At 40.6% G+C, this 104,825-nt stretch overlaps 1 protein-coding gene across 2 annotated transcripts; it reads left to right on the forward strand.

Moving 5' to 3' along the window:
• Nucleotides 1-21,075: 21,075 nt before the first annotated feature.
• Nucleotides 21,076-89,090, forward strand: BUB1B (BUB1 mitotic checkpoint serine/threonine kinase B). 2 transcript variants are annotated; one of them, XM_064374843.1, is made up of 23 exons: nucleotides 21,076-21,281; nucleotides 25,148-25,291; nucleotides 29,396-29,455; nucleotides 30,045-30,189; nucleotides 36,652-36,848; nucleotides 50,114-50,283; nucleotides 51,533-51,747; nucleotides 51,918-52,009; nucleotides 63,835-64,064; nucleotides 66,857-66,969; nucleotides 67,710-67,825; nucleotides 68,389-68,438; nucleotides 69,576-69,636; nucleotides 69,748-69,853; nucleotides 74,677-74,951; nucleotides 77,121-77,254; nucleotides 77,852-77,992; nucleotides 78,648-78,748; nucleotides 80,885-81,034; nucleotides 81,719-81,861; nucleotides 85,674-85,845; nucleotides 86,632-86,738; nucleotides 88,463-89,090. In XM_064374843.1, the coding sequence occupies exons 1-23, from the start codon at nucleotides 21,247-21,249 to the stop codon at nucleotides 88,656-88,658; spliced, it is 3,153 nt and encodes a 1,050-aa protein (XP_064230913.1). In that variant the 5' UTR covers nucleotides 21,076-21,246; the 3' UTR covers nucleotides 88,659-89,090. The 2 variants fall into 2 exon arrangements, with proteins under 2 accessions (XP_064230913.1, XP_064230914.1); XM_064374844.1 differs by lacking the exon at nucleotides 80,885-81,034.
• Nucleotides 89,091-104,825: the final 15,735 nt, after the last annotated feature.

Here is a 104,825-nt window from a genome sequence, read left to right on the forward strand (position 1 = left end):
ATTATGGGACTTATTACATGTACAGAAGTAGAATTGGTAATAGTCAAAGGACGGAAGGGGCAAATGGAAGTAAAATATAACTCTCTTAAATTATTTGTGAAGTAGTATAATGAAGATGCAAAATAAACTGTAACAAGTTAAAGATGCATACTATAATCCCTAGAGCAATTACTAAAAATAAAACAAAGAGGTATAGCTAAAAAACTAATAGAGGCTGCATGTGGTGGCTCACACTTGTAATCCCAGCACTTTGGGAAGCTGAGGTGGGAGGGCTGCTTGAAGCCAGGAGTTCGAGACCAGCCTGGACAACATAGCAAGACCCAGTCTCTGCAAAAAATAACAAATAAATTAGGCTAATTCATTTATGGTGGTGTGTTCCTGTAGTCCCAGCTACTTGGGAGGCTGAGGCAGGATTGCTTGAGCCCAGGAGATTGAGGCTGCCGTGACCCATGATTGTGCCACTGCACTCCAGCCTGGGTAAGAGATCAAGACCCTGTCTCACTCATACACACACACACACACACACACACACACACACACACACAGGCCAATAGAGGCAACAAAATTGGATATTAAAAAGTAATTGATCCAGCTGAGCATAGAGGCTCATGCCTATAATCCCAGCACTTTGGGAGACCAAGCTGGGAGGATCACTTGAGCTCAGGAGTTCAAGACCAGCCTGGGTGACATAGTGAGACCCTGTCTCTACAAAAAATAACAAATAAATTAGTTGGGCATGGTGGCATGTGCCTGTAGTCCCAGCTACCTAGGAAGCCAAGACATGAGCATCTCTTGAGCCCAGGAAGTCAAGCCTGCAGTGAGCCATGAGTGCACCACTGCACTCCAACCCAGGCAACAGAGCAAGGCCCTGTCTCAAAAAAGATAAAAGTGCATTGCCACTAACCATCTGCATTGCCTTTAACCACACCCACTTCCCTGGCTTGGTTAAACACTTAAAGAGCACTGTACTGAGTGTCTAGTACAGTGCTGCTCAAACCCTAATGAATTGCCTGGCAATCTTGTTACAACGCAAACTACATTTTTATTATCAAGGCTATTTGACTATCAAGGTAGGGGATTCAAAGATGACCAAGACAAGGTCCCTGTCTTCATTTTGCTTAAAACCCAGACAATACAGCATGCGGGAGAAGGTGAACAGTGCCCAAAGGCTGGTGGAAAGACAGCAGAAGAAGAATTTCACTGGCTTCAATAAAAAAGTGCATGGTTTTGGTAGACGGTTGAAAGATTTAATGACTAAGGGCATTTGGCAAGAGAGAGCTGGGCTACAGCAAAACTCAGAGAAGTGTAGATGAAGCCAGTGTCCATGCAACCCAGAAGAATATGCTCCTGGGATCCTTACTTTTCTTCTCTTTATCCTGATGGAAATTGCTGAAAGGAAAGAGACTACAGTCTTGGCATGGGCAACATGGGTGTTTTACTGTAGGCAAAGAAGGCCCAAGATTGGCTGTGGGGCACCTTGGAGAAATAGGCCCTGAGGATCAGTTCAGTTGTGGACTCTTCTTGCAAAGGTCAACGCAAGCAGAGAGGGCAGAGCAGCAAGCAACAGCATGACTTATTGTGAGTTGTCTTGAATTCTTGTCATTTCTAAGCAGAGGGCTCTGCCTGCTTCTTTTGAATCAGGTCTGCTTTGATGGGTACAGATTTTGGTACAATTTTCAATCTAACACCCTCCCTGATGCAGGGCTAAGTCAGGCTCATTACTCAGTATCTGCACAGGGCAGTGTATTCATCAGGGTTCTTGTAGAGGGACAGAACTAATAAGAATATATTTATATAATATATATATAAGTTAATATATATAATATATGTGTAAGTTAATACATAAACTCCCCTTTATATTATATATATATAACAAAATATATATAATATATATTATAATATACAATATATATTATATATTATATGTAAGTTAATACTTAATAAGATCCCCTTTATATTATATATATATATAATATAAAGGAGAGTTTACACAGTCACAAGGTCCCACAATAGGCTGTCTGCAAGCTGAGGAGCAGGGAGAGCCAGTACGAGTCCCAAAACTGAAGAACTTGGAGTCTGACGTTTGAGGGCAGGAAGCATCCAGCATGGGAGAAAGATGGAGGCTGGAAGACTAGGCCCATCTTGCCTCTTCACTTTTTTCTACCTGCTTTATATTCGCAGGCAGCTGATTAGATGGTGCCCACCCAATTAAGGGTGAGTCTGCCTTCCCCAGCCCACTGACTCAAATGTTAATCTCCTTTGGCACACTCTCACAGACACACCAGGATCAATATTGCGTCCTTCAATCCAACCAAGTTGACATTCAGTATTAACCTTCACAGGCTGGGTCAGAGAATCATGGGATTTTATAGCTCATAGGCCCTTCTTGTGGCCCAACACCTTCTCTTTATGGTAAGATGCCCAAACTCAAACTCTGGCATCGTGCTCCCCTTAATCTGGAGCTTAGACCCCTAGTGAAGACTACTCCCCAGTCCCTGTAGAAACCTGCCTCTAAGCCCTCAGCAAGGCAGCAGGGATAAAGAGAAGAGGGGTACGGCTTCTGCCTGGGGTGGAGGGTCAGGGGTGAAGAAAGCTGGTTTATCAGCTTTCAGGCCATTCTCAGAGACCAGTAGGCAGGGCTGTGTGCCTGGAGATCCAGTCCCCAAGAAGCAGAACCAGAAGGCCAGGGCACTTGGCTGCTGAGAATGGTGGAAATTAACCTGGCATGCAACCCCATCCCTATCGTGATGGAAGGCCAGCAGGAGGGTCCAAAGGTACCACCCCGAAAACTTAGGGAGGCCGTGTGTCTGGATTTGCTTAGGACAGTCCCATTATATAACAGATAACTTTTATCTGAGCATAACTATTGGAAGTTTCCCCTTTCTCTACACAAAGTATCCTATTTTAGACAATGTTTCTGTGGTCACCCCAATGTAACTCCAAGACTTTGACCACAAAGGCTAAGAGGTGGGGTTGCTGAGTCCCTGTCCTAGCCCTCTGGGGCCTCCCTTCTCTGCTGCTTCTGTGCTCTGAATCATTCTAGATATACCTCCAGCATCAAGTATAGGCAGGAATAGGGTTCCTTTGGGGAGATCATGCTTCTCAGAAGCCCTAGAAGCTCAGCCTGGCCTCAGGGCAACTCCAGAAGGGTAGAGAAGGTGCCTGGAGGCACTCTGGGGCTGAATCAACATCTGAGATGGCTGAAGATGCCCCTTGACTGCTCCCAAGCTCCAGCCAGGCCTGTTCTAAAGCTGACGTAAAGCCCTTTGCTGGGAAGAAGCAGGGCTTGGGACAGAGCACACACTTCCAGGATATTCGCATCATGAAGTTAGACTTTCCCCTCATGGGATAGGGCTAGGGAGACAGCAAGGACTGTATAGTGGTGAATCTCAACCCAGGAAGGCACTACCCCAAGGCAAGGTAATTAACTAATTATAATTAAAACTACAATAACTCTGTTCATTGACTACTTATGTTGTTGCAGACTGCCTGGGGGCTAGCTCTAGCATAATTCAGCTACAGGCATCTGAGGAGGTTATATCCTGGGGAATTACATACCAGACTTGCCTTCCCATGGGACCTCAATCTGGGCCTTTGCCTCTTGCTGTGGTTTGAATGTCCCCTCCAAAACTCATGTTGAGATTTAATTGCCCTTGTGATGGTAATAAAATGTGGAACCTCTAAGTAGTGATTAGATCATGAGGGCTTTGGTCTCATTAATAGATTAATACCTTTAGAAATGGGTTAGTCATTGTGGGAGTGGTTTCCTGGTGAAAGGATAAGTTCAGTGCCATCTCCTCTGTCTCATGTGCTCATTTCCACCTTCTATCATGGGATGATGCAGCATGAAAGACCTAGCCAGATACTAGCACTATGCTCTTGTACTTCCCAGTCTCCAGAACCATGAACCAGATAAACTTCTTTGTAAGTTACCCAGTATGTGGTATTCTGTTATAGAAGCAGCAAACAGACTAAGACACCTCTAAAGGAGCCACCTTTTCCTCCTTTCATGTAGGTTAATTGGGACCTCAACTTCCTTGTCTCTCCCCACCATCACACACTGCTCCCCAAGGTGAGAGGCTAACTTTATTCCACACCTGAAATGTTCCTATGTTCCAACTTTCCAGAGGGTCCCTAAGCCTCAGGGAGGGGTCTTACTGCAGCAGGTGTGACAATGTCCAAGTCAAGATGGTGGGTGGGGACTGGGGCTGGTGCCTCTGTTTTTTGAAGAGTCCTCCACTTAGCTTTTGGCTGGTCATGGCAGATAATTGAGATGAAGGCCAAATTGCAACTGGCAGTTGAGCACCCATGAGAACTGTGCTCCTAAGGACTTTGTAGAGCAGAGCCACCATACCAGGCAAGGCCTGTCTACCTGCAAACATTCACTTAAGAGAGAATTAGCCTTTGTTTTATTGAAGCCATCGTTATTTTGTCTGTATGTCTACCACAGCCAAATCTAATCCTAACTGATATATGTTAAGATTTACTGTTTACACTCCGATTATTTCCAAAAATAATGAGATAATTTACAGTAAATGAAAAAGAAATGACAGAATTATTTAAACAAGCATAAATGAATGAGGTACATAATTAAAATGGTATGTTAAGATTTAAAATGCTTTATAAGTTACCCAGTTTGTGGTATTCTGTTATAGCAGCAACAAGTATATTAAGATTTAACTATGTTAAATCTTAATATATAAGTACGTTAAGTATATAAGTATGTTATATAAGTAGAAGTATGTTAAGATTAACATATAGGTATGTTATATAAGTATGTTAAGATTTACTGTTTATACTACAATTATTTCCAAAACTAATGACACAATTTACAGTAAATGAAAAAGACATGACAGAATCATTCAAACAATCATAAATGAATAAGAGGCACATAATAAAAATGGGGTGACAGTTATCCCAGAAAATGTAAATTAGGGGTCATTATTATAGCTGTGTACAATATTCCACATCTAACTTCCTAGCAGCAAAGTGAAATAAGAAACACTTGATGACTTATACACTCTCTATTATCAGCATGGGCGGTGAAGAGAACAAGGTTCTAGTCCTGGGGCTAGCACTGGTATCTTACAAAGCAAACTCACTGTCACCAATAGCATCATCCCACAGCAAGGATGTGAGTTAGAAACCTGCACTGGATGGTGTGCTGCATGTTCCCCATTGCCCCACCTGACTCACTCTCCACTCTCCTTCCAACAGTGTCCTGGAAGCACTGTGCCCATCATTTCTTTTCCCCTCTGACTTCCAGTTGATTTGGCCAATGGGGGTCCTGGCAGGACGTGAGAAGGTGGGAGAGGAAACTAGACATTAATGCCCCTGGGGTGCCATGCTTGTGAGTGGCTGCATTCCTGACACAGCTTTTGTCAAGCTCTCTCAGTGTTATAGTCTCTCAATGGGCTCCAGGAGCAACTCTTAACCCTCTCCCCATCAGAACTAGAGGTAACAGCTTCCCCTTGTTGCCAGTCCCTAAGTTCTGCACTATCTGTGTCTGTTCCCTTTAATCTCATCCCTTCCATAGTAAATTATCCCTTCATTTATTTCACTGACACTGTGTTATTGGTTCCCTGCTAGGACCCTGATGATACAGATGGTGTGTCCATTAGAAATGAATCTGGCTTCCATAACAGCAAGCCATACAAACAGTGGCTTAAGCAAATAGGTATTTCTATCCACATTATGAGAAGTCTGGAAGTGGCAGTTCCTGGATGGTACAAAAGCTCCACTGTAGCAGGGAGATCCCATAAGTGCCGAGGCAGCAGCAAAAGGCCTCAGCCTATTTCCATAAAAGTAATGAAGAAGAAAGTAACTAGAAATATAACCATAGTAATTATTATTATTCATATGTGATTTAGTTATTCATAGGTGATCTTAATTCTTTTACTAATGCCTATCAGGTCGGAAGTGTGAACCTGGGGTGACATTGTGAAATGAATGACACTAAGGCAAGATGCTCTAAGCCCTCTGTCATGCCCAACTAGGGGCTGCTGGAGGGCGCCTCGGCTGTGCAGCAGCGCCAGCACTGTGAAAGCGCCTATTGTTTAGCCAGCTAGGGAAGGAGATGTCCAAAATGGCCGAGACATCTCCTTCCTGGGGAAGTTTGGAGAAAACTCCGCTTCTCCAAGCTGTTGTGGTAAGGCCTGACGGCTGTCAGGTAGACCCACAGACATCCAGGGGCTTAACTGTCTCTATGTGATGCTGTGCTTCAGTGGTCACGTTCCATGTCTACTCTCATGTCCTGCTTCTGCACCTGGTTTCTTTTGTCTTAGAAAAGATAATCCTGGCTGAGGCGGGTGGATCACGAGGTCAAGAGATCGAGACCATCGTGGTCAACAAGATGAAACCCCGTCTCTAGTAAAAATACAAAAATTAGCTGGGCATGGTGGTACGCGCCTGTAGTCCCAGCTACTCAGAAGGCTGAGGCAGGAGAATTGCTTGAATCCAGGAGGCGGAGGTTGCGGTGAGCCAAGATCGTGCCATTGCACTCCAGCCTGGGTAACAACAGCGAAACTCCATCTCAAAAAAAAAAAAAAGAAAAAGAAAAAGAAAAGATAATCCGTAATAGTAACATAAATTTTAATGTTTTCGTTCTTGATAAGTATGGAAAAAGTGCTGTTGCATTATGCTCCTTACCTCACTTTGGGTGCCAGAAATTCCTGAGCCCCTACCTGAATGACACATGATGTACTTGTCCCTATCACTGCCACGCCCTATCTACCCTGTCCCCAGTCTCTGACCACCAAGACCACACCCTACCTACCCTGTCCCCAGATTTGCAACTCAATAAAAGTGAGAGCTTCCCGGCATTCAGGACCACTGCTGGTCTCCACGATTTGGGTAGCAGTGGACCCCTGGGCCCAAACTCTCTTTTCTCTATGTCTGTGTCTTCTGTCTTTTATTTCTACAATTTCTCGTCTCCACACCAGCTGGAGCGGCTCACAGAACCCTGTAGGGCTGGACCCTATACTCCACGATGCTATCAGAAAACCAGTGTCTCCCTTTGCACTCTCCTTTCCCTTAACCCATTTGGCTTTTGTCTTTCTGCCTTCACCTCATGGCCACAAGATGCTGCCCATCTCTAGACATTTCACTTATATCCAAAGTAGGAAGAAGGGCAAAAGGGTCATGCCAACTATGTCGTTTCTGCCCCAATCTTCTCTAGACTTCCATTTGGGTCATACCTGGATCAAAAGGCTACTCATAGAAGCAAGGGAGGCTGAGAAATTGGGGAACAGATTTGTCATGACTGAGTTGGGCAAATCATGACTCATTGCTTGGGGCACTCATGGCACATTGCCATCTCAACCAATCATCTGGTTAACAAAGGAGAGCAGGGAGAATTGGTTTTGGGCAGGCCGACAATACTAACAGTTGCAATGAAGCTTCCTAAGGCTGGGGAGGCAGCCAGTGCACAATGTGAACAGAAACTGAGACAAGCTGGTGGAGAGCAGTGTCTTTAGAGACATACTGTCCCTAAAAAGTGCTCATGCCCAGTTCCCCACTTTGGCGAGAATTATCAAAACCACAAGGTATAGAGACCACCCTAGACACAGTTGGAAGACTCCTCTGCAGATCTTCCACAGCTGCCTCAGCATTTCTCTCTCCCTCCTCCATGTGCCCCAGCTTCATATTAAATTCCTGCTAAATCTCTGACCCCACTGTATTGCAATTATCTTTCCAGACAAGGCTGTCCTCACCCACTAGACTGGGGACTACTTTGAGACAGAAATTCTGTCTTGTTTGTATCTGTGATCCCTTGCCCAGTTAGTGCCGGACATAAAATAACAATAACAAGTACTCAATAAGGGCAAGGCGCTATGGCTCATAGCTGTAATCTCAGCACTTTGGGAGGCTGTTGCAGGAGAACTGCTTGACGCCAGGAGTTCAAGACCACCCTGTGCAACATAGCAAGACCCCATCTCTACAAAAAAAAAAAAAAATTAGCCTTGCCATGGTGTTGTGTATCTGTGGTCCCAGCTACTTGGGAGACTGAGGCAGGAGGATCACCTGAGCTTGGGAGGTAGAGGTTGTAGTGAGCCATAATCATTCCACTGCACTCCAGCCTGGGCAACAGAGCAAGACCCTGTCTCCAACAAAACAAAAACAAAAAACCCCACAAATGCTCAATAAGGATTTGTTGACTGAGCAACTGATTGACTAAAGGAATAGGAGCTGGGTTGTGCCTCCTATCCGAATATGCTGGTGACCTTGGGCAAATAACTTGTCTGAAGCTGGGTACTTCATCTGTCAAATGGGAGAGTTGCACTAGAACATCTCCAAGACTCCTTCTTGCTCTGACATTTGGTGATTTTTTAACTCTCATTGTGAACCATGGAACTCCCTCCTCTGGAGTTATTTCTTTGGCTTGAGGCATTAGCTATCCAGATATTCTCCTAAAATGTATATATACCATATGAAGAAGTTATCCAAATAAAAATTCCATCAGCAGCACTGAGGAAAAGTCTCTGGTGTTCTGATTAGCAGGTCTTAGAGCAAAGTGTCTTGAGGGAGGGAAGCATACAGAGAGAAGCTTCGATGTGGATAGGAAAGTCTGAAGTGAGATATCCTGTCCAGGTACTTTGGGACTCATTGGGATTCTGCAAGAGGAGGCAGGCAGCCTGGGTAACTGGAATGTAGGTGACATAAAGACAGTGGGGAGTTATGAGGGCATAGAAAGTTGCCAAAGAAAGTGCCATTAGTTTGTTCATGCCTGTCTAGCAGAATAGCTGAACATGAACAAGCCAGGCTGTGTGTTGTAGAGGGACATTGAGGCAGGGATGGAGCAAAAAGTGATGCTTTGCTCCAATCAGGGTGGCCAGAGGACCTGATGGGAGACCTCTCTGGGCAGGTTGTCAGTGTGTGGCGTGCAGCCATCTGTCTTCCACTGTGAAACCAGATGGGACAGAACTTAGGGTCCCTGCATGGTTGAAACTGAATGAAAGAGGGAAGAGCCTGTCACTTTTTCATTAGCCTGTACCTTCCAGACCCTTCCTCCACCACGGCATGCACAGGGAAAAGTCACACACAAGGCAAGTGGCATTCTTCCCAAGGTGCCTACTTTTGTCTTTTTGCATAACCTGTCATGTTCTCTCCCCCTCATAGATATTTTTGCCATGAGTATAATGGCATTAATTTATCATTAGTCATCACCATGGGTAATTCACTTTTTTAAAAACCTGAAGTACATTGGATTAAGCACAGTCTTTGGTCCATAATCCTCTCTTTTTATTGATCCAGGCCTGGCCCATCTTTGTGGTTATTTTTATTTAATTACTTATTTATTCAAAATAATGTAAGAAACACTCAGAAACTACCACCCAGGGCTAGAACTGAAATATGAAGCATATCCACATCTACCTATGTGCTCATCATCCGTCCTATCCCTCTATCTGCTGTCCTGCTACCCCGCTTAGATTATTATTTTATTGATTTACTTTGAGACACGGTCTTACTCTGTCACCCAGGCTGGAGTGCAGTGGTATGATCTCAACTCACTGCAGCCTCAACCTCCAGGGCTCCAGTGATCCTCACACCTCAGTCTACTGAGCAGCTGGGACTACAGGTGCACACCACCATGCCCAGCTATTTTTTTGTAGTTTTTGTATAGATGGAGTTTCACCATATTGCCCAGGCTGGTCTTGAACTCCTGGGCTCACATGATCCACCTGCCTCAACTTCCCATAGTGCTGGAATTACAGGCATGAGCCACCACACCCAGACTAGAATTTTTTTTTTTTTTTTGAGGCAGAGTCTTGCTCTGTCACCTAGGCTGTAGTACACAGGCCTGATCTTGGCTTACTGCAGCCTCCGCCTCCTGGCTGGGTACAAGTGATTCTCCTGCCTCAGCCTCCTGAGTAACTGGGATTACAGGCGCATGCCACCACGCCCGGCTAATTTTTGTATTTTTAATAGAGACGGGGTTTTGCCGTGTTGCCCAGGCTGGTCTTGAACTCCTCAGCTCAAGTGATTCACCTGCCTCAGCCTCCCAAAGTGCTGGGATTACAGGCATGAGCCACTGAGCCTGGCCATCAGCCTAGATTATTTTTAAAATTTGATCTCTTAAACTGTGTGCGCTATGAGGCTATGAGCAGGTGTGAGGCTCATGAAGAATCACACTTACTACCACAGTTTATTCACCAGGACCTGAGCCAGTGCTTCTAAGTCCTAATTGACTGAATTTGCTTATGCCTAGAGGGCCAATGGCTCATGTTCACAGCCTTGTAGCTGAAGTCCCCAACCTGCAGTGAAGTAAGATTATCCACAAATATATTTCACATTGGTTTGAAATTTCACCTAAGCTAGGGTGTCTCAACTTCAGCACTACTGACACGTTGGACTGGGTAATTCTTTATTGTGAGGGGCTGCCCTGAACCTAGTAGAATGTTTCACAGTATACCTGGCCTCCACCCAGTAGATGCCAGTAGCACTCCCAGTTCAACAAACTGCAGATAAAATTTCCCCAAAATACAATGCCCCTCCATAAAAGAAAATACAAGCACATTTGTGCTGTGGAGCCTAGCTACAGAACCTGTGGTCCTCAAACTAGCAGCCTGAAGGATGCCTGGAAGCTCATTAGAAATGCAGAATCTCAGGCCCCACCAAGACCTAGGAGTCAGGATCTGCATTTTAGCAAGATCCCCCGGTGATTTATCTACACCATAAAGTTTGAGAATCACATTCACGGAGATTACACAAACTGCACATCTGTGTATGAATAAAGTGAGCCCAGATGTGTTTCTCAATGGTGGGAAAGGGATTACTGCCATTTTGGGTGGGACACTGTTGCTGTGTGGGATTGTCCCATGCTTGGCAGGACAGACTATCCCATCCCCATTAAATGCTCACAATGGTCCCCAGTGCCCAAGACAACTAGACATTTCCTCTAACACTCTTGGTGGAGCAGAGCTGCCTGCCTTGGGGTGTGAACTCCAGAAGAGGAGAGTCCCTCCATCCTTAAGACCTTGGATGAATGCAATTTGCCTGATAATAGGACTGTCTGTCCGCAGATGGGTCGAGAGGAGAGAAAAGATGCAGACGTCCAAACATCGCAGTGCTCTTCATCATGGCTTTCAGGGGTAGGGGCTTGCTGGGAAGTGCCAGGTGATAAGCACTGGCCGAAGGGGAGCCAGGGCCATGAGCCTGGCATATCCCAGCCAACGTCCAAGCTGGGGGCAGTGAGGAGTGGAACAGAGAGATACAGGAGCCCTCAGGGAGAAGCAGGAATTATGAAGTGCTGCCCAACCAGTCAGACCAGCTGGGCCAGTTCCCCCTGAGTCCCGACAGCCTCCACGGGCCAGTTAGGATAAAGCAAATAATGAAAACAGTTTGGCACCTGAGAGCTGTGTCTGGGGTGAGGAAGGAAATACATACAGGTGGGTGAGATGCTCATTCTGTGCCCCACCCCCTTCTCACCTGCAGGCCCTTCCCAGAAGTGGGAGGAATAGGTGGCTCCACAGCTGGGAAACTTGAGAGCTCACTGAAGGGGCTGGGTTTGCTCCCCACTTGCTGCTAGTCAGGCACAGTGAGCCAGGGTCTCCTTTCAGGTCCTCACAACTCTCCTAGGCTCCTGCATTGCAACCACCTGCACTTCCCCAGATGCCGAATGCACTCATGCACTCTCTCTCCCGCCTCCCAGTTCCTCACGCTATTCTCTCCACCTGGAAAGCTCTCCTCTCCTGTTAGTAACTTGTACTCATTTTTCTTCCCTTTTTTTTTTTTTTTTTGAGTTGTAGTCTCAATCTGTCGTCCAGGCTGGAGTACAGTGACGCGATCTCGGCTCACCGCAACCTCCGCCTCCCGAGTTCAAGCCGATTCTTCTGCCTCAGACTCTGGAGTAGCTGGGACTACAGGTACATGACACCACACCTGGCTGATTTATATATTTTTAGTAGAGATGGGGTTTCACCATGTTGGTGTGGCTGGTCTCGAACTCTTGACCTCAGGTGATCCACCCACCTTGGCCTCCCAAAGTGCTGAGATTACAGGAATGAGCCACCGCGCCCAGCCAACTCCTACTCATTTTTCAAGACCCCTCTTGGCAGCACTCCCAACCTCCCTTTCTCTCCTTCTCTCAGCCCCCAGGCTCAGGTGTGGGAGGTGCCTCATCCTCTTTCAAGTTCCCCTAACTCCAGGCTCTCACTGGGACTACAGCTCATAAGCTGTTACGTCATAGATTGTTTCATTTCTCTTGAGTATAGGACTGTGGCTTTTTTCATATTTATATCCCTGGTGCCTGGCAGAGCACCCAACACGAACTATTCAAGAAATGTCTGTCAAATGAATGAAGAACATCTTTGAGTGCTTGGTGTAACAAGGTCTCATGCTAGCTATTCTCTTTTGATCAGTACTGTCAATCAGTCAGTCAGTTAACCAGTATGAATTGAGCACCTGCCTCGGGCCAGGTCCTAGGGATGGAGAGTTAGAACCTGCTTTCTCATGGCTGTTATACTCCAGTGAATTTGACTGCTATAAAGAGGTCAACTGGTCCAATATCTTTGTTTGCTATTAAAGAGGAAAGTGCAGTCTGTGGGTGGAGGGATGGGCCTCTCTCATGCTTGTCTGTGTAGTGGGGTCTTCCTCATGTCAGCTGCCATAGGTAACTCATATTCATTATTGGGAGTCTGTTCCAGGCACACATCCCACAGCTGGCAGTAGTCAGCCTCTCAAATGCCACATCTCCCTCACTGATGACAAAGGGAACCAGAGCTAGCAAAATAAATAACAACTGTCTCTTCTTTTGGAATGCCTACTGCCTTTTATAACTGTGTTAGGCTGTTTTTGCACTGCTCTCAAGAAATACCTGAGGCTGGGTAATTTATAAAGAAAAGAGGTTTAATTGGCTAGAGATTCTGCAGGCTGCACAGGAAACATGGCTCCAGCATCTGCTTGGCTTCTGGTGAGGCCCCAAGGAGCTTTTACTCCTTGGAAGATGAAGCAGGAGGGGAGGTGGGGAGTGCCACATACTTTTAGTGACCAGATCTCAGGTGAACTCAGAATAAGAACTCACCCATCTCCAAGGGGATGGTGCTGAGCCATTCATAAAGGATTTGCCCCCATGATTCAAATACCAACCAGGCCCCATCTCCAACACTGGAAAAGTCCCCTCTTTCAACATGAGATTTGGAGAGGACAAACATCCAAACCATATCAATAGTTCCTTACAAAGGGGTTGGATGGAAAATTAGAAATAGGGTCAGATGGATCCAGAGAGGTTTGTAGCCCTCCATGCCATCTTTGGCTGTTAGGAGATGACGTTTCTAATTCTGCTTGTCTAGCTCCTGTTCTCCCTGCTTTAGCTTGAAGAAAGGCACTGAAATGCCCCAAAGCAAAAAGTGTCGGAAGACCTACATGGAGAAGAAGGGAAACTGGTAGTTCTGTCCTGGCTCAAGAGGCTGGGGTTGGCCGGGCATGGTGGTTCATGCCTGTAATCCCTGCACTTTGGGAAATAGAGGTGGGCAGATCACCTGAGGTCAGGGTTTCAAGACCAGCCTGGCCAACATGGTGAAACCCAGTCTCTACTAAAAATACAAAAATTAGGCACCTGTAGTCCCAGCTACTTAGGAGGCTGAGGCAGGAGGATTGCTTGAACCTGGGAGGTGGAGGTGTCAGTGAGCTGAGATTGTACTACTGCACTTCAGCCTGGGTGATAAAATGAGACTCTATCTCAAAAAAAAAAAAAAGAGGCTAGGGTTCTCCTCTTTGGTATGTTCAATCCCAGAGGTGAACGTGGGATTCTGAAACATAAAGAATTCCTCCAAAGTTTCTCTGGACAGGTCCCAAATTCAAGTTTCCCACTGGCCCTCAGTCTCCTGAGGTTGTTTTAAGAAAGGGAGAATGTTGGCCGGTTCTGGCTGGGACCCACACCTCCAAGTAAAGCTTTTAAAGGACAGCCTTTAGAGAAGAAGGCAGAGATGAGAAAGAGGCAAATAGCTGTCGCCTCTCTTTAATTCTCAGAATCCCCTCGCATCTAGCTGTAGCCAGTTTAGTTCCCACATTCAGCCAAACAAAGTTGTTTCCAATCATTTGGCCCCTCCCAGCCTGGGGGCCTCTGACCTCTGGCCTTTCTTTGGAAAAGCAACACAGAGCCCAGATCTGCAGGAGTAGCTCCCAGCTGGGCCCCTCAGAAAGGAAGAAGCAAACTTTCCACAGTTTGCACCAAGCCCCAGGAGGCAATGTCAGAGAGGAAGTGAGGAAGCCTGCCTGGCCGAAAAGCAATCGAGGCTCCCACATATCCACTCACAAATGCTCCCTTCTCCTGCCAGTGTCCCCACATTGGATAGGTTCTGCCAGGAGCCATGCCTACCCTCATTCAGCTGTCTTAGAATTGTCTCCTCCTCAAATAAGGACAGAGCATTATGTAACCCATTTCCTCAGGCCTCAGAGCTATGGAGTCACAGGCACACTAGTCAGGAGAATCCCACTGGCTCTTCCATAGGCCCCCAGGGCCACCGCACACAGGGCTGCGTGTGAATTAGAGGCAGGAGGCCCCTCTGGGCACTTTTGAAGGTGCTTTCTCTGAATAGACAAAGCAGAAAAGTGTCCCCATTTGTGTGCCAGGCACTCTTGGATGCAGCAATATTTATGCAACTATATGTGTGGCCCTGAATGAGTGCCCCCCTTTGAACCTTCCCCAGGTGGTCTGGGTGTCTTCAGAGCATCTGCCATGTTCTTCCTGTCCTGCTCAAGCCCCCTCTGGTTGATGGTCTCTGTCTCCAAGACTAATGGAGGACATCTGCTGGTGTCCACTGTGAGATGCTGATGTCTGGCTCCAGGGAGGGCCTCCTGATGCTCTCAGAATGGCCAAGTGAGGCTCTGCCCTTTGCACCTGGGCACGAAGGCAGTGTTGCTAGAGGCTGGCATCACACAGAACCAGCTTTTTTTTTTTTGAAATGGAGTTGCACTCTTGTTGCCCAGGCCAGAGTGCAATGGCGTGATCTTGGCTCACTGCAACCTCCACCTCTCGGGTTCAAGCGATTCTCCTGCCTCAGCCTCTGGAGTAGCTGGGATTACAGGAACATACCACCACGCCCAGCTAAGTTTTGTATTTTTAGTAGAGATGGGGTTTCGCCATGTTGGTCAGGCTGATCTTGAACTCCTGACCTCAAGTGATCCACCTGCCTCAGCCTCCCAAATTACACAGAACCAGTTCTTATGGCCACTGCCTCAGGCCCTCAGCCCATGAAACCATAAGTCCTTGGGATCAAGCCAAGAAAGGGTCATGATCCAAGGTGGATATTATGTGCCCCCTTTATTCCAGTTCCCTCCAAGCCTATAGACAAACCCTCCTGCTTTCAGCATTCCTCTTCCTCAAAGACAAACCTTGCTTGCTGGGGGCTCTACCCATCAGTTCATGGGACATCCCTTACATATGGGAGTGAGTGGAATCCCCCACTACCTATGGTGCTGAGAGACCCTGAATTCACTTCTCCCTCAGAACGTGGTGCCCAGAAGCTGAAGTTTATTAAACGTTAGAACAGATCAAATCTTAAATTAGAGCTGAAGTTTCTGACACCCAGAATTTGAAATAAGAATTTGGTAGTATTTAGATCCTACTCTGCTCTTCCTTATGGGTGACTCAACTCCTCTTTGCTTCTTAGAGTTTGGATCACCTCATGTGTAAAATGAGCACAATCATGAATACTTGGGAACTCTAAGATTCTCCAAGACCTTCCTGGAACAGAAAATTCCAGGATAATGTCAGAATAATGCCAGGGCAAAACAGCCTAATTTTGCACTTCCTATTAACTACATGGCTTATTTACTCCACATCTTTCCCTGTTTCTTAATAACCCTGCCATAGGACTGCTTCTATTCTGAGTCTGTGGTCCCTTTTGACCTTTTGGTTCTTTCTTTCCAGATGCAGAAAAGTTGATACCTGGTATCTCTCCATTTATTGCATATACCAGTGTGGAAATTCTGGGTTAGGCTATTTCCAATGTTTTGAGAAGATCATGAAAAGTAGGCTACTTCTACCCAAAAGCAGAAGCATAGTCCAGAAAGGAGTTTTCATCGAACTGAAGAGAGAAACTCAGCTCCTTGGAGAGTTCCCTAGAACCCTGTCAGCAACAGCTACTGTGAGATACAACTGGGCAGCAGCCAGCAGCCCCCAGCCTTGGGCTAATGCATCTTTTCACCTTTCACCTCCCTTCCTCCTGGCAACACGAATTTGTTTGGCTTATTGTGCCCCCTTCTCATTGATTCTTCCACATCAACATGCCTAATCACTGGTAAATGCAAGATGCAGCTGCTGTTCTGATTGGCAGATCCATTTACTGCTAGGGTAAAAGACCAGCATGGTGATGCTGCTTTCTCAGATGTGGCATCTTTCCGGCCCTGAACATCACCCCTCTCCTCCAATTCTGTCCGCCTTCACCCTCCTCCCACCCCAGATAGTCCTTCCTTCCTTTTGTGGTTGCACAGTAAACAAGCAGTCCAAGGGTTCCCTGGAGGTTCAGAGGTTTTCATGTTCGGAGTGTTTGGCCTGCTAAAGCTGTTGTATTATCTAAATACAAAAGTCAAAGTTAGGCAAACCAAAGTTGGGGAAATCAGCCTTCTCACAATTAAGAACACACACATATCCACAAACCCAGGCAAGAGATCATAGACTTTTGGACAAGTAAATCCGTCTAAAAACCATCGATGCAAGTAAGGTTGGCTTTGATGAAAAGTAAGTGCATAGAATTGAGGAGTTTCCTAGAACAGTTCTATAGTGCTACCAGTTCCATAGAACAGTTCCACAGTGCTACCAGTTGCCACTGTGCCTGAAATTCCACAATTAAAATTTATTCCTGGCCGGGAGTGATGACTCACTTCTGTAGTCCTAGCACCTTGGGAGGCTGAGGCAGGCAGATCACTTGAGCCCATGAGTTCAAGACAAGCCTGTGCAACATGGTGAAACCCCATCTTTACAATTCTACAAAAAATACAAAAATTAGCTGGGCATGGTAGCATGCACCTACAGTCCTAGCCACTCAGGAGGCTGAGGTGTGAGAATCTCTTGAGCCTGGAAGGTAGAGACTGCAGAGCTGAGATTGCACCACTGCACTCCAGCCAGGATTGCAGAGTGAGACCTTGTCTCAAAAAAAAAAAAAAAAAGATTTATTCCTTCATAAATTTTCTTCTCCTGGAGCCTCCTGTTGTAATACAAAGAGCTCTGGAGAGGCAGTATATTGAGTAGCACGTCCGAAAATCTTTTCTGAAGGAAGGAAAGATTTCTTTCTTTTCTTTCTTTCTTTTTTTTTTTTTGAGACAAAGTCTTACTCTGTCGCCCAGGCTGGAGTGCAGTGGTGTGATTTTGGCTCACTGCAACCTCCGCCTCCTGGGTTCAAGCAGTTTTTGTGCCTCAGCCTCCCAAGTAGCTAGGATTACAGGGGCCCACCACCATGCCTGGCTAATTTTTGTATTTTTAGTACAAAATTTTGTATTTTTAGTATGGGATTTCACCATGGTGGCCAAGCTGGTCTTGAACTCCTGACCTCATGATCCACCTGCTTCAGCCTCCCAAAGTGCTGGAATTATGGGCATGAGCCACCGCGCCCAGCTGGAAAGCTTTCTTTATGGTCAAGTAAGTTTCGAGACTCGAACATATTTTAATATCCACTGTGGTAGGCAGAATAACGGCCCTCAAAGATGTCTTTGTCCTAATGCACAGAACCTGTGAAGATGTTACTTTATGTGGCAAAAGGGATCACGCAGATGTGATTAAGGTTCAAGACCTTAAGATGGAAAGCTCAGCTTGTATCACCCAGGTGAGCCCAATTTCATCATACCAGCTGAGAAATTTTCCTGACTGCGGTCAGAGAAAGAGATGTGGCAATGGAAGCCAGGTGAGAGAGATGGTAAATTTTTAGCTTTGAAGATGGAGGAAGGCAACCATGAGTTAAGGAGTGCCAGTGTATGCCTCTAGAAACTAGAAAAAAAGAAATTTTCCCAAAGAGCCTCCTGAAAGAAACTCGGCCTTGCCAATATTTTGTTTAGCTCAGTGAGACCCACGTCAAATTTCTGATCTATCAAACTGTAAATAAATGTGTATTGTTTGAAACTATTAAGTTTGTGATAATGCGTTACAATATCATTAGGAAACAAACACACCTCATCCTTGGAGATTCATGGTGCGCTTTGGCATGGTAAGGGCTCTATGAAGCTTTTCATTTAACCCAGCACTTTAGAAACTTAATTGAACACCAAACTCTTAATCTCCCATAACATACATTACATCTTAGAACATGATATGAAAAATACTGCATCTTAGCATTAACTTTTTTTTTTTTTTGAGATGGAGTTTTGATCTGTTTCCAGGCTGGAGTGTAGTGGCACGATCTCAGCTCACTGCAACCTCTGCCTCCCGGGTTCAACGATTCCCCTATCTCAGCCTCCCAAGTAGCTGGGACTACAGGCTCATGCCACCACGCCTGGCTAGTTTTTTGTATTTTAGTAGAGACGGGTTTTCACCATGTTGGCCAGGATAGTCTCGATCTCCTATACCCTATCCGCTATCCAGTGACTGGTAGGAAGGGGTTAAGTAGGACGACTCCTAAGTCTGAATTTGAACCCGTAAGGATAAAGTCCTGAACCTGTTACCCAATGAGAACGACAAGTGCTGGGATTACAGGCTTGAGCCACAGCATTAACCATTAACATCTAGTGTGATTTAGTTCCTATGTTTTCAATGTGATAAGTGAAAGAATGGGACACAGGACAGGTAAGTTTTGATGGCCCAGCATGGAGGTCTGAAGAGGTGAAGCCTGGGTGGGAAAACTCATGGAGGAGTGATGAATAGATAGGTGGGTACATGCTACAAACTTTGGCTGCTACACAATGTGTGTTGTTGTGCTCAATAGTTTGTGCCAAGACCTCCTTGCCCTTCAGGTTCACCATCTTCTCTAGGATATTTCTCCTGACCTCCTCTCCCCAGGACGAGGTTGGAAGCCTCTCTCATATGCTTCCACTGCCTCCTGAGTTTATTTATCTCTGGCTGTGGCAACAATGTACTGAAATGGCCTGTTTGTTTGCCTCTCCTACTGGCCTGAAGTTCCTAGAGGGCAAGTTCACTCTTCACATCTTCTGTGTCCCATTCTGCTTCAGCATATTGGGGTGAGCCTTTGTTTCATCCTTTTTAGACCACAAATGTGTATGAGCTTAATCCTGACTTTCCTTAGAATTGGTGGGTACAGTTAAAGCCTAAATCTCCACCCTGGCCCCATGTTGGCTGCCCAGCTACAGTCCAGCCTAAGCACTCATGTTCCAAATAAAACCACAGAGCACCTTCTATCATACATTTTGGAGTTTTGTTTTATTTTGTTTACCTACCTCCTTCTTTTCCCATAGTAAAACATGCAAGGGGTTTAGCCTGAATGTGTTCTACATTATACCACAGTTTATGAGGCAGCCAACTAGGTTATAGGGGAGACAGATCAAAAGACCAAATGCTACACTGCCAAGATTGTAGGGAAATGGTCAAAATTGAGAAGCTGTAGATATGAACAGGACACCCTGTTGAAAGGAAGTGAAGTGCTAGGTCAGTACTGGCATAAGGTAAGAGATCGAATGAGTCAGAGAGAGAATTCCATGTACCACATCTCACATAATCCAGGAAAGCTTCCTGGATGTGGAGGACTTGGATGTAAAGAGTAACCAAATTTTCCTGTGAGGACTCGCCCCTTCCCCTCTCTCAGTCTCAAGGTGAAACAGAGGTCTTGGTTCTGAACAATCAAAATCCTGAATCCACTATCCCCAGTGACTAGGAGGAAGGGGTTAAGCAAGGTGACTTCTGAGTCTGAATTTGAACCTGTAAGGATAAAGTTCTGAACCTGTTACCTAATGGAGAATGACAATAAGCCAATAACAAGAGCAGAGGCAAGAAATGGAGAGATGCCCAGTTCACGAGTCCTGCGTTAAGCCTTATCTGAAGTCCTTTATATACAAAAGATAGTAAATTCCCTTTTCCAGGTTTTTGAGTTGGATTTCTATTTCTTTGTAATCAAGAGTCCTGATGATTCAGAGGAAAGAAGGACGTATAATAACATGAACAAAGAACGCTGGGAACTAAGACTCAGGGAGTAGGAGACAGTATTCTCAGCACCCGCCTTGGGGAACTGCCACCTCTCTGACCATCCACACAGTCATAAAGGAGAAATTCCCTATACCTGGACCTACTTAAAGGACCCTGTTCCTGCCTCAAGGTGGCCAGCACCTGTAATCCCAGCTACTGGGGAGGCTGAGGCGGGAAGATCACTTGAGCCCGGGAGTTGGAGGCTGCAGTGAGCCATGATCAGGCTACTGCACTCCAGCCTGGGCAACAGAGCAAGACCCTGTCTCTAAAACAAACCCAACCAACCAAACAAACAAAAAGACCCTACTTCCCTGGTCACATCTGAGCTGCCACAGTTTCTTCCTCAGTACATTGGAATTGCGAGAAGAGTTTAATGTCAGTCAAGGCTAGTCTCCCGAAGGGGAAAAGAGGTGAGACCTTAGAAGCCATAGCATGGCTGTGTTTATCGCTTGTGTACTGAACAGAAGAGAAAGCAAGACAATATCATCACTTTATAGATGAGGAAAACCGAGGGTCAGAGAGATTATGTAGCTTGTCTAAGGTTGTACATTTGGTATGATTTTACAGAGCTAGAATCCAGCTTTTTTAAATTCAAGGGTGGGGCAGGAAACAGCTGGGTCAGAGTGGCCTAAGAACCCTGGACGGGTGAGATTTGGGGCAGACAGCAGGGGTGGTCTCTCCAGAAGAGTCAGACCAAGTCCAACCACTCAGAGACAACTCCCAACACTCAAAACAGCAAAGAAATTCTGGTGCTTTAAGTGTTCCTCGCTCGGCTCAGAAACTCGCCTTCGAGCCAGGACGCAGACTGCACCTGCGACGAATTTGTCTCGCATAAGCCTGCAGCGCTTCCGCGGCCATTGACTCCCGGAAACTACAATTCCCATTATGCACCGCGACTGTGCGGACTAAACCGGCATAAACTCCAAGTCCCAGAATGCATTGCGCGAGAGGCGAGCGCACGGAAGAGCGCAGGGGCGTGGCCACGTCGGCCGCGCGGGACCGTTAAATTTGAATCTTGGCGGCTAGGGATGTGGGCTTGAAGTGGCTGGTTTGTAAGGGAGTTTAGTGCGTGGTTTAGTCGCTTCTGTAGCTCTGAGGGCAGGTTGCGGAAGAAAGCCCAGGCAGTCTGCGGCCCAGAGGAAAGGCCTGCAGCCGAAGAGGACCTGAGCCAGGAATGCAGGATGGCGGCGGTGAAGAAGGAAGAGGGTGCTCTGAGGTAGGTACAGGAGAAGAGCTGGTGGGGGCTGGGCCTGAGAGACCCGAAGGTGCCTGATAAGTGACAGAGGCTTCTCTCGGAGCAGTCAGGGAGACCGGCACGGTCAGGAGAACGGGCCCCGCCGGAGCTTCCTTCGCTTTGGAGTTGGACGCCAGAGGTGGAGGTGAAAACGGCAATGGAGTGAGGGCACGTGCGAATCCTGCCGCATCCAGCTTCAAAGCGAAGAAGGCTGCGGGACCCTAGCGGGACAAAGAGCTTGGAAGTTGTGATGTGGTCTGTTTGTAACTCACCTCAGCCGTCTGCTAGTTGTTTGACCTTGGGCAAATCGTTTGTATGGAAAATGCTGATGTTAATGCTGCCTTACGGGGTTCTGGGGGAATTCAAATTATTTGTTAGGTAACTGCTTTCAAATAAGCGTTCAACAAATGGCAGGTGCTATGTCAATAGTATAGAGATCTAAAAAGCCTTTAGCCAATATAGAGATCTAAATTATTCCAATAGCACAGAGATCTAAGCCTTTCTCTGCATGTTTGCGACTTTTCCTTCTATTAAAAGAAACTACATAGCAGTTCTAGGTTGGAAGTCTGTATGTATTTTCACTATGGTGCCCACAATGCATTGATAAGTGCTGTGTCATGGGCTCTTTCATTCATGTAGCAAATGTTTTTTGGCTAAGCTCTGGGTGCAGCAAATACACAGACAAAAAAATCTCAACCCTCGTGAAGCTTACATTCTGGGATGGGATGAAGGTGGGTGAGTTAGACAATAAAGACAAACTGTTAGGTGGAGGTGGTGGTCAGTACTTAAAAAAAAAAAAGCAAGTGGGGGTAGGGAATATTGGGGATGAGGAATGGTGCAATTTTAGCTTGAACTTTGGAGCCTCACTGAGGAGATGTCATTTTTGTCAAGACTTGAAGGAATCTGAAGAGCTACATGTTCTTATATCTGGGGGAATTACAAAGGCTGAGGGTAAGAGTTGGGGGAGGAAGTTGCACCTGGCATGTCCAAGGCTATGTCCCTGGAGCAGAATTAACTACAAGGGTAAAAGGAGGTAAAGTAAAAAAGGTGAAGATGCAGGCATTGTAAGGACTTGGCTTTTACTCTAGTTGTAATCAAAAGTCCCTGGACGGTTTTGAGCAAAGGAAAGACATGATCTGACTTGGGTTTAAATGGAATCACTTTGGCTGTTGTGTTGAATAGACAAAGGCAGCAAAGGATGGAAGCAAGGGATACCAGTTAAAAGGTTATTGAAATAATTTAGCCCAAAATAATTCAGCTCAAAAGTGAGTTGAGCCAGGTGGAAAACAGTGGAGACGATTAGAAGTGGTTGATTTCTGTATATATTTTGAAGGTAGAGCCAGTAGGATTTGCTGACTGACTGAGGGGTATGAGAAGGGCATTGAAGTTGGCACTAAGATTTTTGGCTTGAGCAACTGAAGAATGGGATTGCCATTTATTTGAGAAAGAGGAAGACTGGGAGGAACAGGTCTGGGAGGAAGTGGAGGCAGTCTTAGCTCAATTTGGGATATTTAACTGAGATCGTTTAATCACTATTTTTAAGAGCAAGAGAAGAAAGGTCAGATGAATTCAACAAACATTTATTCAGAGCATAATAGTGTTATATCTTGTATTAGGTGGTGGGCATACAAAAATAAATGGCATGGCCCTTACCTTTACAGGGTACACAGTATACCACAGGTCCTGGTATAATGTTTCATTATAATGTTGATGAGAAAAAAATCAATTTATTGTTGGGTTGCTGCGTATGTGGAGTTTGCTTGTTTTCCCCATGTCTGCGTGGGTTTCCTTAGGTATTCTAATTTCCTTCTACATCCCAAAGATGTGCCTGTTAATTGGTGTGTCTAAATTGTCCCAGTCTGAATTAAAGTGGGTGTGAATGTGAGTGCGCCCTGTGATGAAATGGTGGTCCTGTTGAGCGTTGGTCACTCTCTGAGTTGCTAAGATGGGCTCTGGCCACCCTCAACCCCTAACTAGAATAAGTGAGTTGGAAAATAAAAGAAGGAATGAGTTCAAATTATTGTAAAGTAAAAATCTGTAAAGGCCAGGCACAGTGTCTCACACCTGTAATCCCAGCACTTCGGTAGGCTGAGGCAGCAGGATTGCTTGAGCTCAGCAGTTCAAGATCAGCTTGGGCAACATAGTGGGACCTGCCTCTACTAAAAAAAATTATATGAAGTGTACAATAATCATACAAATGCATGACAATAAGCAACACCTTATGAAAGTGCCCAGCAGCCCCACTATCATGTAATTGTTTGTTTTTGAACTTTGTGGTGGTAGAAGGTGCTTCTTAAAAGTTTCATTCTCAAACATTTATTCCTTGAGTTAACCCACAAACACCATGACTGCAGTCACTCACTGATTCACTAAAAACTGGGTAAATGATTATTTTTCGTTTTTATTAATCATTCTTAAATGTATGGATAGCCCACATTTATTTCCATGTTTAATATTAAAAGTGTTTTGGGTCTTTATTTAGAAGTTTGAGGATGTTTTTGTAACCAGAAATATGCCATAGGAATTTAACTCTTGTTTATATCAATCAGCTTGTGGCAAAATTGGTTTTGTTACACGTCATTTGGATTAAAGTCATAGTTTTCAAGAGCTTGTCTCAATGTTAAGTGAAAACTTACTGTAGTTAAAAAGATGTGACTGATTACAACTCGAATTATTAATCACAGTTACTTTTTCAGCACTCATCAAGACTGAAGTCCCATATAACTTTCACTCTGCTTCAAAGATTATTGCCAATCTGTCTCTCTTTTTGTTTCAAATTCAGAGATAATGTCTTTTAGAAGTAGTCTTCTATCTAACCATTGCAGGATTCTGAAGAGCAGAAAATATAATGATAATTACCTCCAAAACGTTTTGGTGATTCTCCCAGTAGGCTTGATAGAATTGAGTGTGGGAATGCAGGGAATTTTGACTAGTAAACTGTTTGTTTGCTTCTGCTCTTGGCTACCTATATGTACAGACTTCAGTTTTGAGTCATCAGTTGAAACATGGGACATTAGTCTCACCAACACTTTGCTAATTTTATTTATTTTTATGAGACAGGGTCTCGCTCTGTTGCCCAGGCTGCAGTGCAGTGGTGTGATCCTGGCCTACTGCAGCTTTGACCTCCTGAACCCAAACAATCCTCCCACCTCAGTCTTCTGAGTAGCTGCAACCATAAACGTGTACCACCACACCTGACTAATTTTTTATTTTTTGTAGAGATGGGGGTTTTCCTATGTTACTCAGGGCGGTCTTGAACTCCTGGGCTCAAGCATTCCTCCTCCCTCAGCCTCCCAAAGTGGTAGGATTACAGGCATGAGCTACCATACGTGGCAGTAATTTTAAATTAGATGATGCATTCAGTGATAGGTGTAGAAGTACTTGTTGCCTCTTTGCCAAATTTATAACTCTTTTGTTTCCTTCTTTTCTTTGTGCCTTAACCGCTATTCATTTTTTTTCCCTTTCTTTTTTTTTTTTTTAAAGGAAGAAATGGGGTCTTGGTATGTTGCCCAGGCTGATCTTAAACTCTTGACTCAAGAAATGCTCCCACTTTAACCTCACAAAGTGATGGGATTACAGGTGTGAGCCACCGCACATGGCCACTCCATATTCTTATAGTACTGTCCACAATATCCTTGCCAAATTGTCTTCCATTAGGCAATATTGTAGCCATAAACATGAAAACCAGGTAACAGATAAAGAAGCTTAGGAGTATAATAATAATACTGTGTCAGTCCACCATCTTCAATCCAAGACCATGAATAATCACCTATTTGAAGACATTTACAATAATCTAGTGCTATAATTCAATGTTGGTATGAGATTTACTTTTGTTTCTTTCTTCACAGTGAAGCCATGTCCCTGGAGGGAGATGAATGGGAACTGAGTAAAGAAAATGTACAACCTTTAAGGCAAGGGAGGATCATGTCCACACTTCAGGGAGCATTGGCACAAGAATCTGCCTGCAATAATACTCTTCAGCAGCAGAAACGGTGTGTAGAATGGCTGAGTCTCAACCTGTCATCATTCATCCCCAACTGTTGTAGATAATGTGGGTGTGGATCCATGGGGAATGGCATAATGAGTACTCTTTAAAAATCGGTAATATGAGAATCTGTTCCCTACCTGCTTTCTCATCACATGACAACTATCCAAGGATATCCTCAAGTATAATTAAAAACAAGGGCTATAGGATTTAATTTCATTGTGGAGCAGGCAAACTATTTTTAGCAATAGAAATACATTTTATACAGGGGGCAGTGATAAGTATAGTAAAGTATTACATTGCAATGTTTCCCAAAAGTATTATGTCATTCTGGACCCCTGAACAGACTTAACTCTTTGATGGTAATTGATAAGGGATATTGCCTCCTTGGATTGTGAGTACTGAGAGAGAGTGAATCTGCTATCTTTTATGTGTACTGAATTATTAACTTTCTAGGAAGTTATTTTTGAGAGTATGACAAAAATAAGTGGTCTTCAAACACATGTAAACCTCAGAAAAATTGAATTTGTACTAGAAAGTTCTCAGTAATGATTTAACAAATTTAACAAATATAAATTTTTATATTTTGAGTAGAGATGGGGTCTTGCCATGTTGGCATGCTGGTCTTGAACTCCTGAACTCAAGCGATCCTACCCATTTTGGCATCCCAAAGTGCTGGGATTACAGGTGTAAACTACCGCACCCAGCCTCATTCATCATATTTTTTCATGTTACATGCATCAGTAGGTTTTCTTTTTATTGCTGAATAGGATTTCATTTATTTATTCACCAATTGATGAATATTTAGATTCGTCTAGTTTTGTGCTTTATGAATAATATTGCTATGGACATTCTTGTACAAGGCTTTTTGTAGACATAATTTTCATTTCCCTGGGAATGGAATTATTGGACCATAGAATAGATATATGTTTGGCTGGGTGCAGTGGCTCACGCCTGTAATCCCAGCACTTTGGGAGGCCAAGGTGGACAGATTACCTGAGGTCAAGGTGGGCAGACCACCTGAGGTCAGGAGTTCGAGACCAGCCTGACCAACATGGAGAAACCCCATCTCTATTAAAAATACAAAAATTAGCCAGGTATGGCACGTGCCTGTAATCCCAGCTACTTGGTGGTCTGAGGCAGAATTGCTTGAACCTGGGAAGAGGAGGTTGTCGAGAGCCATGATCGCTGCCATTACACTCCAGCCTGGGCAACAAGAGCAAAACTCCACCTCAAAAAAAAAAAAAAATAGAATAGATGTATGTTTAACTGTTGAAGAAACTGGTTTACCAAAGTGATTGTAACATTTTACACTCCTACCAGCAACTCATGAGAGTTTATTTGCACCAAATCCACTCCAGTGTTTGGCGTTGTCAGTCTTTTTCATTTTAGCCATTCTAGTTTTGTGGAGTTAAGTTTCATTACTTCACATTTCCCTGGTGACTAATAATAGTGAACGTTTTTTCACATGCTGCTTGGCCTTTTGTATATCTTCCTTTGTGGTGTATCTGTTTAGATATTTTGCCCAGTTTTCAAATTGTGTTGCAGGGGTTCTTTATTTACTTTTCCCAGGACCATAGATTCAAGTTTCAGGAGCACAGATTCAAGATTCCCTGAATCTATGCTCCCCAGTAGGGTTCTTTATATATTCTCTATACCAGTCTTTTATCAAATATATGTGTCGCAGATTTTTTTTTTACCCTCATCCATGGCTATTTTCTGGATGGTTTTTTTTTTTTAAACTGCTAAGTTTTAAATATTGATAAAGTTCAATTCGTGTGTTTTTTTTTTTTTTTTATGGTTAGTACTTTTTGTGTCCTCTTCAGGAGATTTTTGCCTATCCCAGAGTCACAAAGATACTTTCCTATGTTTTCTTCTACTAGCTTCATGGTTTTATGTTAAGGTGTATGATTTATCTTAAATTTATCCTTGTATATGGTATGGGGTTGGAGTAAAAAAGGTTTTTTTCCCCCTCCATATGGGTATCTTTCTAGTTGTTCTGCCTCCATTTGTTAGAGAGATTTTTGTTTCCTTTCCTCATTGAATTGCATTGGGGCCTTTTACAAAAATCATTTGACCACATATGTGTGGGTTATTTCTAGACTGTATATTCTGTTCCATTGATCAAATTGCCTATCCTTTCACCAATAATGCAGTGTCTTGATTAGTTTTATATCGCAAGTCCAGCAGGGTGAGTTCTATAGCTCTTGTTCTTTTTCAGAATTGCTTTAGTTATTGTTGATCCTTTGCCTTTGCAAACAGATTTTGAAATCATCTTGTCGATTTCTAGAAAAGAGCCTACTAGGATTTCAATTACATTGGTTTGAATCTATAGATCAATTGGGAGAATTGCTGATTTTTATCAGTAGTGTCTTAGATTTTATTTTTTCACCATTTCTGCAGATAATGTCATTATCTCACTTTAATTGCCATATTAACTTCATAATTGTGGTCCCTTCTTCTAACGTCTTGCTATCCTTATAAAGTTACTTGATTAATCTTTTTGAAATCTTGTCATATTTAAGATACCCTCCATTTAAAGAACTAATGGTGGCTTGAGCAGATAGAATCCAAAGTCTTTAAATTTACATTTAAAGCATGTGCTTCTTCTCCAGGTGTCTCCATTTGTTCTCAGTACTGACTTTATGTTACAGCTTAGGGTCCACTCAACTTCCTTTGGATAAACTCTTCCACCTTCATAATTTTATTCAATATTAGTTTCCCTCTTTCTTGAAAAAACTGTTCTTTTTCAAATTCCATGGTTCCTTCAGAGTCTCGCCTTCTGAGGCTGCTTCTGTGATACCTCCTTTGACTTCTTAAAGCCTTTACTACCCATTCTTGGCAACTGTAATTTAGTATACTGTTTTGTATTACTAGTACATTTTTCATTTATGTACTTTTTTTTTATTAGAGTATAAATTCCCATATGTCAGGGACTAATTTATTATTTTGAGATCAAACATAACTGCTTATACAATTTTTGTTAGTCATTTATCCAAATTGTGGCTTATTACCTAATTCTTCCACTCTATTCTAACTGGTCAATCTTAGTTTAGTCTTAGCCCTTTGCCTTTCCCAGATTTTTTTTTTTTTTTTTTTTTTTTTTTTTTTTTTAAATAGAGATGGGGTTTCTCCATGTTGGCCAGACTGGTCTTGAACTCCTGACCTCAGGTGATCCGCCCACCTTGGCCTCCCAAAGTGCTAGGATTACAGGCATGAGCCACCGTGCCCAGCCTCCCAGCTTTTTATAGTCATATTTTACCCTTTCTTTGACGTGTTCTCCAAAGTAGCTGTGGTATTATTCTTCTTTGACTAATGTTACCCATGGAATTTTTTTTGAACTTTAAAATTCTTACTTATATATTTGTTCATGTGTGTAAACCCTTTACATTTAAGACTGGCCAACCTAATAAGAAAGTACTATTATTCTCCCCATTTTACAAATGAGGAAACTGAAAATATAGTTTTAAGTAGCTTGTCCGGTGTTAGTCATCTTGTGATTGGTGGAGCTGAAGTTGAATCTAGGTTGTCTTGTTTCAGAGTTTTTAACTACTGTGTAATGTTAATACTACTTTTCTGTATCTTGTCTTGAAATTTGTTCCTCTAATTTCTTTAAATTTTCTCCCTCTTATGTTATTAAGCAGAATCTTAATTACTTCTAATCTTTTTTTTTTTTTTTGAGACAGAGTCTCACTTTGTTACTCAGGCTGGAGTGCAGTGGTGCATCCTCAGCTCACTGCAACCTCTACTTCCTGGGTTCAAGCGATCCTCCCACCTCAGCCTCCCAAGTAGCTGGGAGTATAGGTGCTTGCCATCACATTCAGCTAATTTGCTGGTGCTTGCCATCACACCCAGCTAACATGACAGGGTTTTACCATGTTCCCCAAGCTGGTCTCAAACTCCTGACCTCAAGTGATCTACCCCTTTGGCCTCCCAAAGTGTTGGGATTACAGGCATCAGCCACTGTGCCTGGCCTTGTTCTATTCCTTAGCAAACCCATAAACTCTACTGCAATAATTGAGATCAATTACATGAATAAAAATGGAAGTGATACTTGTTCATTGGCTGTTGTCACTAATGCATATGCTAACATTTTCTGTTTAAATTTCAGGGCATTTGAATCTGAAATTCGCTTTTACACTGGAAATGACCCTCTGGATGTTTGGGATAGGTGGGTCTTTTTATTTAACAAGGACAATAGAAACATTAACAGACTTTTAATCCCAAGATTCTATGATTATATTTAATTGCAGTTGTTAAAAATAATAATTAATTAGAATTTATCTGTTTATTTTTGTTAACCTGGTGCTTGTACTGAAGAAGAATAATATCATAAAGTAAAAAGCATAGTTTAGATCAATGCTACTGAAAGAAGGGTTTGCATACTGTTCGAGAGAAGTACTCAGATGAGTCCTTATGGCCATGTTTCTTAAATTGGCGTATATGGAGTGTGCGTCAGAGGAGAAAGTGGTGTCATGGGGGCACAGAGATCCAGAATAATCATAATATATCTTCCTGAGGTGTTTAAGATTCAAGAAATTTCGAGTTAATGACATACGACATTGAACTACACCCTTCTATCCCTATCCTCAGTTTTCCCTAGAAGCATGTGTTAGAGACGATTTGGAGAAGTTTGAGGACACAGGCTTAGGGTATGTCACTGAGGACCTCAAAAGAAACATACTTATATTAAATACTTCTGCTTAAATCCAGAATGGGTCTTGGAGCAAGAACGAAAGTAAATTTTTCTTCTCATTCAGGTATATCAACTGGACAGAGCAGAACTATCCTCAAGGTGGGAAGGAGAGTAACATGTCAACGTTATTAGAAAGAGCTGTAGAAGCACTACAAGGAGAAAAACGATATTATAGTGATCCTCGATTTCTCAATCTCTGGCTTAAATTAGTAAGTCTTTCTCCAGTGCCATCTGAGTTTTAAATATTAAACTAAGAGATTTTCTCCAGAGGAATCTGGTATACCAAAAAAAAAAAAAGTAAAACCTGAGCCATTTAGTAGATCGGAAACATTTAATAAATACTCAATATTTCTTAAATTAGTTCTACTTTTTTGTGTGTGTGACGGAGTCTTGCTCTGTTGCCAGGCTGAAGTGCAGTGGCACTATCTCGACTAACTGCAACCTCTACCTCCCGGGTTCAAGCAATTCTGCCTTAGCCTCCCAAGTAGCTGGGACTATAGGCACACGCCACCACATTCAGCTAATTTTTGTATTTTGAGTAGAGACGGGCTTCTCCATTTTGGCCAGGATGGTCTCGATCTCCTGACCTCATGATCCGCCCACCTCAGCCTCCCAACCCAAAGTGCTGAGATTACAGGTGTGAGCCACTGTGACTGGCCTAAATCGGTTCTACTTAAAGGTGGACTTAAATATAGTATAGTAAGTTTTTTTTGCCCTCTTAAGATTGATTGCAGTCTGTAGATCTCTCAATGGGTATGGATTATTAATTAATTAATTTTATTTTTTAAGACAGAGTCTCACTCTGTCACTTAGGCTGGAGTGTAGTGGCTCCATCATGGCTCAATGCAGCCTAAACCTAGGCTCAAGTGATCCTCCCACCTCAGCCTCCTGAGTAGCTGGGACTACAGGTGCTGTGTCACCACATCCAGCTAATTTTAAAATTTTTAATAGAGGTGACATCTCTCTCTGTTGGCCAGAGTGATCTCGAACTCCTGAGCTCAAGCCATCCTCCCACCTTGGCCTCCCAAAGTGCTGGGAGTACAGGCGTAAGCCTACACCCCTAGCCCGGATTACTTATTTATTTATTCTAAACATAACTGGGCTGGATGCAGTGGCTCATGCCTGTAGTCACAACACTCGGGGGCTGAGGTGGGCAGATCACTTAAGCCCAGGAGTTCAAGACTAGTCAAGGCAACATGGTGAAACCCCATCTCTACAAAAAATACAAAAATTAGCTAGGTGTGGTGGCATGTGCCTGTAGTCCCAGCTACTTAGAAGATTGAGATGGGAGGATTGCTTGAGCTCGGGATGTCCAGACTATAGTGAGCCGAGATCATACCACTGTACACAAGCCCAGGTGACAGAGCAAGATCTTGTCTCAAAAAACAAAAACAAAAACGGAAAAAACAATTGGACCATGAAACTACTGGAGGAGGAGGGAGCTAACATTTGGCAGCAGTATGGTTGTTTGGGGAAAAGTTTCCCTTGGTGATTCTAGTATCCCTTTCACCCCTTTATGAAAGTCATCACCATAAAAAAGTGATGTTTCAGTTTTTTATTGGTCTTTGTACTTTTTTTCACCTAGTAGATTGCTATAGCCAAAAATATCTGCCTGGGCTGGGCACAGTGGTTCACGCCTATAATCCCAACACTTTGGGAGGCCAAGGCAGGTAGATCATTTGAGGTCAGGAGTTTGAGGTTTGAGCCAGCCTGACCAACATGATGAAACTCTGTCTCTATAAAAATACAAAAAAAAATTAGCAGGGTGTAGTGGCACATGCCTGTAGTCCCAGCTGCTCGGGAGGCTGAGGGAGGAGAGTTGCTTGAACCCAGGAGGTGGAGGTTGCAGTGAGCCAAGATCATGCCATAGAACTCCAGCCTGGGTGATAGAGCAAGGCTCTACCTCAAAAAAAAAAAAATGCTGCCTGACTATTTTGTACTGTCACACTTGACATATAGAAATAACATATTTTTCGTAAAAAACAATGATCATGGTTTCTTAGACATTAGTATCATTGCTTTTATTCTAAAATGAATTAGAAAAAAACAAGCAATAAATATTTAAAATTGTTCACAACCACTACAATATGATGAAATATTGACATTAAAACTGATAAGGCTTCTTAGTAAAATAAATCTCTCTTGACATTAAAACTGATAAGATTTTATACTAAAATAAAACAAGAAATTTCTTATTAAGTCTTGAGGAAGACTTATTTTAAACCTCCAATATAGTTGACTCTTGAAGAACATGGGGCTTAGGTGTGCTCTCCCCTCACCCAGTTGAAAATCTGCATGTAACTTTTGACTCCCCCAAAATTATTAATAGCCTACTGTTAACCAGAAGCCTTACCAATAACATAAAGTTGATTAACATATAGTTTGTATGCTATATATGTAATATCTTTTTTTTACTACATTGTAAACTAGAGACAAAAATGTTATTAAGAAAATTATAAGGAAGAAAACATGTATTTACTAGTTAAGTTGATCATTATAAAGATTTTCATCCTCGCTGTCTTCACATTGAGTAGGCTGAGGAGGAAAAAGAAGGGCTTGTCTTGCTGTCTCAGGGATGGCAGAGGTGGAAGAAAATATGTGTATATGTGAACCTGTGCAGCTCAGACCTGTGTTGTTCAGTGGTCAACTATAGTTACAAGTACAGAAAATTAGGTAAATCCTCAAGGCATAAGGTATCTTGATTTCCTCAGGACATTTGACAAATATTTTTACATATTTAGTGAAAGGTTGGAGAAATTACCTTATGGATATTAGTTACAGAAACTTATAATGAAGAATGGCAACCAAAGAATGCTAAACAGATTTGTTAGCCTGGAGACTGTAGACCCTTGCTGTGTAACACAATGGTTACACCTATATAAAGGATTTTGTCCTTCGTTTGTCACTAACCTAAATATCTTTATGTGTAATTTATTAAAAGATTGGAGACTGGGTGTGGTGGCTCACACCTGTAATCCCAGCACTTTGGGAGGCCAAGGTGGGCATATCAACTGAGGTCAGGAGTTCGAGACTAGCCTGGCCAACAAGGTGAAATCCCTTCTCTACTAAAAATACAAAAATTACCATGCGTGGTGATGTGTGCCTGTAATCCCAGCTACTCTCGAGGCCGAGGCAGGAGAATTGCTTGAACCTGGGTAACAGAGGTTGCGTGACTTGAGATCGTGCCACTGCACTCCAGCCTGGGTGACTGAGAGAGACTCATTCTCAGAAAAAAAAGAAATAATAAAAGATTGGACTAGCTGTACCTCTAAAGTGACTTTCAATCCCAGGAATCTATTATTATATTTAATTGCAGTTGTTAAAAGTAACAATTAGAATAGCTTAATCTGTTTTTGTTAACTTGGTGCTTGTACTGATGAAGAATAATATCATAAAGTAAAAAGCACAGTCTACATCAGTGCTACTGAAAGAAGGGTTTGCATACTGTTTGAGATAAGTACAAAACTTGGAAGTGAGCTTTTGGAAACTCTGGTAACAATTCGATATTGCTGGGACATCCAAGCACATCATCATAGTAAGTTCTAATTTTTGTTGTATTTTATGTCAGTCCATGATGGAACACATACATGCACACAATAAAACTGGCCCCTTCACCACAGATTATCTGAGAAGCACTGGTATAGACAACCATCAAGTTCAAATGATCAACACTAGAATGATCAGCAATAATCTGAACTTTGTCTGTGACAAACAAGGTATATATTAAACTATTGCTTTTTCTTTGTGGGGCTAGTCAAGAGTAGTAACAGATGAATTCTTCATACTACTTTCTTTTGCTTTGCAGAAGGAGTTCTCCAGTCAATTATTTTATATGACTCTTACAGTCTAGCTAAGGAAAAATTTGTTTCTAGAAAACATCTGGTATTTTTATTTAAAGGTATAGAATTATTTTAGTTTGGAAATTTAAGTGTTACCAAAAAAGGTTTATTTAACTTTTAGATCTATTAATCTAACCATGTAGTCCTTTTATTTATGTTATTTCTGGTTTTTTGTTTTTTTTTTTTTGAGACAGAGTCTCACCTTGTTGCCCAAGCTGGAATGCAATGGCATGATCTCGGCTCACTGCAGCCTCTGCCTCCAGGGCTCAAGCGATTCTCCTGACTCAGCCTCCTGAGTAGCTGGGATTACAGGCACGTGCCATCACGCCTAGCTAATTTTTGTATTTTTAGTAGAGTCGGGGTTTTACCATGTTGGTCAGGCTGGTCTCGAACTCCTGACCTCTTGATCCGCCTGCCTCGGCCTCCCAAAGTGCTGATATCACAGGCTTGAGCCACCTCGCCTGGCCTCTTTATGTTAATTCTTAGGTGATCATATTCAGCATTCTGTATAACCTGATCTTTACGGGCTGTCCCATGCACAAGAACACCAGAACCATTCAGAAAGCTCTTCAAGTAGTGAAATCAATGTTAAACTATATTTATGTAGTGATAGATATCAAAGACTGGATTGTATGGTGGTAGCACATTCAGAATTATAACTTTTCTTGAAACACCACCACATATGAGAAAATGTCACTAATTTAAATAAGCAAGAAAAATCCATTTACTGCATTACTGCAAAATTAAACTATAAAATATGAATTATTTTTGTTAAAAATATAAAGAACTGTAATCCCAGCACTTTGGGAGGCCGAGGTGGGTGGATCACGGGGTCAAGAGATCGAGACCATCCCGGTCAACATAGTGAAACCCCGTCTCTACTAAAAATACAAAAAATTAGCTGGGCACGGTGGCGCGTGCCTGTAATCCCAGCTACTCAGGAGGCTGAGGCAGAAGAATTGCCTGAACCCAGGAGGTGGAGGTTGCGGTGAGCCGAGAACGCGCCATTGCACTCCAGCCTGGGTAACGAGCGAAACTCCATCTCAAAAAAAGAAAAAAATATATATATAAAGAAAACATTTTACTTATTTAGCATTTGTTGTACTAGACCGTGATTAAGGGCTGGCATATAATAGATAGCAGTGTTTTCTGATTTTGTAGAGCTTAGTTTATCTGGAAGACAGACATGAAGCCATTAATTTTAACGGTAAATAGAATAAAAGGAGTTCTGTGGGAACACATAAAAGAAGGACTTAACCTCGGCTAGACAATTAGAAAGAGATAAATAGAAGGCATTTAGTAAACAAATGGTAGCCTCTCTAGTAGTGAAAGAACTCCGGACTAGAGCATTGAGAAATTAGGAACTGTTTTTAATAGCTTCTAATGCTGATTAGAGTCTGGTAGAATGAGTATTTTTGTGAATTATTAAACTTTAGTATTAAAAATTTTTACAACCTTCTCAGAAAGCAATTTACTTTTTAACATAGTTCTAGGAATCTCTCTTAAGGGAGTAATGTAAAATGTGAAGGGTCGTGTGCATGAAGTTATTTATTATAGAATTATTTATAATTGGGCAAAATTAGAAGTAGTTTAAATATCCAGAAGTAGATGAACAATTAAATTATGGAAGCTCTATTATATGAAACATTGTGCATTAATTTAAAAATAATAATGAAAGAATTCGAGGCTATAGTGAGCTATGATTGTGCCACCGCTGTCCAGCCTGGACAACAGAACAAGACCTTGTCTCTCGAAAATAAATAAAATAATATTGGTGAAGTAAAAGCAGGAGCATGGAAAAGTGAACAATGAAGTATTATAGTGGAATAAAAACAAATTTTATTATGATCAAACTTTGTAAGACAATATATATCCTTTTATCCTTAAGGAAAAAAAGACTGAAAAAATGTATCAAAATGTTTATGATGTGGGGTTTTTAGGGATAGTTTCCTCCCTCTTGCTACTAGAATTATCTACATTGTACATGGTCTCTTAATGTCCTTTCTAAAACACAGATTTGACTATGTCATTCTTTGCTTATAGCTCACCCACCCTAACACATATAACAGTTACTAATAGGCATATTCAAAATTGATTAGCCTTGACATTCAAGACCGATCACAGCCTTTTTCTCCAGACTACTCTCTTGCCTGGACCCCTACGTAACTTTTAGTCTTCTGTACCTTTGCTTATGCTATTTTCTCTGGCTGAAATACCCTTCCCTTCCCATTTTCCACCTGATGAAAGTCCGTTTCTCCTTCAGGGCTAAGCTCAAATGTTAGCCCCTTCCCTGCCCCCTTTTTTTTCTTTTCTTTTTTTTTTTTTTTTTAGAGACAAGGTCTCACTCTGTCACCTAAGCTAGAGTGCAGTGGCGGCATCATAGCTCACTGCAGCCTCAAACTCTTGGGCTCAAGTGATTCACCTGCCTCAGCCTCCTGGGTAGCTAGGACTACAGGCACCTGCCACTATGCCCAGCTAATTTTTAAAATTTTGTTGTAGAGACAGGGACTTGTTATATTGCCCAGGCTTGTCTCCAACTCCTAACCTCAAGCAATCCCAGCCTCCCAAAGTGCTGTCATTACAGTCATGAGCCACTGTGCCTGGCTTATTACTCTTACATGAAGCCTTTAGTCTCCATCTCTTCTTACAAATCTCTCACTTTTTTCTCTTTTTTAGGTCCTCCCAGTGTGGTCATTGTCCATTGTAATAATAGATTTTTTTTTTTCAATACAGAAATTGCATGAAGTATCTCCAGTAATTGTTTGGCATCTAATAGGCATACAATATGTAAGTAGAAATTGGTTAACTGTTAACACTTTTAATTTGTTACAGGGGCGTTTATGCAATGAGCCTTTGGATATGTACAGTTACTTGCACAACCAAGGGATTGGTGTTTCACTTGCTCAGTTCTATATTTCATGGGCAGAAGAATATGAAGCTAGAGAAAACTTTAGGAAAGCAGATGCAATATTTCAGGAAGGGATTCAACAGAAGGCTGAACCACTAGAAAGACTACAGTCCCAGCACCGGTAAACTGTTTTTTTGGAACTTGTTTTAACTCTTTAAAAATAATAGAAATAACTGATCTCTTTTTTTCAGTCTGAATGAAGTGCCTTCTGGTCGATTGGCATGTTAAGTTTACTTAGATACTATTCAGTTTTTTAAACGATATATTTAAAAATTTTTATTTAACATAGAGTAAAATCCACTCTGTGGTATGTGGTACTATGAGTAAAAAGACTTGTAATCATCATTACCAAGATATAGAATAATTTCACACCCCCTAAAAGAATTCCCTTTGTAGTCAGTACCTATGCTTACTCCAAACCCCTGGCACACTGATTTATTTTCCAGCCCTATGGTTTTTGCCTTTTCCAGAGTGCCATATAAATGGAATTGTATAGTATGTAGTTTTTGAGTCTGACTTCTTGATTTAGCATAATGCATTTGAGTTGTAGATTTCTTTATAGATTGTAAATATAAGCCTTTGTCAGATATGTGATGTGAAAATATTTTCTCCCAGCTTAAGCCTGGTCTGTTCATTTTCTTAACTGCCTTTTTTTAGAACAAAAGTTTTTAATTTTAAAGAAGTCTAATTTACAAGTTTTTCTTATATGGATTGTGCTTTTGATGGTGTGTTTGAGAATTCTTTGTCTAGCCAAAGGTTGTCACAGAGATTTTCTCCTAAGTTTTTATCTTCAAGTTCTATAATTTCACTTTTTACATTTAGATCTCTGATCCATTTTGAGTTAATTTTTGTAGAAGATAGGGGTTAAGTAAGGTTCTTTTTTTTTTTTTTAACAGATTGTTCATTTGTTCCAATGCCATTTGTTGAAAAGACTAATCTTTCTCCATTGAATTGCCTTTGCACCTTGATTTAAAAAAATCAGTTGATCATATTTATGTAGGTTTATTTCTATTACTCCATTTTTTCTACCAATCTATGTGCCTATCCATTAGTGTATACCATGCTATCTAGATTACTGTACCTTTATATAGTAAGTCTAGAAATCAGGTAAAATGAGTCCTCTAAATTTGTTCTTATTTGTAACTCTTCTAGTTCATTTGACTTTCTATTTTAGAATCTGCTTTCTGGGTTTTTGATTAGGATTATTCAGGAATATGGTATAATTCTCCATTTATTTAGTTTTAGTTTTAGTTTTTTTAAGTAAGCTTTGGTAGATTTTTGTCTTTCAAGGAATTGATCCATTCATCCAAGTTAATGAGTTTGTGGGCATAGAGTTGTGCATAATATTCTTTTATTATGCTTTTAATGTCCGCAGGTTATGTAGTGATTGTCCCTCTTTCTCCTGATATTGGTAATTTGTGTCTTCTCAATCTGGCTAGGATATCAATTTTACTGATTGTTTAGAAAATCAGCTTTTGGGTTCATTAAAATTTTTTTTCTCTCTCAATGATTTTCTGTTCTTAATTTTATTTCTGCACTTTGTTTCCTTCTTTCTGCTTGCTTTGGATACAACTTGCTCTTCTTTTTGTGATTTAAGGTGAAAGCCTAGACCACTGATTCTAGACCTTTCTGCCTTTCTAATATAAGCATTTAATGCTCTAAATTCCCTTCTTTTTTTTTTTTTGAGACAGAGTTTCGCTCTTGTTACCCAGGCTGGAGTGCAATGGCGCGATCTCGGCTCACCGCAACCTCCGCCTCCTGGGTTCAGGCAATTCTCCTGCCTCAGCCTCCTGAGTAGCTGGGATTACAGGCACGCGCCACCGTGCCCAGCTAATTTTTTGTATTTTTAGTAGAGACGGGGTTTCGCCTTGTTGACCAGGATGGTCTCGATCTCTTGACCTCGTGATCCACCCGCCTCGGCCTCCCAAAGTGCTGGGATTACAGGCGTGAGCCACCGCGCCCGGCCCTAAATTCCCTTCTAAGCACTGCTTTAGTTGTATCCCACAAGTTTTGATATACTATATTTTCATTTTAATTTCATTCAGAATATTTTCTTTTTTTTTTTTTTTTTTAAGACGGGGTTTCACCATGTTGGTCAGGCTGGTCTTAAACTCCCAACCTCAGGTGATCCGCCCGCCTTGGCCTCCAAAGTGCTTGGATTACAGGCGTGAGCCACCATGCCTGGCCCATTCAGAATATTTTCTAATTTATCTTGTGCCTTCCTTTTGACCCATGAGTTACTTAGAAGTGTATTATTTAAATTAGGAAGTGTTTTTGGATTTTTCAGATATCTGTTACTGATTTTTAATTTAATTCTATAGTGATCAGAGAGCATAATGTATATGGTTTCAAATCTTAAATTTGTTAAGATTTGTTTATCACACAGATTGTGGTCTGTATTGGTGAATGTTTCATGTACACTTGAAAAATATGTGTATTCTGTTTTTTAGAGTGTAATATTCTATAAATATAATTTAGGACAAGTTGACTGATAGTCTGTTCTGGTCTTCTGTATTATTGACGACTTTCTGTCTACTTGTTATATCAGTTACTAAGAGGGGTTTTGAAGCCTCTTTATGATTTTGTCTATTTCTTTGTCTCATCAGTTTTGGTTAATATATTTTTAAGTTCGGTTGTTAGACGCATGAACATGTAGAATTGGCCCCTATGTCATTTCATAATGTCTTCCTTTATCCCTGATAGTACTCCTTGTTCAGAAGTCTATTTGGTCTGATAGTACAGCTATTCCAGCTTCCTTTTTGTTTACATGATACACCTTTTCCCTTTACTTTTTAAAAAACACATTTTTAAAAAATACTACTTTTAGAATTATATAATCATTATTACAATCCAATTTTAGAACATTTTTAACCTCCTAAAATGAAACCCATACCCATTAGCAGTCACTCCCCATTCCTTTTTGGTTTTTTTTTTTTTCAGTCTTTCTAAGGTTCAATTGAGGTATTACTCCCCATTCCTACTTAACTGCTAGGCATTCACTACTCTGCTTTTTGTCTCTATGGATTTGCTTATTTTGGACATCTTGGTTTTAATGGAATCCTACAATACATGGTCTTTTGTGATTGGCTTCTTTCACTTAGCATACTATTTCCTTTTTTTTCCCCCCCCAGGAAAGGGAGAGTGGAACAGGGATTTTCAGCATAGTATTTTCAAGGTTCATCATAACATAGCTGTGACATTATCAGTACTTTATTCCTGTTTATTGCCCAATGATATTCCATTATATGAATATACTACATTTTATTTATGCATTCATCAGTTAATGAACATTTAGGTTTGCATCTTTTGGCTGTTAAAAAATAATACTGTTAGGAATATTTGTGTCACAGGTTTTTGTGTGGTTTTCTTTTTACCTTTTTTGTTAAGCCAGTCAAGTTTAGCAGTGGAGGGTTATGTAGCAACTTTAGTGACACTAATGTTAATTATTTTCTTTAACTTTTAACCTATGTCTTTATATTTTTTATTGAGTTTCTTATACACAGCAAATAGTTGGATCTTGTTTTTTCCCTGAACTCTAACAATATCTTTTTGGTTATGTTGAAACTACTTAACAGAATTTTTAATAATGTTGGGTTTAGGTCTACCGTTTTATTATTTGCTCTATGCCTTTTGTTCCTCTTTGGCCCTTTACTTCTTTTGAATTATTTGAATATTTTTTAGTATTTCGTTTTAATGTATGTTATTGGCTTTTTGTCTGTTACAACTTTTTAAGTGGTTGTTATAGGGTATATAACATACATACTTAAACTTTTACATTCTACGTAGAGTTAATATTTCATTGTTTATATATATAATTGCATTTTAGGTTCTGGGGTACATGTAAAGAACATGCAGGATTGTTGCTTAGGTACATCATGGCAATGTGGTTTGCTGCCTCCATCCCTATCACCTATATCTGGCATTTCTCCCCATGTTATCCCTCCCCAACTCCCTACCCCACACTGTCCTTCCCCCAGTGCCCCCCAACAGACATCAGTGTGTGATGCTCCCCTCCCTGTGTCCATGTGTTCTCATTGTTCAACACCTGCCTGTGAGTGAGAACATGCGGTGCTTGATTCTCCGTTCCTGTGTCAGTTTGCTGAGAATGATGGTCTCCAGGTTCATCCATGTCCCTACAAAGGACACAAACTCATCGTGTTTTATGGCTGCATAGTATTCCATGGTGTATATGTGCCACATTTTCCCTGTCCAGTCTATCATCGATGGGCATTTGGGTTGGTTCCAAGTCTTTGCTATTGTAAACAGTGCTGCAGTGAATGTATGTGTGCATGTGTCCTTATAATAGAACAATTTATAATCCTTTGGATATATACCCAGTAACTGGATTGCTGGGTCAAATGGAATTTCTATTTCTAGGTCCTTGAAGAATCACCACACTGTCTTCCACAATGGTTGGACTAATTTATACTCCCACCAACAGTGTAAAAGTGTTCCTATTTCTCCACATCCTCTCGAGCATCTGTTGTCTACAGATTTTTTTAATGATCGCCATTCTAACTGGCGTGAGATGGTATCTCAATGTAGTTTTGATTTGCATTTCTCTAATGACCAGTGATGGTGAGCATTTTTTCACATGTTTGTTGGCCTCATATATGTCTTCTTTTCAACAGTGTCTGTTCATATCCTTTGCCCACTTTTGAATGGGTTTGTTTGTTTTTTTCTTATAAATCTGTTTTAGTTCTTTGTAGATTTTGGATATAAGTCCTTTGTCAGATGGGTAGATTGCAAAAATTTTTTCCCATTCTGTTGGTTGCCAGTTCACTCTGATGATTGTTTCTCGTGCTATGCAGAAGCTCTGGAGTTTAATTAGATCCCATTTGTCTACTTTGGCTTTTGTTGCCAATGCTTTTGGCATTTTAGTCATGAAGTCCTTGCCTATGCTTATGTCCTGAATGGTTTTGCCTAGGTTTTCTTCTAAGGTTGTTATGGTGTTAGGTCTTATGTTTAAGTCTTTAATCCATGTGGAGTTAATATTAGTGTAAGGTGTCAGGAAGGGGTCCAGTTTCTGCTTTCTGCACATCGCTAGCCACTTTTCCCAACACCGTTTATTGAACAGGGAATCCTTTCCCCATTTTTTGTTTTTGTCAGGTTTGTCAAAGATCAGATGGTTGTACACAAGTGGCGTTGCCTTCGAGGCCTCTGTTCTGTTCCATTGGTCTATATCTCTGTTTTGGTGCCAGTACCATGCTGTTTTGATTACTGTAGCCTTGTAGTATAGTTTGAAGTCCGGTAGTGTGACGCCTCCAGCTTTGTTCTTTTTGCTTAGAATTGACTTGGCTCTGTGGGCTCACTTTTAGTTCCATATGAAGCTTAAGGTGGTTTTTTCCAGTTCTGTAAAGAAGGTCATTGGTAGCTTGGTGGGGATAGCTTTGAATCTTTAAATTACTTTGGGCAGTATGGCCATTTTCATGATATTAATTCTTCCTAACCATGAGCATGGAATGTTTCTCCATCTGTTTGTGTCCTCTCTTATTTCATTGAGCAGTGTTTTGTAGTTCTCCTTGAAGGGGTCCTTTACATCCTTTGTTAGTTGTATTCCCAGGTATTTTTTTCTCTTTGTAGCAATTGTGAATGGCAGTTCGTTCTTGATTTGGCTCTTTTTAAGTCTGTTATTGGTGTACAGGAATGCTTGTGATTTTTGCACATTGATTTTTTATCCTGAGACTTTGCTGAAGTTGCTTATCAGTTTAAGGAGATTTGGGGCTGAGACCATAGGGTCTTCTAAATATACAATCATGTCGTCTGCAAATAGAGACAATTTGACTTCCTCCTTTCCTAATTGAATACTCTTTATTTCTTTTTCTTGCCTGATTTCTCTGGCTAGAACTTCCAATACTATATTGAATAGGAGTGGTGAGAGAGGGCATCCTTGTCTAGTGCCAGATTTCAAAGGGAATGCTTCCAGTTTTTGCCCATTCAGTGTAATATTGGCTGTGGGTTTGTCATAAATAGCTTTTATTATTTTGAGATACGTTCCATTGATACCTAGTTTTTTGAGAATTTTTAGCATAAAGGGCTGTTGAATTTTGTCGAAGGCCTTTTCTACATCTATTGAGATAATCATGTGGTTTTTGTCTTTTGTTCTGTTTATGTGGTGAATTACATTTATAGACTTGAGTATGTTGAACTAGCCTTGCATCCCTGGGATGAAACCTACTTAATTGTGATGGATAAGCTTTTTGATATTCTGTTGCAATCAGTTTGCCAGTATTTTATTGAAGATTTTTGCATCTATGTTCATAATGGATATTGGCCTGAAGTTTTCTTTTCCTGTTGAGTCTCTGCTGGCTTTTGGTATCAGGATGATGTTGGTCTCATAAAATGATTTGGGGAGGATTCCCTCTTTTTGGATTGTTTGGAATAGTTTCAGAAGGAGTGGTACCAGCTCCTCTTTGTATGTCTGGTAGAATTCGGCTGTGAACCCATCTGGACCTGGGCTTTTTTTGGTTGGTAAGCTATTAATTGCTGCCTCGACTTCAGTCCTGGTTATTGGTCAATTGAGGGTTTTGACTTCTTCCTGGTTTAGGCTTGGGAGGGTGCAAGTGTCCAGGAATTTATCCATTTCTTCCAGGTTTACTGGTTTATATACATAGAGTTGTTTGTAGTAATCTCTGATGGTGGTTTATATTTCTGTGGAATCTGTGGTAATATCTCCTTTATCGTTTTTTATTACATCTATTTGATACTTCTCTCTTTTCTTTTTTATTAATCTGGCTAGCAGTCTATTTTGTTGATCTTTTTAAAAAAAACAGCTCCTGGATTTATTGATTTTTTTTTTTTTGAAGGGTTTTTTATGTCTCTATCTCCTTCGGTTCCGCTCTGATCTTAGTTATTTCTTGTCTTCTGCTGGCTTTTGAGTTTTTTTGATCTTGCTCTTCTAGCTCTTTCAATTTTGACGATAGGGTGTCAATTTTAGATCTTTCCTTGCTTCTCATGTGGGCATTTATTGCTATAAATTTTCCTCTAGACAGTGCTTTAAATGTGTCCTGGAGATTCTGGTATGTTGTATCTTCGTTCTCATTGGTTTCGAAGAACATCTTTATTTCTGCCTTCATTTCATTGTTGATCCAGTCAACATTCAAGAGCCAGTTGTTCAGTTTCCTTGAAGTTGTGTGGTTCTGAGTTAGTTTCTGAATTCTGAGTTCTAATTTGATTGCACTGTGGTCTGAGAGACTGTTTATTATGATTTCCGTTCTTTTGCATTTGCTGAGGAGTGATTTACTTCCAATAATGTGGTCAGTTTAGAGTAGATGTGATGTGGTGCTGAGAAGAATGTATATTCTGTGGATTTGGGGTAGAGAGTTCTATAGATGTCTATTAGGTTTGCTTGGTCCACATCTGAGTTCAAGTCCTGGATATCCTTGTTAATTTTCTGTCTTGTTGATCTTTCAAATATTGACAGTGAAGTGTTAAAGTCTCCCACTACTATTGTGTGGGAGTCTAAGTCTCATTGTAGGTAATTAAGAACTTGCTTTACGTATCTGGGTACTCCTATATTGGGTGCATATATATTTAGAATCGTTAGCTCTCCTTGTTGTGTTGATCGTTTTACCATTACGTAACGCCCTTCTTTGTCTCCTTTGATCTTTGTTGGTTTAAAGTCTATTTTATCAAAGACTAGGATTGCAACTCCTGCCTTTTTTTGCTCTCCATTTGCTTGGTAAATCTTCCTCCATCCCTTTATTTGGAGCCTATGTGTGTCCTTGCACATGAGATGGGTTTCCTGAATACAGCATACTGATGGGTTTTTGACTTTTGATCCGGGCGTTTAGCCCATTTACATTTAAGGTTAATATTGTTATGTGTGAATTTGATCCTGCCATTTTGATGCTAGCTGGTTGTTTTGCCCATTAGTTGACGCAGTTTCTTCATTGTATCGATGCTGTTTACCATTTGGTACGTTTTTGGAGTGGCTGGTACTGGTTTTTCCTTTCTATGTTTAGTGCTTCTTTCAGGAGCTCTTGTAAGGCAGGCCTGGTGGTGACTTATGTCTCAGCAATTGCTTGTCCATAAAGGATTTTATTTCTCCTTTGCTTATGAAGCTTAGTTTGGCTGGATATGAAATTCTAGTTTGAAAGTTCTTTTCTTTAAGGATGTTGAATATTGGCCCCCAGTCTCTTCTGGCTTGTAGGGTTTCTGCTGAGAGATCCACTGTGAGTCTGATGGGCTTCCCTTTATGGGTAGCCTGACCTTTTTCTCTGGCTGCATTTTTTCCTCCATTTCAACCCTGGTAAATCTGATGATTATGTGCCTTGGGGTTGCTCTTCTTGAAGAGTGTCTTTGTGGTGTTCTCTGTATTTCCTGGACTTGCGTATTGGCCTGCATTGCTAGGTTGGGGAAGTTCTCCTGGATAATATCCTGGAGATTGTTTTCCAGCTTGCATTCATTCTCTCCGTTACATTCAGGTACACCTGTCAAATGTAGATTAGGTCTTTTCACATAATCCCATATTTCCTGGAGGTGTTGTTCATTTCTCTTCACTCTTTTTTTCTCTAATCTTGCCTTCTCATTTTATTTCATTGAGTTGATCTTCAATCTCTGATATCCTTTCTTCTGCTTGGTTGGTTATTGAAACTTGTGTATGCTTTGTGAAGTTCTCGTGTTGTGTTTTTTAGGTCCATCAGTTCATTTATATTTTTCTCTAAGGTGTTTATTCTTGTTAGCATTTCATCAAACCATTTTTCAAGGTTCTTAGTTTTTTTTGCATTGGATTAGAACATGATCTTTTAGCTCTGAGAACTTTGTTATTACCCACCTTCTGAAGCCTCTTTCTGTCAATTCATCAGACTCATTCTCCATCCAGCTTTGTTCCCTTGCTGATGAGAAGTTGTGATCCCTTGGAGGAGGAGAGGCATTATGGATTTGCTGTTTTCTTCCTTTTTGGGCTGGTTTCTTCCCATCTTTGTGGGTTTATCTACCTGTGGTCTTTTTAGTTGGTGACTTTCAGATGGGGTCTCTGAGTGGATGTCCTTTTTTGTTGCTGATGAAGTTATTTCTTTCTGTTTCTTAGTTTTCCTGCTAACAGTCAGGCCCCCATGCTGTAGGACTGCTAGAGGTCCACTCCAGACCCTTTTTACCTGGGGATCACCAGCAGCGGCTGCAGAACTGTAAGGGTTGCTGCCAGTTTCTTCTTCTGTTATCTTTGTTCCAGAAGGATACCTGCCAGATGTCAGCCTGAGCTCTCCTTTATGAGGTGTCTCTTTGGTTATACAGGGGTTGGGAAGCTGCTTGAGGAGACAGTCTGTCCCTTATAGGAGCCCAAGTGCTGAGCTGTGAGCTCCATTGTTCTGTTCAGAGCTGCTGGGCAGCTACATTTAAGTCTGCTGCAGCGGAGCTCATAACTGCCTTTTTTTCCCAGGTGCTCTGTCCTGGGAAGGCAGGGCTTTATTTATAAGTTCCTGTCATTCTGCTGTCTTTTTTCCGAGTTGCCCTGCCCAGCAAGGAGTTAGCCTAGTCACAGTCTGCCAGCAGAGGCATTGCTGAGTTGCCGTGGGCTGTGCCCTGCTGCTGTGTGAACTTCCTTGCAATTTTGTTTATAGGGGTATAGTTAGAACTGCCTCGGTAATGGTCTGCCTCGGTAATGGCGGACTGTCTCTGTAATGGCAGACTGCCTTGGTGATGGCAGACTGCCTCAGTAATGGCTGACTGCCTCAGTAATGGTGGACTGCCTCGGTAATGGCGGATGCCCTTCCCCTCATAGAGCTGGACCGTCCCAGGTCCAGCTGTGCTTGCTGTGAAACTCTCAATTCAGAGCGTTTCAGATTGCTGGTCTTTGTGGGGGTGGGACCAGCCAAGCCAGATCACCTGGCTCCCTGTTTCAGCTCCCTTTTTTCAGTTGAACGGGCAACTCTTTCTCTCAGGCATTCCAGTTGCCAGTCGAAATGGTGCCTGGATTTGTGTGAGTTTTTGTGCGGAGACTCGCTGCGCTGGCTGAAACAGCTGAGCTGGAGACTCATGGTTCTTTTCTGCCCAGGAATCGCCTGGTCTGTGGGCAGTAAAAATTTGTTTGGAAATGCAGTGATCACTCACCCTCTGCATTTTTGCTTGGAACTGCAATCCAGAGCTGTTCCTCTTCAGTCATCTTGGATCCTCTCCAGTATTTCATCCCTTAAAGTAAAATACAGAAGCTTTATAACCGTAAAGGTTCCCTTATGTTCCCTTTTCTTTTGGTATACTTGCCATAAGTATTACATCTATATACACTGAAAACCACAACAGACAATATTTCAAGTTTTGCTTTCAAAAGCCATATATTAATATCTAAATATCTTAAGAACTTAGGAAAATCATCTTTTGTGTTTATTCTTTTTTGTCGTTGTTGTTCGAACTTTTTTCATTCCTGAAGCTCCAAGTTTACTTCTATTATTATTTCCTTTCAGTCTGAAGAGCTTCTTTTAGCCATTTTCTTTTAGAGCAGGTCTACTGTCAATTAATTCTCTTAGTTTGTCTTCAGCTGAGAATGTCCTCATTTCATCTTCTTTCCTGAAAGATAAAGAATTCTGGGTCAACATTTCTTTTTCTTTCTTTCTTTTTTTCTTTTTTTTGAGATGGAGTCACCCAGTTTGAAGTGCAGTGGCATGATTTTGGATCACTGCAACCTCCACCTTCTGGGCTCAAGCAATTCTCTTGCCTCAGCCTCTCAAGTAACCAAGTAGCTGGGACTATAGATGTATACCACCACACCCGGCTAATTTTTGTATTTTTAGTAGAGATGGGGTTTCATCACATTGGCCAGGCTGTTCTTGAACTCCTGACCTCAAATGGTCCGCTCGCCTCAGCCTCCCAAAGTGCTGAGATTATAGGCGTGAGCCACTGTGCCCAGCCAACATTTCTTTTTTTTCACCACTTTAATGATGTTGTCCTACTGTCTTCTGGCCTCCATGCTTTCTAATAAGAAATCTGTAGTCATTTAGTAGTTCCTGCTTATATATAATATGTTGATTTTTCTCTGGCCTTGTCCAAGATTTTTTCTTATTTAGCTTTGGGTTTCAGAAGTCTGATTGTGGTGTGTCTTTACATGTAAAGAAATATGATTTTCTTTACATTTAATCTATTTTGGGTTCACTGGGCCCTTTGAATTTGTAAATGTATGCCTTTCACAAAATTTGACAAGTTTTCAGCCATTAATTTAAAAATACTTGGTTGTACCTGCATCTCTTTCCCCACTGTCTCTGGGTCTTCAGTTGCACAAATTTTAGGCCATTTCCCCCAACTCTGCTACCAAGAATCTGTCCAAATTAAACCTTTTGATATCATTCGATAGGTCCCCGAAGCTGTGTGTGACCATTTTTCTTTTTGTTTTTCAGATTGGCCAATTTTTATTGCTCTGTCTTCAGGTTCACTTACTCTTTACTTTTCCATCTCCATCCTGCTATTGAATCAATTCAACATAAATTTTTTATTTCAGATACTGTATTTTTCAAGTCTAAAATTTCTGTTTGATTCTTTTTTATAATTTCTGTTTCTGTATTGAGAATTTCTGTCTTTCTATTCATTTCAAATGTTTTTACCTTATCTCATGGAACATAGTTATACTAGGTACTTTAAAATCTCCAGACCGGGCACAATGACTCACGCCTATGATCCCAGCACTTTGGGAGGCTGAGGTGGGTGAATCACTTGAGATCAGGAGTTTGAGACCAGCCTGGCCAACATGTTGAAACCCCGTCGCTACTGAAAATACAAAACTTAGCTGGGCGTGGTGGTAATCTTGGCTACTTGGGAGGATGAAGCAAGAGAATCTCTTGAACCCGGGAGGCAGAGGTTATAATGAACCAAGATTGCACCACTGCAGTCCAGCCTGGGCGACAGAGTGAGACTCTATCTCAAAAAATAAAATAAAATAAATAAAATCTCCATCTGAAAACAGCACCATCTGGGTCATTTTATGTTTGCATTTGCTTCTTGTTTTGTCCTTTGAAAATTGGTCACATTTTCCTAGTTCTTTGTGTGTCAAGTAATTCTTGTAACCTGGACATTTATCCTGACACTATGTTATAAGACTCTGATCCTCTTGCCTTATATTCTCTGTAGAAAATGTATGTTTTGTCTTAGTAGCCAATCACACTTCAAATATTACAAGTTCTTTGTCATCTTGTGTAGTTGTTGGTTCCAGTGTCAGTTCAGTTTTCAAGACCTTTGCTATGTTGCTTTGGGTTTATCCCATGCATGTCCCACTTAAGGGTTAACCTGGGATTTGGGCAGTGATTTATATCATAGTTCAGTTCTGAAAGCCTTTTTTGTGCTGCTTTGCGTCTTCCCTGTGCATGCACAGCTCAAGAGGGAGCGTAAGATGTATGCCAATTCACATACAGAATTAGGACATCCCCTTGCTTAGCTCATTCCTTTGTAGTTCTCCTCCCATATTCTTTGGCCTTCAGAGTCCCTTTTTCCCAGTTCTCTGACCAGAAAGATGGAGTTTCTCTAGGAGTTTTAGATTCCCATACCACCATTACAGCAGTTTAAAACCACAAGAGAAAATAGAAGAGATAAAAAAATAAATAAATAAAAGGAAACAACCCTGCGTGGGTTTTTTCTCCAAGTTTTGACCCCTCTCCACAGTCCACTTGATTTTGTTGACTTTTCAGAGCCCTCAGTTGCCTACCATTTTTAATTGTATATTATCTACCGTTTTTAATTCCTATCAGTGAGAGGGACAGAGAGAAGCTATAGTGGGCATACTGCATCTTGGCCAGTACCTGCAATGTATTCTGGGTTTTGAGGGTTTTTGTTTTTTTTTAAACCTTTCTGATGATACTTTTTAAGGCTAGTTGAATGAAGCAGTGATAGGACTGGAGAAGCTCTTCTGATAGTACTTAAAACTGTGGCAGCAGCATAGGAAATTTACTTTTCAAACTTCTGCCAGCTTTACTAAAGCAAAATGTCATGTCATATGCAACTTCATTTCATATGGGCCAGGAGAAACTGCATATGTGGGTGTGCGTGTGCATGTGTGTGTATAGAAAAAGAGACATCCAGTGATAAAATAGATGTGGCACAATGTTAACAATTGGTGGGTCAAGTTTTCTAATAAAAAGTTGGTGGGAAACTCTGATCTTCATACATTGTGTGATTATAGCCTTAATAACCCTAACCTGATCCTCAGATCAAACTTAGTGGTGATTTTCAGAGAAATTTAAATTGGTCGAACTTGGGCATTTTAAAGGGAGAGTTAAATCATTCTAGCCAAAACTTTTCATGATGTTAAGGTGACTTTCTTTACTTCCAAGAGAATAAACACATTCTTTGGGATATTTTTGCGTTTCTTTCCCCAGCCTGTTGTTTGCTTTAACAAATTAGAAATTTTGAGTCTGGTAAAGTAGTGGTCACCTCACTAAAAGCTAGTTGTCCATTCTGCTACTTTAGACAATTCCAAGCTCGAGTGTCTCGACAAACTCTTTTGGCACTTGAGAAAGAAGAGGAGGAGGAAGTTTTTGAGTCTTCTGTACCACAACGAAGCACACTAGCTGAACTAAAGAGCAAAGGGAAAAAGACAGCAAGAGCTCCAATCATCCGTGTAGGAGGTTCTCTCAAGGGTAAGTTTCTTAAACGTTACTTTGGAAAACTCTTAGTTTCTAGTGGTAGGCAAATTATGTAAGAAGATAATACATACATATATCTGTGGACACTGTTCTAGTTTGCTGAGTACTGAGTAGCACAAAAAAGGCAGTCAAAGGAGAGCTAATATTATAGTGTACAGTAAAATCAAAATTCATCAGTAATTTTGTGTCTTAAGAAAGACCTAATATTCAGGAAGCATCAAGATTTTGAGTTTGAATTGTTAGTTGAAAGAAGATATTTAGTAACGTAGCAGGTGTTGTCAAAGTGAAGCTCACATATACCAAAGCCTCAGAGAATAATATTAACATGGTTAAGAACCCTGCCTTCAGCCCTTTGGGGCCAGAAATTAGACACTCTGTATACCCAAAGATCAACAATAATTTTTTTTTAAACTAACATTGACTTTTTTTTTAAGAGATAGGTTCTTGCTCTGTTGCCCGGGCTAAAATGTGGTGGTGCAATCATAGCTCACTGTAACTTCAAACTCCTGGCTCAAGCAGTCTTCTTGCCTCAGCCTCCCAAGTAGCTAGGATTATAGGTGTGAGCCACTGTGCCTGGCCAACACTGATTATTTTTTAAAGCAGTTTTAGGTACACAGCAAAATTGAGCAGAAGGTACAGAGAATAATAGCAGTTAGATATGTAAACCAGACTGGTTTTTTAAATCTCATTTCTTTCCTGGTATCAATTTATCAATAATCAGAATGGTGTTTGGTGATTCTAGAATTAGGATATAGGGAGTGTTTGGTCCCAAAGGCTATTTCATCCAGATCGTGATGAAGCTTGGTTAATAACCAGCCCCACAACAGAGAAAACTCCTAATGAATGAGTTAATTTTGTATTCTCTAGTTATATCTCTGCTCATTTCCATTGAGAGAAAATTTAAAACTGAAGAATAAACCTTAGGTTTGTTTCGGATAAAACTAGATGATGTTATAATGATGACTGAAGGAAGATATAGAACGTCTTTTTTGGAAATCTATGAATAAAAGATGGGTGACTAAAGGAGGGAAAAGAAGGGAGAAGTAACAAAGAATGGATAAAACGGTTCTATTTTCGATTAAGTTTTTTTAAGATTATTTTTAAAATTTCTTTTTTTTTTTTTTTTTTTTCCTATTGTAGTGGAAATATTCTCCTTGAGTTGGGGAAGAATAGGTGTACTTTATCTGGCATCTAAGTTGATAATGAAATGTTTTACATGAGGTTTTAATATTTTTGCTTCTAGCTCTAAGCCAGAACAGAGGACTCCAAAATCCATTTCCTCAACAGATGCAAAGTAATAGTAGAATTACTGTTTTTGATGAAAACACTGATGAGACTTCTAGAGAAGAGTTGTCTAAGCCTACAGTCCAGCCATGGACAGCACCCCCCGTGCCCAGGGCCAAAGAAAATGAGCTGCAGGCAGGCCCCTGGAACACAGGCAGGCCCTTGGAACACAAGGTAAGAACTCTTAGAGTCAATGTTTTGCCGACACAACAGAGACTTCACATTTAGAGAGAGGAGTATTTTTACCATCTCTTTTAATTCTTCTTGAATAATTAGGCACTGTCTATATATGCTGTCTCAGAACATAGAACTATGGTAATTTTAGTTTTCTTCTTCATCTCCAGCCTCGTGGCAATACAGCTTCGATGATAGCTGTACCTACTATGCTTCCCAGTTTTACTCCATATGTGGAAGAGACTGCACAACAGCCAGTAATGTGAGTGTGGTTTTTGGATATTTTGAAGTGGGAATTATTAAGGGTGGGCAGACGCACTTGTCCTAGTTCCCAAAGGCATTTTCTTCTTTGTGAAGATGAAAGTAACCATGCCAGGCACAGTAGCTCACACCTGTAATCCCAGCACTTTGGAAAGGTGAGACAGGAGGATCCCTTGAGCCTAGGTGTTCAGGACCAGTCTGAGCAACCTAGCGAGACCCTGTCTCTATTTATTTTTTAAAAATGGGCCGGGCGCAGTGACTCACGCCCGTAATCCCAGCACTTTGGGAGGCTGAGGCGGGTGGATCACGAGGTCAAGAGATCGAGACCATCCAGGTCAACATGGTGAAACCCCGTCTCTACCTAAAAATACAAAAAATTAGCTGGGCATGGTGGCGCGTGCCTGTAATCCCAGCTACTCAGGAGGCTGAGGCAGGAGAATTGCCTGAACCCAGGAGGCGGAGGTTGCAGTGAGCTGAGATCGTGCCATTGCACTCCAGCCTGGGTAACAAGAGCGAAACTCCGTCTCAAAAAAAAAAAAAAGTAACCAGACAAGTTTTATATATCTTTTATGTTTGTATTCCTTTGAGTATGTTAGGATTAAAAGTCCATTTGTTAATATTTTTATTAAGGAATGAACTTATTAATTAGGTTTATATTTTCATTACTGAACATTGCTTTAGGAAAATTAATGGTAGCTATTGTGGAAGATAGATTGAACATAGATAAATAAGCTATTGGAATAGTTCAGGCAAGGATATTAAGGGGGGTATTTGGGCGGGTCAGTGGTAACAGACGGAGAAGGGAAGGTGGATGGGAGAGGCTTCAGCAGTAAAGTTAGAAGACTTATCTGATGGGATAATGGGGATGTAGGAAAGATAATGTGATTTAAGTGAGACATTCTCCTTTTGTCATTGATAGTAATGAGAAATTATAATAGTTTTCCCTCTTACCCTGCTTTTTCCTTCTAGACATCTTTTTCCCCTTTCTTTCTAATCCTTAGCATTTCTGTTTTTAAGAAAAAGTATAGTAGCTGGTGGTTAAATAAACAAACCAGCTTGAGATTTAGTCTAATGCTTAACATTGCATAGTTCTAATACTAGGTTGAATTCTGTCCCAGTGCAAGAATGTCCCTCATAACTAATTTATAACTCCCACTACATGCTAGGAAAGCAAAAATAATAATTAAGATTTTGAGCAAAAATTCTACCTAATTGCCCAAGACAAGACAAAGACTATTCTGTTTTGTTTTTGCTTTTTTGAGACAGAGTCTTGCTTTGTTGACAACAGGCTGGAGTGCAGTGGCACCATCTTGGCTCTCTGCAATCTTGACCTCCTGGTTCAACTGGCATGGCAGCTCACGCTTACCATCCCAGCCCTTTGGGAGGCCACAGCAATAGAATCACTCGAGGCCAAGAGTTCAAGACCAGCCTTGGCAACATAGCAAAAAGTGTCCCTACAAAACAATTTTTTTAATTAGCTGGACCTGGTGGCAGGTGCTTGTAGTCATAACTACTCGAGTGGCTGAAGCAGGAGGATCACTTGAGCACAGGAGTTTGGAGCTGCAGTAAGCTATGATCATGCCACACAGCACTTCATCCTAGGCAACAGGGCAAGACCTTATCTCTAAAAAATAAATCAATAAATATAATAATAAAGAAAAATCAGCCTGGCATGATGGCTTATGCCTGTAATTTCAGCACTTTGGGGGCTGAGGTGCAAGAATTGCTTGAGCCTAGGAGTTCAAGACCAGCCTGTGCAACACAGGGAGACCCTATCTCCACAAAAAATTTAAAATTTAGCCAAGTGTGGTGGCTTGCACCTGTGGTCTCAGCTATTTAAGAGACTAAGATCACTTGAGCCCAGGAGTTTGTGGCTACAGTGAGCCATGACTGCATCACTGCACTCCATCTTGGGTACAGAGTGAGACCTTATCTCAAATAAATGAAATAAAAAAGAAAATCCTATGAGCCTTTATAGAAACCAACAACATACATTTATAGATATCTGGTTTTTCAAATGATTCAAGTCATTTTGTAGAAATATGACATATTAAAATTAATATGGTATAGGAAATATTTAAACTTTTGTTGTTGTTGTTATGGGTTTACAGTGCACATCTGATCATATCATTTCCCTGATTGAAAAGAATCCCTTGTTATCTCCCCATAACCTTTGAGATGAAATTCAAATTCAACATTTATTATAAGACCCTTCGTGATTTTGGCTCTACCAACGTCTCGTGTTTTCCCCTCCTACTTGTGGTCACACTAGGCTATATGTTCCTGAACTTGTCTAGACTAGCCTCTTTACTATCCTTACTCTTCTTCCTCCATCTGACTAATTCTTACCCTTCCTTTAGGATTCTGCTCAGATGTTATCCCTTCCAGGAAACCTTTTGTGAAGCATTTCTGTCATCCATTATCCATCCACACCATGCCCCCGCTTTCTGCCTTAGCTTTACTACATGCCCTGTGTCACTGTGTTTACCTTCTGTCATAGCCTTTCTTGTTTCTGGAGTGTAAGCTTCTACTAGAGTGTGAGCTTCTTTTCGTCAGGGACTATGTCTTCTAACTCTTTATTCTAGTACCTGGTATGGAATAGGCATTAAATCAATGTTTATTGATTGAAAAGTTAGATGTATGGAGTTAGAAAATTAAGTACTTCTGGAAATATATCTTGTATAATTCAATTATAGAGATCATTTAAATAGTAAGAATTACTTGGTTACGAAGATGTGTTTTAATTTCCTTATTACTTTTTTAATCACCTTTTATTTTGCAGTAATAGAAAAGATGCAAAGATAATACAGAAAGTTTCTGTATACCCTTTACCCAATTTCCCCTATTATTAACATTTTACATAGCCATGGTTAAAACTGAGAAATTGACCTGGGTGTAATAGTATTAGCTAAACTAATAGCTAATAGTTTTTCCACTTAAATTTATTTTTTCTATTTCTGATGTCAGCCCACAATATCATATTGCATTTAGTAAGCTCAATTTTCATTGCCCTTAATTCCTCAAAATTTTAAATATAAATTTAAAAAGTAATCCAATATATTCCAATCCAAATTAAAATCTTCATCTAAAAAGGTTTCTCCTAAGCTTTAAAATTAATATAATGTCAATTCATTCTGTATAGCTGTTTCAGTTTAGGAAATATAAAGTGCTTCCAAGGAAATGTTATCAAACAGAAAACTATTGTGGGATTGTTGTTAGTTAGTGTTTTTTGTTGTTGTTGTTGTTGTTTGTTTGTTTGTTTTGTACTATTAATGAAGTAGCTACAACAGGTTTTCTAACTGCAAAATTACGTAACCAGTTTCTCAATCATAGGTATTTAGTAGCAGATCCAGGTCTAGAACCCAAGTTTTCTATCAGTTCTTTTGAACTGTATGTCCTTTGTAGTATGCTCTCTCTCCTACATAAAGCTTCTAATCTTTTAATCTTGTGGACAGACCATGTTGTGTAAGTAACAGTCACTGAAAACAAACTGTAAGATATGACTACAAGACAATGAACAGGTCTTGTGTGAACTAATGACTTGATTTTACCTTTTTAATGGTCTTTTCCCCCTTCTTTTCCATTTTCCCTATGTCTCTATTCCTCTATACTTTTGGTTTCCAGCCTTACCTGTATATTTAGAGTTACTTGGAAAGCTTGGCCTTTTTTCTTTTGTAAGGAAAGCTTGTTTTTTAAAGCTTTTCTTTTTTTTAAACAAACAAAAAAACCCCAACTCATTGAAATATAATTCCATGGCTTTTAGTATGTTCACAGAGTCATGCAACCCTTATCACAGTCAATTTTAGAGCATTTTCATCACTCCAAAAAGAACCTTGTACCAATACCAGTAAGACTCCATTCCCCACCATGACACTAATCCCCACCCTAGCAATCAATTGTTTTTTGCCTCTATAGATAATTTGCTAATTCTAGTCATCTCATGTAAATAAGATCATATACTATATGGTCTTTGTTTGTTGTTGTCTGTTTTTGTTTGTTTGTTTGTTTTGAGGTAGAGTCTCGCTCTGTCACCCAGGCTGGAGTGCACTGGCACAGTCTCTGCTCACTGCAGCCTTCACCTCCTGGGTTCAAGCAATTATCCTGTTTCAGCCTCCCAAGTAGCTGGGACTACAGTCATGTACCACCACTCCCAGCTAACTTCTGTATTTTCAGTAAAGACAAGCTTTTGCCATGTTGGCTGGTCTCAAACTCCTGACCTCAAGTGATCTGTCCACCTCAGCTTCCCAGACTGCTGGAATTATAGGCGTGAGCCACTGCTCCTGGGTAGTATATGGTCTTTTCTAACTGGTTTCTTTCACTAAGGGCAATGTTTTCAAGGTTCATCCATGTTGTGATATGTATCAGTACTTCATTCTTTTTATTGCCAAGTAATATTCCATTGTGTGGATACACAACATTTTATTTAACCGTTCATCAGTTGATAGAAATTTTAGTTGTTTTCATTTTTTGGCTATTATGAATAATGCTGCCATGAATACTGTGTATACATTTTTATGTGAACATGTGTTTTCATTTTTCTTGGGCATATACCTAGGAGAGGAATTGCTGGATCATGTGATAACTCCGTGTTTAATATTTTGAGGAACTGTCAAATTGTTTTCCAAGGATCTGCACCATTTTACATTCCCATAATAATGTATGAGTACTCTAATTCCTTCCCAACACTTGTTATTGTGCCTTTTTGGTTATTGTCTTTCTAACAGATGTGAAGTGCTATCTTGCTGGTTTTGATTGCATTTTCCTAATGACTAATGATGTTAAGCCTATTTTCATAGGTTTATCGGTCTTCTGTATATCTTCTTTGGAGAAATGTCTCTTTAAATCCTTCGCCTATTTTTCCTTTGGGTTACGGTAGTTTCTCCTTATCTGTAGGGCATATGTTCCAAGACCTCTAGTGGAGGCTCAAAACTTGATAGTACCAAACCCTTTATATAGTATGTTTTATCTTATAGATGTACTGTGGCTGTAAGTTTCGCAGTTTGAGGTGTGACAGCAAAACTAAGTTTGTTTTTCCTTCTTCACAATTTCACAGATAGAAGATTCATTCTTACTGTAAATCTTATCAACTTCAGCATATATATATATTTTTAAATGAAAGCTGAGGCTGGGCGTGGTGGCTTATGCGTGTAATCTCAGCACTTTGGCTTTGGGAGGCTGGGACAAGAGGATTGCTTGAGGCCGGGAGTTTATGACCAGCCTGAGCAACATAGTAAGACCCCATCTCTACTAAAAATAAAAATAAACTGGCTGGGCATAGTGGCAAATGCCTGTGGGGTTTCAGTTACTATGGAGGCTGAGGCGGGAGGATTGTTTGTGCCCAGGAGTCCACAGCTGCAGTGAGCCAGGGTCACGCCACTGTCCTCCAGCCTGGGGAACAGATCCAGATCCTGTCTCTAAAACTAAAACAAAATAATAAAATAAAAGTTAAAAACTTTCACCTTTGGCATATCCAAATCACCAGCATCACTACTTTTGTGCTTTGGGCCATTGTTAAGTATAACAAGGGTTACTTGAACATAAGAACTGCAGTGCTGGGACAGCTGTTCTGATAAGAGTCAGCTACTCAGTGACTAATATGTGGATGGTGAACAAAAGGATGATTCACATCCTAGATGGAACAAAATGGGCATATATGGGATTTCGTCAGGATAGTCAGAATGGCTTGTAATTTTTTTTTTTTTTTTTTTTGACATTGAGTCTTTATTGCCCAGGCTGGAATGCAGTGGTGCCATCACGGCTCATTGCAACTTCAACCTCCCAGGTTCAACCGATTGTTGTGCCTCAGCCTCCCAAATAGCTGGGATTACAGGCTCGTGTCACCATTCCCAGCTAATTTTCGTGTTTTTAGTAGAGATGGGGTTTCGCCATATTGTTCAGGCTGGTCTGGAACTCTTGGGCTCAAGTGATCCACTCGACTCATCATCCCAAAGTGCTGGGATTATATGTGTGAGCCACTGCGCCTGGCCAGAATGACTTGGAATTTAAAACTGATGGAATTATTTTTGGAATTTTTCACTTAATATTTTTGGACCACCATTGACCATAGGTAACTGAAACTGCTGAAAGTGAAACTATGAGTAAGGGGAAACTACTCTATTTGGTTTTTTATTGTTGAATTGTAGAAGTTCTTTATGTATTCTGGATACAAGTGCTTATCAGATAAATGATTTGCAAATATTTTCTCCCATTCTGGGTTGTCTTTTCATTTTCTCAGTGATCTCTTTCGAAGACCAAAAGTTATTTAAAATTTTGATGAAATGCAATATATCTGTTTTTTAAAATTTCTCCCTGTGCTTTTGGTGTTAGATCTAAGAAGTCTCTGACTAATCCAATGTCATGAAAACTTACTTCTATACATTTTCTTCTAGGAACTTTAGCCCTTATATTTATAGTTTTAGCCCTTATATTTAGGTCTATGATCCATTCTTAGCTAATTTTTGTATAAGGAAGAAATCCAAATTCATTTTTCTGCATGCGGCTATCCAGTGGTCCCAAAGACTACTTTTTTGCCATTGAATGGTCTTGGCGCACTTGTTGAAATATCAGTTGACCAAAATGTATGAATTTATTTTTACACTCTTAATTCTATTCCATTGATCTGTTGGTCTGTCCTTTTATGTCAATACCGTACAATCTTTTTTTTCCCCCCTACACAATCTTGATTCTTGCAGATTTGTAGTAACTTTTGAAGTTGGGAAGTATGAATCCAACTTTGTTCCTCTTTTTAAAGATTGTTTGACTATTCTGATTCCCTTATAATTTCATATAAATTTTAAGATTATCCTGTCAGTTTCTGCAGAAAAGCCAGCTGAAATTTTGTTAGGGATTCTGTTGAATCTGTAGGTTCATTTAAGGACTCCTAAAAATATTAAGTCTTCTGGTCCATGAACATGGAATGTCTTTCCATTTATGTATATCTTTAAATTCTTTCAATGTTTTGTAGGTTTCAGAATACAAGTTTTGCCCTTTTTTTTTTTTAATAGACTATTTTTTAGGGCAGTGGTAGGTTTGCAGAAAAATGGAGTAGAAAGTATGGAGAGTTCTTATATACTCCCTCCCCACCCCTCAACCCTATGGACAGTTTTTTCTACTAACATCATGTATGAGTGTGGTACATTTGTTACAATTAATGAAGCAATATTGATACATTATTATTGATTAAAATTCTTTGTTTACATTAGGATTCACTTTAATGTGTTTTATAGTTCTGTGGGTTTTTAAAAGTGTATAATGTTATATATCCATCATTACAGTGTCATATAGAATAGTTTCACTGTCCCAAAAATCCCCTGTGCTTCGTTTGTCTCTCTCTCTCTCTCTCTCTCTCTCTCTCTCTCTCTCTCTCTCTCTCTCTCTCTCCCTGCCCCCCACTCCCACCCCCCCACCAAAATCCCTCGGAACCATTGATCTCTTGATTGTCTTTATAGTTCTACTCTTTCCAGAAAGTCATATAGTTGGAATTATAGTATAGGTAGCCTTTTCAGACTGGCTCCTTCCACTTAACGGTAAGGTTCTCTTCTTCTGGCACAGTACCTCATTTATTTATGGTTCTGAATGATATTTCATTGTATATGTGTGCCATGTTTTGTTCATCCATTCATCCACAGGAGGTCATTTTGGTGACTTCCGAGTTTTAACAATTATGAGTACGGTTACTGTAGACATTCATGTGCAGGTTTTTTTGTTTGTTTTAAATAGAGAGTCTTATTCTTTCATCCATGCTGGAGTGCAGTGGCACGATCCTGGCTCACTGCAGCCCTGACTCCTGGACTCAAGCAATTCTCCCACCTCATTCTCCATAGTAGCTGGGACTACAGGTGCATGCAACCATGGCTGGATCATTTTTTGTTGTTGTTGTAAAGACCAGGTTTCACTGTGTTGCCCATCCTGGTCTAGAACTCCTGGGATCAAGTGATCCTCCTGCCTTAGCCTCCCAAAGTTCTGGGATTACAGGCATGAGCCACCACGCCCAACCAGGTTTTTATGCAGACATAAGTTTTCAACTAATTTGGCTGGATTGTATAATGAGACTAATTTTAGCTTTGTGGGAAAGTGCCAAATTATCTTTCAAAGTAGCTGTACTGCTTTGCATTCCTACCACCAGTGAATGAGAGCTTCTGTTGTTCCACATCCTTGGCAGCATTCAGTGTTGTCAATATTTTAGATTTTAACCATTCTATAGTTGGGCAGCAGTATCTTATTGTTTTAATTTGCAGTTCCTTAATGACATATGGGAAGCATCTTTTCATATGCTTATTACCATCTATATATCTTTTTTTTTTTTCCCCCTTAGAGACAGTGTCTCACTCTGTTGCCTAGGCTGGGCTCAAACAGCTCTCCTACCTTATTCTCCTTGGTAGCTGTAACTACAGGTGCATACCACCATGTCTGGCTAATTTTTTTTTTTTTTTTTTTGAGACGGAGTTTCGCTCTTGTTACCCAGGTTGGAGTGCAATGGCGCAATCTCGGCTCACCGTAACCTCCGCCTCCTCGGTTCAGGCAATTCTCCTGCCTCAGCCTCCTGAGTAGCTGGGATTACAGTCACGTGCCACCATGCCCAGCTAATTTTTTGTATTTTTAGGTAGAGACGGGGTTTCACTATGTTGACCAGGATGGTCTCGATCTCTTGACCTCGTGATCCACCCCCCTCGGCCTCCCAAAGTGCTGGGATTACAGACGTGAGCCACCGCGCCCGGCCCTTTTTTTTTTTTTTTTAAAGACAGGGTCTCACTGTATTGCCCAAAGTGGTCTTGTAACTCCTGGCCTCAAGTGATCCTCCTGCCTCAGCCTCCCAAAGTGCTGAAATTACAGGCCACTGTGCCCAACCTCCATCTATATGTCTTCACTCACTTCCTTATTTTAAATTTATTGTGAAGTATTTTACTATTTTTAAAGCTGTGGTAAATAGAATTGTTTTCTTAATTTCATTTTCTTTTTTCACTTTTTTTACATGCTGCTTTGAGATGAGATTAATTTTATTTTCAGATTGTTCATTGCAAATGGATAAAATACATTGATTTTGTATACTGATCTTGGGTTCTTTGACTTTGATGAACTCATTTGTTATCTAAGACCTGTCTTCTGCAAAAAGAGATAGTTTTGCTTCTTCCTTTCCCATCTGGACTCCTTTTATTTGTTTCTCTTGCCTAATTGCCTTGGCTAGAACTTCTAGTACAATGTTGAATAGAAGTGACAGGAATGGACATCCTTGTCTAGTTCTTAATCTTAGGGGGGTTAGCATCTAGACTTTCACCATGAAGTATGATGTTAGTGTGAGTTTTTCATAGAAGGTCCTATAGCAGGTTGAGCAAGTTGGGGAAACTTTTTAAGCATGTAAATGCTTGGACCCTACCATTACAGTTTCTGATTCACTGAGTCTGGGAAGGACCAGTACCTTTACTTGTACAAAGGTATATAAGAAAATAAAAGGTATAAGTCTGGGCGTGGTGGCTCACACCTGCAATCAATCCCAGCACTCTGGGAGGCTGAGGCGGGCAGATCACCTGAGGTCGGTAGTTCAAGACCAGCCTGACCAACATGGTGAAACCCTGTTTTTATAAAAAATAAAAATAAAAATAAAATTAAAAAAAAAGAAAAGAAAAGGTATATAAGTTATTCTGATCCACAGGGTTGAAAATACCTGCTGTATCATGGTTGAAGTATCTTATACTTCATTCTTTTAAAATCTATGCTACCACTCTCATTCTTCTCCCTCACCTGAGCACCTTGGACTTAATATTGTCAGGTTCCTAATGCTAAGCTAATTCTTTCAGACACCAAACCATGAAAAAATGGGTTGTATTGCATAGGTTAACTTCCTTTTATATACTGGGTATGATTAGGATATGGTATTAAGATTTATTTTCACCTATAAGTAATATAAACTATTTGATGATCCCACTTATGGCTAATTTCCTTCCTTATAGCAGAGGTGGTACTCAGAGCATAATATTACTTTCCTTTTTTTAAAATTTCAATAGGTTTTTTGGGAACAGGTGGTGTTTGGTTGCATGAATAAGTTATTTGGCGGTGATTTTGGAAATTTTGGTGCACCCATCACCCAAGCAGTTTACGCTGTATGCAATGTGTAGTCTTTTAACCCTCACTCCCCCACCCTTTCCCCCAAGTCCTCAAAGTCCATTGTATCATTTTTATGCTTTTTTGTCCTTAGAGCTTAGCTCCCACTTACGAGTGTGAACATACAATGTTTGGTTTTCCATTCCTCAGTTACGTCACTTAGAATAATGCTCTCCAGGCCAGGAGTGGTGGCTCACACCTGTAATCCAAGCACTTTGCGAGGCCGAGGCGGGTGGATCACCTGAGGTTGGGAGTTCCAGATCAGCCTGAACAACATGGAGAAACCCCAGCTCTATTAAAAATACAAAATTAGCCAGGCGTGGTGGCGCATGCCTGTAATCCCAGCTATTCAGGAGGCTGAGGCAGGAGAATCGCTTGAACCCGGGAGGCAGAAGTTGTGGTGAGCTGATATTGTACCATTGCTCTCCAACCTGAGCAACAAGAGCTAAACTCCATCTCAAAAAAAAAAAAGAATAATGGTCTCCAATTCCATCTAGGTTGCTTTAAATGCCATTATTTTGTTCCTTTTTGTGGTGAGTAGTATTCCATGGTAGATAATATACCACATTTTCTTTACTCACACGTTGATTAATGGGTATTTGGGCTGGTTCTATATTTTTGTAGTTGTGAATTGTGCTGCTATAAACATGCGTGTGCAAGTACCTTTTTCATATAATGACTTCTTTTCCCACCCAGGAGTGGGATTGCTGGATCAAATGGTGGTTCTACTTTTGGTTCCTTAAGGATTCTCCACACTGTTTTCCATAGTGGCTGTACAAGTTTACATTCCCCCCAACAGTATAAAAGTGTTCCTGTTTCACCACATCCACACCAACATCTGTTTTTTAATTTTTTTGATTATGGCCATTCTTATAGGAGTAAGGGGGAATCGCATTGTGGTTTTGATTTGTATTGCCCTGATAATTAGTGATGTTGAACATTTTTTCATACGCTTGTTGGCCATTTGTATATCTTCTTTTAAGAATTGTCTATTCATGTCCTTAGCCCACTTTTTGATGGGGTTGTTTGTTTTTTTCTTGCTGATTTGTTTGAGTTCCTTGTAGATTCTAGGTATTAGTCCTTTGTCGGATGCATAGATTGCGAAGATTTTCTCCCACTCTGTGGGCTGTCTGTTTACTCTTCTGATTATTTCTTGCTGTGCAGAAGCTTTTTAGTTTAGTTTAGTCCCATCTAATAATCTTTGTTTTTGTCGCATTTGTTTTTGGGTACTCGGTTATGAAGTCTTTGCCTAAGCCAATGTCTGGGAGGGTTTTTCCAATGTTATCTTCTAGAATTTTTATGGTTTCAGGTCCTAGATTTAAGTCTTTGATCCACCTTGAGTTGATTTTTGTATAAGGCGAGAGAGGGGGATCCAGTTTTATTCTTCTACATGTGGTTAGCCAATTACCCCAGCACCATTTGTTGAATAGGGTATCTTTCCCCACTGTATGTTTTTGTTTGCTTTGTCAAAGATCAATTGTAAGTATTTGGCTTCATTTCTGGGTTCTCTATTCTGTTCTGTTGGTCTATATGCCTGTTTTTATACCAGTATCAAGCTGTTTTGGTGACTATGGCCTTAGAGTATAGTTTGAGGTCAGGTAATGAAATGCCTCCCGATTTGCAGAACATAATTATTGATAGCCCTTGTAAATCTTTTAGCTTCTTTTATTACTCTTACTGATTTTTAAATTTTGACCTGTATGAATAATAGTAATTTTGCTTCTTTAGGACACCATGTAAAATTGAACCTAGTATAAACCACGTCCTAAGCACAAGAAAGCCTGGAAAGGAAGAAGGAGATCCTCTGCAAAGGGTTCAGAACCATCAGCAAGCATCTGAGGAGAAGAAAGAGAAAATGATGTATTGTAAGGAGAAGATTTATGCAGGAGTAGGGGAATTCTCCTTTGAAGAAATCCGGGCTGAAGTTTTCCGGAAGAAATTAAAAGAGAAAAGGGAAGGTATGTGTAATTCAAGTTTGTGGAAAAGACTTAACCTAGTTGTGGGAAGATTGAGCTGATCTATTAAGTCTAAGGAAAACTAACCTTATAGTTTGCACCTTTATATGATATGTCTATGATTGTACAGTTTCTTTTTGTGTATCAGTCTAACTCCTATTGCTGCCTTCTATGAAAATTCCTTGGGGTGTGGGGGCACTGAGTATGTTTAGAAGTAAAGGAAGAAGTTCTGAACGACTTATATTCACCAATACCATAAGCAGGCAGCTATGATCCCTGACATGTATATATATGCATTCCATGCATCCCCATTAACTACTTTTTCTAATGTAGTTGCTTGAAATATTTCACTTTACCTTTGATACTTTGCCTGAAATTTCTCCAAGGGCTTATTTAGATTAAGATGCTTGGTCACACTGCAATGTTTTAGATCACAGATATTCATATTGTTGCTTAAAGACATTATATTTCTAAATTAAAGGAAAAGGTTCACTAAAAATTCAGATGGGGGATTTTTGGGAAATAAGAAGCAGCTCTGATTCTGGATCTTGGAGTACTTGGAGGCAAGAGATAGGGTAGAATGGGCTGGAAAATAGGGAAGTAAGTCATATGGGGCTTAACACATGAGAAGGTGAAGGAGAATAAAGAAGGGTACAGAAAATGAGGTAGGGGAGTGTCCACTTCTTCAATTTAGACATTTTTATCAGGATATATAAGAACAAAGTAATGTTTCTTTTATACATGGATATCCAGAATAACCTACTAATATAGCTCAGCTCTCTTAATAGGATGTGGTGTTTGTGGGGTTAGCTAGGAAACTTAACTGCCACTTATACTTTGAGGAGCAATCTTTTCTGCGTTCCAGGTGACAAGCTGGAAGCAAACTTTGGTAAAGCAGACTGTTAGTAAGTTTGGAATTGCCATCATTGTTACACTAAGTAGTGTCATCCAAGATTGTCAGAAGTGCTCTGGGTTCAAACAATATATTGAAAATGGAACTTGTATGTCTAGGTAGGGAGAGGGATGGTTGCAAAGCAGACAAATAGGCTAGGAGAGTAGCCAAATATGAACTAGAAAAGGAACTTGGTATCGAGATAAAAACTGTTTCCAAAGGGAAAAAATCTAGTCTGTACCAGGTATATAGAAGGAAAATGAAAGTCTATTGTAAGGCAGGCATAGTGACTCATGCCTATAATCCCAGCACTTTAGGAGGCCAAGATGGGTGGGTCACTTGAGCCCAGGAGTTTGAGACCAGCCTGGGCAACATGGTGAGTCCCCATCTTTATGAGAAAAAGAGAAAGTACATTTTGTTTTCAGCTAGCCAAAGAAGGACCTAGTCTATATTAGATGGGATTTAAGTAGGCATAAGGAGACATTGACCTCTGATAATTTTTTAATACTCATTTCTATTGTTTTTTATTTTAGTTTTTTAAAAATAGGGAGTCAGAGTCTCCCTGTGTTGCCCAGACTGGTCTCAAACGCCTGGGCTCAAGCTATCCTCCCACCTTGGCCTTTCAAAATACTGGGATTGTAGGCGTAAACCACCATGCCAGACTTTAATACTCATTTCTAAGCTGGTCTCTGAATCTATTTCATGAACTTTTATAAATTCCCATCTGTGTAAAAGTTTGTACCCTTATATAAATCCTCATTTCAATAAATGCGGTTTCTAGTTACTGTCAAAAACTGGCTTCAAAGACTTGCTAACTACTTACTCTCAGGGAAGAATACAAAAGGAAGCCACAATCAGGGCCTACACAAAGGTTGTTCTTTCTTTGCATTAGACTTCCAAGTCATTTTTTCCATCTTCTTTCAAAAACTCTGGCTTCTTTCAGATTTCTGTCCTCTAATTCTTTTTTTATCTCCTGAGCCGCCTTAGTGGACTTACCTCAGACTTTTCAGTCATACCCCATAATTTATTAATTGACTAATAAGCACATGGCTCACTATCAACACCTCTTTACCCTAACCTGCAGAACCCTGCATGGCCAAACATAGTGGCATGTGTCTTTAGTCTCAGCTACTCAGGAGGGTGAGGCAGGAGGATTGCTTGAGCCTAAAGTTTGTGACCAGCCGGGGCAATATTAGCAAGAACTCATCTCCAAAAACAAACAAAACCCCACATGGCTTAGCCTCTGCCTATCTCTCCAACCCCATCTTTTCCTGTTCATCCTCTTACTGTGTCACAACCACACTGGACTTCTTTTGGATTCTTAGACATGGTGGTCTTTTCTTGCTTTAGGGCCTTTGTGCCATCTAGTTTTTTGGCCTAGAATCTTTCTCCAGAACTTTGGCTCCTTATCATTTAGGTTTCAGGTTAATAATGTCACTTTATCAGAATGATCTTCCCTGATCACTGGTCTTTAGTAGCCCTCCCTTGACCTCCATCTTCCTACCCAGTCACACATTCTCACATCACATATTTTATTTTTTTCCTAAATGCTGATTTTCTTGTGTGTGTGTTTCCCTAAAATTTGAATGTTAACATCACATAACCAAGGACTTTGTATTATGTACCACTGAAACCTAAGTACTTAGAGTTGTGCTTGGCACATAGTAGGTATTCAGTTTTTTTTTTTTTCCTTTTAGTAGAAACCTGTGTTGTTCAAAGGTATTGTATTTTTTTATTGACTGGATAAATAAAAGAATAGAGGCGTAGACCCCAAGTTGAGGACCTTGTTCCACTTATTTTCATCTGTATTAGTAACATATATGTTGAGAATATGAGTTCCAAAGGCAGTTTTTGACAGAGTTACTATGAGGAATAATACCTCAAGTCCCTTTACTCTCTCTAGCCGAGCTATTGACCAGTGCAGAGAAGAGAGCAGAAATGCAGAAACAGATTGAAGAGATGGAGAAGAAGCTAAAAGAAATCCAAACTACTCAGCAAGAAAGAACAGGTGATCAGGTAAATTTTTCTTTCTCTTTTTTTTTTTTTTGAGATGGAGTCTTGCTCTGTCACCAGGCTGGTGTGCAGTGGCGTGATCTCGGCTCACTGCAACCTCTGCCTTTCAGGTTTAAGTGATTCCCCTGCCTCAGCCTCCCAAGTAAGCTGGGACTACAGATGCCTGCCACCACACCCAGCTAATTTTTGTAGTTTTAGTAGAGATGGAGTTTCACAATGTTAGTCAGGATGGAATTTTTCTTTTTTCAGTACACAAAACTAACATTTATTGAAACAAACTTAAACATAAAAATATAGAAGGTTAATGTCCTCTCAACACCCAGTTAGAGTTTCTGCTAGTTTGTTAGCTGTTAGTAGCAGGAAAATTGAATGGGAAAGTAATTTAACAGGTGACTTAAAATGGAATTTGTGGCATGTGAAATAAGTGGTATAGTCTATTGACTTCTTAGTTATACTCTAAACCGTTATTTGGTTAATTCTGGCTTCAGCTTTTTATTCTAGCTATGCTCCATTAAAATGAGATTGCCTAAAAAAATTTAGCATACGCCTGGCACTCTTCAGTTGAGTACAACAGTACCGGTTTGTAGTAGGAACATAAATTATTGGAAATAACTTTTGTGGCATAGTCATTTATATTGTTAATGGATGTCTCGGGGAAGAGTACAGTAAAGCTTATGTTAGAGCTTAAAAATAGCATTTTCTGGATAGGAGGGATATTGATTTTGTTTATTTAATACAAACAGCAAGAAGAGAAGATGCCTACAAAGGAGACAGCTAAACTGCAAATTGCTTCCGAGTCCCAGGAAATACCAAGAATGACTCTATCCAGTTCTGTTTGTCGAGTAAACTCTTGTGCCAGGTAAGATCACATTGGTGGAAGGGACAATGCATATAGGAGGGCATTTAGAACCAACCTTTGACTCTCTAGTGTCCTGAAGTCTCTGACTTTTACAGTATTGAGACATGGTTTTGTAAGTCTCTATCACAACATAAGCTTTGGTGCTGATGAGGGAGGACAGAGCATTGACTATTTCCCATTGAGGAAACATGTTTCTTATAGAAACAAATAGATATAATGTTTCTAAAAAGCAAAACCACCCATTTCTACCACTAAGAAATGACTACTGTTAACACTGTTCTGTCTCTCCTTTTGTGTTGTATTTTTGTTTTGTTTTATAAAAATGGCAGCTTACCATTTTGTAATCTGCTTATACTATTAATGCAACCTGACATCTATTATCAAATATATTTCTGCAACAGTTTTGATAACCAAAGGTGCTTTTTTAAGAGAATTTGGATTGACAGTAATAATTTATCTTAGAGTAAATATTATATTTAATGGAAAGCCTCTTAGACTTTTAAGAATTAAACAGTTCTTTCTGTGAATATTGAGTACATGTTTTGAAACAAGTTTCTTCACAGAGAAACTTCACTTTCGGAGAACATTTGGCAGGAGCAACCTCATTCTGAAGGTGAGTTGTGGTTGACAGCCTCGGGAAGAACTTGCTGATAACAAATGGAACTTGCTCATAACAAATGGATTATGTAATAAAGGGTAAATATTTTTAAATTATGATAAAGGGATTGAAAGAAAGCAGAGAGGGTGACTAAGATACTAGGATGTCTTTGAATCATGGAATTTAGTATAAGCATATGCTTTAAGAAAAGAAAGACATTTGAAAGAGTATTTTTTTAAGACTCCTCAGTGCTTCAAAATATTTGGTTTAATTATAATTTTAAATTTACACTAACTACCAAATCTTAAACTTTAGTTACTGTACACTGAGCAGTGAAGACACTGAGGAAAGTGTTTTGTTTTGTTTTATTTTTCAGGGAAAAAAAAGTTTAAAGCTATTTTATATTCAAATTTGTGTTCTTTTCTTTGGAACATGTTAAAAGTGGTGAAACATGAATATCCACTTGTAAGTAGTTTTGCAAAGATAAAAATAAAAAACATTAAAATTAAACCTTTATTTCTAACCGACACTTTGTTGGAAATACTTTAAAGTATGGAGGAACACTGTTTAACAACACAGGGGGATGGAATTGGTAAAATACAGCATTATGGGGCTAGCAACCCAGTCTGTTCAACAAAAATTTCCCCCAAAATTCTATAGAATAAAAGAGATTTAAGAGGCATTTGAACAGTCACAGTATGCAGATCTTAACTCTGCATTCCCAATTCAAAAAAAATTTTTTTTTAATTGGTAAAACGTGAAACTTCTGATTGGATATTTGATATTCATAAATCGTTCATTTTATAGGTAGGTATGTTTTGGGATTGGAATTTTTAAAAAGCCTCTTTTAGAAATATGTACTGAAATATTTGCAGATAAAATGACATGTCTGGAATTTGCTTTAAAATAACCCTGCTGGGTTGGGTTTGGGGAGTAGTGACTGTGGTAGAGAATCTAAATCAAATAGGACCATCTATGTTTAGATAATTGTTAAATTGTTTAATGACCTTTTATATGTTTGAAGTTTTTTGTGATTAGAAAAAAACAGATTGCCTTCCTTCTTTCAAACAACACAATATATTAATTTATCTGATTGTCTTGAAAAGTAAAGCATTTACTCCTAGAGTATGTATCTGGCCTCTCTTTCTCTAGGTCCCAGTATACCTTTCTCCATTTTTGATGAATTTCTTCTTTCAGAAAAGAGCAATAAAAGGTTTGTCTGGTTTTTTAGTTTGTTTTTTTACTTAAGAATTTTCTGTTGTTATAAGTGAGGATAAATTAGGAGTTACTGTTATGAAAAAAACTGAAGTATGTCTTTTTCTAGTCCTTCTGCAGATCCTCCACGGGTTTTGGCTCAACGAAGACCCCTTGCAGTTCTCAAAACCTCAGAAAACATCACCTCAAATGAAGATGTGTCTCCAGATGTTTGCGTAAGAGGGAGTATCCTTAAGTTAATGTAAACGGGCTAGTGGATTGTTTATTCAAATCCACAAAAGCTTAAGATTAAAATTGAAACCACTGACTTGAATTAAGCACATGAAAAGATGCTCAGCATTATTACTCACCAGGGAAATGCAAATCAAAACCACAGTGAGATACTACTTTATATCCACTAGGATAGCTATAATAAAAAATTATGGACAATAACAAGTGTTGACAAAGATGTGGAGAGATTAGAACATACGTTAAGGTGGGAATGTAAAATGGTGTAGCCGCTTTGGAAAACAGTTTGGCAGCTCCTCAAAATGTTAAACACAGTTAACCATATGATCCTGCAGTTCTCTGCCTAGGTATATACTCAAAATATTGAAAGCACATGTTCACACAAAAAACTTGTACACAAATGTTCATAGCTGCATTACTCGTGATACTGGAAACAACCCCAAATGTCCATCAACTGATGAATGGATAGACAAAATGTTGTGTATCCATACAATGAAATATTATTTGGCAATATAAAGGAATGAAGTACTAATACATGTCATGCCATGGATGAACATTGAAAATGTTATTTCATGCCAGATATAAAGAACACATATTATATGATCTCATTTTCATAAAATATCCAGAATAGGCAAAGGTATTATGGATTGAGGTTTTCCAGGGAGAGGGTGGTGGAGAGTGACTGCTAATGGGTATAGGGTTTCTTTTTGGAGTGATGAATGTATTCTGGAATTAGATAGTGATGATGGTTGTATAACCTTGTTAATATACTAGAAACCACTGAAATATACTTTAAAAGAATAAATTTTATGGTATATGAATTATATCTCAATTTTTATAAGTGGGAAAAAATCACTAGCTTGAAAGCATTTTGCACTTTTCTAACCAACATAGTAAAGGACATTTGTTCTTTTTTACATAAAATACCTTTTGTGGCAATGCAAAAGTTATGTGGGCCAATCATTTTTCTTCAGTAATGTTATATATTAACCGCTGTAGACTAGTGACGTAATAATACTTAGGGTAAAAAGACCCTGTGTAGGCCAGGCGCGGTGGCTCTTGCCTGTAATCCCAGCACTTTGGGAGGCAGAGGTGGGCAGATCACGAGGTCAAGAGATCAAGACCATCCTGACCAACATGGTGAAACCCTGTCTCTACTAAAAAATACAAAATTTAGCCGGGTGTGGTGGCATGTGCCTGTAGTCCCAGCTACTCAGAAGGCAGAGGCAGGAGAATCACTTGAACCCAGGAGAGGCGGAGGTTGCATTGAGCCAAGATGTGCCACTGCACTCCAGCCTGGCGACAGACTGAGACTCTGTCTCCAAAAAAAGAGCCTGTGTAGACATTTAAGTTAAAATAAATAACCTTTATCTTTGGCATTTTATTAAAGTTTTAAGGAAGAAGAATCACTCTCTTCAAACCAGCATCTGGAACCTTGTCATGAGACTGAAAAGAATTGAATATATTTAATCAGAAGACTTTTAAGGGGTGATGTGAGCAGTAGCTTTAGTGACTTAAAGCATTGTTTTCCACATCCTTGGGAATGAATCATTTGGAGGAAGTTTTTTTAAAAACACTTTTTCTTTTTAGTTTATTCTCTATTGAGGTATATTTTATATCTAGTAAACTGCACAAATACTGTACAGCTAGATGAATTTTTATATATGTGAATATCCATGGAATTTTTTCCCATATCAAGATAATAGAATATTTCTGTCAACTCAGAAGAGACTAGGGAGTCTTTTGTGACTAACAGTGCTTAAGCCCCTTTCCATCTATGTGGCACTGGAATTTCCAGGGAAAAGGTCCAAGCATGTATTTTTGTCTTTTTAAAAATACTTTCCCAGCTAATTCTGATACAGTTAGTCCACTGACTGCTATGAAAAGACAGTGATGTAAAAGAGTAGTTAATTACATACTGTGTTCTGGAGTATACCACCAGAGAACATGATGAACAGGCTAGATTTGGATGCAGTGGTTCTAGATTCAGCTGTTCAAGGATACACTTAATTGTTAAAGGAGTCTAACTTCATCCACCTTTCTTTTTTCTTTTTTTAACAATCTTTTACTTGAATTTTGTTAATAGGTACCTATCAGAATTTTCATCTCCTAAAAAAATTGTATTTAAAATGTCTAAGCTAATAGGGCCATAAGTAGTATTTACATAAAATGTAGAGACTATAAACATCTATTTTACTTTAATCACTTATAATACATATATATATATTTTTTTCTTTCTTTCTTTTTCTTTTTCTTTTTTAGACAGGGTCTCTGTCACCTGGGCTAGAGTACAGCGGCATGATGTCCGCTCACTGCAGCCTCTGCCACCTGGGCTCAAGCAATCCTTCCACCTCAGCCTCCCAATTAGCTGGGACTATAGGTGTGAACCACCATGCCTGGCTAATTTTTGTATTTTTTGGAGAGACAGGATTTCTCCATGTTGCCCAGGCTGGTCTCAAACTCCTGTGCTCAGGTGATCCTCCTGCCTCAGCCTGCCTCCCAAAGTGTTGGGATTACAGGTGTGAGCCAATGCACCTGGCCAAATCTTACGATTTTTTTGTTTGTTGTTTGAGACGGAGTTTCGCTCTTGTTGCCCAGGCTGGAGTGAAGTGGCACGATCTCCGCTCACTACAGCCTCCAGCCCCTGGGTTCAAGCGATTCTCCTGCCTCAGCCTCCTGAGTAGCTGGGATTACAGGCACCTGCCACCACACCCAGCTAATTTTTGTGTTTTTAGTAGAGATGGGGTTTTGCCATGTTGGCCATGCTGGTCTCGAGTGCCTGACCTCAGGTAATCCACCGACCTCAGCCTCCCAAAGTGCTGGGATTACAGGCACCCACCACCATGCTTAGCTAATCTTCATGTTTTCAGTAGAAACCAGGTTTCGCCATGTTGGCCAGGCTGGTCTTGAGTGCCTGACCCCAGGTGATCACTCACCTCAGCGTCTCAAAGTGCCAGGATAGGCATGAGCCACCATGTCCAGCCTGTAATTTTTTTTCAACTATACTGTGTTTCTTCTAGGTGTACCTCCCACCTTTAGTTACTAAGTCAGAAATTCAAAGTATATGTCAAGTTGGTAATGATCTAGAAAATTAATATCTAGTATCCATATGAGTTAAATCAAATAGGTACTATTTGTATACTACAGGTAAATGTGTAAAGTGGTATAATCTCTCTGAGGACAGCTAAGTAATTATATATATAGAACTTTAATGTTTATAACCTTTTGCCCTGATAACTCTACTTTTAGGAATTAATCCTAAGAAATTAAAGTGTTTGTAAAGATTTATATATAAGGATGTTTAAAGTGGTTTTAAACTAGCAAAAAACAGAATAACCTAAAAGTTGGTTAATTTCTTATAGACACACAGTGTGACCATTATGTTTGTAAAGAATTTTTAATAGCACAGAAAAAAATACAAAAAGTATGAAAAAGAACAATACAGAGTATCATGAATGCTACAATTTCACTGCTTTTAAAACTCCTTTTTAAATGCATAGAATATGCTATGCATGTATCCTACCAGACATACATGGCAACAGTGGTCACCTCTGGGGAATAGGAATAGGGGTGGAGATGGGGGTCGCTTATAGGAGGAATACACTTTTAAACTAGTCAACTTTTTGAAACCATGTATACCTATTACTTTTCAAGACAAAGGCATGTTTTAAATATAGCAAAAAATGTGAGATTGGTTAGTAGCATTTCAGGTGTTTTTTCCCCCTTTATACTTCATGTTTTCCATATTTTCTGCCATAATCATGAATTATCTTTAAGAAATAAATAAAAATTAGGTACGTAGCATAGAGAAAGAAGATGTAAAAACCAGGAGGATAGCACATTATCAAAATATTTACTAAGTGAAAGCCAGAAGAAAAATAGTATTTGTGCTTTAGTTCATAGGTTAAATGTGTTGAGAAACAAAACCAGTGCCCAGTATTTTTCCTTGTGTGGAGAATCTTCATGGCACATTTTTTTGGATGAAGTATGGTTTACTGATTGATCCAAAAACCTTTTACCTCAAATGCTATAATGTGCTTCTTAAAATTATCTTTCCCTAGATACTCTGACATGCTACTTCTGTACCCTGTGTCACTGAGCTAATATGTCTCTCTCAGTGAAAAGTAGGTTCGCTGGGTGCGGTGGCTCATGCCTTTAATCCCAGCACTTTGGGAGGCCAAGGCGGGTGGATCACGAGGTCAAGAGATCGAGACCATCCTGGCCATGGTGGAACTAATAATACAAAAATGCTCTACTAAAAATACAAAAATTAGCCTGGTGTGGTAGCACGCGCCTGTGGTCCCAGCTACTCGGGAGGCTGAGGCAGAAGAATCGCTTGAACCCAAGAGGCAGAGGTTGCAGTGAGCCAAAATTGCGCCACTGCACTCCAGCCTGGCAACAGAGCAAGACTCCATCTCAAAATAATAATAATAATAAAATTGTTTTAAAAAAGATTCTTCATGTGTTAAAATATTTTAGCTAGTCAGGTGTGGTGGCTGATGCCTGTAATCCCAGCACTTTGGGAAGCTGGGGCAGGCGGATCCCCTGAGGTCAGGAGTTCAAGACCAGCATGACCAACCTGGTGAAACCCTGTCTCTATTAAAAATAAGCCAGCTGTAGAGGCAGGTGCCTGTAATCCCAGCTACTCGGGAGGCTAAGGCAGGAGAATTGCTTGAATCCAGGAGGCGGAGGTTGCAGTGAACTTAGATTGTGCCATTGCACTCCAGCCTGGATGACAGAGTGAGACTCTGTCTCAAAAGAAAAAAAAAAATTTTTTTTTTAGCTAAGCTTTATATGGTTTTTATTTCAGGATGAATTTACAGGAATTGAACCCTTAAGTGAGGATGCCATTATCACAGGCTTCAGAAATGTAACAATTTGTCCTAATCCAGAAGACACTTGTGACTTTGCCAGAGCTGCTCATTTTGTATCTACTCCTTTTCATGAGATAATGTCCTTGAAGGATCTCCCTTCTGATCCTGAAAGACTGTTAGAGGAAGAGGATCTAGATGTAAAGACCTCTGAAGACCAGCAGACAGCTTGTGGCACTCTCTACAATCAGACTCTCAGCATCAAGAAACTGAGGTGATAAGGGATTTACAGGTCTTACGAACCAGATTGTTTGCTCTCTCTTCTGTGTGTGCTTGTCAGTTATAGTAATCATTTATCAAGTTCTTACTAACTGCCAGGTATAGTGCTAAGTGCTTTACATGAGAGTAGGGCTGCCTCAGGTAAAGTGTCAGTGGGATTTAGTGATTTGGATGTGAGGGTTAAAAGTAAATTTTGATGGTGAATAAACTAAGCAGTCCAAGAGGAGTATAGTACCATTGAGGAAAGTTGGCAAAGTATACATGATTGACAAAAAGGACACGTTTGGTTTTTCTGTAATATTGAGTTTAAAATAGTGGTAGGATAAAATATGTTAATTTATTTATTTATTGAGATGGAGTCTCACTCTGTTGCCCAGGCTGGAGTGCAGCGGTGCAATCTTAGCTCACTGCAACCTCTGCCTCCCATAGCTCACCACACCCTCTGCCTCCCAGGTTCAAGCAATTCTCCTGCCTCAGCCTACCAAGTAGCTGGGACTATAGGCGCGCACCACTATGCCCAGCTTATTTTTATATTTTTAGTAGAGACAGGGTTTTACCATGTTGGCCAGGCTGGTCTCAAACTTCTGACCTTAGGTGATCCACCTGCCTCAGCCTCTCAAAGTGCTGAGATTACAGGAGTGAGCCACTGTGCCCAGCCAGCTTATGTGAATTTTAAGTAGGCAACTAGAGATATGTTTTTTAAAAAAGTATCTTTTGATAGAGAGGTGGAAATGAATTATGGAAAGGGTGAGGGAATGGCTTACAGCCAGGGTCTGAGCCTTGTTTAAAGTCAGCTAATTTAAACTCATTCCAGTTTTAAGAATACTTTTTTAAATTTGCCGATTTTTGCTTTTAAAGTGACATTTTGAGAGGCCAGGTGTGGTGACTCACATTTGTAATCCCAGCACTTTGGGAGGGTGAGCAAAGTGGATCACTTGAGACCAGGAATTGGAGACCAGCCTGGTCAACATGGTGAAACCCCGTCTGTACTCAAAAAAAAAATTTTGAAACTTTTCCCTATCAGCTTTTAAGCACATTTGCTAGCATGTATTCACATTGCATGATTTGGGTTTCTCTTTTCTTTCCCTAACCTTTTTTTTTTTTTCATTTTTTCTTTTTTTAATTTTTCTGGCTCATAGTAGAAAAGGTAGATGGTATCCAACCTTTTCTTACTGAAGAAAAAAAGTCCAGAGGAGGGATAAAGAGGAAGAAAGTTAGTGTCAATGTTAGTGTTTCTCAATATAGAGCAGGTATTTACTATAGGTAAATAAAGCATAAATCCAGAAATGTATGCTGGACATGGCTTGTTCATCAGGTTTAGAGGAGGTTACCTAGATTCTGATTTGGAAAAACAATGGACTTGAAAAATGAGACCATTGCTAAATGCAGTGGCTCTTGCTTGTAATCCCAGCACTTTGGGAGGCTGAGGTTGCATGGTAGCACTCACCCAACTGCCATTTCCTGGGCTCAAGTGATTCTCCCAGCTCAGCCTCTCAAGTAGTCCCAGCTATTAGCTTTTTTGTTTTACAATCTTTCAGCTACTCAGGAGGCTGAGGTAGGGGAGGATCACTTGAGCCCAGGAAATCAAGGCTGCAGTGAGCCATGATCGTACTACCGCACTCCAGCCTGGGTGACAGAGTGAGATCCTGTCTCAAAGATAAAATGAAAAGTTTAAAAACATGAGACTATCAAATAAATTTATAACAAATTATAAATTATTTAAACCTAAATTTTATTAAGTTGTATTTAAAAATAAAAGTATAAAATTATAAAATTTAGACATTAGGGCCAGGTGTGGTGGCTCACTCCTATAATCCCAGCACTTTGGGAGGCTGAGACTGGTAGATCATCTGAGGTCAGGAGTTCGAGACCAGCCTGGTTAACATGGTGAAACCCTGTCTCTTCTAAAAATAGAAAAATTAGCCAGGCATAGTGGCAGGCGCCTGTAATCCCAGCTACTTGGGAGGCTGAGGCAGGAGAATCGCTTGAACCCGGGAGATGGAGGTCACAGTGACCCAAGATCACACCATTGCACTCCAGGCTGGGCGACAAGAGCAAATCTCCATCTCAAAAAAAAAAATTTATACATTAAGAATTTATGAAATTATAACAAAGTTGATATATATTGTTCCTATAAGAATTGACTTATTTGTGATTCTTTTAGCCCAATTATTGAAGATAGCCGTGAAGCCACACACTCCTCTGGCTTCTCTGGATCTTCTGCCTCGGTTGCAAGCACCTCCTCCATTAAATGTCTTCAAATTCCTGAGAAACTAGAACTTACTAATGAGACTTCAGGTAGGATCATACATACCACTGTATCCACACCTAGTGAACACTAGTTTCTCTCAGCAAACTGAGCTGTATGTTTTTCTTACCTTCTCTTTTCGAGACAAGGTCTCACTCTGTCACCCAGAATGGAGTGCAGTGGCACAATCACAGCTCACTGAAGCCTCAAACTCACTGGGCTCAGATGATCCTCCTACCTCAGCCTCTTGAGTAGCTGGGACCACAAATGTGCCACCACCATGCGTGGCAAATTTTTATATTTTTTGCAGAGGTGAGGTTTTGCCATGTTGCCAGTCTGGTCTCAAAGTCCTGGCCTCAAAGTATCTTCCCACCTCTGCCTCTCAGAGTGCTAAGATTATAGGTGGAGACACTGTGCGCAGCCTGTATGTTTTTCTTTCCCAGAGAAGTTGCCATAAATTGTGAAATTTCTAGAATAGATTGTACAAACTGAACACAGTTTCATAAAGACCTGAGACAGATGAGTGTAACTAAATTGACAGTGCTGACTGTGTAATCTTGATTTTTTTCCTCTACCCTGCTATAATATCCATTTTAAGCGTTAGGTTTTTTTGGTGATATCTTTTCGCCTTTCCCTCCCACTGGCAGAAAACCCTACACAGTCACCCTGGTGTTCACAGTATCGTAGACAACTGCTGAAGTCCCTACCAGAGTTAAATGACTCTGCAGAGCTTTTTATAGAAGACAGACCAATGCCTAAGTTGGAAATTGAGAAGGAAATTGAATTAGGTAAGTACCATTGAATGCATGTCCTCTGGTGCATGACACTATACAAATAAGTGATTATTTATACTTAAACTTGATGCTTGAGCACTGTAAATATCCCTAGATTGTATTTTTTTTAAAAGCGATATAGAGGGTAACACATTGATAACTTCATGTCCTAATAAATAGGAATTATGTCTTCCCCCTTACAATTGTTTTTTTGTTGTTGTTGTTTTGTTTTGTTTTGTTTTGTTTGAGAAAGCCTTGCTCTCGTTGCCCAGGCTGGAGTGCAATGGCATGATCTCGGCTCACCACAACCTCTGCCTCCCGGGGTCAAGCAATACTCCTGCCTCAGCCTCTGGGGTAGCTAGAATTACAGATATCCACCACCACGCCCGGCTAATTTTGTATTTTTTTTAGTAGATATGGGGTTACTCTATGTTGGTCAGGTTGGTCTTAAACTCCCAACCTCAGGTGATCCACACGCCCTGGACTCCCAAAGTGCTGGGATTACAGGCGTGAGCCACCGCGCCTGGCCGCAATTGTTAACAAATAATTTTTTAAAGTATTCTAGATGCTACAATATACCAGTGCCTCTATCCTTTCAGCCAGGAGGTAAAGGCTAGAGGGCCATATATGTTCACAGTGATTTTTAAATAGAATCAAACCTTCTCAACAGGTAATGAGGATTATTGCATTAAACGAGAATACCTAATATGTGAGGATTACAAGTTATTCTGCGTGGCACCAAGAAACTCTGCAGAGTTAACCATAATAAAGGTGAGACTGATTCTTTGTAATTCCAGTTACTTTGTAAATAACAGGGATTGAAGGAATAACTGTCCTCATGGTACCATCAAATCTTCCTAATAATCTCTCTCAATATGTCCCAAATATATTAAGTATCCTTTCAGTTTCATTTTTGGAGGAAATCTCTGCTGATACTTTCTTGCCTGCTCCAATCTGGACAAGTTATACATTAGCTTTTACACACACACACCACACACAATCACCTTGGAATTTCCACTTATTATCATCCTAGATACTCACATTACCTTTTTCTTATATTAGATACCCAGTTTCTTTTTCTTTCTTTTTTCTCTCCTCTCCCCTCCCCCCTCCCCCCTCCCCTTCCTCTTCTCTTTTATTTCTTTTTTAACAGGGTCTTACTCTGTCACCCAGGCTGGAGTACAGTGCCATAATCACGGCTCACTGCAGCCTCGACCTCCCAGGCTCAAGCAATCCTCCCACCTCAGCCTCTGGAATAGCTGGGACTATAGGTACATGCTACCACTCCCAGATAATTATTTTTTGTAGAGACTGGGGCCTCTTTGTGTTGCCTAGGCTGATCTTGAATTCGTGGCTCAAGCGATCTTCCCAACTTGGCCTCCCAAAAAACTGGGTTACAGGCATCTGTCAAAATGCCTGTAACCAAATGGCATCTAACTTTGCTTTTGATTTTTTTTTTTTTTTTTTTTTGGCCATTCTGAGTCTCAAAGTTTTCTGTGAGGTTATTTTTCCCTCTTTCTGGATCCTTATAGGATCTTATTCTTGTCCCCCTATTCTGAAATGTCACAGTTACATGCGTTGGTGTAAGTTTGTTGTCACTTAAGTACTAGGCACTCAGTGGCCATTTCAATCTGTTAATTCCCTCAGTTCTGAGAAATTTTCTTCAATGGAAAAAATTTTTTCCCCCTCAGTTTTCTCTGTTCTCTTATTTTCTAATTCCTTTTATTAGAGGTGCATATGGCACCTTTTGGACAGAACCTTTAAAAAATATAACTTTTTTTCTCCTATATTCTCTTTGTCTTTTTACTTTACTTTCTGAGTAATTTATCAACTTAATATTTTTGGTCTTTTGACTAGGTTTTTATTTCTTTTGTCTATATTTAATTTTCAAGAGCTTTTTTTTAAATTAGAATTTTCTCTGTAGCATTCTATTCTTCATTTCAAAGATAGAATATTCCCTATCTTTCTGAATTAATGATTTAAAATTTTTTTCTCCCTTCATGATCTGTTTGTTCCCATTTCTTTTTGTCTGTTTTGATCTCTTTCATACTAGAGACTTTCTTCAAGTCTTTGGCTCTGTATTCATATTTAAGTATGGGACACTAAAAGCTAATTGAAAGTTCTGTGTATATGGAAAGACCTTGACAGCTGTGGACTTCAATGTAGGATGATCTAGCTTGGCCATTTTATTAGAAAATCCTCCAATCTTCAGATCTTTTCTCTTGAGCTGATCAGAGAAGTCTTCTCCGTCAGAGGAGACTTATAATTTTCTGCCTGGAGCACATAAGCCTGTCTTCTAGCTTTCTGAAAGCTGAGGAAATTGGTCTGAAGAATGGAAGGGCAGGCAGGTGCATCTTAACGTCTGATATATACACTTTTTCCTGTTTTGTTCTATGTTATTTCTACCCTCACTGGTGCCTAGTGCCCTCTAGTCCAGAGCCCTTCTGTTTTATACTCACTAGGGAATAAACTTCTGGTCTTCGAGAATAGGGGAGAGGTGGTTGCTGGGCTAGGCTATGGGAGCAGAAGAGGGAAGCTGGAGTCTACCTTCATGTTAAATGGGATTCAGTCACTCCTGTTTTAGCTCTACCCTCAGCCTCACTTCCATAGGTAATTGGTGCTTCCAGATATATAATATAGGGAAATAGCCTTGTAGTGTAAATGTAGCTCAGCTTTCTCCACTGCCAAAATCAGTTTTTATTCTAATTGGATTGTTTCCTCTTACTGTCTTTCCAGCTGATTCTCTTTCCAGAATTTTTTGTTGTTTCATCCTTTATAGATTTAGTCCTCTAAAAATCTATTTATTATTATTTATCTGTCAGAAGGACTGGAGGGAATGTGTTTCAACCTGCCAGCCATAACCATAGACTTTAATGGAACTTATTTTTAAAATATAATGTCTTACAGGTATCGTTTCAACCTATCCCATGGGACTTTTATATCAACCACAAGTTAAAGGAACGTTTAAATGAGGCTTGTGATCATTTGTGCAGCTGTTATCAATATCAAGATGGCTGTATTGTTTGGCACCAGTATATTAACTGCTTCACCCTTCAGGTTTGCAATACTAAAAACATAATTTAAAGTTCTCAAGTAAAGAGATTTGTGCTCCATTTAGCAAAGGAATTTAGAACAAAATTCCTGTCAGTCTTCAAAAAATAGAGCAATTCAATTATAAAGTTAAAAGCATTGATCCTTTTCTCAAGTTATTTTGACCAAAGATCTCTTGGATATTTTCTTTTAACTTTTTTTTGCCAATTTTCAAGCATAAACAAAAGTAAAAAGAATTGTACAATGAATTCCTATGAACTAGTCATCTATGATAATCTTTAGTTCATGGCCACTCTTGTTTAGCTATACTACCCTCACTGGATTATTTTTAAAACCCAGACACAATATATCATTTTATTCTTTGGTTTGTTCTTAAGGTTTGCTACAGATTTTGATGATAATATGAATTCTCTTAAAATGGTTGGAATGAGAGTATTTTAAAACATTTATCAAGTGCCTATTTTGGGCCAGCCTCACTCTTGATGCCATTCATCACGATGTCATTAAATCCTTACAAAGAATCTTATGGGAGATCAAAGTATGTTAAAACTGGGAGAGTCAGTCTACAGAGGAGCCTACCTTCCAGTAGAGAACAAGGAAGACTATAATCTATCAGTTATCAAAGTATTGAGTATAACTACAATCTGCCAAACTTGAGAAGTAGTGAGTTTTCTATCCTTCTATTTCCAGGAACTTCTCCAACACAGTGAATATATTACCCATGAAATAACAGTGTTGATTATTTATAACCTTTTGACAATAGTGGAGAAACTGCACAAAGCAGAAATAGTCCATGGTGACTTGAGTCCAAGGAGTTTGATTCTCAGAAACAGGTTGGTCCTTTTCATTCTTATAATTCTATCAGCTTTCTCTTACAACATGGATAGTTGACACTTTTTTTTTTTTTTTTTTTTTTGAGGCAGGGTCTCACTCTATCACCTAGGTTGGAGTACAGTGGCATAATCTCGGCTCAATACAACCTCCGTCTACCAGGTTCAAGCAGTTTTCCTGTATCAGCCTCACTTGAAGCTGGGACCACAGGTGTGCACCACCACACCTGGCTGATTTTTTGTATTTTTTTGGTAGAGATGAGGTTTCACCATGTTGCCTGGGCTGGTCTCAAACTCCTTGCCTCAAGTAATCTGCTCACCTCAGCCTCCCAAAGTGCTGGGATTATAGGTGTGAACCACCATGCCTGGCATTGCCTGTTTTTAAAGCCTTTTGATAAATGCCATATCAAGGAACACAGAGGAGGAAATAAGAAATGAAGCCTAAATACTAAGAATTGAGAAAATATAGATAACATTCAGGCATTAACTAGGCAAATACAGTCCAACATATTTGCTTTGTGAAAAGGACTAGAGGACCACTACATTCTTTAGTGATCACTGATGTTATAGTACTTGAGTAAAAGCAGCCTGGTTTAAAGATGCTTTGTCAGCTGGGCCAGGTGGGTCATGCTTGTAATCCTAGCACTCTGGGAGGCTGAGGCGGGCAGATCACCTGAGGTCAGGAGTTTGAGACCACCTTGGCCAACATAGCAAAACTCTGTCTCTACTAAAAGTACAAAAATTAGCTGGGCGTGGTGGCAGGCACCTGTGATCCCAACTACGTGGGAGGCTGAGGCAGTAGAATTGCTTGAACCTGGGAGGCGGAGGTTGCAATGAGCTGAGATTGCCCCATTGCACTCCAGCCTGGGTAACAAGAGTAAGATTCCATCTCAAAAAAAAAAAAAAAAAAAGCTTTGTCTGCCCCACCCTCTATGTCTTGGGTGAGGTATTAAGTTTGTTTCCGAGGCCACTGATATACACTAATAGCTGGACACTGGACTCATTCTTTACATTTCTTCTGAATACTTAATCTGTAAGAAGAGATTGAATTAAACTCTGAATTACAGTTGGCATAGAAATTAAAAGAACCCTCAATGTATTCCTGTGATTTTAACCAAAAGAACTAGAGAATCCTACCTTCTCCCTGAGATAGCAGTCAAAGGCTTTCCCAGACATAATGTAGCAGCATTTCTCATCCAGGGCACCAGAGGTATTTTGGATGAAACAATTCTTTGTGCAGGTCCAAGCAATGCAGAATGTTTTATATTCCTATTCCCCCAGCCACCCAATTAAGTTCAAGTAACAATCCCCTAAGCCGTTGTAACAACCAAAAATTCCCCCAAATTTCCAAATATGAGGACCCCTGGTAGATTTTCACTCTACTTCACAACATTAAAATGACAGTGCTGATATTCCCAGGGCTATGGAAATTGGAAGCAGAGGTATTTTCTAAGCCTTGTAGAATTGGGAATTTGTGGTCTATGGAATATGATAGCCCTTCTCTCAGCCACCAGACACTCCAGGAAAGTACATAGTTTCAAAGAGACAGTGCTTTTTACTTTTTCACTATTTATCAAATTTGATCAGAAATTTCACATAGATTCATAAGGAATTAAAAGCCAGAAAGGGACCAGGCATATGGTGGCTCACACCTGTAATCCCAGCACTTTTGGAGGCTGAGACAGGTAAATCACCTGAGGTCGTGAGTTTGAGACCAGCCTGACCAATATGTAGAAACCCCATCTCTACTAAAAATTCAAAATTAGCTGGGCATAGTGGCGCATGCCTGTAATCCCAGGATTCGGGAGGCTGAGGCAGGAGAATTGCCTGAACCCAGGAGGAGGAGGTTGTGGTGAGCTGAAATTGCGCCATTGCATTCCAGCCTGGGCAACAAGAGCGAATTCCGTCTCAAAAAAAAAAAAGTCAGAAAGGGCTGGACATAGTGGCTCACATCTGCAATCCCAGCACTTTGGGAGGCAAAGACAGGATGATCTCTTGAGGGAGTTCAAGACCAGCCTAGTCAACATAGCAAGACTTCGTCTCTACAAAAATAAAATTAAAGCCAGAAAGAACCTTTTGAAATTGCTTAGTTTAGTTGCTTACCTTAGTTTCTACGTATTTGTTGAGGAAAATGAGATCCAAAAAATGGAATGTCCTACCCAAAGTAACGGTGAGTTAGTAGCTGATTAGAGGGCTAGGAGACCTTCATGCATGCTTCTTTTGATTAATCTATGAAACATTTTTTCCTGTGTCTCCCAAGTCATATAAATATTTTACAATTACACCTGGCGCAGTGACTCACATCTGTAATCCCAGCACTTTGGGAGACCAAGGCAGATCACTTGAGCCTAGGAGTTAAGTCCAGCCTGGGCAATATAGTGAGACCTCATCTCTACAAAAAATTAAGAAATTAGCCAAGTGTGGTGGTGCATGCCTGTAGTCCGAGCTACTCAGGAGGCTAAGGTGGGAGGATCGCTTGAACCCAGGAGGCAGACTGCAGTGAGCCAAGATCATGCCACTGTACTCCACCCTCAGTGACAGAGTGTGACCTTGTCTAAGAAACAAAACATGGCCGGGCGCGGAGGCTCATGCCTATATATCTGGCACTTTGGGAGGCCAAGGTGGGTGGATCATGAAGTCAGGAGTTCAAGACCAGCCTGGCCGACATGGCGAAACCCCCCATCTCTACTAAAAAATACAAAAATTAGCTGGGCATGGTGACTCATGCCTGTAATCCCAGCTACTTGAGAGGCTAAGGTAGGAGAATTGCTTGAATTGGGACCTGGGAGGTGGAGGTTGCAGTGAGCCGAGATCACGCCACTGCACTCCAGCCTGGGCTACAGAACGGGACTCCTTCTCGCAAAAAAAAAAAAAAGCACACACATATATTATAATATATATATTTAAATTATAGTATAGTTTTATCTTGGCCAAAAACGGTTGGATCTTATACTAAAGAAAAATGGGAGAAATTGTCAATTTTGAAGTAAAATACATAGATCATTCTGTGCTGTGGAGTTATGTAATTGGAGTAGTTAAACCCTGTATTTAGGAATATAGAAACTGCACCAATGTCAGTCAGGAGTTTGAGGGAACTAATTGAGAAAAACTGAGACAAAAGTAACACATGAAAACCCACTCTTTTCATTTATAAACAGTTCCTATGGAGAATAGCTTTATTACATAGGATAGATAAACCCAAGGAAAACAGAATTGATCAATAATTAATTAGTATTATGAAGTTTTTTTTAGTAAATAAGAATTGGAATTATAATAAGATAATAAAATATGGTGTTTTACAGGAAATTTTACAATATAGATCAGACTTTGTAAAACAGACTTGTATTGTTTTCCATTAAACTCTAGAAGGAAGAATCTGAACAAAACTTGGAAAGCTTATCTAGTAAGCAAGAAAGGCTATGACACCTATAAAAGTAACATTTCCCCCATTATAATTCCTGTCAGTGTATAAATCATTGCAATTGTATGTGTTAATGTGTACAGTACAGGGAAAAAGCATGTGCTCTGCATCCATACTTACTTTATATAATATGGAATCTTGATAAATGTTTAATGTTGGCCACGCACTGTGATTGAAATATAATGTGGCACCAAACTGGTGACATTCCTTCCCTATTGAGTGGACACTGCCTCTGTTGTCTTACCGGTGCATTTTCAAAATTAACCACTGGAGGGAGCTATTGGCATAGCTAAGATGTACCTGCAGTACTTTTTTTAAAAAAAAAAAAAAAAGACCAGCTATGCAGCTTCTTTCATGGCCTGTTTTTATCTCCTTCTCTTAAATCTGGGCTCAGAATCCACGATCCCTATGATTGTAACAAGAACAATCAAGCTTTGAAGATAGTGGACTTTTCCTACAGTGTTGACCTTAGGGTGCAATTAGATGTTTTCACCCTCAGCGGCTTTCGGACTGTACAGATCCTGGAAGGACAAAAGATCCTGGCTAACTGTTCTTCTCCCTACCAGGTAAGTGTAAAACAAGCCTGAGCAAATATGGAGAGGGTTACTTAATCTCTTTATTAACTAGACAAGCTAAAAAAGCTAGTGTTTACTGATACTGACTCTCCTAGAATAGATGACCTAATTTTCAAATATCACCAAGTCAAGCAAAACGTAACATTTTTGTGTTACAGCACTGAAGAATATACACATACACGTGCAAACACATGACTAACTCAGTAACCTAACTGCCAGGGCCATTTCTACTGCTCACCACCCTTGTGATCTTTTATAAGTCATTTTCTATGATCTCTGCAAAATAGGGGTAACAGTCTCTGCTATGTGTTTGCCAGAATTGTTGTGAGGAGTAAATGAAGTAATGTGTATAAAGAGGACATTAGCGCAAATGTAAAGTCTTTTGTATGGTGGCATTATATGCAGAAATTCCTTCTAACTCAGCTTGAGACACAAGACATTTGCTGATTGAATAGTAGTATGAACCTGAACTAATTGTGTGGACCCCATTTAGATCACAGCTGGAGTTCTTGCAAACTCAGTAGGTCTACAAATTTGAATGTGATAGTCCAAATATTTCATCTTTTGTTATTAAGGATAATTCCTAGAGTTAGCTCTATTCATCACTTCTTTGGAGAGCTTCTCCCTTTACTGTAAGGGTAAGGAACAGTCTACTAAAATTATGTCATAAAATATACTTAATTAAGCACTGTAATACCTTTCAACTTCCTACCAAAATAAGCTGCCATGGTAGAGACAGAGAATTATTTTAGCTGATGGTGCTTTTTGTGATTTCAGGTAGACCTGTTTGGTATAGCAGATTTAGCACATTTACTATTGTTCAAGGAACACCTACAGGTCTTCTGGGATGGGTCCTTCTGGAAACTTAGCCAAAATATTTCTGAGTAAGTATTGGTGAATTTCAGGCTCTCTGCCTGTCCCAATAGTTTTCTTTCTCTTGGGTGCAGTCTCTGCTTTGGCAGCCTTAATTTTTTAATCCAAATGCCATGATTTTAGTAGTTTCAGCCAACTTTCATTAGAATATCAGCAGAGCATCTAGTGCAGGATAAAGGAACTGCTTGTTAAAAATAAGACTCAAAACTATACAGACTTCAAGACATCATTCTGAACCTAGCTGTATCTTACAGACTACAGCTATAGTATGAAAACTTCTCTGTTTAGATATGTGAACAGAAACAATTCATGAGAATAATTTTCTAACCAATTGGTATTAGCCTTAAATTCCTTTTTAATAGTGATTATTACCAGAAGTTAATAAGCATCTCTTGAAAAGACTTATATTTCCAAACTATATGCTAATTTTAGGCTATTATTTATTTAATAAGTTGGTAGAAACAAACGAGATAACTGAATCTCCTGGTGAAGAAGTAAATGATCTCTTAAGAAGAGCTGCTTGGTCTCAGAACCTTACTACTTCCTCAAGCCTGCTCATAGAACTTATTTAGTTGGCTGGGTATGGTGGCTCACACCTGTAACCCCAGCACTTTGGGAGGCTGAGGTCGGCAGATCACCTGAGGTCAGGAGTTTGAGACCAGCCTAGCCAACATGGTGAAACCCCATCTATACTAAAAACACAAGAAAATTAGCGGGGCGCACGCCTGTAATCCTAGCTGCTTGGGAAGCTGAGGCATGAGAATCACTTGAACCCAGGAGGCAGTGGTTGCAGTGAGCTGAGATCACATCACTGCACTCCAGCCTGGGTGACAGAGTGAGACTCCATTTCAAAAAAAAAACAACACACACACACACCCCTACCTTAATAAGTATCTATGTTCCACTTTAGCTTATCTTAGCAAATAACTTCCCAGCATAAGTTTGCCAGTCTGTCACTTATTTTTATATTTTTCAGTTAAAAAAAAAAATCATTGCTGGAGATTTAATGCCTCTTCTCCTTTTTCCTCATTGAATAATTGAATTATATTTTCCTCTTTATTTAATTGAGAACTTGGCCAGTGTTGTCTCTTACATGTACTTTTAAAATAGCCTTGAAATACAGTGTAAGACGTAAAGGATAGATACAGGCATGTCCACTTGGCTATCATCCAGGCAGGTCTGACTAACACAAGTAGAAACAAGTGGGGTCACTTGGGGTTTCCTAACAGTCCTGCCTTATATAATAAGAGAAGTTTCTCTGATCAAAAGAAAATAATAATAAGCAAAGGTACAGACATATTAAGCAGTAGTTACTGTAGTTAAGCTTAGGATTCTCAGAGAATTGTAAAGATGATCAGTTACTGGGGTGGGAGGAAGGAGCTGTAGTCTTTTTAATGACCTAGAGTCTATGAAAGTTAGAGGAAATAAAATTTCTTTTTCTTCTATTTGTAGAAGAAAGTGCTGTGTATTAGTACACAGAGGAAATTTATAGATTGGGATGAGAGAACTTCTTTCCCTTTATGTGCATTGTATCTTGGTGTTTCCCACTATGGTAGCCCTTTTTTGTAGTTCTTCCCTGGGCTTTCAAAGGACTATCTGAATGATCTCTAACCTTAGAGTTCTAGGGATTACCTTAAACCATTTTGGTGCATAAATGTACCACTGAGTTAAAGACAAAAGGAATTATAATTTTCATATGCCTAATCTTGATGGAAATGGTTTTATATATTTTTAGGCTAAAAGATGGTGAATTGTGGAATAAATTCTTTGTGCGGATTCTGAATGTCAATGATGAGGCCACAGTGTCTGTTCTGAGGGAGCTTGCAGCAGAAATGAATGGGGTTTTTGACACCATGTTCCAAAGTCACCTGAACAAAGCCTTATGGAAGGTAGGGAAGTTAACTAGTCCTGGGGCTTTGCTCTCTCAGTGAGCTAGGTAATCACCTCTCATAAATTCCTGCCTCAGAGCAATGGTTGCATTGTGAAACACCGAAACTGTATATGCTGTAATTTAATTTGGGACACATTTAGATACACTACCATTGCTTTTCTACTTTTCGGTAGAGGTGTATTTCGAAGTAACTGACATTTTTTACATAGCAATATACTTACTCATGGCTTTGTCTAACTTTTAAAAAGAACTATTTTATTCTAAACAGGCTCATTACAAATGGCTACCTTGTTATTTAACCCATTTGTCTACTTTTCCCTGTACTTTTCTCATTTGTAATTTGTAAAATGTTCTCTTATGATCACCATGTATTTTGTAAATAATAAAATAGTATCTGTCAAATTTGTGCTTCTAACATGTCATGTACTTTTTGCAAACTAAAATAATAAATGGCTTAATTTTGCAGAGAGGAGCTATTTTTTCATGGAAATTAATATATCCTAGACTTAGAACTGTTACAATAGGATAATAACGAGACAAGAGTAGCCAACTATTTCTTAAGGTGTGTCTGACCTTCCAATAAGTGGTCTAGACTGAAAAGAAGGTAAGATGATATGCATAAGACCAAATTTCCTTAAATTTCAAGTGGCATGATTGTGTTTGTGGCTTATGTTTTAATGTTTTCACTTAGTTTGGAGACAGGGTCTCCTCTGTTGCCCAGGCTATCTAGCCTTGACTTCCCAGGCTCTGGCAATTCTCCCACCTCAGCCTCCCAAGTACGCCTGGAAGCACAGGCGCATGCCACCACACCTGGCTAATTTTTTGTATTTTTGTAAAGATGGGGTTTCACCACTTTGCCCAGGTTGGTCTTAAACTCCTGGGCTCAAGTTATCTGCCCACCTCAGCCTCCCAAAATGCTGGGATTATAGGCATAAGCCACCATGCCCAGCCCTAATGCTTTCACTTCTATCCACCAAGCTCCTTGGTCTATTTATATAATCTAGTGGCACTGCCACTGGGTCTCTTGATTAGGAATGTGACTGTTAGAAAGTAAAAGCAAACGTGTTGAACAGGGTTTAGCAATCTTTCAGAAATGGAATAGTCACCATTCTATTACATGCAGAATGATTTGGAGGGGGCAAGGGTCATGAAGGAATAAAAGGAAATTTTGTTTGAAAGATTTGAGGAAGCAGGAGGTCAGAATAAAAAGATAACTTTGAAGCATGAAATAATTTGGGAGAGAATAGGCCTAGATAAAGTTGGACTCCCAAAGAGAAGTATGAATTACACCTGGCCTCAAGGATAGGGAAGAAAATGGTAGAAAAAGGCAATGAAAATTATCCAGTTATTAGCTGGGCACCATGACTCACACCTGTAATCCTAGCACTTTGGGAGGCCAAGGAGGGAGATTCACGTGAGGCCAGGAGTTTGAGAGCTGCCTGGGCAACAAAGTGAGCCCCATCTCTACAAAAAATAAAAATAAATATAAATTAGTTGGATGCAGTGCCACATGCCTGTAGTCCTAGCTACTTGGGAATCTGAGGCAAAAGGATTGCTTGAGCCTGGGAGTTCAAGGTTTAGTGAGCTATGATTGCACCATTGCACTCCAGCCTGGGCGACAGAGCAAGACCCTGCCTCTCAAAAAAAGAAAGAAAATTATCTAATTATTTCATATCCTAAATATCAAAATTATCTAATGTTCCTCCATGCTAGTGCCTTATTTTTTTTACTCTAGTAAAAAGTCACTGTTCCTGCTCTAAGATTGCTGGAAAGCGGAAAATCCTATGTATGTCTTAACTAAAAATATTTAAGCATATATAGTTGAAGCAATGCAGCATGACTTGGATCTGATATATAATCAACTTAGAAATATTTGCTCTTAACCAAAATACAGCTCTCCAAACATTCTCACATTTGCTTCTCGTACTGATGATGTAAAATGATATATCTGTATCTTTTATATAAGCCCCTCTCCTCTCTGCTCTCCTCATTTCTCAGTTCACTGTGTTGACACATGAAGTTATTTCTCTGAGAGTGGACAGTAAATTTAGATTCCTTCTTATTATAGGCATAGCTACTATCTGGTGAATTCTTTAGCAAGCTTGACAGCAGGCTGCTGTGTAAATAAAGCTTTGTTTCTGAAAGTAGGCTGTGAGGAAAGGGAGGGGAATCTGAGCAAGCTACTTTGTTAGAGAACTTGCATCTGTTTTACCACCCCTCCTTCCATTCCAGTCTCCTCCAACCCCAGCCCTTCTTTGTAGAGAGGAGAAAATAGTACCTGACCAATTAGGACTTACAATGTCTTAAGTTTTCTATTTGCCTAAGCTTAAAACCACAAAGTGAAATCTTTTCCATTTCCCTTATATTATATGCTTGTTTGTCTTGGAAGAAGGAAGCCTTTTCCTTTTTGGCAGAAGTTTCAAATGGATTTTATTTCTTGTCTCACTAAGGCAGTAATAGTGTAGTGATGGACCTGGTGGGGTAGTAGGGGACAACTGACAAGACAGGAGTTTTACTTTTGTTTGAAAACAGACCACATAACATATAGCATCTCACCATTCACAGTGTTTTTACGTCCGCCAATCTTACTCCACTGTTAGAGCCTTCATTCTCCTATGGCAGTAGTGTAAGAAAACTTCCACCAAGTCAGAGTGCTCTTACTGAAGCCAAACCTGAATCTGGAAATAAAAAGATTTTCCTGGAGCAGTAGGACCTCAGACTGTTGGTTGAGCTATTATCTCAAGGTAGATAAAAAAGCCTTTCAGGTTAGCACAAGGTTCTTGGAAATAACTCACTGGTGGCTTTAAGCAAGGACAGCAAAGAAGTGCTTTTTTGTTGCATCTGAAAATGAGGAATTCTTCCAGCTGCACCAGTTCTTTCTAATATGCCAAAATTTGCTTCTAATTTGGCTCCTAAAATTAAGGTTTTCCTAGTGAGGAGAATGCATTTAAAAAAAATTTTTTTTAATATGGTAAACTTCTACCTTAATGGGATCCTTGGTTCTACCAAAGATGTAAGAAGCAATGAATATTTAATAGGTCAAAGGTGGCATTTTAAGTCAGTATGTGAAAAGATTATTCAATAACTGGTATTAAAATAGTGGATTAGGGGCTGGGTACAGTGGCTCACGCCTGTAATCCTAGCACTTTGGGAGGCCGAGGTGGGCGGATCTTGAGGTCAAGAGATGGGGACCATCTTGGCCAACATGGTGAAACTCTTGTCTCTACTAAAAATACAAAAATTAGCTGGGTATGGTGGCGTGTGCTTGTAGTTGCAGCTACTCGGGAGGCTGAGTCAGGAGAATCTCTCGAACCCAGGAGGCAGAGGTTGCAGTGAGCTGAGATTGCACTACTGCACTACAGACTGGGTGACAGAGCGAGACTCCATCTTTAAAAAAAAAAAAAGATGGATTAGGCCAGGTGCGGTGCTTACGCCTGTAATCACAGCACTTTGGGAGGCTTAGGTGGGTGGATCACCTGAGGTCAGGAGTTTGTGACCAGCCAGGGAAAAATCACGAAACCCCTTCTCTACTAAAAATACAAAATTAATTGGTTGTTGTGGCTCATGACTGTAATCCCAGCTACTTGGGAGGCTGAAGCAGGAGAATCACTTGAACCCAGGAGGTAGAGGTTGCACTTAGCCAAGATCATGCCGTTGTACTCCCGCCTAGGCAACAAGAGTGAAACTCCATCTCAAAAACAAAAAATGAAAACAAAACAAAACAAAAAACCCACAATGGATTAAAGCTTGAAGTCTATCTCCAGTGCCACCACTAGTTCATATAGCACCTTTGTGCAAATTAGAAAAGACCCCTTCCTCTAGGATTCAGTACCTCCCAGTGTGCCATAGCCTGACTGAATTTCAGTCTCCACTTACCCCCTCAGCCTGGTACCCTTGTGCAGCAAATAAATTGTGCAGTCTTACGCATTGATCTTGCCTGTTTCACTGCTTATCCCCAAAATGATTTCAGAGAAATCAGAAATTTTAATCAAAATACAATGTAATAGATGGTTTTGTAATCTTTTGCCTGTGTGACATAAAAGCAATATATAAATAAGAAGATTGCTATTACTATAGCAGATAAAAAATATAGCATGGCCACTTGTCCTTCCCTGCAAAAAAATTAAAACATCATAAAGTTAAAATTTACTGGCAACAAATATTTACATCTTTTTTTTCCTTGAGTCAGATCTTGCTCTATCGCCTGGGCTGCAGTGTAGTGGTGAGATCAGTCTCCTGGTTTCGGGCCTCCCAAGTAGCTGGGACTGTTGGTACACACCACCACACCTGTCTGATTTTTAAAATTTTTAGTAGAGACAAAGCGTCTCGCTGTGTTGCCCAGGCTTGCATTCACTTTCATCTGGTCTTATGACTCATCTCTGTTCCTATCCACCTTCAGACAAATCAGAACCCTCCAAAGACTTTACTATGGCCCATAAGACCCTACCCTATCTGACCCCACTTTCTCTGACCTCTTCTCTGACTCCCTTCTTCCTTACCCACACTGCTGTAGTCTGTCTGCCTCCTTGCTGCTTCTGAAATGTGCCAACTAATTTGCCTCTCCCTCTCATCGAAGCCTTTTGGCTTTAAAGGCCAGATGTTTTTTTCCTTGATCTTTGTGTAAATTACTTCCTTTCAGGTAGGTGCCTTCTCAAATCTCTACTCTATCAGTGAGGCTGTCCCTGACCACTCTGTACACTGTACAAAATAGCATCCCATCCCACACACAGTACTGTCACTTTGTATCCCTTTTTACCCTCCTTTGTTTTCTCTAGCACCTGTCACCACCTCGTGCATGCGTGCGCGCATGTGTGTATGTGTCTGTGTGTGTACATAGGATTTTTTTCCTTCATCTCTTTACTAGAATTTAAATTCCGTAAGGGCAGGGATTTTTGTTTTGTTTTCTGTTTGACTACACTGTCTAGAAAAGTGCCTGAATGAATGAAACTATTTTACCTAAAGTGCAAAAAACTTAAAAAATTGAAAACCAAAAGAAATAGGCAAAGGACATGAACAATATAATAAAACATTTTAGTGGCTCACATACATGAGATGTTTATTCCTAATTAAATGCAAAATCATTGAAAAATTGTCGTCTTTCACTGTAAATGGTTGAAAATTGTCTTTGTAAAGATAATAAGAAACAGGTACTCATATATTAGTTGGGATACAAACTGGCACATTATTAGAAGTTGATTTGGCAAAATTCACTTAAATACTACCTTTAGCTGAGAAAGTTTTCTAAGAATTTATCTCACAAAAACATGTTGACACAGGGGCTCAGAGAAAACACTGATCCTAATACTTGTCTTCTCTGCTTCCAAGGCTCAACAGTCCCCAGAGGGATAATCCACATGACAGACCCCAAAAAAGTAGTCCTGTAACTAGTACAGAGGCGCTGGCAGACCATCTCTATAGGCTTCAGGGTGCCCCATCATTGGCAGGGAATGCTCTTCCAATTTACCATGAGCCCTTGAAGACAGCAGAATCTGAGCTAGACAGACATTTTCAGCCTATGTAGGGAAAAAAGCCGTGGGGAAAAAGTGATTGCCTTTGGTGGGGAGAGTGTGTGGGAGAGGAAAGAATGAAGGCTTTTTCTTTTTAATTTGTATGTTTATAAGTATTTTGAATTTTCTGACCATGTATATGAATTGCTTTTTTTAAAAAAACGTACTGGGTTAATCTAGGCTAAGAAATTATAGGCCATGTTTTTGTCATCTTTTCCCTCCTATATGTTATAAAAAATAAGCCTTTTAAGTGTTTTTTAAAAAACGAACATTTGGAAAGCTTTATTATCTAAATATGAAAGCAAGGTTGATACGGAATTCAAATGAGAGTAAAACTAATTTTAAATCATTGATGATAATATGTCTGAGCTTTTATTTTTACTATGTAAAAATTCATTCATGTTTAAATGTTTAATATTCTATTAGAGATATGCTTTGTAAAATTACCATCTTCTTACTATTACAACTTCCTATGTCTGTGAACAAGATACCAAATTACATAAAATCCAACTATTTTCAAAACAAAATACATTTTTTATGGCTTTCATATAAAAAACTTGAGTTTCCACAAAGTTATGTTGTATGTTTAAGAAAAGAGCAAAAAGTGATGAACTTAGGATAAACATCTATAGACATGGACTTTTTTTTTTTTTTTTTTGAGATGGGTTTTGCACCTGTTGCCCAGGCTTAAGTGCAATGGCACAATCTCGGCTCACCACAACCTCTGCCTCAGACTCCCGAGTAGCTGGGATTACAGGCATGCGCTATCACGCCTGGCTAATTTTATATTTTTAGTAGAGACAAGGTTTCTCCATGTTGATCAGGCTGGTCTTGAATTCCTGACCTCAGGTAATTCGCCCACCTCAGCCTCCCAAAGTGCTGGGATTACAGGCGTGAGCCACCATGCCCAGCTGACATGTGCTTTTTTTCCATCAAAGCATATTACTTCCAATAATCTTGCTCTTTAGAGGCTTGCATGGCAAACCTTTGGCTTCTGAGCAGTATTGTTCTGTAAATTCATGTTAGCCTTTCCATCGGAGACTGGTTGTCCCATCAAACTGCTAGTTTTTAAGCCCTTTGTGAGTAGGGGACTATGTGTCTATTAATTTTGTATACTCCCAGAAATGAGCACATGGTTCTTAAAAATAAGTAGTAAATTAAAATATTGGAAAGGAGCAGCCACAAGTTAGAAAGTAGTTATATTGGAGCCTTGGTGACAGGGAAGAAATTTGAGTGAGCCTGTAGATATATATAGCTGAAAGTTTAATCTCACTATCATTTTTAGTATTTCACTTTATACATGTTTCTTTAACATGTAATAATTGACTGCTGACTGTACATTGCAATACACCTCATCTTGTTTACACCTTTTTAAATTAAATGTTATTTTCTCAGGTATGTTCCACTGAAATGTGTACTGTATTTCCTATTAAATTACTTCAATCTTAAAGTGAGGATGGCATTTCATAAAAATAAATACCAATTAAAATCTGTGGACAAAAAGATATGTATTTTGTTTTCTTTCTATTTTTTTTTTTTTTTTTGGCATTTTAAAGCCTAGCTGGCCAGGCACAGTGGCTCACGCCTGTAATCCCAGCACTTTGGGAGGCTGAGGCAGGCAGATCACATGAGGTCAGGAGTTCAAGACCAGACTGACCAACATGGAGAAACCCTGTCTCTACTAAAAATACAACATTAGCTGGGCATGGTAGTGCATACCTATAATCCCAGCTACTTGGGAGGCCGAGGTAGGAGAATTGCTTGAGCCTGGGAGGCGAAGTTTGTGGTGAGCTGAGATCACACCACTGCACTCCATCTTGGGCAACAAGAGTGAAACTCTGTCTCAAAAAAAAAAAAAGCCTAGCTGGCCTTTTTTTTTCCACCAAAGAGGTGGGGTTTCACCATGTTGCCCAGGCTGGTCTCAAACTCCTGAGCTCAAGCAATTTGACCACTTTGGCCTCCCAAAATGCTGGGACTACAGGCATGAGCTGCACCTGGGTTTTATTTGTTTGCTTTTGCATTTTAAACAAAAATGAAAAATCTAATATCACTAGAACAAAGTGATAACACAATTTAAAAAGATGAAATGCATGAAGCTTCAGTGATACTGTCTCATTCAAGGAAACAATAGCTAAGGGTGAATGAGTGTGCAATGAATCCAGAGTCCCAGCAAGTCAAGGAGTTCAGGCTAGGAGTAATATGAGCAAGGCAGAATAGACAAAAGGTAACTAGCATTGCCAGGAGGGACCTTTCAAGTCAAGTGTACCCATCACCGAATAGATTTATAAAAGCCACCGCTCAGGACTCAGGCATGTTCAATATCCTACCACATGGACCAGTGGTCGAGGTTCTGGGGTATAGGCTGTTGGGGGCAGCAGCATAGCTCCTCCCTGTACCATTCCTCTGCAACATTTTATTATGAATTGCCTTGGACTTGTCTATGTGTATGGCCTTACCTCTCCAACTCAGATGAGTTTTTTGGGGGCAAGTTCTCTTTTTATGCCCTGGTTAGGACTTCAATATATTGCTCACATTGTAGGGGGTCAACTTTATAGGCCCAAGGTCTGCTTAGAACCTTCTCAGCATTAGATGACTCTTCCTATGGTACCGAACCAGACACTAGCATGGTGGCTAGAAATTCTGTCTTTAGCCAGAATATTTGGATTTGAATCCTAGCTGTGTAGCACTGGATACGTTACTTAACCTCTCTGAGCCAGTGTCATCCATGAAATGAGGATTACTGAAGGGCCTACTTGACAGAGTATTGAGAACTGAAGCTTTAAGTACACATACTTGTAGATGTTTGTATTGATTTAGTTCTAATGTTGTTTAATGGTCTGAGGTTCTCTGGAAATCTCAAGTAATTTGAGATCTCAGCTGGTTGATCTCAGCCTTCCTATCTTTTGACTTAATATACATAGTATAGCTAAACGTTTAATATAATAAAAGTGAAAGAAATGTGGTATTATGTAACTTAAAGATAAGGGAAAATTTGTTTCTATCGGGATAAGTTTCAGGGAACCAAATATTTATGCTTAAAGAGATAGTCCTTAAGATCAGCCAAATACCAAGGTATCAGGAAAGTCCATCCAGTCCCCATTCTCAGTGCACGAGGCCATTTCAGCCCAAAGGACCTCTGGCTTGCAGCTGGGCTGCTTCTGTACCATGTTCAGAGCGCAGAGATCTTTAAAAGGCTGTCTTGGGTCCTGTTTGCTCTGAGGTACCAGGCAGGGTCTGGCTGCCCACCAGCCACTTAGGTGCATCTCAGTCTTCCTCTCCGCAACCAGGAGAAATGGCTTTCTAGCTTAGGGGACATGGCCTACTGATGTCATTTAAGGCATCTAGTCTCTTCCTGAGACTCTCTTGTTGCTAGAGCATCCAGCCACACAACAATGTTGTGGTCAACAGTGGATCACATATCTGACTGTGGTCCCATGAGATTATAATATCGTAATTTTTATGTACCTTTTCTATGTTTAAATATGTTTATTTTTATTATTTTTTGAGACAGGGTTTCACTCTGTTGCAGGCTGGAGTGTGGTGACATGATCATAGTTCACTGCAGCTTGATCTTCTGGGCTCAAGTGATTCTCCCACCTCAGCCTACCAAGTAGGTGGGACTACAGGTATATGTCACCACACCTGGCTAATTTTCTTTTTTTTTTTTTTAATTAGAGACATTATCTCACTATGTTGCCCAGGCTGGTCTCAAACTCCTGAACTCAAGGGATCCTGCTACCTCGGCCTTCCAAAGTTCTGGTATTACAGGTGTGAGCCACTGCCCGCAGCCTAAACATGTTGAGATACACAAATGTGTACCTTTGTGTCCCAACTGCCTACAGTATTCAGTACAGTAACATGCTGTGCATGTTTGTAGCCTAGGGGCAGTAGGCTACACCATATAGCGTAGGTGTGTAGTAGGCTTATACCATCGAAGTTTGTGTAACTATACTCTGATGAAACTACCTAACGATGCATTTCTCAGAATGTATCTCTGTCATTAAGCGAGTATCTGTTATTAAACAATGCGTGACTGTATTTCTGTATTATGCTCTGCTACGTCCCTCACCTGAGCCAATGAATAAAAGGTGATCGCCTGCTTAATAGGAAAAAGGAAAGGGGGAAATAATAGGAAGCCCTGTGAACTCAATTCAGGAACTGAAAAACCTGGGCTCAACAGCTGCTTGATCTGGTTAGGTCATTCTGCCTTTGCTTGCCCATCTAAACTAGTACTGATGGCTCCTACCCCTGATGGCTCCAACCCCAAAGGGTTCTTATGAGAATGAACACAAGACAATAGATGAGCATGGAAGTTCCTTGGCTTATAGCAAGCAGTGATTTGCATCTGCTTCCCCAGCATCCAGCCCTGGGCAAGGCACATGGGAGGCAGTAGGTGCAAACCACTGGTGAATCTAAGCCACTGTTGAGAGAGATGCCTGACGTTCTTACTCACTCAGGCCCGCAGCTGCAACCTGTTGACTCCTGTTTTACTCTTTGTTGAACATGGAAATGTGTTCATTTTTGCCCTCCAGGGCAGCAATTAATATCTTGGAATGTGCAAAAAAGATAAGCCACTATATATTAAGTTCTACTGTGGCCTCTACATTGATAATGGGTACCACAAAAAATATAAAAAAATGTAAGGCACACTCACTCCCTTCAGAGAGTTTATAATTTAGAGAAACATGCCTCAACACTTAAAAGCCAAGATAATATATGAGAGAAATAAGTTCATCAAAAATGGACATCTCAAGGGAAGCTATGAACGAGAGCCAACAGAGTGGCACGGTATATGTAGTAGACTGGAAGTAAGGGCTGGTGTGGCATGACAGGGACTGGAGCTGGCTTATGTTAGGTAGTTTTCAGCTGCAAAAAAAAACCCAGAAGAGCAACCCAGAATATCGTAAGAGGTAAGAATATCTGTTATTTCACACAACAGCAAACCTGGAGCTCAGAAGTTCATGCAGGGGCCCAGCTGGTCCCCTGTGGGTCCCAGTTGGCTACCACAGTTCCAAGTACCTCAACAACTTAGAGTAGCATAAGAAAACTTTCTCCCAAGACCCTCCCAACTGGCTTCCTCACATGTCTCTTGGCCAGATTGTCACATATCTGGGCCTACGCCAATCCCTTGCAAAGGGAAGGGCATTACCAAGATTGGTTTAAACTTAAGATTCACCCGTAGGGCTGGGGCTGGGGAAGGGCCTTTCGCTGAGTACACAGGTAGGAGAGGAGTGTACATTCTAATAAACTGGGTTTCTTTCAGCAAGGGAGGTGAGATGCATTTAGAAAGGCAACCAGGCCAGGCGTGGTGGCTCACACCTGTAATCTCAGCTACTCAGGAGGCTGAGGTAGGAGGATCAGTTGATCCTATGAGTTTGAGGTTACTGTGAGCTATGATGGCACCACTACACTCCAGCCTGGGTGACAGAGCAAGACCCCATCTTTATTTTTTTTTAAAAAAAGCAATCAACAGTGTCTACTTTATAGGTAGTGCTGGGAAGAAAAAACAAAGGATTTGGTAACAAAATAGCATCCTGGACTCTGAAACAGATCTCCTGGGTTCAAATCCATGTCCTGTCATTTAATGACCTGAGCAAATAAGGAAACATCACAATGCCTTAGTTGCCTCATCTCTGAAATGCGATAATAATGGTTCCTACCCAGACTATAAATTTCATGGGCACAGGGTCTCATCTTGCTCACTGAGTTCTCCCCAGCACCTAGCAGAAAGCATTGTACCTAGCAGGTACTCGGTAGATACTTGTTGAATGGGTTAGTTAATTGTATTGTGAGGATTAAGTGAGTTAGTGTATTAGGGTTCAGCACAGTGCATAATCTAAAGTACGTGCTCAAGTCGCTTCACTGCAGGCTTTGCAGAGACCTTGGGACCTCTACATCAGCGGTCCCCATCCTTTTTGGCACCAGGGACCAGTTTCATGGAAGACAATTTTTCCACAGATGGGGGATGGTTTCGTGGTAAAACTAGATTTTACCAGTTCACAATAGGGCTCGCTTGCCTATGAGAATCTAATGATACAGGCAAGCGAGCCCTCTGAGTATCAGGAGGCAGTGCTCAGGCAGTAATGCTTGCTCGCCTGCTGCTCACCTGTGTGGCCCAGTTCCTAACAGGCCATGGACCAGTGCCAGTCTGCAGCCCAGGGGTTAGGGACCCTGCTCTGTATGTGTCTTTCAGCTCCTTTGCACCGCCCGTGCTGCCAGGTCAGGGTCTGCAGGGGTGACCCTTTCACTGACAAAAGATTTTTATTTTTGGTCCTATCCCTAGTGAAGTCCCAGTCAGTCTTTAGTAGTTCCCCCCTTTTCCTGCTCTGACAGAGACAGACCAGCCCCTCTCATAGGGGCTGTTCCCGGGAAAGGCTCATCCATAGGCTAGGCCTCTGCCGGGCCTGCTGCCAGCCACTGAGCCTCTGGAGATGGAGAGCTGACTCCCCACTGAGGTATAGGGCTGCATCCAGTCAGCACAGAGGGAGACATATCTCTTGTAGCAGTACCCACAGCTCCTGTCACAGCAGGCTGTGGCCAGACCCTGGTTGAGTGGCTCCCTCTCAGCCATCTGTTCAGTCACCCAGAAACAGCTCCCAGTGAGTTCCTGCCTCAGCCATGTGGTGTCACATGGAAAGCCAGGGCGTTGCTACTTCCTAATTTGAGACAAGATATGTAAACACGTTGAGCCTCAGACTCCTTATCTGTAGAACTTGGGGTAATGATACCTACTTCATGGTGTTTTGAGGATTGCATGGAATCACAGATGGAAAGAGCCTAGCCGTACTATGCCTGACACATTGGAGACTTTACATAAAAGAGTTTTCAGCTGCTGCCGCCCCCACCTTTGAAACCAAGTATTTTCACAATTCCATACACCTGGTCCTGGAAAAAAGAACTCCATTCCCCATTCACTTACTTGAAAAACCCTATTCTTTTTTTTTTTTTTTTCCCAAGAGAAGGTCTCGCTCTGTTGCCCAGGCTGGAGTGCAGTGGTGCAATCTCAGCTCACTGCAGCCTCAACCTCCCAAGTAGCTGGGACTACAGATGTGCACCACCATGCCTGGCTAATTTTGTTTATTTTATGAGACAAGGTCTTGCTGTTGCCCAGGCTGGTCTCAAATTCCTGAACTGAAGCGATCCGCTGGCCTCAGCTTCCTAAAGTGCCAGTATTAAGGTGTGAGCCACCATACCTGGCCTGAAAGCCCTTTCTCCTGAGGGAAAAGTGTTCTGGAAGTCAACAGCAGAGTCCCTTGCCAGGGCCACTTCTAATCCTGATGAGATTCTGGCCTGTACTCCCCTCCCTCATATTTTGTATAGCATTGTGATTAGAGCTTAGGTAAAAAGGGAAGACCTTGCCAAATGGTGCCCACCTGCTACCCTCTCCGGCTGTCTGCTGACATTGCCCACTTGTGTTGAGTCTCATCACTGACTGTGCCCGCCCTCCTCCCCTGCCAGCATCCTCCACACACATTGCCTACAGGAGGACAGCGGGAGCAGGGCCACAGGAGCGGGCACGCAAGAGACCTAGAGCATCCCTATCTGACAAGGCCCTGAAACTTCCCTCCCACTGAGGACCTCAGGACTTGACCTAGTCATCCCCCAGTTTGCTGCCAATACTTTAGGAGCAGGCAGGTGTCCAGATAATGTCTGTTCCTCTGTGCCCACCCTGCCAGGGAAACAGCTTGGGAAAAATCTCTTGAAGGTGGGGTCCTGCTTCTGGCCTAGCTCTCCTGGAGGCCCAGGGCTGTCAGGTATCGCTGAGGTAAGGCCAGCTCTGGAGTGTGGGACATATGGGCCTCCAGTGGCAACACCTGCTCATTAATCAAGCCTGCCCTTTCCGGAACCTGCCCTGGCTTGGGATGGTGGGAAGGGAGGAGGGCAGAATCTGTTCCTCCCTTCCTGGCCCTGCGGTGAGAGGCACTGACTAGTGTGGGCGGGTGGAGACAGGCCCATCAGAAGGCCTGAGTGAGGCACTCTCTGTACATGCAGCACAAGCAGGTGGGGAGTGCGGGGAGAAATCTAAGGATCTAGAAACATTTGGCAGCAAAGGAATTTTACCCACACACTGGAGCCCTAGGCTTTGTTTCTGAAAGTTTTTATTATTCTTTGGGAAAACTTGGGAAGCAGTGGTTTATGGAAATGTTTAGCACTTCATTGCTACATCGCCTTTCCAAACACATCCCCAGATGTTTTTTTTTAAAACCATACAGTGGGACAAGGATAAGCAGTTGTTCCAGCTGACTCCAACTCACCAAAATGGTGCAGGTGAGGCAAATTACTTTTGAGGCTGCAAGTACTCTATATGTCTATTAACAAAAACACAGTAAAGTAAAAGACTTTAAGAAATTGCAAGGACACTGGCTTGGCTGATTCCCGCTGCTGCAAATCCCTGGGAGCCAAAATTCAAAGGCAGAAATGTCTTTGGTGACAGCACCACCACTGCCTTTGACTGAATTATAGATCTGTCACACTCAGGGCTTGCTGCTAGCATGGGCCTGCCATCGGCAGCAAGGGGAACTCCATGGGCCTGTGAGGAGGAACAGCTGAGTTCCTGACTTCCTTTAATTTTCTCGGAGGCTTTGCTGAGTCACCTAATCTCTTGGGGCTGTGGTTTTCTCACCTGTAGAAGGAGGGGCAGGGCTGATATCCCTAGAGTCCTTTTCAGCTCTGGGATTCACTCATTCTAAGGAAGGTGGCTAGGGTATAGAACCTCTGAAATGTTTACTGATTCCTTCAACAAAGTTTCAATGAGCACCTGCCTTGTGCCAAGCACCAGGGCCCACCACTGGCCCAGAAACCCAAGCATCTGCCGGCCTGCCCCCTGCAGCAGCAGCAACCTTTGCAGGCCAGCATAGCCCCGCTTTCTACAGCCTGTGGAAACTAATGGTTCTAAATTTGCAGGTCTTCTCGTCAAGACAGGAAGTCATGAAACATGATAGAATAGAGGAACTGGTCTCAGTTTGCACAGGCCATCAGTTTCACAAGACAGGAATCAACGATGGCCGATTATCACACTCAGGAATTGAAAATGATTAGAAAAAGTGGCAAAGATACTATGGCAACCATTGGCTGGTGTTTGGCCTCCAGCACTCATTCTCCTTTGCTTTAGTAACAGCACCCTAACTTTCCTCCCTGCATCATGTGGTAACGGAAGCATTGTCTCCAGGATACCCTGCCTGAGAAACAGGCATATGAGCCAGCCAATCAGATTCCTTCCCTGCAGGGATGCACTGGATGGACAGCATGTTGGTAGCACCTCTCGTCCAGGTGGGGGTGATCTGTGGGACTGGAGTCAGTCCTGGCACTTAGAAGACACCAGGATGGGCATAGCTCCTGTCCTGGACTTGATTTTCCAGGCTGGCAGTTAGAGAACATGACTGAGGCAGATTCAGGGGAGGTGGTTTTTTTGGTTCTCAGGTCCTTTCATGAAATGACTTATCTCTGCTAGCTACTGTAGCAAAAATCTGGAAAACATGATGTTTCTTGATTTATGACATAGTTGCTGTTACTTCAGGAATTTCTGCCTGCTTCTCATAAACCAGCAGAAACTTAGAAATGTTACATTTCTTAAAGAGAGTCACTGTAATTATTATCTGAATGAGATGATAGTGTTTTGAGTTTAACGTAATAAACTCTATCTCCTGCCTTAGTGCCTTCACATCTTCACGTTGCCCCTCCCTCTAAGACACTATTTCTGAAACTTTGAAATACATGAGGGAAGAAAAAGTGTTTTCTGTATCTCCACATCACCTTAAAGTAGAATTTATGGAGAAAAATTGTTCAAATATCTAAATTTTAAGTCCTCTCTATAGCTCTTGAGTTTCTATTATTAGGTTTTTGTTTTGTTTTGTTTTGTTTTGTTTTATTTTGTTTGAGACTGAGTCTCACTCTGTTGCCCAGGCTGCAGTGGCACAGTTTGCTCACTGCAACCTTTGCCTCCCGAGTTCAGATGATTCTCCCTGCCTCAGCCTCCCAAGTAGCTGAGATTACAGGTGTCCACCACCACGCCCGGCTAATTTTTGTATTTTTAGTAGAGACGGGTTTCACCATGTTGGCCAGGGTGGTCTGGAACTCCTGACCTCAGGTGATCCACCCACCTCGGCCTCCCAAAATGTTGGGATTACAGGCATGAGCCACTGCGCCCGGCCTATTTATTAGTTTTAAAAACATACATTCCTTTAGTTTTAATTTTGTATTGTTTAAATACCTGTTCACTGAAACAATGCAAGAGTGTAAAAAGTCCAAATTGAAAGACCCCTCTCACCACTCCTATTTCCAAGGATAACCACACTGATAGTTTGTGGTTAAACATACAGATATAACTTTAAATAAAAAACTTATATGAGATTATGCCATCTCGTATTTTCAGGTTAACATTGTTCAACCTGGTCTTTTCTCTCAACTATCATGGTCATCCTTCCTCATACATACAGATGACCAAACTCATATTTTAAGGCTGCAGATATTTCATTGCATAGGGATGTACCATCCTGTATTAATCCACCCCCCAATTAATCTGCCTAATTGATATATATTTTGGTGGTTTCCGATTCCAATTTTTGCAGGTACAAACAGTGCTACAGTGAATTTTCTTTTCTTTTTTTTTTTTTTTTTAGATGGAGTTTCGCTGTTGTTGCCCAGGCTGGAGTGCAATGGTGCAATCTCAGCTCGCCACAACCTCTGCCTCCCGGGTTCAA

This window comes from Aotus nancymaae, unplaced genomic scaffold (genome assembly GCF_030222135.1).
Source record: "Aotus nancymaae isolate 86718 unplaced genomic scaffold, 86718_ANA_hifiasm-v0.15.2.pri h1tg000011l, whole genome shotgun sequence".
Taxonomy (NCBI): domain Eukaryota; kingdom Metazoa; phylum Chordata; class Mammalia; order Primates; family Aotidae; genus Aotus; species Aotus nancymaae.

Coding starts and splice junctions, on each gene's coding strand:
- BUB1B (XM_064374843.1), top strand. CDS start 21,247: ATGGCGGCGGTGAAGAAGGAAGAGGGTGCTCTGAG. Junction 21,282..25,147: donor AAGGAAGAGGGTGCTCTGAG/GTAGGTACAGGA, acceptor CTTTCTTCACAG/TGAAGCCATGTCCCTGGAGG. Junction 69,637..69,747: donor TCAGAAAAGAGCAATAAAAG/GTTTGTCTGGTT, acceptor GTCTTTTTCTAG/TCCTTCTGCAGATCCTCCAC.